Source organism: Macaca nemestrina, chromosome 9 (assembly GCF_043159975.1).
Source record: "Macaca nemestrina isolate mMacNem1 chromosome 9, mMacNem.hap1, whole genome shotgun sequence".
NCBI classification, from domain to species: domain Eukaryota; kingdom Metazoa; phylum Chordata; class Mammalia; order Primates; family Cercopithecidae; genus Macaca; species Macaca nemestrina.
The window spans coordinates 23,103,507-23,246,885 of NC_092133.1; the positions used below are offsets into that span (position 1 = coordinate 23,103,507).

The 143,379-nt window shown below is 47.4% G+C and overlaps 1 protein-coding gene, 2 long non-coding RNA genes and 1 pseudogene across 3 annotated transcripts; 3 read left to right on the forward strand and 1 right to left on the reverse strand.

Moving 5' to 3' along the window:
* Nucleotides 1-37,091: 37,091 nt before the first annotated feature.
* Nucleotides 37,092-50,812, reverse strand: LOC105466616 (dual specificity phosphatase 5). Its single transcript, XM_011715690.2, has 4 exons — nt 50,405-50,812; nt 45,681-45,829; nt 41,404-41,623; nt 37,092-38,562 (listed from the first exon to the last, which is right to left on the reverse strand). Exons 1-4 carry the CDS (start codon nt 50,781-50,783, stop codon nt 38,156-38,158), a joined length of 1,155 nt encoding a protein of 384 aa, XP_011713992.1. The 5' UTR covers nt 50,784-50,812; the 3' UTR covers nt 37,092-38,155.
* Nucleotides 50,813-50,871: 59 nt separating this feature from the next.
* LOC139356194 (uncharacterized) lies at nt 50,872-74,491 on the forward strand. The gene is made up of 3 exons (XR_011607648.1): nt 50,872-52,765; nt 62,305-62,395; nt 73,602-74,491. It is a non-coding gene; the product is annotated as an uncharacterized lncRNA (long non-coding RNA).
* A 2,044-nt stretch (nt 74,492-76,535) lies between these two features.
* LOC139355980 (large ribosomal subunit protein eL43-like) lies at nt 76,536-78,566 on the forward strand (annotated as a pseudogene).
* Nucleotides 78,567-103,537: 24,971 nt separating this feature from the next.
* LOC139356048 (uncharacterized) lies at nt 103,538-114,457 on the forward strand. Its single transcript, XR_011607422.1, has 3 exons — nt 103,538-104,132; nt 107,620-107,783; nt 114,361-114,457. It is a non-coding gene; the product is annotated as an uncharacterized lncRNA (long non-coding RNA).
* The last annotated feature ends 28,922 nt before the right edge of the window (nt 114,458-143,379 follow it).

A 143,379-nucleotide genomic window follows, 5' to 3' on the forward strand; every position in this document is an offset into this window, starting at 1 on the left:
ATAGCACCTCAGGGGGTGTTATGAGGATGAAATTACAAAATAAATGTGAAGTTCTTAGCACAGTGCTTGGCATGCAATAAGCACACACTTAATGTTGTTTTAAAAATAAAAAAAAAAAAAAGCTGAGCTGGACTCCATCTTTTCAAATGAGAGAACTAAGGCCCAGTAGCTTAATAATAGTGGAAAGTTGATGAATTGTGGAATTATACCTAGTTTTGTCTCTCCCAGTAGACTTTGGGAAACTCACTTAGTCTCTCTAAACCTCCGTTTTCTCATCTGTGAAATGGAACAACCAGGTTGTTCTGAGGACTAACCGAGTGATGTTAAGCACCTGGTACCAGAACCTGGCATATTGCATTGTCCAGTAAAATGTTCATTTTTTTTTTTGTTCCTCTCTGTGGTTGTCCAGAGTCAAACTTGGTTCTAACTTTAAAATTGCAGCCCTCAAGGAGTTTGTGCTCACCTTCACGATGCAAGCTTGGAAGTCAAGCAGATCTCAACTCAAATCCATTTCCTGACCTTGGGCACGTTACTCAGCTTTTTTCTTTCTGTGGCGGTTTACTAGTCTGTAAAATGAAGATCATAATAGTACCTCCTTCCCAGTGCTGGCATGAGGATTATGTTTTCTTTTGAAGTGTCCCATAAATGTTTATAATTATGTCCTGCAGTCATGGCCCTGATCAAGAGGCTCTCGAGTAGATAAGTAGTATGCTTATATTTTGGTTTATTTGTGTGCTAGGCTGTTATCAGAGCTGGGATTCACCGAGTTAGACAAGACTCCTGCTCTTGAGTTGCCCATAGTCTCGGAGAAAAGACTTAAGCAATGGCCTCATGACTGTGGTCAAGGGTTTTAAGGAGATGCTGGTTGGCCAGTGGTTAAAGAGTACAGATTCTGGAGCCAGACAGCTGAAGATTGACCTCAGTCCTGCCACTCTGTGATCTTGTGCAAGATGTATTTAACCTCTCTCTGCCTCCATAAAATAAGGATAGCAATAGCACTTGGTTCATAGGGCTATTATGGAAAGTTGAATGGTTTCATATCTGCAAAAGGCTTAGAACAGGGCCTGGCACATAGTAAGCACTCTATGCAGGCTCCTTCAATGAATAAAAGCTTACATGCAGGCCGGGCGCGGTGGCTCACGCCTGTAATCGCAGCACTTTGGGAGGCTGAGACTGGTGGATCATGAGGTCAGGAGATCGAGACCATCCTGGCTACTATGGTGAAACCCCATCTCTACTAAAAATACAAAAAAATTAGCCGGGCGTGGTGGCGGGCGCCTGTAGTCCCAGCTACTTGGGAGGCTGAGGCAGGAGAATGACGTGAACCCGGCAGGTGGAGCTTGCAGTGAATTGAGATCGCGCCACTGCACTCCAGCCTGGGCGACACAATGAGACTCCTTCTCAAAAAATAAATAAATTAAATAAAAACTTACATACAAATGACATTGGTAGCATTCAGAGGAGAGAGTATAGTTCTAGAGGAGGAAATAAAGAAACGCGTAAGAAATTGAGTACAGTTTTTATACCTCAGTCCCCCTGGATTTCACTCAAAATATTTCTACCAGCCAAACCTGGAAAGGATCGTGAAGAGTTTTTTTATCGGAGACTCATGGTTTGCAGATAAGGAAACTCAGGCCAGAGAAAGTGGCTTGCCCAGGTGAGGTGGGCAGAATAATAATCCCCCAACTGTCCACATCCTAATTCCTAGAACCTATGAATATGAAACCTTACATGACAAAACTGATTAAATTCAGGATTTTGAGATGGGGAGATTATCCTGGAACATCTGGAGTGGCCCAGTGTAATCACAAGGGTCCTGATAAGGGAAAGAAGAAGACAGGGGAGTTGGGAAAACAGAGGTGATGACAGAAGCAGAGGTTGAAGTGACACAGGCCAATGAGCCAAGGCACATGTGTGACCAACGCCTTTGCTTGTACCACATCTCCTTCCTCCAGGGGTGCCCTTCCTTTGATCTGAGTTCTCATTTCCTGCTATTTGTCCCAAGGACCAAATTTCCTACTTTCAGCTTTGATAAAATGCTGTCCTCCCCAGTCCACCTTTGCAAACAATGTTGGAGACCCTTACCCTCAGAAACGAAGTGTAAAGAGAAAATGAGTGATATCCGCTATCCGCAGAAACCACTCACCTTCAACAAGATTTGTGAATGTGGCTAATGACATTTGAGAAATGTAGCCAAAAGTAGATAAGCAGTAATCGAATTACTGACCACGGATCCTCCGTAACACGAGATTGGTGACTGGGCTGGGAAATTAGCAGGAGACCATTTTCTCCAGAGCTTATGTCTCCAGAATTAGACTGGGTAGAAGAGGCCTTGCGAGGCCCAGACACCAAATCTATGTATTTGTACAGAAATATCTCTAGAAGAGAAAGTGATTGCTAGGGTACTGGCTGCCGAATAGAAAACAAAAAACCCTGCAATCAAGGGTTTGATTGGCCTGCAATCAAGATAACAAACTGATGGCCGGGTTCAGTGGCTCCCACCTGTAATCCCTGCACTTTGGGAGGCCAAGGTGGGCTGATCACAAGGTCAGGAGTTCGAGACCAGCCTGACCAACATGGTGAAACCCTGTCTCTACTAAAAATACAAAAATCAGCCGGGTGTGGTGGTGGGCGCCTGTAATCCCAGTTAACTCTGGAGGCTGAGGCAGGAGAATCACTTGAACCTGGCAACTGGAGGTTGCAGTGAGCTGAGATCATGCCACTGTACTCCAGCCTGGGTGACAGAGGGAGACTCCGTCTCAAAAACAAATAATAAAAGTAAAAATAAAAATAACGAACTGGGTAGGTAGGAACAGAAAATGGCTGGAACTTTTGAAAGGCTGTTTGTCAATATGGACCAACGATTCTCCTTCAGGAAATTTATCACTGGGGAGTAGTGAAAGTTGCTCAGCTCAGGGCCAGGCACGGTAGGTAGCTCATGCCTGTAATCCCAGCACTTTGGGAGGCCAAGGTGGGTGGATCACCTGAGGTCAACAGTGCTGGCTAACATGGTAGAACTCTGTCTCTACTAAAAATACAAAAATTAGCTGGGTGTGATGGTGCTCGCCTGTAGTCCCAGCTACCTGGAGCCTGAGGCAGGAGAATCACTTGAACCCGGGACGCGGAGTTTGCAATGAGCCGAGATCATGCCATTGCACTCCAGCCCGGGCTTCAGAGCAAGACTCTGTCTAAAAAAAAGAAAAAAAAAAAAAAAAAGGAAAAGAAAGAAAGTTGCTCAGCTGCTAAGATGTTCATTTTTGCATTGTTTATAATGGAGACACTGCTCAACAATATGAGGTTGGTTAAATAAAAGATGACGACCAGGCTCAGTAGCTCATGCCTGTAATCCCAGCACTTCGGGAGGCCAAGGCAGGTGGATTCCCTTGAGCCCAGGAGTTCAAGACCAACCTGGGCAACATGGAGAGATCCTGCCTCTACAAAAAAAAAAAAAATTTAAAAATTAACTGAGTGTGATGACGCATGCCTATAGTCCCAGCTACCTGGGAGGCTGAGGTGGGAGCATCACCTGAGCCCTGGAGGTTGATCAACACCACACACAGTGAGGTGTGATCGTGCCACTGCCCTCCAGCCTGGGTGACAGAGTGAGACCCTGTCTGAAAAAATAAATAATAAGGCTGGGCATGGTGCCTCATGCCTGTAATCCCAGCACTTTGGGAGGGTGAGGAGGGCAGATTGCTTGAGGTCAGAAGTTCGAGAGCAGTCTGGCCAACTTGGTGAAACCCAGTCTCTACTAAAAATACAAAAGTTAGCCGGGTGTGGTGGCACATGCCTGTAATCCCCAGCTACTTGGGAGGCCGAGGCAGGAAAATCGCTTAAACTTGGGAGTCAGAGGCTGCAGTGAGCCAAGACCGCACCACTGCATTCCAGCCTGGGTGATGGAGTGAGACTCTGTCCAAAAAAAAAAAATATATATATATATATGATATGGCCATGTCACGTCTGACTTTTTCTTTTTAATCATGCGGTAGAGGATGTGAAGATATCAGATGATGTTAATATATGGTCATAAGTTAAAAGAGTCAGTTTTAAGACACCATGGGAGTAGGATCCTGTTTTTGTTTTTAAAAACAATAACACATAAAAAGGCCTGGAGGGACACATACGAAAATGCTACTAACAGTTATCTCTGGCTGATGGAATTGTGGGAGATTTGAGTTTTTTCCTTTTGGCTTATCAAACATTTTCCATATTCAGTAATTAACATGATGTATCACCTTGCAGTTGAAAATTATCTGTGAAAATAACTAAAAGGAAGTGCGCATTTGGTGATATCTAGTTTGTGCCTGGACTTTTCCATATGTTATCTCATTTACTCTTTAAAACAGCTGTGTGAGTTAGGTGTTATGGTGCCCATTTTATTTGTGGAGAAACTGACATAGACTTTTAGGTAACTTGCCCAAAGTCACATAGTAAGTGCTGGAGCCATGATTTCCAGCCAATTTCATCTGACCACCCGCTTTTTACTACACCACTTGCCTCCCTCTAAATAATTCCCAGGTCCCTTTGTAGTCTTTCAACATTCTGAGCAACCTTTTGCTTATGCAGTGGTCTCAACTTGCCTCATCCATCAGGAGAGAACAATAGTGCAGCAGCAGTAATCTTGTTGCTGCTGAACTCAAGGAATTGGCTTATAAACTAACACATCCATTTCCTGTTTCATTATTCCCACTCTTGTTGATTACTTAGAATAAATTGGTCTCTCAGGATCTGATTAGGGCTGCAGGAACTGGTGGATTAACATAGGGCCAGACCCGAGGCCATGCTGGTGGGCTCTGGCTAGCCTGGCTGGTTTCCTGCCCAGCCTCCTTCACTCTGGCTCCCATTGAAGGGAGTGGGTCATTTGAAATAAGCTCTGTCTTTGGTACATACCAGTAGCTGGATGATGCCCCAGCATGTGTTAACCCAGGGCATTGGGAGGAATGTTCAGTTTCCTGTATGTAGGGATGGAGTCTCTGTGCCACCCAGGCTGGTCTCAAACTCCTGCCTTGGCATCCCAAAGTGCTGGGGTTACAGGCATGAGGCACCTTGCCCAGCCTGGAAGAGCTGCTTTTAACTAAATAGTATTTGTCTGAAAGAAAGAGAGAGAGAGAGAGAGAGAGAGAGAGAGAGAGAGAGAGAGAGAGGAAGGAAAGAAGGAAAGGAAAGAAAAGAAAGAAAGAAAGAAAGAGAGAGAGAAAGAAAGAAAGAAAGAAAGAAAGAAAGAAAGAAAGAAAGAAAGAAAGAAAGAAAAGAAGGAAAAAAGGAGAAAGAAAGGAAAAGGAAAAGGAAAGGAAAGGAAAGGAAAGGAAAGGAAAAGAAAAGAAAAGAAAAGAAAAGAAAAGAAAAGAAAAGAAAAGAAAAGAGAAGAAAAGAAAAGAAGAAAACAATATAATCTTTTGCCAATAGCCTTTAGTCCCTTTTGTGGCTGTCAATTGTTGCACCCAAAATGACTCATTTCTCTGACTCCTCTCTTGGGGGATGGGGTTCTTGCCTGCCTTCATCACCAGCCTACTTTTAACTGATGAGTTATTGAGCTCTATACTGGAAAGTAAACATTTCAGTGTTATGAAAAGGGTTTGTAAACTGAAAGTCTATAAATCTGAGAAAAAGGTCAAGAGCCTCTTGTAAGAAGCATCACGCACTTGCAATATCCGGTACTCTGTTACACCACTTAAATCACCTACTGTGTTGCTGGAAGCACTTTGGGAACTTTTTAACCTCAGTGTTTTTATTTTAGTTTCTATAACTAACACATACACATGATAAAAATGGCATTAAGGGATGAATAGTGTCCCTCTCACCCAAGACCCTTGTCCTCTGGCCTCCCTCTCCAGAGGTGAACACATAACCAGTTTCCTGAGTATCCTTGTGCAAAGTCACTAGACACCTGGAAGGCATTTTATTTATTGTTTATAGAATATGCATTTATATACTGCCTTAAAGAAACACGCCATTTCATTCTTCCTGACCCTATTCATTCTATTCAACCAAGGGCCAGCACCAGGGATACAAGAACCAATAAGGCTGTCGTGCCTTTCAAGGAGCTCATAGCTGAGCACAGGGGAACACACATGTAAATAGGACTGAACACAGAGTGCCCTGATGGGTGGCTAAAATGCCCCTTGGTGCCCCCGAGTTGGTCCTGATCCAGTCATCCCTGGTGCTATCTTGTGACAGTGTGGCTGGTTTTCCAGATGTAGCTGCAGGGCTCCTGCAAGACCTCCAAGCCAGGGGTAAGCTTGCCTTCCTGGAGAAAAGGGTAACTCTTTTCCTCAAAGTCCCCAAAGGGACCCCAGAGGTCCATCCCACAGCCTGTGACCCCCAGCCTGGAGCAGGCCTTTGCAGTCCCTTCCAAAGTACTTGGAATGCCCACCCTAGCATCATCAGACCAGAAAAGACTTCATAGGGTAAGCCACTTTCTTTCCAGATTCTCACAGATCTTGTCCCCGTCATAGGGACTTCTGGCCTCTTTGGGAACACAACAGTGACTGGGCACTTCCTCCCAGGGAAGCCCTCTTAGTGGTCACACAACATAAATGGTTAGAAAGAGCTTCCCTATATTGGCCAACACATGTGGTCCAGTGACGTCTATCCACTGCAGGATTATCCAACAGGTAGACCACACGGGGCTATGGCACCAGCAAAGTGGAGGCAACAGAAAGTGAGAAAAAAAGACACTGATAAAATAGGGCTGAAGTGGTCATTATGGAAATAATCAGAACATTACTGAATTTCCTTATGCTTGTTTTTATTTATTTTTTCTTTTTTAAACTTTTTATTATGTACTAATATATGATATTTATGTGTAAATAGTTTTGGGACATGTGATAATTTCATACATTCATATAATTTATAAAGATCAAGTCAGTATACTTGGGATGTCCATCACCTTAAATGTTTAATCTTTTCCTTACGCTGGAAATGTTCAAATTATTCTCTTCTAGCTATTTTGAAATGTACAATAGGCCGGGCGCGGTGGCTCAAGCCTGTAATCCCAGCACTTTGGGAGGCCGAGACGGGCGGATCACGAGGTCGGGAGATCGAGACCATCCTGGCTAACATGGTGAAACCCCGTCTCTACTAAAAAATACAAAAAACTAGCCGGGTGAGGTGGCGGGCGCCTGTCGTCCTAGCTACTCGGGAGGCTGAGGCAGGAGAATGGCTTAAACCCGGGAGGCGGAGCTTGCAGTGAGCTGAGATCCGGCCACTGCACTCCAGCCTGGGCGGCAGAGCGAGACTCCGTCTCAAAAAAAAAAAAAAAAAAAAAAAAAAAAAAAAAGAAATATACAATAGATGATTATAAATTATAGTTGCCCTCCTTATGTATCAAACACTAGGTCTTATGTATTCTATCAAATGGTATGTTTGTACCCATTAAACAATTTATCTTCATCCCCAGTTCCCTTCGCCTTCCCAGCCTCTAGTAACCACCAATCTACTCTCTCTCTTTATGAGATCCACTTTTGTAGCTCCTACGTATGACTGAAATCATGCAGTATTTGTTTTTCTGTGCCTGGCTTATTTCACTTAACATAATGTCCTCCAGTTCCATCTATGTTGCTGCATATGACAGAATTTCATTCTTTTTATGGCTGAATAATATTCCATTGTGTGTATGTACCATATTTTCTTTATCCATTTATCTGTTGATGGGCACTTAGGTTGATGCCATATGTTGGCTACGGTGAATAGTGCTGCAGTAAACATGGGAGTGCAGACATCTCTTCCATATATTGACTTTCTTCCTTTTGGATGTACACCTAGCAGTGGAATTCCTGGATCATATGGTCATTCTATTTTTAGTTTTTTGAGGAACCTCAATACTATTTTCCATAGTAGCTGTTCTCATGTGCATTCCCACTAGCAGTGTATGAGAATTCTGCTTTCTTCACATCCTTGCCAGCATCTGTTATTGCTTTTTTTTTTTAAATAAATAAAAGTCATTTTAACTGGGGTGAGATGATATTTCATTGTTTTGATTTGCATTTCTCTCATGATTAATGATGTTGAGCACATACCTGTTGGCCATTTGTATGCCTTCTTTTGAGAGATGCCTATTAGCTATTTTGCCCATTTTTAAATGGGATTATTTGTTTTGTTCCTGTTGAGTCGTTTGAGCTTTTTATATGTCCTGTCAGGTGGCTAGTTGCAAGTATTTTCCCCCATTCTGTAGGTTGTCTCTTCATTTTGTTGATTATTTCCTTTACTGTACAAAAGCTTTTTAGCTTAATGTAATCCCATTTGTCCACTTTTGCTTTGGTTTCCTGTTGCTTTTGAGGTTACATGAAAAGATTACACAAAAGATCTTTGCCCAGACCAAAGTCTTGGAGCACTTCCCCAATGTTTTCTTCTAATAGTTTCATAGTTTCATGCCTTAGATGTAAGTATTTAATGCACTTTGATTTGATTTTTGTTTATGGTGAGAGATAGGGGTCTGGAATCATTTTTCTGCATACAGTTTTCCCAGCACCATTTATTAAAGGGATGATCCTTATTGTTTGCTCCTGGCACCTTTGTCGAAATGAGTTAGCTACAAATGTGTGGATTTATATCTGAGTTCTCTACTCTGTTCCAATGATCTATGTGTCTCTTTTTATGCCAGTACTATACTACGGCTTTATAGTAAATTTTGAAGTCAGGTAGTGTGATGCCTCCAGCTTTGTTTTTTTTGTTCAAAATTGCTTTGGCTATTTGGAGTCTTCTGGGTTTCATACGAATGTCAGATCTTTTTTCCATTTTCATAAGTAACATCATTGATATGTTGATAAGGACATACTTATTTTTAGAATTTAGATTGTTTTATTTTGTATTATCTATTGAGGGTTTGTGTGGGGCAAGAAATACTTGTAGCATAATCTTTAGAGGTTGAGTACTGCTAAAGATCTTAGTCCTGCCCCGATGGTCCTAGATTTTGCTCTGTGCATTTACCCAGAGGAAGTCTCCTCCTCTGGATGGCCCCCTAGTATCTGATGACTCCCTCGGCCCTCAGACTCAACATTAGCAATAGCTCTCAGCCTCCAGGAAGCCATTTCTGAGCAAATGAAAGAGAATTGGGGTTTCCCCCAAAGACATACAACCCCCTTGGCATTTCTTTCCACTTGGTGTCCTGACCCATGTGCTTGGAGACAACAACATCCAGTGAGTAGGTGCCTCTGAGGAGCCCACAGGATCAGTGACTACCTCCCTTACTTCATGGCTGAGGTTTGGACATCTGCCCGCCTGTCCGGTCAGCCTTACATCACCAGTCTAGAGGAATGGAGATCGTCCTTTTGCCTACTTGTGCAGCCCCGGGACAAACAGGGTGTCACACCAGCCTCCTGTTGCAAGGTAGTGAAATGGTGCAGAAGCTGAGAGTTGATGCCTTTAAGTCTAGTAGAATCAGGGTATAGGAAGGGGTGACTAAGCTTCCCTAGCAGTCCAGGAGTCACAAACTTTGTGGCATTTACTAAACAGGGCATGGCAGAGTGAGGGCTTTGGAGAACAGGGGACCCTGAATGGAACAGGAAGTGGTCACTGTGATTCAACCACAGAGCCTTTCCCTGAGTGTCATCCGTTAAGCGTGACACAGCCTTGGGGGAAAGTCACTGTGCTGAGGTGGGGGTGTGTGTGTGGGTGGGGGGACATTCAAGTTATGGGTTGGAGCTGCCACAGAACTGGGCAGTGAGATCAGGAAGAAGAGTAGCCTTCTGCAACACTGGTATCTCCAGGGAACCGGGGCCACCCCTAATCTCAGTCATGAAGAAAATGCTTCTCTGTAGAAACAAACACGCCCCAGGAGGCGGCATCTCTCTGTCTTCCTGCAGTCAGGAACCCTGCTTACTCGATCAACCATTTGGACAGGTTACCTTACTTCTCTGAGTCTCTGTTTTCTCAATACAGTGAGAATACTAGTGGAATCCATGAATGGGGTCATTGTGAAAATCAAGTGAGATGTTACAGGTACCTGGCTTATAAGAGAGACTCGTATAAAGTAAGTGGCAATAAACAATGACTGTCATTATTTTATTTATTTATTTATTTATTTATATTTTTTGAGACAGAGTTTCGCTCTTGTTGCCCAGGCTGGGGTGCAATGGCATGATCTCAGCTCACTGCAACCTCTGCCACCCAGGTTCAAGTGATTCTCCTGCCTCAGCCTGTGGAGTGAATGGGATTAAAGGCGCCCACCACCATGCCTGGCTAATTTTTTGTATTTTTAGTAAAGACAGGGTTTCACTGTGTTGGCCGGGCTAGTCACGAACTCCTGATCTCAGGTGATCCACCTGCCTCCCAAAGTGCTGGGATTACAGGCATGATCCACCGCACCCGGAAACTGTCATTATTTTATATTTATACTCAGAGACTCTCAGAGGTGGAAACCTTAGGCCTAAGTCGTCCATTTTAAAGAAAAGAGGCCAGACACGGTGGCTCATGCCTGTGATCCCAGCAATTTGGGAAGCAGAGGTGGGTGGATCACCTGAGGTCAGGAGTTCGAGACCAGTTGGCCAACATGGTGAAACCCTGTCTCCACTGAAAAGACAAAGATTAGCTGGGCATGGTGGCAGGCGCCTGTAATCTCAGCTACTCAGGAGGCTGAGGCAAGAGAATCGATTGAACCCAGGAGGTGGAGGTTGCAGTGAGCCAAGATCATGCCATTGCACTCCAGCCTGAGCAACAAGAGTGAAACTCCATCTCAAAAAAAAGAAAGAAAGGAAAGAAAAGAAATCTGAGGTGTCAAGAGGGGCATGATGTCCCCAAGGTCTCACATAGCTAATCAGAGGCACAGCCGTACCTAGAACCACGGTCTCCTGCTCAGCCCCTTTCTCTCTTTCTCTGCCCCTTCCGCTCCTGCTCCTTCTTCATCATCGACCTTCACTGGGTCCTTGTTATGTGCCAATCATTTTATGTCTGTGATATATCAGTTCATTCTCATACCAGGTAGGCAAAATTGCTCCATTTTCCAGATGCCATGCCATTCATAATGCTTCCATTCATCTTGTCATCAGTATCCTTTTAAAACTCTGTCCTCAACTCTTCCCCACCTCCGGGAAGGCCTCCTGGATTAAACCTCCCCCGAGGACTCTAATCTCTCCCAAACATCACACCCTCTCAGCTATCAGCCCACATCCTGATCTAGCAGATACTTCTACAAACATCAACAATCACCACAGACATATGGAGAAGGGAACAGTGTCCTTTAAACATGAGGAAGGGTCTTTCAAACCGTAACTCTTTTTAGAAAATTATAAAAAGTACTTTAATAATAAACAGAACATAATAACAGAAAGTTTTTTGAGTATTTATTTTCTGCCAGGCTCTCTTTTAAGTGATTTACATGGGATATCTTTAACCATGCATCTTATAATGTTCTCAGGAAGTCAAGAGAATTCCTTGGCAGCTTATGTCCTGCCAGGGGTTTCCCTGGCTTCCAGAAGTTCAACCAAGGAAGTAGCAGCTTGTGGTACCTTTTACCTTTAGGAAGGGTTCAATCACAGGTGAGACCTCCAGAGCACAAGGCTGGGGGCAAAGGACTACAGGTGGGCAAATGCCCCCAGTACATGGAGGGACCAATCAGCCAAACACATTCATGGTGGGTTTTTTTTTCTTTCCTATTACTATTATTTTTTTTAAGGTTCAATAGTCTTTTATAACTTGATTTCTCTTTCTTTCTCTCTCTCTTTTCTTTCCTTCCTTCCTTCCTCCTTTCTTTTTTCTTTCTTTCTTTCTTCCTTTTTTTTTTTTTTTTTTTGAGACGGAGTATCGCTCTGTCGCTCGGGCTGGAGTGCAGTGGCCGGATCTCAGCTCACTGCAAGCTCCGCCTCTCAGGTTCATGCCATTCTCCTGCCTCAGCCTCCCGAGTAGCTGGGACTATAGGCGCCGCCACCTCGCCCGGCTAGTTTTTTGTATTTTTTAGTAGAGATGGGGTTTCACCGTGTTAGCCAGGATGGTCTCGATCTCCTGACCTCGTGATCCGCCCATCTCGGCCTCCCAAAGTGCTGGGATTGCAGGCTTGAGCCACCGCGCCCGGCCTTTTTTTTTTTTTTTTTTTTTTGACAGAGTCTTGCTATGTCCCCCAGGCTGGAGTGCAGTGGCACGATCTCAGCTCACTAGAACCTCCACCTCCCGGGCTCAAGCGACTGTTGTGCCTCAGCTTCCAGAGTAGCTGGGACTACAGGAGCATGCCACCATGGCTGGCTAATTTTTGTATTTTTAGTAGAGACTGGATTTCACCATGCTGGCCAGGCTGGTCTTGAACTCCTGACTTCATGTGATCCACCTACCTCGGCCTCCCAAAGTGCTGGGATTACAGGCGTTGAGCCACCATGCTCAGCTTCTTTTATTACTTTCTATCATTGTGGTTTTAAATGTATTTCTGAGAAAGGACCTGCCCCTCCAGTTTGTGTTTGATTTCCCCAGTTTCAGTGTCAGCCAGAGTTAGGCATGTCTACGGTGTCAAGTCCAAAACTTTTATGGGACATTCTCGGCCTGGTGGTCTCTGCACCGTCCCCATGTCCTCCCCCTAATCTCTGAGACCTGGTCACTCACCACTTCCTTCCTTGGCTCCTGCCCCTGTTTTTCCTACACCAACGAGTTTTGCTGCAATGAGCCCACACAGCTGGGACTCTGCACATTTCCCTCCCTGCTTCAAAGGCTTCCCCTCAGCCCCTGCTCGCTGCCTGAGGATAATCACAGAGGATTATAAATACCCTCTTCGAGTCTGTCTCCCCAGAGTAAACTGTGGCTCCTCAAAACAGGGACTGAGATTTACTCTTAATAAAACTTTATTTACAAAAACAGGCTGCAACTTGCCTTGTGCATGCAGATGTTAAAGTAAAATTTAAAATTAAAAAAAAAAAAAAGCTAGGCTGCAGGCCTGTGGGATATCATTTCCTAATTTGATTTTTTAAAATATTGCATTACAATATTATGTTATTTTGGGCCAGGCGCAGTGGTTCACACCTGTAATCCCAGCACTTTGGGAGACTAAGGCGGGTGGATTGCTTGAGCTCAGGAGTTGGAAAACAGCCTGGGCAAGTTGGCAAAACTCCATCTCTACAGAAAATTAAAAAATTAGCTGGGCATGGTGGCATGTGCCTATAGTACCAGCTACCTGGGAGATAGAGGCGGGAGGATCACTTGAGCCCAGAAGGTCAGGGCTGCAACGAGTTGTGATTGCGACACTGCACTCCAGCCTGGGTGATAAAGTGAGACTATGTCTCAAAAATAAAGTAAAATAGGCCGGGCACGGTGGCTCGAGCCTGTAATCCCAGCACTTTGGGAGGCCGAGGCGGGTGGATCACGAGGTCAGGAGATCGAGACCATCCTGGCTAACACGGTGAAACCCCGTCTCTACTAAAAAAATACAAAAAACTAGCCAGGCGTGGTGGCGGGCGCCTGTAGTCCTAGCTACTCGGGAGGCTGAGGCAGGAGAATGGCGTGAACCCAGGAGGCAGAGCTTGCAGTGAGCTGAGATCGCACCACTGCACTCCAGCCTGGGCGACAGAGCAAGACTCTGTCTCAAAAAATAAATAAATAAATAAATAAATAAATAAATAAATAAAGTAAAATAAAGTATCACGTATTTTGAACACTGAGGTTTTTGGAACCCTCCCTCAAAGCAAGTGTGCCCTCTCCTCTCCCTACTGTTTTCATTCTTAGAGCCCAGCATTTGGAGGTATATCAGCTCAGTTCCTGTAGTTGGATAAATGAGTGGCTGACTGACTGACTGACTGACTGACTGAATGAATGAATGAATGAAGCGGAAAGGACACCAGATAGAATCGGGAGCTCTGAGGTCCAGGTTCTACCATAATTATGTGATCCAGTCATATCCCTTACCTGTTCCAGGCCTCAGTTTTTTCATGTGTAAAACGCACAGGCCTTATTAGATGACCTGGCAGGGTTCTCTCTGCAAATACTCAACAAACATTCATAGATAAAGTTATGGATCAAACATAGAAAGATGGACACGACTTCATTCCTTACCCTGGAGGTAGTCACAACTGAGTGGATGTAGTAAATCTCAGAGCCTTGCATTTTTACCCGTGTAAAACAGGGTGCTATTTGCTTAGGGCTGTTGTGAAGCTTATGAGAGACAGCAAGTGTTCTGCCTTGTATTAGTCCAAGTCTTCTCAAAACCTGAGCCAAAGGGTCAGGCATGGTGGCTCATGCCTGTTAATCCCAGCATTTTGGGAGGCTGAACTGGGAGGATTGCTTGAGGCCAGGAGTTCGAGACCAGCCTGGGTAACATAGTGAGACCCTGTCTCTACAAAATATTTTCTAAAAGAAAGAAAAAATAAGAACTTGAGCCAAGGACTTGTTTCATACTTTTAAAAAACTAGTTGACCAAAATACGAACACCACACCATTATGCTGGGCCGTGGGAAGCAGTTGAGTGCCATGATTCCAACAGTACATGGGCACTTACTGTGTGTCCTTAGGCAAGTTACTTAACCTCTCTGAGCCTTCATTTCCTGCTCTGCTGAATGGGAATGACAGGTAACAGTACCCCCAGCTTACAGCATTGTTTCAAAGGCCACTGGAGATTGCAGTGCAAGTGCCTTAAAAACAGAATACTGCCGTACTTGGGAGGCCATAGGAGGGCTCCTGGCACCTTGAGGTTTTATATGCTGTCTTCCCTTCTCTCCATCACACTTCGATCCTTGCCTGTGGAAGCTTAGGCAAGTTTTTACTTGGCATCAAAACCTTAAAGTAAAGGATGTGTGGAGGAATTTCCGGTGAGTCACAGGAGAACCTGGGGGTCAGATACAGGAGAACCTGTGGGTCAGAGAGTCTTTTGGAGTCATTGAAATCACACAATATTAGGGACAGTGCTTTCTAAAGCTGCAGCTCTTCTCTTTGCCTATTTCTTTCCTTCTTTTTCTTTTTTTTAAAATTGAGACAGGGTCTTGCTCTGTTGCCTGGGCTGGATTGTAGTAGTGCAATCATGGCTCACTGCAGCCTTGACCTCCCAAGGCTCAAGCAATCCTCCCAACCCAGCCGCTCCAGTAGCAGGGACTACAGGCTTGCACTGCTACATTTGGCTAATTTTTAAAGGTTTTTTTTTTTTTTTTTTTTTTTTTTTTTGGTAGAGACAGGGTCTCTCATATGTTGCTCAGGCTGGTCTCGAACTCCTGGGCTCAAGCAATCCTCCTGCCTCGACCTGCCAAAGTGCTGAGATTACAGGGATGAGCCATCTTGCCCAGCCTGGTTATTTCTTATGGAAACTTGGGGTAGAGCAATTCACTTCTCCTTGGGCCTCCATGAAAGGAAGCTCTGCACTGGCCCCTGCGTCTTTCCCGGCCTTGCACCTTTCAATTTCTAATGGTGCTTTGGAAGGGCCGGGAGTCATTTCCCTTTGTGCCCCTCAAATGTCCTTTCTGCCCCGGTCACTTCACTCCCGCATCCGTGGCCAGAGCAGAGCCAGGCCGCCCAGCCTGAGATCCTAGGCAGGTCCAGGGTGGATTCAGGACCACGTGCGTTGTCCCGGGCCAGGAGATCTGGGAGTAAGGGTGAGCGCCCCGCCCTCCTGGAGCATCCTCTGCATGCCCCGCCCCGCTCCTCCCTCGGAGCCCGCCCTGGCTGGGCCCGGGCGCCCATTGCACAATCGCTGCAGCGGAGAATGTGGTCGGGTCAGTTCCCACGGGGCTCCCTGCTCAGGGTGGGACCTCCTACTTGGTGGGGCGATCGGAATCACACTCGTCAAAATACTAATTATTGCATCCAAAGCCCCACCAGCGGCGGGTGCCCGGCCCTGCCCAGGAAGTCCAAATAATGAGCATCACTGGGATTTTAGTCACCTCGGTGGGGAGCCGGGTCACCTGATACCCCAGCCGCTGGGAGCCAGCATCAGGCGCGAGCCAATTCCTGGAACCCAGCCTGGGACCTGAAGAGGCAGGGAGGCTGGTGGGGGGTGGGGCGGGGCTGAGGGGTGGAAGTAAGGGAGAAGAAGAGACTATAGAACCGTCGAGGAAGAAAGAAAAAAGCTTACTATCTAGGCTCATGTATCCCTCTTTCTTTAATCCTGGAGGATGGACATGACTCTTCACTTTACAGAAGAGGTTGAGAAATGTAAGAAAATTGCCTCAAGTCCCAAGCTGGCAAGAGGCAGAGCTCCGGCACTTTCCACTACACTAATGGCAGGTAATTTCACAGGCAGGATAAACCACCCCAGCCTAATCAGTGGTTGAGCAAATTGGGAACGTGAGAAAGCTGTGGGCAGACGAGTGGTGTCAAGGCGACACGGGACTATGGGACTGTCACGTTCACAGCAGCAGTGAAAATGACCCCCTCAAAACACAATGAGGTGACAGGCATCCAGGTGGGCCATGCCCCACCCCCCACCTGCATCGGAATTGTGAGAATTTTAGGAAATGGCTTCCTAAGGGCCCTTCGGAACAAAGTGCTTAACTGATATCAATTATGCATTCATCAGTATTCAAAGAAGCATTCCAGAATCTGAAAAGGTTTCTGAAAAAAACGCTCATAATTTATAAATGCATATGAACCCCGCCCCCCAACACACTCCCCCTCCCCAAACAGTGGGAACAACACTATCCATTCCACAGAATATTTCGCAGCTGTTAAGAATAATTACAGGCTCACGCCTCTAATTCCAGCACTTTAGGAGGCCGAGGCAGGCGGATCTCTTGAGCTCAGGAGTTCAAGACCAGCCTGGCCAACATGATGAAACCCGGTCTCTACAAAAAAATTAGCCAGACGTGGTGGTGCGCGTCTGTAGTCCCAGCTACTTGAGAGGCTAAGGTGGGAGGATCGCTTGAGCCTGGGAGGCAGAGGTTGCAGTGAGTCAAGATTGCACCACTACACTCCAGCCTAGGTGACGGAGGGAAATTCCCCTTCTCCCCCCAGAAAGAAATTCATATACCACAAGGTAGGGTACACAACTGTACACGTACAGAATGATCCCAGCTGTTTGAAAGGAAAAAAGGAAGAAAGAATGAAACAACCAACACCAGTACATAGAAAACAGATTGGCAGGAAATACCAAAATGCTGCCAGTGGTTTTCTGTGGGTGTTAGGTGATTTCTTCTTTCAACTTTTCCGCATTTTTCAACTTTTCTATGTATGACATCTATTACTTTTACAGTGAAAACGATCTGGACTTTATCTGAAAAGAGAGAAAGTGAATAACACTAGTAATAACAATATTAATGGTAGTAGTAGTAAATTAACATTTACTGAGAATTTATGGGGTGTCTGACACCATGCTAAGCACTTAATTTGCTTTTTTAAAAAAAAAAACCTCGTAGGAATCCTGTGAAATGGGTATGATTATTGTCTGTGTTTTATAAAGGCTCTGAGAGGTTAGGCCATGTCATAGGCATTGAGTTTTTGGCTGTACAGGATCTAAAGCCCCTCATCCAAAGGGCAGAACTCCCCTTGGGCATTGACTTGGAGGGAGGAGCACCTGCCTCATACCACTGAAGTCCGAAGGCAAATCCTCCCCGTCCTGTTTCCTGGCAACGGGTATGAGTGCATGACCAAGGCTCAGTCCATGAGATGCACCTGCCTGAGGCCTGGCTCCTGGACTCCCTGTGTGCTGGGGAATTAGCACGCCATTTGCTGTGATATCTGGCTGCAGTGGCAGCAACGTCATGACTAGACTCTTCCAGCTCAAGTGATGGTTTTCTGCCTCCTGCTGCTCCAGGCCTGGAGAGCTGCTTAAGTTTCTACCGCTTTCTCAAGACTGTTCCCTCCTGAACCCCTGCCAATTATATTGCAGTGGATTCCCTTCTTCGTTTGAGACAGTCAGGGTCCATTTTCTGTGGCTTGTTACCCAGGGCCCTGACAGCTCTCAGTGACCTTCCAGCAGTACCAGAGCAAATGGCAGGAGCAGGACCCCAATCCCAATCTGTCCATCCAGAGCCCGAAGCATTGACCCAATCCTCCAGTGCTGCCCACTCTTCCCCAAAAGTATGATAAACATTTCCTGAACTTCTGGAAAACAAACCAGAAACAATGTTCTTGAAGATTTTCTCAGAAATTGGAGGCCTACTGCCCACCCTACTGTCGTGGGAGCCTGGAAAACCATCTCGTTAAAGGCAGGAAGCTGAGGCAAAACCTGGGTCAGGGAGGAACCAACCCAGGCTCCAGTGACTGGGGCCTAGACTGGATCTGGGGAGGAGAGGACGCAGAGGCGTTTCAGGCCTCCCTGGCACTTCCTGACTGGTGCCAGAGGAATGACTCAGTCAAGGGCCTCCTCCCCCAGGAAGCCTCTCTACCTTTGGAGTCTGGGAGTGGAAACCCTGGTTGGACCCCCTTGTACCTTGCATGTCCCTCTAGGTGGTGAGAGCTTGTTTTCATGTCCACCCCCATGTGACTGTGAACTTCTAGAGGATAAGGACTGCAGCTTTTTCACCCAAGTTCTCGATGCCAGGCATATAAATGTTATTAGAGTAAATGAGAGAAGGAATGCCTGAAGGGCTCTCCCCATCCCCGTGCCAAGCAGTGCACAACCATGAACCCTGGGACTTTTCCGAAGCATCCTGGCAAAATAGAACAGCCATGGGCTTTGGAGTTGATAAATCTTGCTTCAAACTCTGGCTCTCTTACATACAAGCAAATTCCTCCTTAACCTCTCTGAACTCAGCTTTCTCATCTGAAGAATGAGGACAGTGCCTAACTCTAAACCAAGCAATTGGGAAGATGTGAAAAGTGGTTGGCACACAGTAGGCCCTCAGTACAGGCCAGCCCCCTTCCTCCTCCTGACACTTCATCTTGATTCAATTCCTTCTTCCTCCTCCTCTCCTGAGTAAATGTCCAGCAAGAGGGAAAAGGTTAAATAAACTATGGCATATCAGTAAGATAAAACGTTATTTGGCCTATAAAAATAGTTTATCCAATAATTTTTAATGGCATAGAAAATGCTCATGTATTCATGTAAAGTGAAGAAAAGACCAAATTGTTCATACGGTATGACCTCAGCCATGTAAAATGAATAACATATGCATGCTTGAACATGTAATAGACAATCTCTGGAAGATACACAAGAAACTCTTAACAGTGGTTTCCCCCTGCATGGGATTAGAAAGTTGGAGGTGGACTTTGACTTTTCACTTTATAACCTTTTGTTCTATTTGAGCATATATATATATAATATATATATACGCATACATATATGTATGTATAATTGTGTTTTTGCTGTGAGTATATATTAATATTTAAATGAAACTCAAAGGACAGAAAAATAGAAAGGAAATATAACAAGACTTCAGCAGTGGTTATTTTGGGAGTAGTGGAATTATAGGATTATTCAAATGCTTGTTTGTATTTTTCTACATTTTCTAGGTTTTCTATGATGCATATATAGTTCTTCTATAATCAGAATTAAGGGCAAGAATTACTTCAAGTGATTCCCCGGGGGTGGGATTGGGGGAAGGAGCAGGTGACTGTATCTAAAGGGCGAAGGGAGCATGAGATGGAACCAGGCAGAGGCAGTTGTATTTTTGGAGCCATGTGGTTTCTCCTGAGTCAACTAACCTGTTGTTTGGTCTCAGCCTGCCAGTGGAGGCAGGAAATTCTCCCACTCTTGCCTGGTTCACTCTTAGTCACGCTCTGGGAGAGTAGGGTAGGGTGTAGGGGCAGGAGGCTAGTTGGGAGGAGTCTCCATCTGCCCCTGTAGCCTTCTGGACAGAGAGGTCCCAGGAAGGAGTCTTCAGCCCAGGAATCCTATCCACTTTGTACCATCACCTTGGGGCTGGCAGGGGCTGGGAGTAAGCAGGAAAGGTTGAGGGAAGAATACTGGGAAAATACCTGTTGGCCTTTGGCAGACACCACTGCATCCTCCTGTGGAAGCTGTTGTGAAAATTAATTACCATTTGTCCAGGGCTTTGAGATTCCCCAGATGAAAGACCCGGCAGAAGGAGAGTCATAATGAACATGTGTTTATGGTTCTGACTTTCATCCCAAATGCCCGTCATGACAATCACGTGTCCCTCACCTAACCTCCCACCACCTGAACATCCTGACCTCAAAGCATAGAAGTTGAACATCAGTATTGACTCAGTCCTGACAGAGAAGGGGGGAAGAGCAGGGGGCAGGTGATCTCCTATCATCCTGCATTTCAGATGGGTAAACAGGTGTTCCATCCCCCGAGAGCTTAAACGGAGGAAATCGTGACAGAGCCTAGGAAGCGGAGGAAGGAAGCCTTGGAGAGAAGGGTAATGGATTACTCTGGGCCAGTTCCTGATTGTGCCATCATCTTGGAGCCCAGGACTCTGTCTTTCTTTTGGATAGAGGGCTGGAAGGAATTCTAGGACTCCTGGGCTCAGGCCATTGCTCTGCTTACCAGTGCCAGGCGGGTTTATGCCTATATGCTCAAGGCAAATGGAATTCATACCAATTGTTGATTCCTCCAGCAAAATGAATCAATTCTTTGATAATTGCTTCAGAACACATTTTTGTAATTTTTTATGTTTCAAAAATTATTATTATTTATTTATTTTGAGAGTCTCGCTCTGTCACTCAGGCTGGAGTGCAGTGGCACGATCTCGGCTGACTGCAAGCTCTGCCTCCCGGGTTCATGCCATTCTCCTGCCTCAGCCTCCCGAGTAGCTGGGACTACAGGTGCCTGCCACTTCGCCCGGCAAATTTTTTTGTTTTTTTTTAGTAGAGACGGGGTTTCACCGTGTTAGTCAAAATGATCTCCATCTCCTGACCTCATGATCTGCCCGCCTCGGCCTCCCAAAGTGCTGGGATTACAGGCGTGAGCCACCGCGCCCAGCCTAAAAATTATTTTTTAACTAATGTAGATATGGGAGTCTCACTGTGTTGTTTAGGCTGGTCTCGAACTGCTGGCCTCAAGTGATCCTTGCCCCTCGGCCTCCCAAAGTGCTGGGATTGCAGACTTGAGCTTCCAAACACTTTTAACCACAGCTGAATTATGTCATCTGGCTCCTGAATTTGGATGGGAAGCTCTTTGGTCTTCTGGGTTCTTTCCATTTTGTCTCTCCTTCTTCATTTCATACAAGAAGATACTTATCTGTAAAGCCACTCAATGCAATTCTGGGCAAGTATATGGAGCAAATCCAATGAAGAGAAGATCCTGAAGGGGCCAGCCTGTCACTCGAGGAGACTGCATTCTTATTGGAGAGTTGGGCCCTTGCTTGTAAGATACTTACACAATCTAAGAGGGCGAGCAGGCAGAAAAAAGGCCTGGGTCCTAAGAAAAGCAGGACAGCTGTGGACTGGAGAGTTCAGGAGACTCTCCTCGGACCCAGGTAAGGAGACACAAAGGGATGTAGCCTAGGTGGAGACAGTGAGGATCCCATCACAGCCAGAATTGAAGGTTCACCTGGGGACAGGGGCAGGCAAGCAGACTGGGTAAGATTGTGAAGGTCCTTGAATGCCAAGTTAAATAACTGGGATTTTGTCCAGAGGGCAGTGAAAACCCATTGGAAGTTTCCCAGCCAGAGATTGATAGGATGTAGAGTTTGAGAGGAGGTTAAAATATCTCACCAGAAGGTAAATCTTAGCATCTCTGAGTCAACAGCTCTAACAGGAAATCATCATCTTCCTCCTCAGACCAGCCCCTGACTTCTATTTCAGCTAATGACACGTCAGCACCAATGTCGCCTCCCCCGGTGCTCTCTGACACACTATCCAATTTTATTTTTTTCATAGCACTTGTCACCTTCGGAATTGATTTTGTTTATGTACTTCTTGACTTCCTTTTTCTCTGTCATCTCATAGAATGTAAACACAACGGGGTAGGTGGGAGGTTGTTACCTGTTTTCCTCACTGTTACATCTCTAGCACCTCTGATAGTACCAGGCTGATGGCAGATGCTCAGTGTGTGCTTGTGGAATGAATGAATGATGGATTGAGAAATGGATTCAGGACACCACTTTTCTCAGTTACCTGGGCCCCAACCCCATGGTGATACTTGACTCATCCTTCTTCCTCCTCTGCAGAATCTAGTCATTTCTATGTCTATGGAGATTATCTCTGCATCCCTCCCTGCCCTCCCGCTTTGCGTGTCCAATTCTACTCTCTAAGCTCCTTGGGAACAGAGGTTCCTTACCGACATTTCCCCCATAGGGCTCAGCATAGGGCCTTGGCAATGACAGTTCTCACTGATCCAGCCTTTATAATTTTCCAAGAATTCTTCACATCATTTTTGCTCTACCTAGGGCAGATTCAGGACTTGAACCTCAGTCTTCAACTCTAAACAACTTACTGTTGTTATTCTCATTCCACTGTTGTCCTGATTTGTGCATAATTTATGATGAATGAATGAATGAATGAATAAATGCTGGGAGTACTCAAGAGAGATTGTAGAGGAAAAACTGAAAAAGGGAAGACCATGTTGACACAAAAGGACAGAAAAGAACAGGAAAACAAGTGAATGGAAGTGGGGGAAGAGGGGATAACTAAAAGCTGGGTCTGGAGAGGAAAACCCTGCAGGGATTAGATTGCTCTGTGCCCCACTGTCTTCTAATATAAGACAGAAAGACAGGTAGCCAACCCAGGAAAAGATTCCAGAGACAAAGTTAAAGGGGCAAGGAAGTTCTGGATCCAAAGGAGATATTATCTATCGTTTGTAAGTTTATTACTTATAAGCAATAAGCACTAAAAATATAAGCAGCCGGGCATGGTGGCTCACATCTGTAATCCCAGCACTTTGGGAGGCTGAGGCGGTAAGATCACAAGGTCAGGAGATCGAGACCATCCTGGCTAACAAGATGAAACCCCGTCTCTACTAAAAATACAGAGCGAGACACCGTCTCAAAAAAAAAAAAAAAAAAAAAAAAAAAAAGCAATTCCCCTGGGTAAAAATTATAAAGGACAAAAACAGCATAAAAAATAAAATTAAAATCACCAGTTATTGCACCATCCAGAAAATGTCATTCTAATATTTTGATGTGTATCCTTTCAGACTATGTAAGTAATCATGAATATAAAATAAGTACAGGCACTTATATTTTATATATTATAGTATATACATTACAATATACATATTATGTACATACTTGTGTATATATACTTGCGTGTGTGTATATATATAATATATATACACTAGCATACACACACAACTGTTGTTAATAAAATGAGATACATACAGTTTTGTAACCTGTTTTTTGTTCACTTAATAACATGTTATGAACACAAAGGAGTTTTTATAAGCCCAAAGGGCAGTTTGAAAAGACAACCTTTGGGATAAACAGGAAGCCAGAGAAGATATATGAACATAAAATGAGCAGCTAAGTGCTGTGGTTTTGATAAATACTATTAAAGTAAATAAATCTTAAATGCCCTGCCAGGTTAGGTAATGATTAGCTCCCTATCAGCAAGGCCACTGATTCATAGACTCATAGGATGTTGGTTCTTGAAGGTGCCTTTGAGGTTATCTAATTCAATCCCCTTACCTTCAGCATTGAGAAACTACACACCCAGAGACATTGAATAACATGCCTAAAGTGCTATGACAGGTAAACCACAGAGCTAGTATGACAGCCAAGTCCCCTGACTCCCAGTCCAGTGCTCTTGCCACCAAACCACGCCCATCAACAGTGTATGTGCACTTCAGCTACATGAACTGATGTGCAGAATGGAACAGGGAGCGATGTGGCCCTAGATCCAGTGGTTCTCTGGGTGTATAACACTGGCGAAGGGTTGTGTGTTAAGAGAGCAGCAAAGTGTCCCTGGGCAGACCGCTGACGAGACAGCAGAGTTCAGTAGTGAGGAGTGGTTGGCCCTGATGTCAGACCACTGAGGACCAAACCTTGGTTCTCTTATTGATCTTGCTGTACCTTTGGGCAATTTACATAAACTTTTTAGCCTCCATGTTCTTATCTGTAAAAAGGAGATAAGAGTGATATCGCCAGGCGTGGTGGCTCACACCTGTAATCCCAGCACTTGGGAAGGCCAAGGCGGGTGGATCACGCGGTCAGTAGTTCGAAATCAGCCTGGCCAAAATGGTGAAACTCCGTCTCTACTAAAAATACAAAAATTAGCTGGGCGTGGAGGCACACGCCTGTAGTCCCAGATACTCAGGAGGCTGAAGCAGGAGAATCGCTTGAACCTGGGAGGCGGAGGTTGCAGTGAGCCAAGATAGTGCCATTGCACTCCAGCCTGGGCAACAGGGCGAGACTCCGTCTAAAAAAAAAAAAAAGAGTGGTATCTACCTCCTCAGGTTGCAGTGAGAATTAAAAGAAAATGCACACAAAGGGCTTAGCAAGGTGCTTGGCATATAGAAAGGGCTCAATAAATGTGAGCCATCATGATTATTAATGCTCTGGTATAAAGGCCAATGTCCTTGTAAACTTTAAAAGGAGTTTAAGGTCATATGATAGCTGTCCTTGGCTGCAGACATCTATCGGGAAAGGAGACTCAGAAGGAAGCCCAACAAAGGGCAGTAACTAAGAGATATCATCATCATCCAAAGGAGGACATGTGGCCCAGGATGGAGCCGTAAGCAGCCAGAGACTCAAGGACTGTTCATTACTCTCACTGGAAGTCACCGCCAAGATGCCACAGTGAGGCCATCCCCATATTCCTTGGGCCAGCCACTTATTATGCAAATCAAGGGTGAAGAAACATTTTTCTTCATTTTCCAACCAATTTATTAATATAAGGGCTGGGCATGGTGGCTCATGCCTGTAAGCAGGCTGAGGCAGGAGGATTGCTTGAGCCCAGGAGTTCGAGATCAGCCTGGGTAATATAGTGAGACCTCATCACTACAAAATTTTGTAAAATTAGCCTGGCACTGTGATGTGTGCCTGTAATCCCAGGTACCTGGGATGCTAAGGTGGGAGGACGGCTTGAGCCCAGGAGGCAGAGGCTGCAATGAGCTGTGATCTCACCATTGCACTGTAGCCTGGGCAACACAGCAAGACTCTGTCTCATAAAATAAAATAATAAAATAAAATGAAAAAAAGAGTAGTAGGCCGGGCGCGGTGGCTCAAGCCTGTAATCCCAGCACTTTGGGAGGCCGAGACGGGCGGATCACGAGGTCAGGAGATCGAGACCATCCTGGCTAACACGGTGAAACCCCATCTCTACTAAAAATACAAAAAACTAGCCGGGCGAGGTGGCGGGCGCCTGTAGTCCCAGCTACTCGGGAGGCTGAGGCAGGAGAATGGCGTAAACCCGGGAGGCGGAGCTTGCAGTGAGCTGAGATCCGGCCACTGCACTCCAGCCTGGGCGACAGAGCAAGACTCCGTCTCAAAAAAAAAAAAAAAAAGAGTAGCAATATTAATATCAGGCAATATAGACAACAGAACAAGGAATATTATCAGGGACAAAGAGGAACATTTCAGGCCAGGCACAATGGCTCGCACTTGTAATCCCAGCACTTTGGGAGGCCGAAGCAGGGGATCACTTGAGCCTAGGAGTTCAAGACCAGCCCAGGCAACATAGTGAGATCCCATCTCAAAAAATGAAAAAAAAATGTTTTAAAAAATTGTTTTGGCCAGGCGCGGTGGCTCAAGCCTGTAATCCCAGCACTTTGGGAGGCCGAGGCGGGTGGATTACGAGGTCAGGAGATCGAGACTATCCTGGCTAACATGGTGAAACCCCGTCTCTACTAAAAATACAAAAAAAAAAAAAAAAACTAGCCGGGCGTGGTGGCGGGCGCCTGTAGTCTCAGCTACTTGGGAGGCTGAGGCGGGAGAATGGTGTGAACCCGGGAGGCGGAGCTTGCAGTGAGCCGAGATCACCCCACTGCACTCCAGCCTGGGAGACACAGCGAGACTCCGTCTCAAAAAAAAAAAAAAAAAAAAAAAATTGTTTTAAATAAGAGAAGGGTATTTCTTTTTTTTTTTTTTTTTTTTTTTTTTTTTTTTTTTTTTTTTTGAGACGGAGTCTCGCTGTGTCTCCCAGGCTGGAGTGCAGTGGGGTGATCTCGGCTCACTGCAAGCTCCGCCTCCCGGGTTCACACCATTCTCCCGCCTCAGCCTCCCAAGTAGCTGAGACTACAGGCGCCCGCCACCACGCCCGGCTAGTTTTTTTTTTTTTTTTTGTATTTTTAGTAGAGACGGGGTTTCACCATGTTAGCCAGGATAGTCTCGATCTCCTGACCTCGTAATCCACCCGCCTCGGCCTCCCAAAGTGCTGGGATTACAGGCTTGAGCCACCGCGCCCGGCCGAGAAGGGTATTTCATAATCATAAAGGGGTCAATTCATCAAGAGGACACACCAACCCTAAACATTGCTGCACCTAACAGAACTTCAGAATACATGAAACAAAAACTGATCTAATAACTGCAAGGAGAGATAGGCAACTCCCAATTTTGGTTGAAGATACTCCTTTCTTGGTAATCGATGGAAAAGTAGACAGAAAATCAGTAAGTATATAGAAGACTTGAACCACATCATCAATCAGCTTGGCCTCATTGACATTTCATAACGTTCTACCCTAAGCCAGCATATTACACATTTGTTTTCCATGGCACATGAAATACTCACCAAGACAGACTATGTTTTGAGCCATCAAATTAGTCTCAGTAAATTTGAAGCTACTGAAATCACACAAAGTACGTTCCCTAACCACCACAGAATTAAATTAGACATCAGCAACAGAATGATACCTGGAAAACCCTTCAATTTTTGCAATTAATCAGGTAGATCAAAAAGAGATTATAAGGGAAATTAGAACATATTTTGAACTGAATAAAAATAAAAATATACGTATCAAAATTTATGGAGGTTTAGAGGCAAAGTTTTACCTCTGAGTGCTTATATTATAAAAGAAGAAAGTAGGAAATCAGTGATGTTTCCACCTTAAGAAACTATTAAAAAGGAGAGCAAATTAAACACAAAATAAACAAGAAGAAGGAAAAAATAAAGAGTGAAAATTAGTAAAGTAGAAAATAGACAATACAGAAGAATCAATGAAACCAAATGCTAGTTAATTGGCAAATTTCTATCCAGACTTATCAGGAAAAAACAAAACAGAAAAGACAAGAATTACTATTATCAGGAATGAGAGAGAGAACATCAATACAGATCCTAAGACCTCACGAGGATAACAAGGAAATGTTAACAACTTTATGCTAAACAAATTCAGCAACTTCAATGAAATGAACAAATTATTTGAAAGACACAAATTGCCAAAGCTTACTTAAGGAGGGTGGGTGCGGTTGCTCATACCTGTAATCCCAGCACTTTGGGAGGCCAAGGCAAGTGGATCAGTTGAGGTCGGGAGCTGGAGATCAGCCTGGCCAACATGGTGAAACTCCATCTCTACTAAAAAAAAAAAAATACAAAAAATAGCCAGGTATCATGGTGCATGCCTGTAATCTCAACTACTCGGAAGTCTGAGGCAGGAGAATTGCTTGAACCCAAGAGGCAGAGGTTTCAGTGAGCTGAGATAGTGCCACTGCACTCCAACCTAGGTGACAGAGCAAGACTCCAACTCAAAAAGAAAGAAAGAAAAGAAAAAAGCTCACTCAAGGAAAAACTAAGTAACTGGAATAGCTCTCTATCTATCTACAAAAAATCAAATTTATAGCTAAAAAGCTGCACAAAAAGAAAAGCTCAGTCCCAAATGACTTCTTGGTAAGTTCCCAAATATTTAAGGAAGAAATACTACCAATTCTATATACACTCTCTTACAAAAACTTGCAAGAAGAGCTGGGTGCGGTGGCTCATGCCTGTAATCCCAGCACTTTGGCAGGCTGAGGCAGGTGGATCACCAGGTCATGAGATCGAGACCATCCTGGCTAACACAGTGAAACCCCCCCTCTACTAAAAATATAAAAAATTAGCCGGATGTGGTGGCGGGCGCCTGTAGTCCCAGCTACTCGGGAGGCTGAGGCAGGAGAATGGCCTGAACCCGGGAGGCGGAGCTTGCAGTGAGCCAAGACCGTGCCACTGCTCTCCAGCCTGGGCGACAGAGCGAGACTCTGTCTCAAAAACAAACAAAAACTTGGAAGAGGAAAGACCTCTCCCTAACAATTTCATGGGGGCAGCATTATCCTGATACCAAAACCAGACAAATACATCACAAAAAAAGAAAGGACCAAAGACAAATATTCCTCATAACCATGAGTACAAAAATCTTTAACAAAATATCAGCATATCAAACCCAGAAACATGTAAAAAACATAGGCTGGGCACGGCGGCTCATGCCTGTAACCCCAGCACTTCGGGAAGCCGAGGTGGGCGGATCACTTGATGCCTGGAGTTTGAGACCAGTCTGGCCAACATGGCGAAAACCCATCTCTACTAAAAATACAAAAAAATTAGCCAGGCCTGGTGGCGTGCGCCTGTAGACCCAGCTAGGGAGCCTGAGGCTGGAGAATCTCTTGAACGCGGGAGGTGGAGGCTACGGTGAGCCTTGATCTCACCACTGCACTCCAGCCTGCGTGACAGAGACCCTGTCTCAAAAAAAAAAAAAAAAAAAAGTCATGGTAAAGTGGGATTTATCCCAGAAATGCAGGGTTTGATCAACACTCAAAAATCAACTTATCTATGAAATTACATGTAAATGAATTAATCCATTTACAGTAGCATCCTAAAATATTTAAGAATAATTTGACAATGGAAGTGCAAGACTTGTACACTGAAAACTACAAAATATTGTTGAGAGAAACTAAAGAAGACTTGAATAAATGGAAAGACATCCACGTTCATAGTTTAGAAGACTTAATATTATTTACTTAATTTACTTTATACTGTAAAGGTAAAATTAGTAAATTTTTATTGTATGTAAATTATACCTTAAAAATTACAGGCATCATTATTTAATTCCCACATGATAGTACTATGAAGGAAAGGTATAGGTACCAGAAAGACACCTAATATGGAATCCTTAAATCCGAGAAGGCTGAGGAAAGGAATCAAGAGCAAGGGCAGGCCGGATGCGGTGGCTCATGCCTGTAATCCCAGCACTTTGGGAGCCTGAGCCGGGTAGATCACGAGGTCAGGAGTTCGAGACCACCTTGGCTAACACAGTGAAACCCTGTCTCTACTAAAAATACAAAAAATTAGCCAGGTGTGGTGGCGGGCACCTGTAGTCCCAGCTACTTGGGAGGCTGAGGCAGGAAAATGGCGTGAAGCTGGGAGGCAGAACTTGCAGTGAGCCGAGATCTCGCCACTGCACTCTAGCCTGGGCAACAGAGCGAGACTCTGTCTCAAAAAAAAGAAAAAAAAAAAAAGACTGAGGGCCAAAGGACAGCCGTAAATGAGCAGGGTGATGAGGGGAAGCGATGAGGCAGAGGGAGGGAGGTGTGCAAAGTCTCCGAGACTTGAATCCTTCCCACAATAGCCTTTCCCATAGAAATCCCACTTCTGCGTGTCCAATCCTCAGTGCTCAGTGTTAAATAGAGTCTTGCTCTGTTGCCTAGACTGGAGTGCAGTGGCGTGATCACAGCTAACTGCAGCCTTGATCTCCTGGACTCAAGCCATTCTCCCACCTTAGCCTCCCAAGTAGTTGAGACTACAGGGGTGTGCTACCATGCCTGACTAATTTTTTAAAATTCCTTGTAGAATTACAATTTAATTCTTTATAGAGATGAGGTTCACTATGTTGCCCAGGCTGGTCTCAAACTCCTGGTGTCAAGTAATCCCCCTGCCTCAGCCTCCCAAAGTGCTGAGATTACAGGGACGAGCCACCACACCTGGCCTAACAGATTTCATAACCACATTTCAGGGGTATAGACATGGAGACACATACTAAGAAGCTGTTAAATTTCCTTTTCTGGAACATAGCGTAGTCTAGAGCAGTGGTCTCCAACCTTTTTGGCACCAGGGACCAGTTTTGTGGAAGACAATTTTCCCACAGACAGGGTGGGGGGGCTAGTGAATGGTTTCAGCATGAAACTGTTCCACCTCAGATCATCAGGCATAAGATCTCATAAGGAGTACACAACCTAGATCCCTTGCATGCACAATTCACAACAGGGTTTGAACTCCTATGAGAATCTAATGCCGCCCCTGATCTGACAGGAGGCAGAGCTCAGACAATTCTCACTTGTCCACCGCTCACCTACTGCTGTGCGCCCCAGTTCCTAACAGGCCTCTGACTGGTACCCAGTCTGCAGCCCGGGGGTTGGGGAACCCTGGTCTAGGCGAAAGAGTACAGCCCTGGAAGTCCATTGCAAGTCGGGTAGCCTGGCTCTAAAATTCACAGACTGTAGCTGTGTAGCCTTGGGCAGGATAGGTCATCTCTCCATTTCCTCATCTGTAAAATAGGGCTAACAATAGCCATCTTGCAGGGTTCTTGCAGCTCTTAAATGAGGGACCGTATGCAAAGCACCCAGCACACACCTGGACCATAGTAAATGCTCAATATGTTCTCTCTCTCCCCTGCTTTTCTATAGAAAACAGGTCATTCTGGCCTAGTTTGGGGATGGTTCTTCTGAAGCAGGAGATAGAACTATGTGAACTTTTGAAATTACTTCCAGTCTGGCAACTCTAGGGCATTACAGGACCTGCTCCTGGCACCCCCTCCTCCTTCCACAACCTTCACACTTACACTCATGTACATACAGGTTGCCTTTGGGAGCAGCTTCCCTTTTGGGTCCCAGACAGTAGGGTTCCCTCGGGTCTGGCACCAGAAGCCATGCTTCCTGATTCTAAGTCCACTGTTCTTTCCTTGTGAGGATAAAGTTTCTCTTTTTCTTTTCTTTTCTTTTTTTTTTTTTTTTGAGATGGAGTTTTTGCTCTTGTTGCCCAGGTTGGAGTGCAATAGTGTGATCTCGGCTCACTGCAACCTCCACCTCCTGGGTTCAAGCGATTCTCCTGCCTCAGCCTCCCGAGTAGCTGGGAGTACAGGCATGTGCCACCACGCTTGGCTAATTTTGTATTTTTAGTAGAGACAGGGTTTCACCACGTTGGCCAGGCTGGTCTCGAACTCTGACCTTAGGTGATCCACCTGCCTTGGCCTCCCAGAGTGCTGGGATTACAGGCATGAGCCACCACGCCCGGCCGATAAAGTTTTTCATCTTTCTACCATGGTGACATACTTGAGGCTTCACCATCTGGGAGGTTAGTTCCTTTTAAGCAATACATTTTCCCCTCACTTCTGGAAGAAGCCCAGAATGAAAAATGCACAGATAATTCAAGGGCCTGCTTTAAGCCCCTGTTTGGTGGCTTCTTGGTTTTTATAAACTTCGTAAGTGAATGGGTGTGTATTAGGGATGGGTGATGGGGCAGTGGGAAGGAATCAGACCTACTAGTACAAATAAAACAGGGTTTAAATTTTAGTTACCATGGCCGGGCACGGTGGCTCACACCTGTAATCCCAGCACTTTGAGAGGCCAAGGCAGGCAGATCACTTGAGGTCAAGAGTTCGAGACCAGTCCAGCTAACATGGTGAAACCCTGTCTCTACTAAAAATACCAAAAAAAAAAAAAAAAAGGCTGGACGTGGTGATGCACGCCTGTAATCCCAGCTACTTGGGAGGCTGAGGCATGAGAACCACCTGAGCCTGAGAGGCAGAGGCTGCAGTGAGCCAAGATGGCGACACTGCACTCCAGCCTGGGTGACAGAGCAAGACTCCATCTCAAAAATAAATTTAAAAAAAAAGAAAAAAAGAAAAAAAATTTAGTTACCATAATTGATCACTTTGGGGCAAGCAGGGTAGGGTTGTTTTATTTATTTTGAGACAAGGCCTCACTCTATTGCCCAGGTTAGAGTGCAGTGGTGTGATCATGGTTCACTGCAGCCTCAACCTCCTGGGCTCAGGTGATCTGTAGGGTTGTTCTTTATGGCAGTTTTCTGGAGACTTCTTATGGAACGCTCAAGTCTCAGAATCTGAGCAAGGCAGGTCTCTGAACTTAGAGGAAACCAATTGATCTCAGGGTAGGCATCTGACCCAAGGGCAGCCCAGCCGTAGGCTGACCAGTGACCAATGAGGTGAAGGGGTAACATGGCCTCTGACCAATAAGGTAGCAGTAATTAGCTAAGGCTAGGAATCTGCTTCCTCCAGGATTGGGGAAGAACCAGCAAATAGGCCCAGGATAAAGGAACTCGCATTTGGAGGGTCATAGGGGCTCTGAGAGAAATGGAGAGAACAGCTTCTGCTTCTAATCAGCGTTTCATTCTGTTTGCCACTTTTTCACTCCTTCACTCAACCAGTAATCATTGAACACCTAGGATAAGTCAAACCCTGTGCTTGGTTACTCTTGAAACGCAATATAATCTCTGTTCTCCTGGTGCTTCTAGTCTGAAGGAGATGACATTAATAAAATAACCACAGAGAAATGAATAATTTTTAAACTTTGATTAAATATGAAGAAAAGATATAGACTATGAGAGAGCCAACAGGGACACCTGACCTCATCTGGGAGGGCTTCCCTGGGAAGATGAATTTTGAACTGAGAGGCAAAAAACCAGTATGAGTTAATCGGTTGGAGGGTGAATTTATAGGAGAAAGGTTCCAGTTAAAGGGACCAGCATGTGCAAAGTTCCTGAGGCGGGAGGGAGGTTGGCATGTTTAAGGGATTGTCAGAAAGTCAATGAGGCTGGAATGGAGTGTAACTGGGCATTCAGTGCTATTTGCATTTATCCACTAACCCTTTTCCTTAATGTAGACTGAGGAGACTTCCTTGCAAATGAAAGCCCAATGGACAGAAGTACCTATTATATACCCCAGGTGTTCAGAGGGGTACAAGATCAATGAAATAGCTTCATTCTAGCTCTACCATTTGCTAGCTGCATGACTTTGAGCAAGTTATTTAATATTTCTGAGGTTCAGTTTGTGCATCTGTAAAAATGAGACACAAAATCATTTATGGGTGGGCACAGTGGCTCATGCCTGTAATCCCAGCACTTTGGGAGGTTGAGGTGGGTGGATCACGAGGTCAGGAGTTCAAGACCAGCCTGGCCAACATAGTAAAACCTCGTCTCTACTAAAATTACAGAAATTAGCCAGGCATGGTGGTGGACGCCTATAATCTCAGCTACTCAGGAGGCCGAAGCAGATAATTGCTTGGACCCGAGAGGCAGAGGTTGCAGCGAGCTGAGATCGCACCACTGCACTTCAGCCTGTGTGACAGAGTGAGACGAAAAAAAAAATTATACAAGGCTGTGATGAGAATTAGACATGATGCCTGTGTGTCTAGGTTGGTTTGTGGCACACAGTAGGTGCTTTATAAACATTTCTGATGCTAACCAAATAGCCAGAAAAGGCTAGGGCTCAATAAGAGCTCATTTCTTTTTGAACTCTGAGGTGGGAGGTGGAGGTGGGGTGTTCATAAAAAAGTTAATGAACGGCCAGTCGGTAGTGGCTCACACCTGTAATCCCAGCACTTTGGGAGGCCAAGGCAGGTGTATTACCTGAGGTCCGGAGTTAAAAACCAGCCTGCTCAACATGGAGAAACCCTGTCTCTACTAAAAATACAAAAATTAACCAGGCGTGATGGCACAAGCCTGTAATCCCAGCTACTTGGGAGGCTGAAGCAGGAGAATTGCTTGAACCCAGGAGGCGGAGATTGCAGTGAGCCAAGATCGGGCCACTGCACTCTAGCCTGGGCGACAGGGCAAGACTGCCTCTCAAAATAAATAAAAATAAATAAATAAATAAATAAATAAATAAATAAATAAATAAAGTTAATGAAGAATGCAAGAGAGACTAATGGATGGGCTGAGTAGGGTGTGGATTGTTAGCACAGGTAACACAGCCATAACCACAGGCTGGCAAATCTGAGGAGCTTGGGTATGAGGTTGTGCTGAACCACTGATAGAAGATGAAGCTGGAGCCTAGAAGAGGGGAACTGGAGAAGGGCACTGTGTGGGGCTAAGGACATTGGTCCAACTAAGGAGTCTGGCTCCAGGCTGGGACAGGAAGCCAGTGAACAGTCATCAGTACACATGGAACCCATGAGGGTGGGGCCATATGGCTGTATGGCTGTTTTCCCCCGAATCCCAGGTTCTAGCAGGGGTTGATTGTCAAATGGATAGGTGATGGTTATCTAAGCATGGGAGTCCCCTCCATCCCATCCAGTGGTTAACGGTCAGGAGGGCCAGTGCTGGAGCTTTGAGCATCTGTCCATCAGTGCCAGCACTCCCCATAGAATTGTACTGGCAGCAGAATACAAGGCTGAAAGTAGATGGCAGTGCCAGTGATTCTGAGGCAAGGATCCAGGGCCCCAGCTATGAGGTTTGGGCTCTGGACAGAATCTATTTCAGAAATAATACAGAACTCGGCAGACTCACTGAAAAGGTAAAGGAACCCAGTCTTATGGATGAACCCTTCAAAGTGAGCTGGAGAATAGTAACACTGAGGATGCACAGGCTACTCTCTATATATTTACACCCTATTTCATTCCATAAACGCACTGGAGTCTATTTAAAGAGAGTGTAAAAGTTTTGCTGTTCTTTTTTAAGGATGATGAGGAAATGGAAGTAAAAGAAAAATAAAGATGGGAAATTTTAAAGGAAACGGTGGAATCAACACCCAAAATTCATGTTAAGTTCCTACAAAACTGCCAGAAGTGGGCTAAGAGTTTAGTTCTGAGCTGCCTGGTGGCCTTAGCAAGGAAGGGAAACAGGGGCAGTCATGACCTGTATGGTGTTCAGAAGAACTACCAGTAACTCAAAGAGATAGAGCTGTTCAGAGTATTGAAATCGGGGAGGCATTTTCCTGAGGGCCTCACACAGTGAAGATCCACAGTACACAGTGCTTCTGCCAGCACACTGGATCCTGAGTAGAGACTGCTCACACAACTCCTGCCCCATCGGGCCTAGCTCATAAGCTAGGGTGGATCTGAGGGGGTTTACCTACAGGTACAGCTGGGAAAGACAGAACTAACATCTTTCTTTTCCTGAACACATCTCTATGTGCGATGATGCTTGGAGACCGACAGAGGTGTTTCTCAAAACTTAGGGATGAAGGATCTATAACGCCATCAGCTTGAATTCCCCATCTGGCACTGGAAGCCAGTGTAGAGTTGGTCTTGGCAAGAATGGAGATGTAATTAATGAAGAGACTATTAAGTGGAGTGAGGGTTCTAGAGCCATCCCCAGCTGTGGGGCTTCACTTGGCTTACCCTCCAGTGACTCACCCGCTGATGAGCAATCCTCATATGCCTGATTTAGAGGACTTACTCACCCTTCAGAGAAATACTTTAATGCAATAAAGCAAATGTCAGCAAGTGGGCTGAGCTTAGCACATCACCCCAGCCTGCATCCAGCTTCCTACTCCCTGGCTCTCCCTACCCAAGGTTCCTTCAGCCACTCCACACCTGCACAGGCCCACACAATGGGCAGGTTTCAGGGACACACTCCAAGGCTGGTCAGAGGCTCAGAGATGGGACACCAAGAGGCATTAGGCACCAGCTAGAACCCTGGAGAAATCTAGTCCGTAGAGGTTGGAGATTAGCTCTAAAGCACTGGAGAGCTGGGCGCAGGGCAAGGGCTAGAACCCAGAACTTCTCCCTCTCTGGTCTAGTGCTCTTCACTGTGGAAGCCGTTGGTTACACAGATGAGGGGAGTGGGCTGAAAGAAATTCAGCATCCTGGCTGGGCACGGTGGCTCTCACCTGTAATCCCAGCACTTTGGGAGGCCGAGGCAGGCGGCCCACAACATCAGGATATCGAGACCATCCTGGTTAACATGGTGAAAACCCCTCTCTACTAAAAATACAAAAAAGAAAAAATTAGCTGGGGGTGGTGGCGGGCATCTGTAGTCCCAGCTACTAGGGAGGCTGAGGCAGGGGAATGGCGTGAACCCAGGAGGCGGAGCTTGCAGTGAGCCGAGATGGCGCCATTGCACTCCGGCCTGGGTGACAGAGTGAGACTCCATCTCAAAAAAAAAAAAAAAAAAATTCAGCATCCTAACCCTGGGTGACCTTCTCATCTGTGGACTTTCCAAGGAACCTCTGAATGGAGAGGTGGGGAAAGGAAAGGCAGGTGGAGACGTCACGCAAAGCCTTTGAGGTGAGGAATTTAGAGAGCTGGGCTGCCTGTGCTCCACCACCATCTTGCTATTTGTTGACACAGTGCATGTCGGGAGAACTAGACGCCCTTTGAACCCTCCAGCATTGAGAAGTATGGCTGGAATCCCCGTGTTTATCAGGTGACTGGGATGGCATAAACCCCAACCAGCTCCCTGTTCCCTCAGATTAGGAACAGGCCCCAGGAGTTAGGCTGGAGCCTAGGCAGAGCCAATCATGGGGAGAAGCTGACAACTGCCCCTTCCTTCCTCCACCTATGTAGAGGAAGTTACAAAGCAAGTCGATTAAACCTACTCATTGAGGGATTTACCTTGGAACTCCCGGGGAATTATCTAGAAGAATTAGTTGCAAGAGTGGAAAGAGGAGTCAGGTAGGCAGGCAGGGCAAATTTTCACCTCATTCACTTCTCCATCCCTTGGCCACTTACCCAGCCTTTTCTGAGTCTGCCACATGCCAAGCACTGGGGAGGCTGGCCACAAGCTTGGCACTCAGGCTTACTGGAATCAAGGGCCTTATGCTTTAAGGGACTCTTCGGATCATCTAACTCAGCTCACTCTTCACAGGTGAGAAATCTGAGGTTCAAGTAGAGCTTTTTGCCTAGTGTGATAGGAGTGAAGGACCCTCAGTGGGCAGATACTCTCACCACCTCCCTATGAGGCCTACACTAAGGAATTCTCTTGCAAGTTAACTTAGGGAAACCCCTCACTTGGAAAGCAACATTCTGTATCATCATACCTATAGTTGCACCTCCACCACCATCACCCTGTTGTTCATTTAGAAATAAATCCCAGTGAAGCAAGCTGGGTCCCCACCCAAGGGTATTTCTACCTTATCCCAATTCACCAAGAAGAAGTGCTTTTTTCCTTTTCCTATTTTTATTTTACACTATAAAAAACAACAACAACAACAACCAGTAACATACTGTTTTTCTTCACATTCACATGGGTCTTAGAAAATTATTGCCGGCCGGGCGCGGTGGCTCAAGCCTGTAATCCCAGCACTTTGGGAGGCCGAGACGGGCGGATCACGAGGTCAGGAGATCGAGACCATCCTGGCTGACACGGTGAAACCCCGTCTCTACTAAAAAATACAAAAAATTAGCCAGGCGAGGTGGCGGGCGCCTGTAGTCCCAGCTACTCGGGAGGCTGAGGCAGGAGAATGGCGTGAACCCGGGAGGCGGAGCTTGCAGTGAGCTGAGATCCGGTCACTGCACTCCAGCCTGGGCGACAGAGCCAGACTCTGTCTCAAAAAAAAAAAAAAAAAAAAAAAAAAAGAAAATTATTGCCTTTTCCCCTGGAGAAATAACCAACAGACAAAAAGAAAAAATAGTAGTACCACATTGCAAAATCTGCAAATCCCAGAAGTCCACAGCTTGAAGACAACTCCAGGGGCAGGGAGGAAAACAATTGTCACAAGAGACATAAGCACACAGAAGGACAGGAAGCTGAGGAAACCAGTTTTCAACACCACTGACCCAGGATACCCAGCAAGTACCCTTTTCCTCCTGGAATTTACTGCCACCACCTCGAAGGTATGACTTTTTTTGGTCTATGATCTGAAAAACTCTTTTCACAAATGAATAGTTGCTCTGAGAAGAGGTGGAATGAGACAAGTTCAAGTATGAATAAGAATCACGCCAAAGTCCAAGGTCAGTGAAGAACCCACGGCAAAAAAAAAAAAAAAAAAAAAAAAAAAATCCAGAAAAGCCAACATCTTGCTACTTCAACCAACTGCCTCACTGGACCCAAGAGGGTATCTACAAAACATTTCAGGGTTCAAATCAGGATGCTGATCATGTCCCTACAAACCCTGTGGGGCTAGGGGCTACTTTCCCAACTAGACGGTGATCAGCTTATGCCCTGAAGCAACAGAGACAGACACTGAAACTGCCAAAGTTCAAAAAATAAGGTGGAAATTGTGCTTCCTTCAAAATGAATTGGCTTTATAACTGCCTTTTCTCCTGGTCCAGCAACTTCTTTCTCCCACGTTGCTGCAGGTATTTATTGCCTTATGCTTGAAATGAAAAGGCGAACTTTGAGGTGCAAGGACTGGGCAGTCCCGAAAGGGCAGGGGTCTGGAAGTACAGTAGTCAGCACATGCTGTGCTCCCGTAATGGCTTGGCCTTCCTTCAGTCCCGAGAACCTACCCCGAGGTCCGTCTGAAGTTCATTTGCAAGCCTGGTGACCACTCACTATCTCACTGGAGCAGCATGACAGAGCGAGGTCTTCAGTATTGCACAGGTATGAAATGTCCATGAGTCTTAAAACCAAAAATCACAGTTGCTCTTGGGGCCGGGCCGATTCCTCTATCCCAGTTTTAGCAGGATGTGGCCGTTGCCACAGGGCTTCTGCTGAGCTCTGAGACTGTTGAGTGGGTAGGCACCGGTGCCAGCACCGAGGCAGGGAATGTGCAGTAGGCACCCTGCATGTCAGGGCTCAGTGTCTGCAAATGGCCTATCAGTGAAGAGCCTGCTGCCTCCCCTTGGCAGGAGGGAGGCTGGGGGTTGGGCGTGGAGGGCAGGATCTCAGATTCGTACTGCAGGAGCTGGCCCATGAAGCCAAAGTTGGGCGAGACCATACTCCTCCTCTGCTTGATGTAATCGAAGGCCTCCTTCAGGCGGAACTGCTTGGTCTTCATGAGGTAAGCCATGCAGATGGTGGGTGAACGGGAGATCCCAGCCTCACAGTGGACCAGGACCTTGCCTCCCTTTTCCCTGACACAGTCTGGAAGGAAGAAAAGATGGTGGGAGTCAGTTGGGATTAGAATCTAAGGGCAATGGCAAAACGTAAGAATCAAACACTGGAGTAACCTAGATATGAAACTGTTGTGCCTGCGTTAAGAGCCGTGGCCCTACACTACACTTCTGCCAGTCTTTAATCCCCACTGGTGAGGACAGAGCTTTTGGGATCCCAGCAAAGACTATCCCCAAGTAGGATCTTTATGTTCCTTACAGTGGCTTTACAGTTCCCCAGGATACTTGCAGATTCTGCCTCTGGAGGCGATGGCCCTGGAGAAGTCCCTTCCTGGGGATGCCATCTTAACCTAGGTTCCACTGATGGTTCCAAGAGGGCACTGGAACATCCTTGAAATGGTGCACATTTTTATTGGGCACGCACATTTTTCTAAGGAGAGCATCCCAGGCTCAAAGACTGACTTGGAGAAGCAACTCTTGCCTCTCCAGGTCTGATTCTAAGGGTAATAACCTAACCCCAATCCTGGTAGAGGTCTTCCGGCCTCTCCAGGCACCCTGTCCTGCTGTGCCAGGGCAGGATGCTTGGCTCAGCTCCCAGGGTTCTCACCACCAAACACACAATAAATAGCACATGGCCACTAATTATAGCCCTGGCTAAGTGACGCCTACTAGACGGAGGATATAAATGGCTTTCACAAATTCCATCTTGCTCAACAATGGGAGTTGCTGCTATAAAGCTACCACCATCAGTTAGCATTCTTTAGCTCAATATGACAAAAAGGGGAGGATGCCTCCCTTCCTGCTCTACCCCCCAGCCCCCGCCCCCAGAAAACCAGCTACAACTATTAAAAATGGGAAGGGATGAAAGGTTAAAGATACATACACATCAAATCCACAAAAAATACAGTCTTTCCAATTCCCTCTCTTGCTAGCGAGGAAACAATTACATCACAGGAAGTTAGATGTAGCTGGCACTACGCAGGCTACAGTAAGCAAACACATTTAAGATTCTGAAGGGCCAAAAGAAAAAAAAAGTCATTCCCCTTACCACCCTCCACTTCCCTGCCCCAAGGTCAAAGGATGCAAATCAATCTGCAAAATCTAAAAGGTAAAATTTCTGAGGCATCAGGGAGGAATCCTAGAGTTTTCCCATCTGAACAAAAACCCCACAGGATACCCCAAAGCAGTTCAATAGGGGTGTCCTCCAATTCAGTCTGACTCAAAACAAACAAAACAGTCTCTTCAAATTAGTTCAAAGGGGTCTGACCCCCAAGTCCCTGGAATTATAGGGTTGGACTCCTATTTCCCTTCACTCCTCTGTTGGCCTCCTTCGAAGTTTAGCTTTTAACTGGCCTAGTGCCACATCCAAGAATGCAAAGGGTCCAGAGTGCATTGCCTCTGGAGCCCGCTCGACACCTCGGGGCCTGCCTTCCACATGGCCCTCTTCCCTTGGAAGGGGTCAGTGTTTATTCAGCACATGGCTCACTGGGGAGGCCCAGTCTCTCCTTCCATTAGCAGGGCAATGGAAGGGCCAAAAGAAAAAGCATCCTGTGCTTTCGAAACGCTGTGGGTTTGTGGATTGTGTGTACACAGACACAATACACACACAGGATGGGGAAGGAAGGTTCTGAGAACTGGATGGGGGCGTGTTTCATGACCTCATGAAGTAGCTACCCAGGTAATTAAACAACAGGCTGAGAAGGGCAAGGCATTCCCAGGGACAGGGAGAACAAGTCAAGGGTTTCCCACCCTGAACGCATCATTTTGGCTGCCTTTCAGACTCCAAAGGAATGATCTTAGCCCGGAGGCTCAGGGGACAAGCAGGACAGGCTCGGCCTTTTGCCTCTGATGAGTTTCTCGTCAGGTTTCCTGGGGAGCAGAAATTGTGTGGTGAACAGAGAGCCACCATGTGGCTCAAGGGGGGCCTTTAATTGCTACCTGCGCTAAGTAATTATTGCTGTGCTAACACCTGCCTTTCCTCCTCCAACATCCCTTGGAACAAGATATAGAAAATTCATGCGTCAGTTTCAACAACTATGTATGTTAAAGAGGAAGATGGGCGCTGGAAAGCGGGGCATGACCACAAGGTTAGAGAGTGGTACTTGCAAATCTGAAACAGAAAAAAGTCAGGGCAGCCTCCTAGCAAGATGGATGGGGGAGAAGATGCCATATGGGAGAACAACCCACGCAACACAGAGCACCTGGAAACCCTAAGGCCATAGCCCTTTCCTGGCGGAAGGACCAGAGGCCAAGGCCTTGGTTTTTAGGTCTATGCAATGGAATAAATAACTGCCTAACAAGAATGCAGAAAGAAGGCAAAAGATGCCAACTTTTCTGTGCATACAGCACGGAGCTTGAGTCAAGTGCTATCTTTAATCCAAAATTAGCTGAAAATGCAAAACAAATTGCCCCAAGCCATTCGCCAAAAGTATGGAAAGCTGCTGGGGGCCCTTGGGGCTCAGTGCGTAAGTAGTGCTCTCTGAATCCTTCTGTTTGCTTTTAAAAATAAACCCAATCTACGTAGAAGCACAGTTAGGGAGGTTCTTTCCCCTGCTTTCCTTGTGTGGAGCATTACGCAGGGATGCGCTCAGCTTCTGCCCAGCTAGAAACAATAACAAAATCGGCAGTGAGTACTGCCATAAAATTATATTAATTCATTTATCTTGCAAATTAAAGCTCGTATTAATGGCAACTTAAATCCTCCCTTCCACCTTTTTGGTAGCTGCATCCCATGTTGGCTCCAACTCTTAGCAGTAGCATATACAAGACACTTTTCTTTCAGTGAAGGTAGCTTCCATCAGGGCATCAAAAGTCAAGAACACATGCCCCAAACGGGCTCCCAAAATAACTGAGGGGGAATGGCTAAACCTACCAATGAAGTCTATTGCTTCTTGAAAGTGGGAGCTAATGTCAGCCGTGTGGCTGTCTTCCACAGGGATCCATTTGTAGTGTAGGTGGGTTGTGCAGGCCTCGGAGGTCCGTCGGGAGACATTCAGCAGGGCTGTGATGTGCAGGTTGGCGAGGAACTCGCACTTGGATGCATGGTAGGCACTTCCAAGGTAGAGGAAGGGAAGGATTTCAACTGGGCCACCCTGGAAGCAGGGACAAAGGACAATCAGGAAATATTGGATTAGCTTGTTCATTTGAGAGAGGAAAAAACAACTCTGACCTATTTGCTGCTTAAGATGGGTGGTTCCCTTTCTGGTTTCCCAGTAGAGTTCAGAGCCAGGGCAGTTCAACTGAGCGTGGGTGGTATCTCCTGGCCAACTCTACCTTACATGGCTGCCTTGTGACTCAATGACAGCAAAATCCACACAGCAAAGAGTTCACATTTTTGCACACATCAAGGAGGTAGGATATGATGGCATTCTTCCTGTGCTGACAAGGATGAGAAGCCATGTGGTATCATGGGAAATATCTATGGGGCTGTGTTGAAGTTACAGCTGCCCTGAGAGTACCAGGGCAAGCCTCTTTGCCTTGGGACAGTCTCACTTTCTTTACAGCTAAAATGGACCAGGACTCAACATGGTGTGTGTCCTCCTTTACAGCCTTGGCATTTTATATAGCGTATTTTTTTTTTCCCCCTTTTTGGAAAGACGGAGTCTTGCTCTGTCACCCAGGCTAGAGTGCAGTGGCACAATCATAGCTCACTGTAATCTTGAATTCCTAGGCTCAAGAGATCCCACCGTCTCAGCCTCCCAAGTAGCTGGGCCTATAGGCATGCACCACCACGTATGGCTAATTTTATAATTTTTTTTTGTAGAGCTGAGTTCTTGCTATGTTGCCCAGAATGGTCTTAAACTCCTGGCCTCAAGCGATCTTCCTACCTCAGCCTCCCAAAATGCTGGGATTATAGGCATGAGCTACCAAGCCTAGCCTATATAGTGTATTTCATCAAACCTAAGACACTGTTGATCCTAAGATGCATCCAGGTTTTAGAGATGTTAAAATGCACCTCCACCCCCAACAAAAAAGTATGCTTTTTAGAAATGAAAATAACCACTACCTACTCAGAATCTTTAGATAAAAAATGCTGTCAGGCCACAAGCAGAGGGGCTTCCTCGCCTCTGACCTTCTTCACACGGAGGTTTGTTGGGGGTGCTGGTGAGACCTGCTTACAGAGCCATCCTTTTGGGAGGCTACCCACACCCCAGGTTTCTAGTCAAGGGGGAACCAGAGACCATCCACCTTGAGGCAAAACTAAAATGAACCACCGGTTAGACTCTGGCAGTCTCAGCATTTACAGGGCTCTAAAGGTTGCAGAAAAGTCAGTGATGATTAGAAAAATGGGAGCCCTTAGAGGCTGAGAGGGAAACACGGGGCTGGGTGACAGTGGCTATGTCTTTGGGAGCCTTTCCCATGCCAACCATCTGCTTCCTGTGTTTCCATTTCCTGTCCTGGAATAAGAGCGGAATGGAAACTCTCAGCCAGATCCATAACAGGGAAGGGTGCGTGGGACAGGGGCCAGCCACAGGCAATTCTCAATTTACCCCGCACCCGGCGTTAGCTTTTTGTTTCCTAAGAACTCAAGTGTTTAAGCAAAGGCCAGTTCAGTCACTTGGAAGAAAATTACAGAGGATTTTACATAAGGTAATAATAACAACTGGTATTTTTATCAGCATCTACTGTGGCTGGCTTCTGGGGGCTTAATCCTTTAGATGTGCCTACATCATACCAATTTCACAAAATCTGTGAGGTAGGTAACATTATTCCCATTTTATAGATGGGCAACTTGAGGCTCAGATGCATTTAATAACTTGTCCAAGTCAGAGCTAGTCAGTGATAGAGCTGGGCTGAAACCCAAAACTGATGGTGTAGCATGAGATGCAAGGCCTTGTCTGACTCCATTTCAATAGTGATCAATATGAGAAAGTATTTCAGGTAAAGACAGGAAGGAAAAAATTCCCTGCTTTCCTCTCTTCCTCTAGAGATAAAATGTCCATCTGCATCCCCTCTTCAAAACCTCTCCAAACTTCCATGCATACAGAGCAGCCTTCCTGGTGGCAAAGTGGTGCAACGGTTAAGAACCCGGGCTTGGGCGTCAGACAGCAGAGCTCTTGGGTTAAGTTCCAGAGCTCCATGCTTACTACCTGATGTGATCTTGGACAGCTTCTTTAACCTATGACCTTTGTCTCTAAACAGGGGATAATACCTATTCTCTCTGGATAATTGGTAAGGTGTAAATGGGATAATGAATGCATTAAAACCTGGCACGTTACATAGCTGCCACTGTCACTGGGATTGAAGAATGAACAGAACGTGGCTTCTCTCCACGGGGAAGACACAGGGTTTTAGGCAATCCAAGCAGGTCTAGTCCTGACCTGAGCTGGACCCACTCCCTGGGCACAGCATCCTCACCAGCTAGAAATCAGGAAAACAGCAGAGGTGGTACAAAGTTCTTGGGAAAGGAGTCAGAGTTCCAAGTCCAGATTCATGTGGCCACTGATGACTTACGGGTCCCCACCAATGGACACTAACAGGCTCGCCCTTTAAGGAGCAGGCTGGATGGTTGACTCAAGATCTCCTCCTCTCCTGAGTGCCTGGAAATTGCTGATACACCAGACCTGGAATCTATCCAATTTCTTTTGGAGCTTAGCCCAACACACCCCTGAAACTACATTTCTTTCCCTTTTTGAACTTCTGTTTAGACCAAGAGGGAAGAAGCCAAAGGCCTTCAGAAACCCCAAAAGTTAACATGACCTCGCCTGGCTGCTCTAAATGCAGAAGCGTTTCTAAGAAATAGCATTAGGGGGTTCCCCAGATGAATCTTGAAGACACATCAGGGCCTTCTCACCCCTCACTTGGCCAGAGATGTGCTATGCTTTCACAACATTCTGCCAATTCTTATTTCTCTTTCACTTTCTGAGAAATGGGGGGAAAACATAACCCGAACAAACAAACAAAAGTAGAAATCTAGCGAGGCCAGATGTCCACAGCTTGAATGCCATGGGTTCGTCATACACTGTAAGGGTGTTTAATAAAGGAAAACAAATCCTAACCCTGGCATCTGGACAAGCTAATAGGCTTCCTGACCAAGGAGCCCGTTCAAGAAAAGGTCGCCTGGCTTTGCTTCGAAGTTTATCCCCAGGGACAGGGTTTTGCTCATGGCAGGGAGCTGGCATTTTAGCATCTAGCAATCTTTCTTCTTATGATTTGGATATGTTCTTGGTTTACGTGAAAAGTTTGAAAGGTTACTCCCACCAGGTCAGGTGTCTAGATTAGAGGCCATGCGGAAAACAGAACAAGGTCCTGAAATAATCAGAACAGGGAGCTGAGAGAAAGGGGTTGTGAGCCTGATGCTGCCTTGAACCAGCTGCAGGACTGCAAAATCAAGAATCTCACTTGTCACAGAACACTTCTCTTCCCTTCCATAAAATGAGTAGGCAGGTTTTTACCTCTGGTTTCTGCCAGATTTGGATTCTCACCTGCTTTTTCATTTTCCTGGATGGTACTACGTAACCCCCTTCCACTTTAGTTTTCCCTTTAATGAGTTATCACAAAGCACTCATTTTTAGAAGAAACATAAAAACTCACTAGTTTACAGAAACATGAAGCCCTCTAGTATCTTTTGATTTCCTCTGGTTTCAGTATCTGTGGAACTGTAAGCATTAGAACCCCTTAGAGGAGCCTACTTAGCCACCCAAACAGGACTTCCTCTATAGAACCCCCACCAACACCAGTTTCAGTGAAACATACCAACAAGACACACCTTGACAGGTACCGGGATGCTTTGCAGAAACTGCAGAGCGTGGACAATTACAGAGAAAAGCAACACAGGAAGCCTGAAAGTCAACTCTGAAATGTCTTCAGGGAAACCTAGACCAGTATTTCAAAGCTTCTCTGAACCTCCGAAGCCAGATGACAATAATGTAGCTTTCACTTCCCCTTTTCCGCAGAAGCTGCCAAGCATCCTGTGGCTGGTTTGCTCTTGTCAGCTTGTTTGCTGGAAGGAGGCCCATTTACTCTTGGATGGAAACTCAAGCTGGCAAGCAACAGAGGCTCCCTAAAGCCAGGGGATTTTGCCAACACCCTGATCCACAAAAGAACCAACCATCGTTGCAGAGTGGGGAGAGAACAGTCAGGTGCTGAGGAAAGAAGGCAGACAGGAGCCCAGAATACCACTCAGGATACCTCTTCCCCATCATGTACCTGGTCATAAGCTGGCCTGTAGCTGACGTTTACCACTGGTTTTCCACACTGGCTGATGAGGGCTCTCTCATTCTCAATCTTCTCTTGTGAAATGGGTTTTACATCCACGCAACACTCGGGATATTCTGAGTAGAAGGTCTCATATCCCCCTACAAAAACAAACAAAAAGGTGAGACAGATGGTTAGCATCAATTTCTCACCCTGTCAGAAAATACCCATAGGTAATCAATACTCTGAGGGTTACACAGTTAAATAATAATAATAATAAGCCAATACAGATTGTGGTCATTAAAAATTGAGCAAAACCAGCAAACAGATTTAGAACAGAAAGGGACTCTACGCACACACAAACCTCTAAAAAGAACTCCTTCAGAGGCAATGATTAACTTTTTGTGTCTATCAGAAGCAGCTTAAACTGTGAAAGAAAGTATCTAGCATCTGGCAAATATTAACCAAACCCCTCCAGAAAACAAAGGCTATTTTCTCTCTTGTTTATCTAAAAGGAAGGCGTGATTATGCAAAATTTCATTAATTGGCGAGAAGATAGGCTCCTAAAGTGCCTTCTTCCCCAGCCCATCTACTCTAAGCAGGATTCTAGCTGGTACCTCCTCCATTCATAAGGAAATGGAGGCTGATATGAGGTTTCAACTCAGGGCAGTAAAATAGCCTGGCTTCTCACTCCCAAGGTGCTAAGAACACTGCTGACAATCCTTTCTAGGTCCAATTTGGAGTCATCAATCCAGTTAACTACCTTCTAAATCAACTGAAAGAATAAGGACTTCTGGATTTAATTCTCAGCCCTCCTGAGCAAAAACTGTCTCTGTCACCTTCGTGACCACCCTATCTTCTTATCCCCACTTTTCCTACTTCTCCTCTACTCCTCCTGCACGCCCCCCCCAACCAATCAATAAGTCAACTTATAGCATGTATGACTCTCAGAATCCTTAATATTACATTTACACCTCTCCAAATGGATTTAAGGTAAAAACGACCCTCTGAGGCCGGGCGCGGTGGCTCACGCCTGTAATCCCAGCACTTTGGGAGGCCGAGGTGGGCGGATCACGAGGTCAGGAGATCGAGACCATCCTGGCTAACACAGTGAAACCCCGTCTCTACTAAAAATACAAAAAAACTAGCCGGGCGTGGTGGCGGGCGCCTGTAGTCCCAGCTACTCAGGAGGCTGAGGCAGGAGAATGGCGTGAATCCGGGAGGCGGAGCTTGCAGTGAGCCGAGATCATGCCACTGCACTCCAGCCTGGGCAACAGAGAGAGACTCTGTCTCAAAAAAAAAAAAAAAAACCAAACAAAAACAAAACAAAACAAAAAAGCAAACGACCAAAAAAAACAAAAACAAAAACAAAAACAAAAAAAACAACCCTCTGAGCAAGTCACAGAAACCTGCAAATGTAAGTAAGCCTTCTTGGGCCCATCTGAGTGGGGAAGAACCCTCAGAATGCTGAGGGCTGCCAGGTGCAACAGGCCACCCTTGCTTGGGAAACTCCTTTGCTGGTAACCCAGAGAGCAACCTGAGGCATTTCCCAGGGCCTCCAGAAAGCCCACTTGTCTTTTTCTGGCCTAGAGAATTCACTTGGAGTCAGATCCATTAAACATGCATTCTGAGACCACAAATTTTCCAAAGAACCCCCTTTTTCTTTTGTGACTTTGGGTGTTGTGATGCTGGCTTTTTTAAAGCCCTGCAGTAGACAAATGGTTAATGGATTACAAGGCAGTCTCCAACTCCCTCCCAGAAGCTGCAGCCAATTCCTAGAATGAGTCATCCTGCCATTACTGCTTCCTCTCAGCTTGCTGGAACTGCCCCGCCCCCACTTAGTACACCCAGATCTCCTCTGTGGTCACCTCACTAGCAGCCCACTGCGCCTGCCCGTGAGCTCTTGGTCCTCCCCAATGACCATGCTCCCCACCATAACGGGAGGCCACTGCGGAGGTGCAAGGTGGTGCTATAGGCAGTTTAGCTTCCCATGCTCTGCCACAGCCCCTGGGCCCCTTACCTTCCAGCAGTCAAGAGAGAAAGACACAGGCTCACACTGACCCACAGCTTCCTTGGAAGAGGTATCCCTAGTCAGTAAACCACCTGATCACTTCCTGTGCCTAGACCTCAACATTATGGGTTCCAGGAGACAAACAAGGATTTGGATGGGAATTTGGAGTTAAGAATGACCTGGGCCCTCCCAAACTTCAGAATGAAGGTTGGGGAAGAGGAAATTTTCAGGCTACCCCATCTTCTGGCTTTAAATAGATTACTTCAGAGTTGGCTATCGGGAGGACAGATAGGAGGTTCGGGTATGGGTTGGATCCTGCCTGCTGTTGACAAAATTTAGTCCAGGGACAGATAAACAGGGCCCTGCCTCTTCAAGCTGGGATTCAGAGGAATCCTACAGATTAAATGGTCTCAGTCTTTCACCCACTCCCATCAGAGGTGTGGAGAGACAGAACATTCCTCTCTGGTGCCTCACTTAAGTTGCAAAAGCCATGGCAATTCTTAGAGCTACTTCAGCCTTCTTTTGGAATGAGTCTGCTTTCAATCACCACCACATTACCAGGGAACAGAGACAGCACAGATACTATATATAAATAAGCACTGACCACGCAATTCAGTCATCACCATTTCATTTTAGTGGTTGTTTGGGAGACAGGGGATTATGGAAAGTGTAAAAAGGCATTGACCCTGCCAAGATCTCAGATGCCACCAGATTAAAACCTGAACTCCTATCTGCACATGAGTTAAGAAATAAAAATTTTCTCTGGCAACAATTTAAAGTTTAGTAGTAGTGTTATAAGGGTAGGCATGAAGCAATTTCTACTGAAATTTAACATGCATATAATTCTTGACCTGGCAATTCTCATGATTCACTGAAAGGCACTGCACACACAAGAGCACATGGAGAAGGAGATCTACCCCACTGCTTGGAACAGTGAGGCCGGACGCAACCTAATGGCCATTACAGGAGACCGGTTCAATGTGAAACAGACATGTATGGTCAGATATGGACAAGTCTCCCTGATCTAGGATTACAAGAGGCAAGACAGGAACTATACAAAATCAATCTATTTCTAAGATTCTTATGAAAAATTATCTAAAGGTAAACAAGAAATAGTTGGCTGTCTCTGGGGAGTGGAACTGGGTTCTAAGATATGCAGAAGACCCGCTTCTCATCATATGGCCTTCATGCTGTTCAAATTTGTACCTGTGTATATGTTACCTTCTTTTAAAAAACATTTGAACAGTTTTCCTGAGATGTGAGTCTACAGAGTTGCCTACTTTGTGGCGGTAACTTCTAAACTGTCAGCAGGGCCCGCTTAGAGAAGCATGGGGAGCAGAGCGGGGACCAGGAAGGGTCTCCTGGAACCTCTTTCATGCTACTTAGGAGGCATAAACTTTTCCTAAGAACAGGAGACAAAAACCATATTGGGAAGAGAAAGAAATCAGGAGCCGCGCTGAAACCTCTGCAGAGCCAGAAGGCCATCCCTCTATCCCCTGGGGGCTAGGCTGCCAGAAGAAAGACGATTACCATCTACCTCTGTTATCTCTTCAACAGGAAATCAACAGGGGACCAGTCAGCAGGAGGTGCTAGCAGAGAGGGGAACTGTCTCCAGAATCTTCCAGGCCCGGAGTGTGTGAAACTCAAGTTGCATGGCTTTAAAACAGGCTCCTAACTCTCGGCGCCGGCTCCCTGCACCGAGCTCTGATCCCCATCACTGTTACATTCCAAGGTGCCTGCGCCAGGGCTGGCACGGCCTTGGGGCCCTGCTGGGGCTGAGCCCTCATCTCTTCATGTGGGTCAGGTCTCCCCGGGTGTCATTTGAGGTTACAAAGGACTCAAATACAAAGCAGGAGCAGTCATAGGAAGTGACCCAGAAAAAACCAGTGCTTTGGACTTTGAGAGTCAATCACCCACCCACCACTAGAAGCCAAAGTTATCTTCCCGGCAGGTGAAATGGGCAGGCCTGTGGTGGTAGCTCCGGGAGGTGTCAAATCAAAGGCCGCAGAATCTCCACACCACCCTGCCCCCGCGCACCTCTATTTCCTGGCTGGCCGGCTGTAGGCTCGGCTCAGGATGGGTCCCAAGGATAATCCTGGGGCGGAGGAGGGAGGAGGTGAAAAGGGTGGGAAGGATGTGAGCTCCAAACTGAGCTAGAGAAAGATCTAGGAGAGAAGAGGTCGGAGGGAAACAATAAAAAGCAATAAAATGAAATGGAAAGGGAAGGGACTCGCCAGGTCAAAAAGTCAAGAGGGGTCGGTGAAGACACAGGTGGCTAGGCGGGAGGAAGGGGGGCACCATGGCGCCACACCATGGGGGAAGGGGTCGCGACCTGCTGATCCCACCACAGCAGTCTATCAGGAAGGCCCCAAGCCCTGACCCCAGCGACAGCGGCGAAGCTCGGGTCTTGAAAGGGGGCTCGTGCCCAGCACGGGTCGACGGTCCCCAAACTGCTAAGCAGCAGCAACCCCGCAGCATAACCAACTCCACCCAGCCCGGCGGACAGACCGGCTGCCAGGCGCTTTCGAGGAACTCGGGTGGGGAAGAGGGGGAGCTCTGAGTGTTGACATTTGCAGTGCCCTCCCAAGCGCACAACAAGCCCCAGAGTGCAGACTCCGGCAGGTGGTGACTCTCCCGGTCCCAGGGTGTAGGATGGCGCCCCGGCACAGGGAAGGGACCCGGGGGCGCCGGAGGGGCGAGCGTGGCAGGGACCCCGCGCGCTCACCTTTGAGGAAGTAGACCCGCGGGCCGGCGGGCAGACAGGCGAGCAGCGAGGTGAGCACGACACGGGCGGCGCTCTCCTCCCGCAGCTTCTGCCAGTGGCGGCTGCCCTGGTCCAGCACCACCACGGCCGCCACGCCGCCGCCGCCCTCCTGCAGGAGCCGCGCGCGCGCCGCCTCGTCGGGCAGCACGTAGCGCGCCGATACCGCGCCGCCCCGGGCCCGCCGCAGCACCACCGAGTTGAGGTTGACGTTGAGCGAGCCGCGCACGTTCGAGGCGGCGAAAGCCAGGTAGGGCCGGCAGTCGAGCACGACGCAGCGCGCCGCCGCCTCCTTGCGGAGCATCTTGCGCAGCTGGCACCCGTCGAGCGACGTGACCTTCATGCCGCCGCCGCCGCCGGCCAGCGGCCCCGCGCCGCGCGCCCCGCGGGTGCCCACGGCCAGGATGCCCGCGGGCGAGGCACGGGAGGGCGACCCGCGGGGCTGCGGCCGCGACGGAGCCCGGCGCCCGAGCGGCGGCGCAACTCCGCGTTCTCGCCCCGCGCGCTCGACACCCACCCCGGCCGCTCGCCGCCACAGAAGCCGGGGATTCCGCCGGCCGCGCAGCGTTTTATGTGAATGAGTACTGTCCGTGACGCGGCTGCCCATATAAGGCCAAATATGGGTGTTTCACCGCCCCTCGGGCCGTGGCCACGCCCTACCGGGGGCGGGGCAGCGGGGGCGAGGGACTTGCGGGGCGGGTGCCGGCATTAGAGCAAGAGGAAGTGGAAGGCGCCTCCTCGTTTTCTCCTCCGCGCTGCGCTGAGGGACTCACTCGCGCATCACCCGCGGCTGCCGGCCGTGTGTCGAGGCGCTCCGGGCCACAGTGACCCCCGCGGTGCGGACCGAGGAGGAAGCGCCGTGGGAGGCGGGGCGGCGCCGCACGATCCGGCCTTCGGCTTCACGGACGTGGGCCGAGAACCCGCCCGTGCCGCGCTGAGCAGGGCCGAGGGAGCCGGCCAGGGCCGCAGAGGAGTCCGGAACGGATTCCTGTCGCTACTGAGGTCTGCGCGTGTAAGGGGAGGACGTGGGAGATTTGCCTCGAGGGGTGGGGTATGGATGACTGGAGGGGTCGGGCGCGGGTTGGTCATCGCTGAGGCTGGGTGATGGGTGGCCGAATTCATTATATTGTTTTCTCCACTTTTCTGTATGTTTGAAATTTTTCATAATAAAGATGCTAAAAGTAAAAACGGGGGTTGGGGGTCGGCGGTGAGAAAAGCCATTTAATCTCCCTAAATGGATTCTGCCCTCAAAGGATTGACGCTCTTTTCTCTGTCACTCTCCAATAATGATTAGAATAATAAGTTGTATTTTGAGGAGCTGTTTTCTGGTCCCGGGGAAATCCGTGGTGAACTCATCAGTAGCATCAGCGTGTATCCCACGGTGGAGCTCAGTTCAGCCAACTGTTGTCCAGGTGGCTTCTGGATTTGGGGGATTATCTGTGGATCAAGTTTAATCTCAGGCTGTCTGCCCCCACCGGTTCCCAGGGGCTTCAGGCCTTCCACCCCTATTCCTGGGGAAGCAGACACAACTCACCCATTCAGTAAGCATTTATTGAGGGTCAGCTGTGTGCCAGGGCTCCCCTAGCTGTGGGGACAAGTGGATGGAAACAGGTTTCTGCCCCCAAGCTCACTGCCAACCATTTTATTGTTAGACTGGCTGGGACTGCTTGATGGAAAACAGTCTGCCCGCACTAGACAAGGGCTTGTTGACAACTGACATAAGGGAAGGAGGTTTTCAGAAGGAAGCAGAGATCAAATTCTGAAATCAGATGCAATCAAATCAGACACCAGAACAGCCGGCATTGCCTCTGGGTCACGGCTGCATTCACCAAAAGGCGCTGTCCTCGCCTTGCCAGTGGGGTCTTGGTGAAGACGTGATGCGGGGGCCTTCTTTCTCTTTGTGGTTATCTGTGCCAGCCTTCCCTGCAACCTGCTCTTCCTCCAGCACGTTCTGTTTCTGTTACCGGCTCTTTCCACCCCCGATATCTCAGCCCAGAGCCACACACGTACGTGGAGCACCCACGTGGGCCAGGCTTTGTTTTGGGGCTGGCGGCACCAACGTGAGTAAGACTTGTACTCAGCTCCAGCTGCCCCCAGCCCAGAGGGGAGGGGAGGGCCTGTATTCCGTAGGGAACAGCGCCCAGCAGGGGTGTGGCAGGGTGGGGCGTGGGCTGGAGAAGGCCTCCCAGAGGAGATGAGGGCTGAGGCCAATTCCGAGGAATTGTAAGCCAGACTACGAAGCAGGAGGGGTGATTCCAGGCAGAGGAAACTGCTTGAGGTAAAGAAAACAAAAAAACACAAAACCCAGCATGGTGCGTACTGGAGGTACGTGGGAGACTAAGGCCCTTCTGGTATTTATTAGCAGATTAAGCAGGGTCAGGCAACAGAGGGCCTTGTGCTGTTTGACTCAATTGGGTCTTAGTCTTTGGCCCGGACAGTCCCCAATGAGGGATCTTACTCAGTGACCAGATCCGGATAGCATTTGGGAACATCGCTGAGGCGGCTGTGTGCGGGATGAGTGTTTTGAGAGTGGGGGAGGAGTCCGGAGTCTGGGGGATGGCTGGGAGGATTTCATGGGTAATCTAGAGCTGAGCTGATATGGGCCTGCCAGAAAAGCAGCTATGGGGAGGCCATAAGAATGGGAGCACATTGAGGAAGTAAGATGCTGGGAGGGGTGAGATGGGGAGAGAGAACTGGAGACTGACACCAAAGATTTTTTTTTTTTTTTTTTTTTTAAGATACGTTCTCACTATGTCGGCCAGTGTGGTCTCAAATTCCTGGCCTCAAGTAATCCTCCCACCTCAACCTCCTAAAGTGCTGGGATTATAGATATGAGCCACCACACCCAACACCCAGTTAGCATTTTTCTTTTCTTTTTTCTTTCTTTCTTTTTTTTTTGGGGGGGGGGGACAGAGTTTCCCTCTGTCGCCCAGGTGGGAGTGCAGTGGTGCGATCTCGGCTCCCAGATTCAAGCAATTCTTCTGCCTCAGCCTCCTGAGTAGCTGGGATTGCAGGTGCACACCACCACGCCAGGCTAATTTTTGTATTTTTAGTAGAGATGGGGTTTCACCATGTTGGTCAGGCTGGTCTCAAACTCCTGACCTTGTGATCCGCCCGCCCCCAACGTGCTGGGATTATAGGTGTGACCCGTGAGCCACCATGCCCAGCTGACACCATAGTTTTTAACCTTTAGATAGGAACTCTACAGGAGCAGGTCTGGGGTGAGGGTAGCAGGAAAAGTGGGTGAAGTTTATACATGTTAATAAGCTAGAGTTGGTCACACCAAGGAGGGTGCCCAGAAAGCAGAAGGGTGGCCTGGCACCCGGTGTAGGAGGGTTATCTGTCAGCTGGATTGCTTCCTCACGTCCCATGTCCAACAGATTACTAAATTCTGGGGCCCGGCTTCCCAGAGCTCTTGTCTGACTCATCCTGCCTAGTCCCACGGCCAAGGCCAGCTTTGCAGGTATGTGACCTGCGCAGCCAAACGGACCCATACTTAGAAGGGACCCCCACTTGTTTTAATGCTCTGTTGTTACTAAATTGTTAATTTTGTACAGGAGACCCTGCGTTTTCCTTTTGCACTGGGCCCCACGAACTCTGTAGCTGGTCCTGCCCATTGCTGTAGTGAAAGGGCCCCATTATCCGCCATCCCCACTGGACCCTACGTTAGCATCACATATCCCAGTCTCAAAGCCCCCTCCTTGCTCTCTCATCCTCTACAATGTGGTCTTAAGCTTACATCTAAGCACAGAGCCCACCTCCTCTGCTAAAAAAATTTCAATGCCACCTATGCACTGTCTTGATAAAATCCAAATTCCTTAGTGGAACACTAAGGTCCTTGGTCTGGCCAATTGGTCACAACCCACCTCTAACGTTTCTCACCTTCCTTCTCATCACCCCTCCCCCCACCACCCCCATCCTTTGTAAAGCAATCCTTCTCCACCTTCACACAGCTCTGCAGCACGTTCAGGACGCCACCCCTTAACCCCCAGCCTGTTAGCTGTCACCCTCTTAGGGGTTCTCACTTCCCTTCCCCCCTAGCCTGGCACGTGAGTGTTATCTGTCCTGCCATTAGCCTGCAGCCTCCCAGGCTAGACTTAGGGGCCTTATCCAACCATCTGTGTCTCCTTCACAACACCCTCACACGGTGAGGGCTGAATCAGTGTTGGTGGAATGGAATTCAGTGCTTGTTGAGACATGAGAGTGGCCAGCTTTTTAGGAGGCACCTGGGGAGAAAGTTGGTCACAGCACAAATCAGGGCTCTAGACACTGGGTAAAAGGCAAAATAGAAAACTGGGGGTGCACAGTCCATAGATGAAGGACCTGGAGTCCATCGGCCACAGGTCTAGGAGGAAGAGGAGAGTGTCTAAGAATGGAAGGGCTTAATGGAGCAACTAATCTCTTGCCTGTCTCCGAAATACTTTGGAATGGGGGTGAGAATGGGCTCAGGGAAAAAAGCAAGATCTAAATTAATATTGTGAGTCCATGAGGCAGGACCTTGTCCTATTCATTCATCTTGCCCCGCACCAGTTATTTTCAGAGGGGCAGTAAGTGTTTTAGGGTTCTTGGCCCTCATTTGACCAGTCATCCTAACCCTCATGTCTTGGGTCATCGTTATAATCCGGGGCTACCTTTTGGAAGGTCATGGGGTGCCCTTTTGCAAAAGTTATGGGCCCCCTCCTTGGAAACTGCACACACACCATACAGCTTACAATTCAGGGAGTTCACGGGTCTGCAGAATCCTGGAAACTCCCATGTCTGGTTCTACTCATTGTAACCTCAGTGGAACCTTCCAGCAGTCCTCTCCAGCTCCTCCCCAGCTCCTCAGCTCTGCTTCCCTCCACCCATCAAGCCCTCCCCAGCCCATAAGGTGGACCAGGTGGCCTGTGGGGATGAATCAGAGTGTCCACAAGTGCAGGGGCCCAAAGACATCCCAGAGCAAATCCAAGGATCCCTCTACAAGCCCCAGCCCACTCAGAAGGATGCATTTTGCCCCCTCTGTTTGTTTTTGATTATGAAAGTAGGGGCATGCTCATTGTTGAAAATGTGGGAAATGCAGAGAAGTTAAAATGATGCTTTTTGTTTAGGGTGCTGCTGCTGCTGGCTTAAGATCCTAAATTAAAGCAGCTGCCAGATCTGGACCTAAGACTTGCTTCCCACCACCTTACATAAAGGAAAGAGCACTGGACTAGGAATCAAAGATCTGGATTCCCATCAAATCTCTGCTATTACTAGCTTTTATCTCTGTTTGTTTGTTTATTTATTTGTTTATTTATCTATCTGTCTACCTAGTACCTTTTGTGAATATGAGTGTTTCTCACTGAGACCCTCCCATCTGTCTTGCCCCCGATCCTAGAATTTAACAAATACCTTCTTTACTGAAGGGTACAGATAGCACATGCCATGTGACTGTTGAGAATCACTCACCCTCTTAGAGGCATGGTTTCCTCTTCTATAAAATAAGGATGTTCGTCCCTATTTGCTAATGATGAGTGACAATGACATAAGGTACATAAAGCTGTATTGCATGATGCAAACATAGCATCATATTTGTAGGGTTGTTGCTAATAATACTATCCATCAGCAAAGCAGTCATTCATTTACTCAAATACTGATGCACTGGTACATTCAGTTTCCTCTTTTGTAAAATGGGGATAAAAATAGGACTTAGCTCATAGGGTACTTAAAATTCAGTGAGTTAATACATATAAAATACTTAGAGCAGTCCTTGGAACATATTAAGAACTCAGTACATATTAGCTAGTTGAGCAGGCTGTAGTATTTGTTCCAGCCAAGAAAAGACTGTTCTCTAACAGTACAGGAAATAAAGATGGGGTTAGGCACGACACGGCAGCAGGACTTACCTTCTGTCTAATTCAGCTGGCAGTCAGAGAAAGAATTATTAGAAGCCTATAAGCTTGTTCTCCCGAAGATCTACTGAGTACAGGGGGAATATTTAAAGAATAAAAATCCCTAGACCCACTTACAGTGCAGGAGAGACAAGAAGCTGTTCACACAATAATAAGTGCTAAATTCCTTTCTTCTTATACTGACAGCTGAAGTTTTAGAGAAGAGAAGGATCAATAAAGACTGGAATATTAGAGCAGACAGGCCTAAAAGAGGATTTTAGATTTGATAAAGAATCCCTCCAGTTCTCAGAGCAGGGACTTTGGAGGGTAACAACTTGGATTTCAGTCCTTTCCTGCCACTTACTGATTGTGTGACCTTGGAAAAGTTACTTCAGCTCTGTGAGCAATGATTCTCTCATCTGGAAAACAAAACAAAACAAAACGAAACAAATCAACGAGGATAATAATAATACCTACCTCATAGGGCTGATAAGAAGATCAGAAAGTACCTACATAAAGCCCTTCTTTGCGCTCCTGGAGCATGGCGAAGGCTCCATGTGAGCCACAATTTTTTTGTTTTTTGTTTGTTTGTTTGTTTGTTTTTTAATGAAAAGTCATGGGCAGCACCAAAGCTCAGAATTTTGGCAGTAAGGAATTATCATTCTACCTTGAAATTTGCCAGAAGGGGAACTGACCGCCTCATGAGACATTTTTGAACAAGGCCGAAAAAGGAAACAAGTGTATCCTGGCATTTTACGAGATGCTAGATATGTCCTTAGGACTTAATCCTCACGACTACCCTATGATGTAAGTACTATCTTTTGTCCCTATTTTACAGTTGGCCAAGGTCACATCGCTGAAATGGACTTCCGTGTGTCTTCTACCTTTTGCTTTCAGGTCTGGAAAAATGCAGTGTAAATCTAGACCCTCTTTGAAATATTGAAGATGGTGATCTTATCCCTTCCTCACTTTCTGGTTTCTAAAATAACAGTCCTTGTTCCTTACAATGTCTGTTTTCCAGATTCTTAGAAGACTTTTTGCTTATTTTCCATAACTCTTTACTTGTAATCCCTGAATGACACCAGGATATAGCAGAACATGTCCATTTACTTAAAGTTCAAAGGTCCTACAAAAAAGAGTTATTAGCCTGGCACGATGGTATGAGTCTGTAGTCCCAGCTACCTGGGAGGCTGAGCCAAGAGGATTGCTTGAGGTCAGGAGTTTGAGGCTGCAGCGAGCCATGATCACGCCACTGCTCTCCGGCCTGGATGACAAAGCAAGACCACATCTCAAAATAAAATAAATAAAATAAAATATAAAATAGTGGGGCTGCTAAGTGTCCTGGACAGCATTAGAGAAAGGAAGAGGTGGAAGAGTGCGAACACCTGAAAGGAAAGAGATGCGGGTGTTCCCTCTCCCTTGAGTAGCCACCGGCTATCCCTGGAGCATAGGAGTAGGATTTTATCCCCCAGCTTCAGCCTCCCCAGGCAGCACTTCCTTTCTGTGGTTTCACTCCAATTTGGATGGTGCTCAGGCAACCTTGAAAGCTTACAGGAAGTAGGCTGGGGTGGGAGGAGTTTAGGGGAATATTTGTCTTCTCTCCTGTTTTGCCCTAGAGATTCTGGCCAGAAAGACAAATGGCTGGTACAACTTTGCCTTTTTCTTTTCTTCTTTTGAGACGGGGTCTTGTTCTGTTGGCCAGGCTGGAGTGCAGTGGCATGATCGCGGCTCACTGCAGCCTCCCAGGCTCAAGCAGTCCTCTCACCTCAGCCTCCTGAGTAGCTGGGACCACAGCTTCACTAATTTTTAAGTTTTTTGTAGATATGAGGTCTCCCTATGTTGCCCAGGCTGGTCTCAAACTCCTGACCTCAAGCGGTCCTCCCGTCTTGGCCTCTGGAAATGCTGGAATTACAGGTGTGAGCCACTGTTGCGGCCTCTTTTTTCTTTTTCTTTTTTTCTTTTTTTTAAGGTCTTTATTTGTTAAATGGGAAGTCTGTGCCATCAAGTGAGCATTGTATTTACTCCATAGTAAGAACCTGGGTGGGCCACTGGGAGAAAACTATACATTAAATGTAAATAGCCTCTGGGTAGAGAGCCCCTGGCTGTTTCCTTTCATTTCTCTCCTTTTCTCTACTATGGTGTCTGGAGGCATTTCCTAGACTCCAGTTTCTCACCACCCTCACGGATTTTGCCATTGTATTATGGCCTCCTTTATCATTCCCTAAATCGACGTTATAGAGACTCATTAAAAGAAAAAAAAAAATCAGCCGCCAGGCACGGTGGTTCACACCTGTAATCCCAGCACTTTGGGAGACCGAGGCAGGCGAATCACCTGAGGTCAGGAGTTCTAGACCAGCCTGACCAACATGCAGGCAGAAACCCCATCTCTACTAAAAAATACAAAATTAGCTGGGCGTGTTGGCGCATGCCTGTAATCCCAGCTACTGGGGAGGCTGAGGCAGGAGAATCACTTGAACCCGGGAGGTGGAGGTTGTATTGAGCAGAGATCACGCCATTGCACTCCAGCCTGTGTAACAAGAACGAAACTCCATCTCAAAAAAAAAAAAGCCCCAAACCCCTTATTCTGTCTTAGGTACTAATACCTGTGGTTTGATAATCTAGTCCAGTTTTTTGTTTTTATTTGCTTTGTAGTGGAAATTAAAATATATGACAATTCAAATGGGGGACTTTTATCTATGCACCACCTGCAGTTGCCTCTCCTGCCTCCAAGGCTGCCTGGGAAAACAGTAAGTGGGTTCTGGAGTAAAGGAGAAGGCTCTAGAAATGAACAACAGTGCAGCCAGCCTTGGAGATATGGCTTAAATGCTTCCAAATTACAGTTTCTTCTTAAGTTAGGATAATTATTCAGTTGTAAAATAGAAACAAAATAATAGACGAGAAAATACCTTGTAAAATGCTCATAATAGTCTTTTCATCAGTAACTTCCTTGCTCCTGGGGGTCTGAAATCCTATCCTTCCTGGTCTAGGACTAGTGGGGAGAAATTTCCGAAATCTCAAGAGTTCAGAGCGAGGGCTTTGCCCAAGGTCCTACTGGAGTTTTACCACTTGATCTGTGGTGGGAGTTATTTCCCCTCTCTATGCATCAGTTTCCTGTCTTCTAAAGTGGGATTGTTATGGCAGTGCTTCTCAAACCTTATTGTGCATAAAATCTCAAGGAGCCTTTGCAATGCAGGTTCCTATTCTGGGACTGAGACTGTATTTCCAACTAGCTCCCTGGTCATGCCCATTCTACTGGTCCGTAGACCACACAGTGAGTAGCAGGGGGTTCTAGTGCTTAACTTCCTGGAGGTGTTGAAAGGCTTGAATTAGACAATACATCCTAAGCATTTAGCCTGGTGTTATGTCAGGTACTTATCATAGATAGTAGCTCATTGTCAATATTATAGTGAGTTATGGGTTTATAGGATGTGAGGTGGGTTGAGAGGTAACCCAACACGGAGCTAGCGATCGATGATACCTGTGGGATTTGGAAAGAGCAATGTGCTAGGAATCAGGAGACCAAGGTTCAAGTCCTAGCTTTATAATTTGTGCCATGAGCTGTGTAAGCTTGGGCAAGTCTCTCAACCTTTCTGAGCCTCAGTTTCCTCTCTACAAAAAGAGGGGAGAGGTTTGAATTAGATGGTGACTAAAGGTTCTCTCAGCTTTAAATTGCTGAAATTTGAGGGTTATAGTAACTGCTCCATCCCCACCACCAAAAGACACTTAGCAAGCCTGACCTTGGCCATAGCCTTGAACTTCATCTGTTGCAGGGATGGGGCTCTCTGAGCCTGCCTTGACCATGGGGAGGATGAATAACTGAACCGCCCAGCCTGGTGCCCTTGACATTCCTCGAACCTTGGGTGACATCACTCCCAGAAGCCTCTGTTCTCTGGGACTCGTGCAAAGCTCTCCTTGTTAAGGCAGAGTGATTTACAGCCTGAACAGGAGTAAGTTTGTGGCATGCCCAGAAAAATGATGTTAAAAGGAGGCATTGTGCACGTTCTATCCCACCACTTCAACACACAGAGGCAAGACGATTCATGAGTAAACTCACTTCCTTGTAAGCACATGTCACCTCCCCCTCACCCCCAATTCCATTCCTTTGGTGTGTCTCTCTGGACTCTAGGGACTTGAGACCCAAGCAACCAGACTCTGCAGGAAACCTGCCTCTTGGTGGAAGAAATGAGCATGCAGCAGCCTAGTGCCCAAACGGGAAGAACAGGCCCCTGAGATAAGTGAGCCCCTGGCCACAAGCACCCTCCCAGTCCAGCCCCAGCCTGTGTATTAACCTACAAGTCTATACTAAGTCCTCACCATGAACAAACATTTATTGAGCACCTGCTGCATACTTCTGGCTAAGCAAGTTCACCTGAATAACTTACTTAACCTCTGCTTCTCGGTGAAGAGATGAGTACAGATGGGGCAACCAGGTTCATAGTGGCTAAGTGACTTGCTCGGAGTCACACAGCACCAACAAGTATCACTCATGAGGTTGAGCTGACCCTCCCTTCTCTCTTCTCTGTTATGAACTTGTCAATGCCCCTTTCTTTCGTGTTTACATTTGATTATTTATGTTTCCCTCTCTCCCCCTGACCAAAGAGTCAGCTCCTAAAGCCCCCGCAGCCACATTCCCTCGCCTGTCCCTAGTAGGATGTTTTGCCCAATGAATACATGAAATTCCTGGGTGGAGTAGGGAAGGGAGAGAAGCCCAAGATTTCATTCCTGACCTCAGGAAGGGCTGGGGAAAGGTATGTAAGGGTTGAAAACCAGGGAGGATTTACTCAGGCAGAGGGAGAGGGAAAGGCTCTGTAGCTGAAGGAGACAGGGGAGGCGGAAGCACAGGAAGTGGGAGGTAGGAAGCAGCCAGGTGTCATTTCCAGGGAGGATGAGGGGGCAGGGAGGTTTGGGGAATGGTAAAAAGGTGGGGGCAGGGCGGAGGTAAGTATAGGAAGTAACACCTGCTTTGTGCAATCAGGCATTATGCATATGAAGTCTAAAAATGTTTATTACCCTTTGACCTAGTAATTCCACTTCTGGGAAATGATCTTAAGGAAAATCTCCAAAATGCGGGGGAGGTAAAGCTATATTCACAACAGTGTTCATCACAGAGCTATTTATAAGAAAGTAAAAATGGAAGCAGCCCAAACATTTCTCCTAAGAGAATGGCAAAGAAACTAGAATCTAGCCATTCAAAACTAGCCATTCGAGGTGAGTTTTTAAAGACTCCGAAGAACATTCAGAATCAATCATGTTAAAACGTTAAGGGAAATGGAACAATAACTGTCATATATTAATCTTATTTCCTAGGGAACGAGGTGGGTGTTTTCCACACTTGGTTTCATTTAATCCATACAATAACCCTGGAGCGTGGAATAACTTCCATGTAACAGATTTGGAGACTGAGGCTTGCCTAGGTAGGGGGTGAAAAAACTGCATGTGATTCAGCCCTGGTCACACTCCAGTGTGTTCTGACCACTTCCAATTTTTCTGTGTTTTTCAAATTTTTCCTTATGAAGTTGTGATACCCTTTCTGTATTCTTTCCTAATTTTTAGTTATTTATTGTGCTTATTCTGCAACTTGGTTTGATGCAGTTACTAGTAGGTCTTAGTGACTTTATTATCTTTGGATGCGTTTTATTCTTTTCTGGGGGTGGGGTGTGCTCAGACTACACCACAGTTCAGATTTGGCCCAATTTATTTACTTGGATCTCCCTTTGAAGGACATTTAGCAAATTTCTAACTTTTCACGAATACAACCAATCCTGCCAGGAGCATCCTTGATTACACCCCTTTGGGCAGAGGGTTTTGATGGTTTTTTTTTTTTTTTTTTTTTTTTTTTTTTTTTTTGAGACGGAGTTTCGCTCTTGTTGCCCAGGCTGGAGTGCAATGGCGCAGTCTCGGTTCACTGCAAACCCCACCTCCCGGGTTCAAGCAATTCTCCTGCCTCAGCTTCCCGAGTAGCTGGGATTACAGGTGCCCACGACCATGCCCAGCTAATTTTTGTATTTTTAGTAGAGACGGGGTTTCACCATGTTGCCCAGGCTGGTCTTGGACTCCTGACCTTGTGATCTGCCCGCCTCGGTCTCCCAAAGTGCTGGGATTACAGGCGTGAGCCACCACGCTCAGCCTTCATGTTTGTTTTTAACCGAAAAGACTGGACTAGGGAAAAAGTGTACTTATGGGTGACTATATTTTTGGCTTTGGGAGATTGCGAATGGAGGGATTTAATTAGAGGCTCTAGAATCAAAGATGTCCCTGTTGGTAAAAAACAGAGGGCTGGTGTGAGTGGGAGTATTTGAAGTCTCAGTTCTCTAACAGTATCCCTCATTCCTCCCACTTCCCACCAGGGCCAGCTCTATCAGCAGGCTAGGGCTTTTCTCTTTGGGGGAAGTTATAGATTATGGTTCCCGCCCTTGATTCATATCGACATTGACATACAGCTTAATTCGGTTGAGCTGTGGGCAAATCCTCTTCAGGAAGACAGTTATTCTAATGCCTGTGGTGCTTCAGAATGCAGAATCTACTCCATTCAATTCCACCCCTTTCCTGGAGGTCTTTTATAGCAAATATAGTTTGAAAAACTGGGGAACCTCAGCCAATTCCTCACACCTGCTGCGTGGCCTGCAGCCAACTTTGTGAGAGCCCTAGGCTGCTGTGCTTCATTTATATGGAATAAGGGGCTAGAGTTAGAAGACTTCAAACAGCTCCAACCTTCTGCTGTGATTCCATGAGATCTAAGTAAGAAGATACAGCTCTACGCCTTATGAACTGTGTGATTCCGGGTGAGTTATTAACATCTCTGAGCATCAGTTTCTCATCTGTAATACCAGGCAGTGAGACCTACCTGGTACGGTTGTATAGATTAAATGAACTGCTACAAGGAGTTTGGCACTTAAGACAGTGGCCATACCTGGAAAATGAGCGACGCATCCTGGATCCAATCCGTAAGGCACCTAAGGAGCCCCTGGACTCCTTCAGCCCCATCTCCAGGATTACCTGGGGCTGCCGGGAAAGCTTTTCTTTGAAGACCTCTGACTTATTAGAGAAATGAACCTATTCATTTCTCAGCCAGTGAGTTGGTACCTTGAAGCTACCTAAGCTAAAGCACAAAAACAATAAACAAACACCCCATCTGAATGTAGCTCCTGAACAAGTGAGAGTACTAACCCGTCCAGCCGCTGTTGTAGCCAGCACGTTATGCAAAATGGCAGTTCATCCCAAGGTTTACCTTCATCCTTAGCTCCAGCAGCCAGAACATCCACATAAGGCTTTTAACAAGGGAGGCAACGCCGGGTGCAGTGGCTCACACCTGTAATCCCAGCACTTTGGGAGGCCGAGGCGGGTGGATCACCTGAGGTCCGGAGTTCGAGATCAGCCTGGGCAAAATGGTGAAACCCAGACTCTACTAAAAATACAAAATTAGCCAGGCATTGTGGCACGTGCCTGTATTCCCAGCTACTTGGGAGACTTAGGCAGGAGAATCACTTGAACCTGGGAGGCGGAGGATGCGGTGAACTGAGATAGCACCATTGCACTCCAGCCTGGGCAACAAAAATAAATCTCCATCTCACAAAAAAAAAAAAAAAAAAAAAAAAAAAAAAGAAGAAGAAGAAGAAGGGAGGCAACAACTTAATGGAGTTTAAAGATCTGGTTCGGCCGGGCGCGGTGGCTCAAGCCTGTAATCCCAGCACTTTGGGAGGCCCAGACAGGCGGATCACGAGGTCAGGAGATCGAGACCATCCTGGCTAACACAGTGAAACCCCCCCTCTACTAAAAAATACAAAAAAAAAAAAAAAAAAAAACTAGCCGGGCGAGGTTGTGGGCGCCTGTAGTCCCAGCTACTCGGGAGGCTGAGGCAGGAGAATGGCGGGAACCTGGGAGGCGGAGCTTGCAGTGAGCTGAGATTCGGCCACTGCACTACAGCCTGGGCGACAGCGCGAGACTCCCTCTCAAAAAAAAAAAAAAAAAAGATCTGGTTCAAAATGTATTATTGGAGAGTGAAAAAACCAAGTGAGACAAAATATCTGACACTACTATTGTAGGAAAAAGAAAAAACTCACTTAAGTTGGGTGCTGTGGCTCACTCCTGTAATGCCAACACTTTGGGAGGCCGAGGTAAGAGGATTGCTTGAGGCCAGGATGTTGAGACCAACCTGGTCAACACAGTGAGACCCCATCTCAACAAAAATAAAAATAAAAACAATTAGCTAGGCATAGTCCTGGCTACTTGGGAGGCTGAGGTGGAAGGATTGCTTGAGCCTAGCAATTCAAGGCTGCAGTAAGCTGTGATTGCTCCACTGCACTCCAGCCTAAGCAACAGAACGAGAACTTGTCTCTAAAATAAATAAATAAATTTTAGAATTTAAAAAACCCACTTAACTACATGGGTATATATGTTCATATCTTTTTATATACTTGTATACATTTTACTGGTATACACATTCTGCTGGTATAATTGTTATCAGCTAACAGCTGTTCCTTTGGGGGAGTGTGGTGAGCTCTACCTGTTTACCTTCTTTAGCGTCTGACTTTCTGATATGAGCTTATCTTTCAAGAGAGGCGGTTATTGTAGTGGTTAAGAATGAGAGGAATTCCAGAGTCAAACCATCTTGTTCCGCTTCTTTTTCGTTGTTCGTTTGTTTGTTTCAGATAAGGTCTTGCTCTGTCGCCCAGGCTGGAGTGCAGTGGTGTGATCATAGCTCACATAGTCCCTATCTCTGAGGCTCGAGCCATCTTTCCACCTCACCCTCCAGAGCAGCTGGGACCACAGGCACATACCACCACAGCTGGCTAATTTTTTTTTTTTTTTTTTAAAGCAGAGATGAGATTTCACTGCATGGCCAGGCTGGTCTCAAACTCCTGAGCTCAAGCAATCCTCCTGCCTCAGCCTCCTAAAGTGGTGGGATTACAGGCATGAGTCACCATGCCCAGTCTTGTTTGGCTTCAAATTCAGATATGTGTCTATGTGTTTCTGCATCAGATACTGAAGCTGTGGCAGTTTATCTGTAGAAGCAGGTTGACAATAACAATAAAACTAGACTTATAGCGTTGTTTGGAGGGTTAAATGAAGGGGTCCCTATATTTACCACAATACTTGGCATTCAGGAAGTACTCAGAAAAGATAAACTATTATTATTACTTATATAAGTTATATGTGTGTGTATACACACACACACACACAAACACACACACACACATAGGTTTCTTACCAAAGGACAGTGGTAACATGAGGTTGCACATGCATGATACATACAGCTATAAAAAGAATGTGAGGGGAAAGAAACAAAGAAAAGAAGGAATGACTGCTTTTCATAGCCAGCTCTGAAAGCCCCTGTCCCACATAATTTTCCACTATTCTCTCAAGAAGGGCAATTAAATAAAACTCTTGCCAGATACAGTGGCTCTCACCTGTAATTCCAGCTACTTGAGAGGCTGAGGTGGGAGGACCACTTGAGGCCAGGAGTTCAAGACTGGCCTGGGCAATATAGGAGACCCTGTCTCTAAAAAGATGGAAAAAAAATTAGCTGAACGTGGTGGTGTACACCTGTAGTCCCAGCTACTTGGGAGGCTGAGGCTGGAGGATCATTTGAGCCCAGGAGTTTGAGGCTGCAGTAAGCCATGATTATGCCACTGTATTCCAGCTTGGGTGACAGAGCAAGACTATGTGAAGGAAAAGAAAAAAGAGGAGAGGAAAGAAGGAAAAGAAAGAGAAGAAAAAGAAAAGAAACAAAGACAGGAAAAAAGAAGAGAGAGAGAGAGAAAACTGGTGTGGGAGGAGGTAAAATGCTTAAAGGCCCAATAGAGAGTCCACCCTCACACGTGGCTTCAGCGAATCCATGACACCATGGATTCACTGGAGAAGTGACACAGGCTTATCTTCTCTCTTGACCCACCAGCTTCTGAGGTAGAAAGGAATTTGAGCTGTCCCAGCCATCCACTCATCCATTGAATATGTATTAGGTGCCTTTTGTGTACCAGTTATTGTTCTAAGTCCAGAGATACAGCAGTGGACAGAGAAGACCAAAACAAAACATCAAACAAACAAAATCTCATCCCCTCATGGAGCTACATCCTACTGGATGGAAGTAAATAGACACTAAAAATGAGTAAGACTGGTGGAATGCCTAACAGTGATAAATGCTACGGAGAAAAATTAAGGAGGGAAATGTTTTAGGGATGATTAGGATGGGTTGCAATTTTAAATAGGATGGTTGGGTAAGGTCTCACTGAGCAGGTGACATTTGAGTAAAGACCAGAAAGAAGTGCAGGAGAGACCCCTGTAGAAGGAAGAGCAAGTGCAAGGACCCGGAAGTAGTAGGGTGAACAGCACGGAGGGCAGCAGGGCTGGCGGGAGTGGTCTAGACCAGTGGTCCTCACAGGGCCATTTTGCTCCCCGCAGGGTACATCTGGCCATGTCTGGAAACATTTTGCGTTGTCACAGCTGGGATGGGAGTGTGCACTATGAGGGTCAGGGATGCTGTTCAACATCTGACAATGCACGGGACAGTCTCCACATTCTCCAAAGAATGATCCTTCCCAAAACGTCAAGAGTGCCAAGGTTGAGAAGCTCAAATCTAGACTTAGGAAGAGTTGTAGGAAATGATGTCAGAGAGATAACAAGAAGTGTGGGGGATGGAGGTGGGGGTATGGAGAGGGAGATCACCAAGAGACCTGTAGGCATCCTAAGGATTTTAGCTTTTTATTGTAGGCCTGATGGGAAGCCACTGGTTGTTGGCAGTGTTTAGCTGGTGGAAATTCCAAGTCATAGGGAGAGGAATACCAGGTGGTCCTTGATCTTGGTCCCAGGCGCTGACTCCTTCTGACTTCCTCTGGGAGGGGCCTCACTTCAGGAGCTGGAAAGTATAAGACAGGTGATTTTTAGTCATTAAGCAGGACTTCATCAGCAGGTAAAATCACAGCTTTGCTAGGAGATCGTTAATCTTGATTCTGTGAGAATATCCAACCCAGCCTCCCTTAATTACTAGGAACAATACATAGTCTGGACTTGATCACAACAGAGGAGTCGATGTTTCATTTCACCAATGTTTCCTTAAGGCTGGTTGAAGTGCAAGGTTAGTGTTTGGGATGTAAACTTTGCCTTCTAGGAATTTTTTTTTTTTTGGACGGAGTCTCACTGTGTCACCCAGGCTGGAGTACAATGGCACAATCTCGGCTCATTGTAACCTCTGCCTCCTGGGTTCAAGCAATTCTCCTGTCTCAGCCTCCCAGGTATATGCAACTACAGGCGGTCACCACCACGCCCGGCTAATTCTTATATTTTAAGTAGAGACAGGGTTTCATCATGTTAGCCAGGCTGATCTCAAACTCCTGACCTCAAGTCATCTACCTGCCTCAGCCTCCCAAAGTGCTGGGATTACAGATGAGAGTCGCCTTCTAAGAAGTTTTGATGTAATGAAGGACAGGAGAGGAGAGAAAGATTAACCCCCAGATTGATACCGCCAACATTCACGGAGCACCTGCTGAGATTAGAGGGGGAATGAATGTAAGCAGGTAAGGAAGAGAGGACGTGCTGGGAGGAGATGGCATATGCACACATCCCACCATTTGGTGACATAAGTGCAGTTACAGAGGGGGCCACTGGGCAAAAGGACTGGCTCAGCCATGGCAGCCAGTGGCACAGAAGAGGTGGCGTTTAGGCGTTGGAGGATAAAAGAGTGCAGGTGGTGAAATTATGAGGGAAAGGCATCCAAGCAAAGGGCAGACAGCCAGTGTTCTCAGGAGCTCACCTCTGCAGATTTCTGTACCACATCCTTCTAGATTCTTTTATATATATGTACACAACACACACACACAGACACACACACACACACACACACATTTATGTATGTATATGTTTTCTTTATGTATATGTACATACAATTTTTGTATATGTATATATATTCTTTATATACACTATGTGTGTGTGTGTGTGTGTGTGTATATATATATGTGTGTGGTCTGGCTCTGTTGCCTAGGCTGGAGTGTAATAGTACTAACTTGGCTCACTGCACCTCCTGGGCTCAAGTGATCCTCCCACCTCAGCCTCCCAGGTAGCTGGGACTACAGGCACGCACCACCATGCCTGGCTAATTTTTTTTTTTTTTTGAGACGGAGTTTCGCTCTTTTTTGCCCAGGCTGGAGTGCAGTGGCGCGATCTCAGCTCACCGCAACCTCCGCCTCCCGGGTTCAAGCGATTCTCGTGCCTCAGCCTCCCGAGTAGCTGGGATTACAGGCATGTGCCACCATGCCTGGCTAATTTTGTATTTTTAGTAGAGACGGGGTTTCTCCATGTTGGTCAGGCTGGTCTTGAACTGCCGACCTCAGGTGATCCACCCTTCTCGGCCTCCCAAAGTGCTGGGATTACAGGCGTGAGCCACCGCGCCCGGCCAACCTGGCTAATTTTTGTATTTTTTTGGTAGAGATGGGGTTTCACCATGTTGACCAGGCTGATCTCGAACTCCTGGGCTCAAGCAATCCCCTGGCCTCAGCCTCCCAAAGTGCTGGGATTACAGATATGATCCACTGCACCCAGCCTTACATTCTTGTAGATTATCATTCAGAAGACCTGGATCCCATCCAAGAATCTGCATATTACACAGCTCCTGGGACCTGCAAACCAGGTGTTTCTCTGCACCTTGCAAAGCCCTGCTCCAGGAAACGGAAGGCAGGCTTCAGGCGTCTATCTTGGTGTGGTGCTTCCAAGAGAAAGGTGTCCAAATGCTGCTGCTTTGAAAGGCAAAAACCAGGGGTGGCTGGCCTGCCGGGCATGGCCACATGAAGTCAGTGGTTCTCAGCCTTGAGTGGCCCTATCACTGGGGAAGCTTGTTAAACATATATCTGGGTCACACAATAGACTCTCTGCTCCCGGGGTGATCTGTTTGGGACCCCGCCAGGTGACTCACTGGCCCTGTGGCCTATCTATAACTGAGACACATTTTGACCACACTGAGCTCCCCTCCAGCCCCTAGAATCTTAAAAACACTAAGAGCCCCACGCAGTGTCCCATCTATTTATTTTAATCACAATAGCTGCTTTTTATTGAGCATTTACTGAGTCCTAAACTCTGTGCTGAACACTTTACATTTATAAGTCTCACAACAGGCTGGGTGTAGTAGCTCCTGCCTGTAATCCCAACACTTTGAGGCTGAAGCAGGAGGATCACTGGAAGCCAGGAGTTTGAGACCATCCTGGGCAGCAAAGCAAGACCCCCATCTCTACAAAAAAGAACAACAAAAACAAAAGAAAAAGTCTCACAACAACCTGGCAAAGGAGGAAGGTTTTTTGTTGTTGTTGTCGTTGTTGTTGTTGTTTTGAGATGGCGTCTCTCTCTGTTGCCAGGCTGGAGTGCTGTGGCATGATCTCGGCTCACTGCAACCTCTGACTCCCTGGTTCAAGCGATTCTCCTGCCTCAGCCTCCCAAGTTGCTGGGATTACAGGCACGCGCCACTATGCCCAGCTAATGTTTGTATTTTTAGTAGAGATGGGGTTTCACCATGTTGGCCAGGATGGTTTCGAACTCCTGACCTCGTGATCTGCCCCCCCTCAGCCTCCCAAAGTGTTGGGATTACGGGCATAAGCCACCACGCCCCATCAAGGAGGAAGAGTTTTATAGGGAAACTGAGACACAGCAGTCATTGGTAGAGCTGGGACACAGACCTAGGCTTGCCTGACCCCAAACTCAAGCTCTTCAGCAGTTTCCTGCACCACCTCCCTTCGGACGCCCTGCTGTGCTTTCTGCTGCTGGTCCCCACAGCTAGATTACAAACTACTTGGGGCAAAAGTTGGATCTTAGGCTGCTTGTGTTCCTCAGACAGAATTTTATTGAAATAAACTGGGGTTGCTTCTCAGTCACGAGAGCTCTTTCTGGACCCTTCTCCCTGGTCTGCAGATTCCCAACTCCCTTAAACAGTCTCTTTCTCTTCCAGAGGGGAGCTCAGTGAGCTCCCAGGGTTTTTTTGTTTTGTTTTGTTTTTGTTGTTGTTTGTTTGTTTGTTTGTTTGAGACAGAGTTTTTGTCTGTCGCCCAGGCTGGAGTGCAGTGGTGCGATCTTGGCTCATTGCAACCTCCGCCTCCCAGGTTCAAGCAATTCTCATGCCTTGGCCTCTCGAATAGCTGGGATTAGAGGTGCCTGCCACCATGCCCAGCTAATTTTCTTTTTTTTTTTTTCAGTAGAGATGGTGTTTCACCATGTTGCCCAGGCTGGTCTCAAAGTCCTGGGCTCAAGTAATCCACCCAAAGTGCTGGGGTTACAAGTGTGAGCCACTTTGCCTGGCATTCTTCTTTTATTTATTTATTTATTTATTTCCTAACCCACTAGGCAATCAAGGACTTTCTTTAAAGAGATGGGGTCTTGCATTCACCCGGGCTGAAGTGCAGTGGCATGATCATAGCTCACCACAGCCTCAAATTCCCAGACTTAGGCCATCTCCCCGAGTAACTGGGACCACAGGTGTGCACCACCATGCCCAGCTAAGTTATTTTTTTATTTTATTTTTAGAGACAAGGTCTCACTATGGACCAGACATTACCCAGTCTGGTCTTGAACTCCTGGCCTCAAGCAGTCCTCCCGTCTTAGCCTTGCAAAGTGCTGAGATTACAGGCATGAACCACTGCACCCTGCTAGCACCCAGGGTTCTAAGCCCCCTGCCCTGTGGAGCTTATTAGAAAGGCCTTATATTTGAGTTCTCAACTTTACCTTCTTTTTGACATGTTCTTTCTTCCCAGACTGTGAGGTCCTGGAAGTAGTAAGGCTGGCTTCTTACCATCTGTCTTCCCTAAAGTAGCACATAGTAGGCTCAATAAATTCAAGGAGGACTGATTTATATGCATTCAGATCTCAGACTTCTGTGAATATAAACCAAGGACCATAATTTTTTTCTCTAAATTACATTCATTGGTGTTTAATTTATTGAGCATCTACTGTGTGCCAGGCACTGGCTCAGGTATTAGGAATTCTGTGGTAAACAAGGTAAATGAGTTCCCTGCTCTCTAGGGCTTCCTTCTAGTGGGGAAGACATACAAACTCTTAGCAAAGCCAGCTTCTGTGGTGGCTGGGGAAGATGGAGAGCAATTAGAACTGGAGGCCAGAGGGGCCTCTCTGAGAAGGCGTCATCTGAACTGACAACAGATTGATCAAAATGAGCCAGCTGTGTCTGAATCAGGGAAAGGGCATTCCAATCCTGAGACCAGGACCACTGTGGCCTGTTTGAGGATTCACAGATGCTACTATGGCTGGAACTTAGCGGGCAAGAGAGAGAGGTCAGAGATGAGCTGGGAGATGTTGGCAGGGCCTTCCTCACAGACCATGGTGAAGAGATTAGAGTTGGTTCTAACCGAGATGGGAAATCAGTAGAGGGTTTTATGCAGGGTGATGATGAAAGATCCCCAGCTGCTTGGAGAATGGACTGTAGGGAGGACAGAGTGGAAGGAGAGACCAGTTAGGAAATTACTGCCATGGTCGTGGTGACAGGTGATAGGGTCTTGGACAAAGATCGTAGAAGAGGAAGCTGAGAGATGTAGACAGACAAGACTTTCAGATTTAGTGGATGTGGCAGGGGTGGGGCATGAGGGAAAGAGGAATCACGAAGGACACCCTGGTTTGGATTAGGTAAATGGGGGTGTCATTTTTTGAGATGGGGAAGATAGAGGAAGAACAGGTTTGGGTGGCAAAATCAAGCATTCTGGTGTACTCCTGGGTCAAATAATGTCCTCGAAAGATGGCACGTGTGAATATATGACCTCACATGGCAAATCTGATTCAGTCAAGAATTTTGAGATGGGAAATTGTCCTGGAGGGCTCAATGTAAACACAAGGGGCCTTATAAATGAAAAAGGGAGGCAGGAGAGTCAGTGAGCTTCCATGTGAGAAGGAATCAACCCACCGTCGCTTTGAACTGGCTTTGAAGGTGAAGGAAGGGAACCCCGAGGTGAGGAATTAAGACATCCTCTAGGAACTGGGAAAGGTAAGGAAATGGTTTCTCCCATCGAGATTCTGAAAGGGACACAATCTTGCTGATACCTTGCTTTTAGCCCAGATAAAACCCAATTAGGACTTCTTACCTCCAGAACTGTGAAATCATGCATTTGTGTGGTTTTAAGCCACTAAGTTTGTGGTCATTTGTTACGGAAGCAATAGGAAATGGACACATTGGCCTTAAGGACATCCAGGTGGAAAGACAGGTGGGCAGCAGGCAGGCTGTACTGGCCAGATCCCAGGGTAGAGGCTGGCACTGGAACCCTTGGAGCATTCAGCCTACAGTTGGAACTTAAATCTGAGAGGTTTCGAATCACCTCAGGACCCAGAGTGAGCTGCAGGGCCGGTGATTAATTTCTGTCCTCTCTGCCTGATACAGGCAAACTTTGGCAACCGGCCTTTCTCTCCTAAGTAGAGAATCTTTAGCTTGGCCCAAGGCACTTGGGTGGGGCCTAAGCTGGACCGGCCTGCTCCTGAGTGAAAGTCCAAAGACCCTGTCACCCTGAGGGACGCTCCCATCAGGCTATCTCAGATGCCTCCAGGCTAGGTGGGAAGGAAAATGGGAGAGAGACTGGAAATGTTTATTATGTTTATTTAGCTCCTACTAAGTCCCAAGCACCAAAAAGGAGACTTTTTATCTGTGGTTTTAAACCTTGCAATAACCCTGGCAGGGAGCTGTAAGCCCCATTTATGAATAGGTAAACTGAGGGTCAGAGCGATCCGATTACTTCTTTACGATAACACCAGCAGGATGGCTGGCACAGTGGCTCATGCCTGTAATCCCAGCACTTTGAGAGGTCAAGTCAGGCAGATTGCCTGAGCTCACGAGTTCAAGACCAGCCTGGGCAACATGGCAAAATCCCGTCTTTACAAAAAATACAAAAATTAGCTGGGCATGGTGGTGTGCGCTTGTAGTTCCAGCTACTCAAGAGGCTGAAGTGGGAGGATGGCTTGAGCCCAGGAGGTGGAGGTTGCAGTGAGCCGAGACTACACCACTGCACTAGAGCCTGGGCGATAGAGCCAGACCTTATCTCAAATAAAAAACAAAAAATAAAAAATAAAAATAATGAAATAACGCCTGCAGGGAACTGAAGATCCAGGAGTCCACCAAGTGTGAATGAGCTTTAGATGTCCCCAGCGTGCTGCTCTTTCTGCCATGTCCCCATCTTGGCTGAGGACTATTTGAGAATGTTTTTTGTTTGTTTGTTTGTTTTTTTAACCAAAATAGCAACAATGCCTTCCATTCATTGACCTGTCCCGCTTTGCCTGAGCTACACATTTAATCTTCACACCAACCTCATTGTTTGTTAGTTTTTTTTTTTTTTTTTTTCATTTTACAGATATAGATGCTGTGGCTCAAAGGATTAATTAATTTGCTTAAGATAATGCAACATGAGAAAAGCAGATCAGGACCGAATTCCAGAACAACGGTTTTGCTTGAAATAACACCACTACTAATAATTGTCTCTCAGCACCTCCTGACTTGTTTCTCTACTCCCACACCTTCCCTGCTGACCCTGGTCAAGGTGCTGTGAACATACAAATAGTGCCTGATACACTAGGGCCTCGGCATTGGCCATGGGAGTGAGAGGGAGAAAATAATTTAAGAGGCTTTGTAGTTGATTTCAACAAGATGAGGCAATGCTAATGAAGCGTCTTGCAGGAATCCCTCCCTGATTGCTTCGGTCCACAGCGCTCTTAGCTTTCTCTATACACTTACAATCTGTTTCACTTACTTCCTAGCAGACCTCGCAGAAACCATTATTTCATATGATATGTTTCCCCCATAGAATATAAGCTCCTTAAGGGAAGAGGTTTTTGTTTGGTTTTACAATGCTGAATTCCAAGTGCCTAGGAAGGACCTGGCAGGTCCTAAGCACAAGAAGTATTGGTTGGATGAATATATACTTCTTGCAACCCACAGGAACTGACGTTGGTCTGGGCCAGGCCTTGCCCTGGCTTCCAGCGATGCAGAAGTGAACCGAATAACTTCCTGCCCTCTGAGCTTATGGGGGAGACATACATACCTGCGTATTCACAACAGATTTCCTAACACATAACCAAAGTAAAAAGGTGGCCACCAGAAGGGGATTGGACCTGCTTGTTGGAAGGGTACAAATGGAAATTAGAGAGGTGATTGTTTCAGACATTCCCAGTGGGACAGGTAGCTGTGAGCCTGTGATGAACTGAGAGGCACCACTGAGTAAAAGTTAAGAGGACAGGCTCTGGAGCCCAACTGTCTGGGCTGAATCGTTCTCTACCAATTACTGGTTGTGTGATGTCGTACCGGTGATATACTGTTGAGATAAATGCATATTTCAAGACTCACTGCAGAGATTCCAAACCAGCAAGTCTGAGCTGGCTATGAATCTGCTTTGTTGTTTTACAAACATGTCATGGTTTATTGCAGAGGGTCTACAGACCATGCCTTGAAAAACCCTGGCCATCAGGGAGAAAGCGTCGTGCTAACCAGCAAACTGGAATGTCACACTGTGTGTCATTGACATTTTTCAGTGTGAAATCACAAACTGTCATTCAGGGTTAGACTTTATACTACCCAGTAAGTGTCATGGAGGAGGCTTCAGGACAGCTGGGGAATTCAACAGGCCTGATCTCTACCAGGTCCTCCCAGGACACTCACCAGCAGCAGATTTCAAGACATTCTGCCTTCACTTTAGGCCTGGGGTGAACCTGCAGGAGGCTCTCTGCAAATATTCATTGATCAACTGATAGCTTTTCTAGCCAAGCACCAGCTGCCTAGCCTCAGTCCCACGCAGAGGTTCCGGAAGGACTGCAGGAACCCCAGAGAGGGCTAGGGTACAATTAGGGCGCAAGAGGTGGTACCCAGCTCTGATGTCTTCATGTCTTGACTTGAGCTAGGACTTCACACCCAGGACCCCAGAGAAACTAGATGGAAATAAGGTCATGGGAGATGTGAGGGCTCAGAGCCTGCAATCTCTGGACAAACTCCATCTCTTTGAGCCTCAGATGAAATGCAAGGCCTGAGTGTTACAGATCGTTCTTCATTTGTTCATCCCATTAATATTTCAGCTTCTGTCATGTGCCAGGCTAGGCTAGGGAGACCATGGTGAGACAGGTCTCTGTACTCAGTGAGCTTATACTCCAGAAAGGGATCAGACAATAAGGTAATATACATTAATTAATATCAGAGAGTTATGAGAGGAAGACCATAGTCCAGGAGCAGCTATGGCGCATGGCTGTAATCCCAACACTTTGGAAGGCCAAAGCAGGTAGATCGCTGAGTCCAGGGGTTTGAGACCAGCCTGGGCAATATGATGAAACCCTATCTCTCTCTCTCTCTCTCACACACACACACACACACACACACACACACACACACACACACACAAATTAGCCAGGCATGGTGACGCACTCCTTTAGTCCCAGCTACTCAGGAGGCTGAGGTAGGAGGACTGATTGAGCCCAGGGGGTCAAGGCTACAGTGAGCCATGATCACATCCCTGCATTCCAGTTTGGATGACAGAGTGAGACTCTATCTCGAGGGAAAAAAAAAAAAAAAGAGAGAGAGAGAGAGGAAGAACATAAAAGGGTAATGGAGCTGGTCATGGTGGCTCATGCTTACAGTCCCAGCTACTTATCCAACCCGTGGCCCATGAGCTGCATGAAGCCCAGGACGGCTTTGAACATGGCCCAACACAAATTCATAAACTTTCTTAAAAGTTATGAGATTTTTGCCAGGCACAGTGGCTAACGCCTGTAATCCCAACACTTTGGAAGGCTGAGGCAGGCTGATCACCTGAGGTCAGGAGTTCAAGACCAGCCTGACCAGCATGGTGAAATCCCATCTCTACTAAAAATACAAAATTAGGTAGCATGGTAGTGCACGCCTGTAATCCCAGCTACTAGGGAAGCTGAGGCAGGAGAATCACTTGAACCTGGGAGGCGGAGGTTGCAGTGAGCCAAGATCATGCCATTGCACTCCAGCCTGGGCAACAAGAGCAAAACTCCATCTCAAAAAAAAAAAAAGTTTTTTGTGATTTTCTTTCTTTTTTTTTTTCTTTCTTTTTTTTTTTTTTAGTTCATCAGCTATCATTAGTGTTAATGTATTTTATGTGTGGCCCAAGGCAATTCTTCTTCCAGTGTGGTCCAGGGAAGCCAAAAGATTGGACACCCCTGCTCTACAGTGTTCTTAACAAGAGATCATCTAGCCTCTGGGTGGCCGTCTGCACTGTCTGAGGGCTCATGACTGTGACCTCAGAGACTCTTTAAATGATGAAATCATGGCCATAACTATGGCAAACCTCAATGGAGAATGTCATGCCAACCATAATCTTGTCTCACCTGAGCTGCACAATCACTTCTCAGGTAGGTACTCCTACTGTATTAGGGGCATTTTACTCATTGGGATGCTGAGACTTAGAGAGTTGAGACAAGTTGCTCAAGTCACTTATTTGTTAGGCGGCAGAACAGGTGATTCTAATCCAGGGCGAACTCTAGAGTGCTGGGCTCTTAAATGACACATGGCGTTGTTGATCTAATGGAGTTTGGTACCCCGTATCCCCCATCCTACTTTTCTCTAATGCAGGAACACTTGGATCTGGAGGTCACAGCCTCCCCTTAGACTGTAAAAGAGTGCCTGCTGGGCACTAGTCCCATGCTGAGGGCACCCCTCCAGCACATCCTCTGAGCATGGGATTGCTGAGAGCTACAGTCTGGGGGTGGTGAGCCAGATCAGCACAGATCACAGATGGAAACCATCCTTCTAGGTAACTCCTTCTAGAAGGAAGAGTTCCTGGTCCAGAACTGTGTTCTGTTCCCAACTTGCCTCCAGTCTGCCTGCTCCATGACCCCAGACGTCTGCTTGAGTCAGCCCTGGGCCTGTGTGGGGGCGGCCCCTGGGCTTCCGCAACATCCTGTGTTCTGCCTTCTGCATACCTATTTTCCATTTCCAGGGAATCCCTCCCATCAGGGTTGGTTTTTACACTCTGGACCAGCCCACAGAACAATTGCAATGGCTCCCTCAGAGGCTCCTGGAGTCATTCCTGCATTACACAATCTCCAGTCTCCAGGGTCTGGCAGGAGCTGCCTTTCTTTCTCTCTCCTGAAAGACTCCAAGTGCTGCTCCTCCTTCAGTTCACACTGGCAAGATCTTCTCTTCCAAAGAGCCTCACTGCTGTCCCCACTTCCCTGAGCTCCTGTTCCCTTGTGCTGACTGAGCCACTGGAGGGGACATCTGCCATGTTTGTTGTTTGTCTTCCAGCATCCCTTCCCCTCCTTCCTCTGTGAACCGCACTCCTTTTCCCTGGGAATAGCCCCTCCTCCACTTTCTGAGACTAGTTGGGGCTGCCACTCACACAGTACCTTTTCTCCTGGCCAGGGTGGTTGGTCCAGGGTTAGGCATGTGACCCAAAGCAGGCCAATCACAATCCTTCCCTGGGATTCTTTTTTATATGGAGCATATGGAGAAAAAAAGAAAAACTCTTTGGTTTGGGTTTGCTAAGCTGGCTTGATGGAAGCCAGGCTGGAGCTACCTGCATTCCTGCTTCTCTTCCCCTTTCTAGATAGAGGCTACCTATATGACGTGGGAGAAAGTGAAGCCAATACACAGAGAGAAGCAGAGAGAATAAGGAAGTGATCTGCTCATTATTTCAGTTTTTAGAGACCTTGACACCAGCCCCACCTAAACTAATCAGTCAGTTTATTTATTTACTTACTTATTATTTACTTACTGGCTACTTTTACTCAAACTAGTTTGAATTTGGTTTCGATCACTTGCAATTAAGAGTCCAAACATGTCTTCCTGGGCTTAGACCTAGTTCACAGGGCTAAACGCACCAAGAAAGTTGGAATCATCAGTAAATATGGGACCCGCTATGGGCCTCCCTCCAGAAAATGGTGAAGAAAATTGAAATCAGCCAGCACACCAAGTATACTTGCTCTTTCTCTGGCAAAAACAAGATGAAGAATTGAGTTGTGAAGATCTGGCACTGTGGTTCCTGCATGAAGACAGTACCTAGCAGTGCCTGGACCTACAATACCACTTCCAAAGCTAGGGTAAAGTCTGCCATCAGAAGACTGAAGGAATTGCAAGACCAGTAGAGGCTCCTCTACTCTTTGAGACATCACTGGCCTATAATAAATGGGTTAATTTATTGAACAAAATTGATTTGGCTTGTTACTTTATTAGACATTCTGATGTTTGCATTATGTCACTACTGATGTATTGGAGAAGCATGCTGAGATGGATTCTTGTAATTCAGTCCCTTTTTTAAGTAGTCAGATGATAAAATATGGCATAAGAATATAAGCCTTCCAAGTTAGGTATGTGTATTAGGTTTGTATAAGTCTGTTCCTGCCAGTTTGACTTTGAGGTACATTGGAGCAAACTGCAAACTTTAGTTTTGAAATTACAGTTAATATTTTTAAAAAAATCTTTCTAGTCTGGGCGCAGTGGCTCATGCCTGTAATCCCAGCATTTTGGGCAGCCGAGGCAGGTGGATTACTTGGAGCCAGGAGTTCAAGACCAGCCTGACCAACATAAAGAAACCCCATATCTACTAAAAATACAAAAATTAGGCGTGGTGGTGCACTGTAATCCCAGCTACTTGGGAGACACAGGCATGAGAATTGCTTGAACCTGGGAGGCAGAGGTTGCAGTGAGCTGAGATGGTGCCACTGCACTCCAGCCTGGGCGACAGAGTGAGACTCTGTCTCTAAAAAAAAAAGGGCTCCAAGATGGCCGAATAGGAACAGCTCCGGTCTGCAGCTCCCAGCAAGATCAACACAGAAGATGGGTGACTTCTGCATTTCCAACTGAGGTACCTGGTTCATCTCACTGGGACTGGTTGGACAGTGGGTGCAGCCCATAGAGGGTGAGCTGAAGCGGGGCGGGGCATCACCTCACCCAGGAAGCACAAGGAGTCGGGGATTTCCCTTTCCTAGCCAAAGGAAGCCATGACAGACTGTACCTGGAAAAATGGGGCACTCCTGCCCAAATACTGCACTTTTCCCAAGGTCTTAGCAGCCGGCAGACAAGGTGATTCTCTCCTGTGCCTGGCTCAGCAGGTCCCACGCCTGGGGAGCCTTGCTCACTGCTAGCACAGAAGTCTGAGATCGATGTGCGAGGGGGAAGCCTCACTGCAGGAGGGGTGACAGCCATTGCTGAGACTTGAGTAGGTAAACAAAGCAGCTGGGAAGCTCAAACTGGGCAGAGCCCATCACAGCTCAACAAGGCCTACTGCCTCTAGACTCCACCTCTGTGGGCAGAATATAGCCGAACAAAAGGCAGCAGACAACTTCTGCAGACTTAAATGTCCCTGTCTGACAGCTCTGAAGAGAGCAGTGGTTCTCCCAGCACGGCATTTGAGATCTGAGAATGGACAGACTGTCTCCACAAGTGGGTCTCTGACCCCCGTGTAGCCTAACTGGGAGACACTTCCCAGTAGGGGCTGACAGACACCTCATATATGTGGCTGCCCCTCTGGGACAAAGCTTCCAGAGGAAGGATCAGGCAGCAATATTTGCTGTTCTGCAATATTTGCTGTTCTGCAGCCTCTGCTGGTGATCCAGTGTCTGGAACGGACCTCCAGCAAACTGCAACAGACCTGCAGCTGAGGGACCTGACTGTTAGAAGGAAAACTAATAAACAGAAAGGAATAGCATCAACATCAACAAAAAGGTCATCTACACCAAAACCCCATCTGTAGGTCACTAATATCAAAGACCAGAGGTAGATAAAACCACAAAGATGGTGAGAAACTAGAGCAGAAAAGCTGAAAATTCTAAAAATCAGAGTATCTCTTCTCCTCCAAAGGATTGCAGCTCCTCGCCAGCAACAGAGCAAAGCTGGTTGGAGAATGACTTTGACAAGCTGACAGAAGTAGGCTTCAGAAGGTTGGTAATAACAAACTTCCCTGAACTAAAGGAGGATGTTCAAACCCATCACTAAAACCCTTGAAAAAAGATTAGACGAATGGCTAAGTAGAATAAACAGTATGCAGAAGACCTTAAATGACCTGATGGAGCTGAAAACCATGGCATGAGAACTTCGTGATGCATACAAAAGCTTCAATAGCTGATTCAATCAAGTGGAAGAAAGGGTATCAGTGATTGAAGATCAAATTAATGAAATAAAGTGAGAAGACAAGGTTAGAGAAAAAAGAATAAAAAGAAACAAACAAAGTCTCCAAGAAATATGGAACTATGTGAAAAGACCAAATCTACGTTTGATTGGTGTACTTGAAAGTGATGGGGAGACTGGAATCAAGTTGGAAAACACTTTTCAGGATATTATCCAGGAGAACTTCCCCAACCTAGCAAGGCAGGCCAACATTCAAATTCAGGAAATACAGAGAACACCACATGATACTCCTCGAGAAGAGCAACCCAAAGACACATAATTGTCAGATTCACCAAGGTTGAAATGAAGGAAAAAGTGTTAAGGGCAGCCAAAGAGAAAGGTCGAGTTACCCACAAAGGGAAACCCATCAGACTAACAGCAGATCTCTCGGCAGAAACTCTACAAGCCAGAAGAGAGTGGGGGCCAATAGTCAACATTCTTAAAAAAAATAATATTCAACCCAGAATTTCATAGCCAGCTAAACTAAGCTTCATAAGTGAAGGAGAAATGAAATCCTTTACAGACAAGCAAATGCTGAGAGATTTTGTCACCACCAGGCCTGCCTTACAAGAGCTCCTGAAGGAAACACTAAATATGGAAAGAAACAACCAGTACCAACCACTGCAAAAGCATGCCAAATGGTAAAGACAATTGATGCTGTGAAGAAACTGCATCAATTAATGGGCAAAATAACCAGCAAACATCATAATGACAGGATCAAATTCACACATAATATTAACCTTACATGTAGATGGGCTAAATGCCCCAATTAAAAGGCACAGACTGGCAAATTGGGTAGAGTCAAGACCCATCAGTGTGCTGTATTCAGGAGACCCATCTCACACACAAAGACGCACATAGGCTCAAAAATAAAGGGATGGAGGAAGATGTACCAAGCAAATGGAAAGCAAAAAAAAGCAGGGGTTGCAATCCTGGTTTCTGATAAAACAGACTTTAAACCAACAAAGATCGAAAGAGACAAAGAAGGCCATTACATAATGGTAAAGGGATCAATTCAACAAGAAGAGCGAACTATCCTAAATATATATGCACCAAATACAGGAGCACCCAGATTCATAAAGCAAGTCCTTAGAGACCTACAAAGAGACTTAGACTCCCACACATTAATAATGGGAGACTTTAACACCCCACTATCAATATTAGACAGATCAACGAGACAGAAGGTTGTAATTTTGTGTGTATGTGTGCTGAGAATTTTTCTGGAAAAAGAATGAGTAGAAAACAGAGAATTTTTTTCCAGGGAGGGTATATACCCAAAGGATTATAAATCATGCTACCATAAAGTCACATGCACACGTATGTTTATTGCGGCACTATTCACAATAGCAAAGACTTGGAACTAACTCAAATGTCCATCAATGATAGACTGGATTAAGAAAATGTGGCACATATACACCATGGAATACTATGCAGCCATAAAAAAGGATGAGTTCCTGTCCTTTGCAGGGACATGGATGAAGCTGGAAACCATCATTCTCAGCAAACTATCACAAGGACAGAAAACCAAACACTGCATGTTCTCACTCATAGGTGAGAATAGGACGATGAGATCACTTGGACACAGGGCAGGGAAGATCACACACCAGGGCCTGTCAGGGGGTGGGAGTCTGGGGGAGGAATAGCATTAGGAGAAATACCAAATGTAAATGACAAGTTAATGGGTGCAGCAAACCAACATGGCACATGTATACCTATGTATCAAAGCTGCACGCTGTGCACATGTACCCTAGAACTTAAAGTATATTAGAAAGAAAAAAGGAAGGAAGGAAGGAAGGAAGGAAGGAAGGAAGGAAGGAAGGAAGGAAGGAAGGAAGGAAGGAAGGAAGGAAGGAAAAGGCTGGGTGCGGTGGCTCATGCCTGTAATCCCAGCACTTTGGGAGGCCGAGGTGGGCGGATCATGAGGTCCGAAGATCGAGACCATCCTGGCTAACACGGTGAAACCCCGTCTCTACTAAAAATACAAAAAATTAGCTGGGCATGGTGGCGGGCACCTGTAGTCCCAGCTACTCGGGAGGCTGAGGCAGAATGGCGTGAACCCAGGGGGCAGAGCTTGCAGTGAGCTGAGATCATACCACCACACTCCAGCCTGGGTGACAGACTCCGTCTCAAAAAAAAATTTTTTTAAAGCTTCTAAAGGTATAGGCTATACTAAAGGATATACATATACTGCCTCTTCTATTCTACTTTTGGTGTTTCATTTGACCTACACTGTATCAATATCTTCAGGAAACAATATGAAACAATTATAATTTCACATTAAATGTTGCAAATGTCTAAAAAAACCAGAGTCCAAACATGTATCGACATTCATAGAGATCTTGTCTTGTATTTTGACATACAAAAATGCTTTTTGTTGGTTTGTGCATCTGGCTTCTCAAATAGATAGCATTCTCCTTCATAGCAGGAGTAATGCAGTATTTCTTTCTTTTAAAATGTTGTTTTTTGGTCAGGTGCAGTGGCTCACGCCTGTAATCCCAGCACTTTGGGAGGTCGAGGCAGGCGGATCACGAGGTCAGGAGATTAAGACCATCCTGGCTAACATGGTGAAACCCCGTCTCTACTAAAAATACAAAAAATTAGCCAGATGTGGTGGCGGGCGCCTGTAGCTCCAGCTACTAGGGAGACTGAGGCAAGAGAATGGCGTGAACCTGGGAGGCAGAGCTTGCGGTGAGCCGAGACCGTGCCACTATACTCCAGCCTGGGTGAAGGAGCAAGACTCCGTCTCAAAAAAAAAAAAAAGTTGTTTTTTTTTTTTTTTATAAAAGAATACTTGTAATTAATAAAACATAATGAAACAAAGACTTGTAACCTACTATGTGGCACAACAACTAGAATGTGACTGAAACCATTGACCTCCTCATGCCATATCTGTTTGCCCCTCTGAGGTAACAACTGTCCTAAATTTGATGCTCAAAATCTCTTGCTGTAAAAAAGTTTTAAGACGTTTATATGATTTATTTAGAAAAGGTTTATCTTTGCTTATTTTTAAGCTTTAGAAAAATAAAGTGCATTTTTATTTTATAGTGTATTGTAGTCTTCTGAAACTCATTTTTTTATGCATCATTTGTTTCAAGATTCATTCATCTTTAAAAAAATTTTTTTTAATTATAAAAAACCCAAGGATCCAGCACTTCTAAGTTTCTGGGGTTTTTTTGTTTTATTTGTTTGTTGTTGTTGTTGCTGCTGCTGTTGTTTGTTTGTTTACTTTTTTGAAACAGAGTCTTGCCCTGTCACCCAGGCTGGAGTGTAGTGGCGCGATCTCGGCTCACTGCAACCTCCACCTCCTGGATTCAAGCGATTCTCTTGCCTCAGCCTCCTGAGTAGCTAGGATTACAGGTGCCTGCCACCACGCCTGGCTAATTTTTGTATTTTTAGTAGAGACGAGGTTTCACCATGTTGGTCAGGCTGGTCTTGAATTCCTAACCTCAAGTGTTCTGCCCGCCTTGGCCTCCCAAAGTGCTGGATCACAGGCATGAGCCACCGCGCCTGGCCTAATTTTCATAGTTTTTGTAGAGACAGGGTTTCACCATGTTGGCCAGGCTGGTCTCAAATTCCTGGGCTCAAGTGATCCACCTGCCTCGGCCTCCCAAAGTGTTGGGATTACAGGCGCGAGCCACCACGCCCGGCCATCGTCCATCTGATTCATTGTAACTCTAGTGCATTCATTTCTCACTACTGCATAATATTACATTGTGGGAAGAGATCTCAATTCATTCCTTCTCCAGTCAGAGGACATCTGGAATTTTCATAATTTTACGATTATGAACAATGCTTCTTTGAAGATCCTTGTGAAGGCTTTTCATACATGTGCAAGAGTTTCCAAGGCATCATTTTAGGAGTGGAAGTAATTGCTGGGTCATTGGTGTGTGCAACTTCAGTGTTACAAGATAATGCCCAGTTGTTTTCCAAAGCCACTTATACTCCCCACCATCCCTGTAAAAGTCCCCATCACCAACCTCTCACCACCACTAGTGCCCCTGATTTGTAATGGGCTCAAAGATAATTTATTTATTGACTGCCTGAGACAGTGGAATGGATGGAGTGTGTAGGTGGCATGTAAGACAATCAGAAAGTTGGAGAGCACAGACACCATCTTCACTCAGAAAGATGAATGACTGAAACTCCAGCATCTCAGACCGGCGGTGATGGCCATAGGCTCTGGGCTTCTTTGATCCAATTATCTGGGACCCCTGGGGGCCTTCATGGCCGCTTGGTTGTGACCCACAGTGCTCAGCAAGCCCTGTCTGGACACAAGCTTCTAGTATGTGCCTGTTTTAGGGGCCTCATGCCTAGCTCTGCTGCAGCACTCTGTAGGAGACTTTCTTGATTGCCAAAAATCAGGAAATCAGGATTTTGAGACCATCCCGGGCAATATGGCGAAACCCCATCTCTACCAAAACCACAAAATAATAATAATAATAATAATAATAATAACAACCAGGCGTGGGGACTTGTGCCTGTAGTTCCAGCTACTCGGGAGGCTGAGGTAGGAGGATCACTTGAACCCAGGAGGGGCAGGTTGCATGAGCCTTGGAGGCCAGCCTTGAAAACCCACGGAAATCCTATCTATGAATAGTAAGTCCTACACCCATATGGGCCCTGATGTTGGTTTCAAACAGCCATGTTTCCCTGCCCTCTTTACACTAACATTTTTCTTTAAGGTTTTTTTTTTTTTTTTTTTTTTTCAAACAAGCAAGTCCTAGTAACATGATAGAAACTTTTTTTTTTACTGTTTTCATCCATACCTAAAATTTAGTCTACACACACACACATACACACACACACACACAAATGCACCCTCACAAAGAGCACATTCTTTACTTCTTTTCAAGTCCAGAGCCTGTAAGAAGAGTTTTCTGTCGAAGGTCAGCAGCTCTGATTGTATTGCTTTATTTAGAGCGTAGTTTTTGCTGAAACTCATTCCATTACCTTTGAGTTCACGGAAGTGGAGCCCATTAGAAGAATCGGCAGTCAAGAGGCTCTCATACAGGGTTAGAGAGTGATGCTAAACTTAGGTTCATTTGGCTACTGTGGTTTATTGACAGGGGCCTCTCTTTTTCTCTCTCTCCTTTTAATGGAGCCTGCATTTTCCTGTTTTGCAGCCGCCAACCTGTTCATGGTGGGAAGAAAGGAAACTTCTTATCTCTACTCCTAAACTCCCTACTCCTCCAGCAAGTGGCCTACTTCCCATTGCCCTAGTATGGCTAATCGACACCCACATCCAGGCCTCAGGCTGGCACAGGCAGGGGTACAGAATAGACAGTTCTGTGTCCCTGGTCCTGGTGGAGTGGGTTTACGGACCTGACCATTGCCCTGTCTCTTGGCTTCCGACCTGTGTACTGTGTCTTGACTGCCAGAGTCCTAGTATCTGTGGAGGCAGCCACTCCCCCACCTGGCCCCTGCTTTCCACCCCACTGGCTTTGTGCCCTGGGGTGGGTGTCATGTGCTTCCTGGTCTACAAAATGGGGGTGATAACACCCACAACACCTATACAGGTGTGCTTACCCTTAAAAAGTACAGTTACAGGCCAGGTGTAGTGGCTAATGCCTGCAATCCCTTGGGAGGCTAAGGTGGGAGGATTGCTTGAGCTCAGAAGTTTGAGACCAACCTGGGCAACATGGCAAAATCCCATCTCTACCAAAAATACAAAAAAAAAAAAAAATTAATAAGGCATGGGGACGTGTGCCTATAGTTCCAGCTACTTGGGAGGCTAAGGCAGGAGAATCACTTGAACCCAGGAGTGGGAGGTTGTAGTGAGCTAAGATCAAGCCACTGCACTTCAGCCTGGGTGACAGAACAAGACTCTGTCTCAAAAAAAAATTATATTGTAAGGTGTCATGAAACATTTGGACCATGCCTATGTTGACATTGTGAAGGGCATGCCCTCGGAGTCAGCTGGCAGTGGGGGTCAGGGTGAATTAATCCAACTGTTCCCAAGGGCAATTTGTCAGTATTTGTGAAAACAAAACCTATAATTTATCTTTTGAACCATGGTTCAAATGGAATTTGTGCAATGAAAATACCAAAGACTACATATGGGGAGTTTTTTTGTGACATTCCTTATAGTAGTTAAATCCCGAAACCATCTAAATGTCCACTTTCCTCTCTAACACAGCTATTCTATGGTATAGTATGTACCCACTAAAAAGACTGAGATTGTGGTCCGTGGACTGATAAGAAATGATCTTCAAGAAATATTTGTGTGTGTGTGAAAAAGGGTACAAAACAGTATGTATGCGATCTTTATGTTTAAAAATAGGATGTAATTTTGTGTGTGTGTGTGTGCGGAGAATTTTTCTGGAAAAAGAATGAGTAGAAAACAGAGAATTTTTTCCAGGGAGGGAGGACAGAGGTGGAGGGAGAATTATTTTTCACTGTGTGCTCTTGCACTTGAAATTTTTATGCGTTTGTATAATGTAAACACAATTTTGGAATATAAAAAATACGTAAGCTACTTCCATTCTAATTACTGGCAGGTTTTTATTTCTAGAATGCTTCTATGTCACAGAGAGTAGCTCTGAGAATGACCTTTGAAGAATGGGAAGATGACACAGGCTTCAGAGAACCAAAGTAGGATGTGGGCTCCAGAGTCGGTGACATTTGCTACCTCTGGAGGCTGCCTGTAGTCTTAAGCCCAGGAAAGGCAGTCTCCCCAGTCCCTGTCACTGCTACCTGTGGCCACATCTAGCCCCCAGCACCTCCTCCTCAGGCCCCCATCTCTGGAGGGGCCATCACTCATAATTCAGTGGCTGCCAGGCTCAGTGCTAACTAAGCACTTCAGGTGCGTTAGGATGAAGGTCTTTGCTTCTCACCTCCCTGCACCTCACAGCTGGCACCATGGTCCAGGCCACCACAGCTTCCTTGGAACTTCTTGCCCTTTTTGAGCCATTCACAGCCACCGGAGTGATCTTTCTAGGCCATAAGGCATAATGGTCATTGCCCTACTTAAAACCCTCCTAGCCTGTCACTGTTAGGATCCAATCCAAGCCCATTACAGTGGCTATGAGGCTGTCTTCCTTGCCTCTCCTACCTCTCCTCATGGGCTCTGCTCCAACTATACTGATTGTCCTGTTCCTGAAAGAGAACGAACACATTCCTGCACCAGGACCCTTGCATTCGCTGCTCCCCGAGTATGACGCCTGTTCCCCAAGACCTTCCTGAGCTGTGTCTCATCGTTCAGTTCTCGACTCAGTGTCACCTTTCAGAGAGGCCTCTCTGACTACTCTAGGTGAAGAGAAGTCTCCCTCCCCTGAATCCACCTATCCCTCCGTCCCACACCACCAGAATGCATTTTCTTCACGGCATTTGTTAGTCTTGGCAATTGCCTTGTTGATTTGTTTGGGCTCTGAGCCCTCTTCGTCGAATGTCAATGCACTGAGCACATGGGCGTTTTTGGTATTGATCACCGTAGAGCATGACGTCAGCACCACGGGTGTTTACGAAGTGAATGGATGCAGTACATGCATTGCAAGTGCCACATGTTGCTGGAGTCTTTGCTGCTTACTCTCTGTGTGGCCTCAGGAACATCACGTTTTCTGCACTGTGCAGTGGGGCAGGCTGGGAGTACCAGGGCAAAATAGAGAGCGGCTCCTGAATGGAGCTTTTTGTTTGTTCTAGAAGTCTATCATTCTGAAGAAGTTGTACGGAAACATGTACTCTGATTTTCCAGCTGGGTTGTTTTCTGCCCACCTTCCTGTTCTGGGAAGCAGGGCAAATTCCTGGGAGACTCTCCCTAGAGTGGGGGGCAGGGGGTGGCCTGGAAAATAGCCCAGGGCCTAGGGGGAAAGGGGGGGTGTAAATGCGGGAAAGGGGTGACTCTGGGAGAGTTGAACTGTCTCCTGAAAAAGAGTGTGGGAAGAAAGACTGGAACAAAGTACACAGATCTTAGGAAGGTTAGTGCAGCTGAAACCCCCCTCCACACAATGCTTGACGCTCATGTCAACACAGAACATGTAAAGGAACAGTCGCCGTGATGATTATTAATTATTGCTATTACTGAACTGTGTCCATTTCTACCAAGGAACCAGACTGTCTCAAATTGTGCCTTTTCACAATTCTTTGCCTCATTTCAGCATCATAACAGTCCTTTGGGGCAGGTGCCCTTGTTATCCTGTTCATAGAATTGAGGAAACCCAGCCACGGAGAGGGTGTCTGGCTCAGGTTCACACATAGCTGCAGAACTGGGATTCAAGTGTGGTTGGGCTCTTCCGGCTACAATTTTGAAGTTTCTTGAAATTTCCCAGGATTCTTTGTTTTTGTTAGGCAATGCCTGTTTCCTTGAGGTTCCCAGCAGTTAAAACAACCATTAGGAAATGAAGGGAGACTGCAGACTTGGTTAGGAGGGAACAGGGCTGGGAAGAAGTAGGGGCACCCTTGCCTGGCTCTCCAGGAGAATCTGACCCCACAGGGGGCTACCTGGGAAGGGACAGAACCAGGGCCAAATCCTGAGGACCTGTCTTCAGCTATGAGGCTAAGTGGCTACATCTCCCTTCTGGCCTGAAAGGCTATAGAGGGGCAGTGACCCTGTGGATGGGTCTCAGCAACAGCAGAGGAAACACAGCTCCCACTCGGGCCCTATCCTCACCCTCAGGGTTGGGGCTTGGCCTCAAATCCTGATCTTCCAGGGGCCAAGCCACCATGGGCGAAAGCAACAGGTATAAAGAATGCCTGACTCAGAACGGAACCTGGAACCACCTGCCCAAGATTCCTGGGGCGGGGACCTGTCTCTTGCCCTGCCACTGTGGGGATGACATCCTCCACCCTCACTCTCTCCCTTCCCCAGAATGGCACCTACGGTGTCACCATTACCCCAAGTGTTTTGGGGAGGGCACTTGGGGTCAAGCCCCTTGCTCAAAGGATGACATGAAGTCTCCAGTACATTTGTGGGCCTTTATCTACTCAGGGGTGTGTGGGGGTGAATTAGCTGTTCCAGGGATGTGTTCCAGGGGCTGCAAGGAGGTGGGGAAGGCACAACAAGAAGCAAGGATGGAACCGGAGAAAGGGTCCCAGCATGGCCTGGGATCAGGACCTCGAGAACGAGTGGGGAAGCCTGGAGGGAAAGCGGAACTGATCAGGTGCATGTCAATTAGGCCATGATATTTTAGGCAACACCTCTGCTGGAGAGGTGGTTGCCTGCAAAACCGGATGAAGGCAGTGCTGTCAGGGTTTGGCGCTCTGTGAACAGCCACCTGGGGTCTGCACGTGTATTCTGCCTCCACCCACCCCCGCTCAAACCCCCTTCCTAGCACCTCCCTCTCTGCAAGGTTCCGGAGTGGCCACCCACAGAGCAGCTCTGGGCTGGGTGCTGAGTCATGAGGCTGTGGTGCCTGCCAGGGGGCGAGGGTGGCAGATGGCTTTATGTGGGCGTGAGTGAGGAGGGGGGCAGATGGGAGAGGCAGTGACCTTGGGCCCAGCAGATATCCAGGGAAGTGGCCTGGGAGGTAGGTCTCCAACTCTTCCTTTCCCGTGTCTTCACTGCCGTTTTCCAGGGATGCCTGTTCCTGCTGGGGTAGCCAGCTGTGATCAGGTCAGGGTGGAAAGTGACCCCTGGGAGACCTGAGGCCTGAGGCCCTGGGCTTCCGCTTGACCTGGCTGGGTCGGCCGTGGGAGGCAGAGCCTGGCTCTGTTTATCCAGGCCGGACACTTCCGGAGCAGATGGGCGCCTGTCAGAGCCGCCAGCCAGGAACTGGGCTGACGTCCTCTCATTGCCAAGTGGCAGGTGACTCGAGGGCCTGGAGGGAACATGGGTTTGGTTTGCCTGTTTATTAGGGAACTCTCTCTCCGGGCTGGGAGCTGCCTGCACAACTGAGTGAGCACAGGGCAGACTCTTTGACCCGAAGGGGCCCTGCCCTTTCAGGCGCTGAATGCTGGGGACTCTGTGGGGGCTTCAGGGTCTCCCCAGAAGTCATGACTGAGCTCTGCTTTTTTTGCTCCCCCTACTTTGGTATATGCATTTCCTGGGGCTCCTGTGACAAAGTACTACTAACCACGTGAGTGGCTTAAAACAGAGATGTCTCTCTCACAATTCTGGGGCCAGCATTGAACTCAAGGTGTCAGCAGGGCTCCCGCCGGAGGTCCTGGTGGAGGGTCTGCTCCAGGCCACGCTCCTGGCTTCTAGTGGTTGCCGGCAGCCCTGTATGTTCTCTGCTTGTAGAGGTATCACTCCTGTGTCTGCCTCCATCTTCACATGGCGTTCTCCCCTCGGTGTCTTCTGCGTCCGTTCTCCTCTCCCTTTTTTTTTTTTTTTTTTTTTTTTTAGATGGAGTCTTGCTTCGTTGCCCAGGCTGGAGTGCAGTGGTGAAATCTCAGCTCACTGCAACCTCTGCCTCCCAGGTTCAAATGATTCTCCTGACTCGGCCTCCCAAGTAGTTGGGACTACAGGCGCCCGCCACCATGCCCAGCTAATTTTTTTTTTTTTTTTTGAGATGGAGTCTTGCTCTGTTGCCCAGGCTGGAGTGCAGTGGTGTGAACTCAGCTCACTGCAAGCTCCGCTTCCCAGGTTCACACCATTCTCCTGCCTCAGCCTCCCTAGTAGCTGGGACTACAGGCACCTACCACCATGCCTGGCTAATTTTGTGTGTGTGTATTTTTAGTAGAGATGGGATTTCACCATATTAGCCAGGATGGTCTCGATCTCCTGACCTCGTGATCTGCCTGCCTCGGCCTCCCAAAGTGCTGGGATTACAGGCATGAGCCTCCGCTCCCAGCCTCTACTCTCTCCTTATAAAGACTCCAGTCATACTGGATTAAAGGCCCACCCCACTCAGTATAACCTCAAATTAATCACATCTGCAATGCCCTATTTCCATATAAGGTCACATTCTGAGGTTTGGGGAAGGACATGAATGTTGGGGGGATACTGTTCCACCCAGGACACTTGGGTTGCCCATCTGCCTCACTCTTTCTCTCATCTTCAGCTTTTCCTCCCTCTTGCTCTGCCATTTAGAGAGAGGACGCCCTGAACCCAGGCCTGAGCTTTCAGGGAGGGGGAGGCCGCCATTTTCCCAAGAGCTGGCTGACTCCCAAGCATTCGACTGTAAATTAGAAAACCCAGTAAGAGGCAATCAACGTACAGCTTGGTTTTCATCCTGTATAGAGTACCAGAGGCCTATGGGAATCAAAAGGAAAGCTCTGAACTCCCGCCCAGGGTAAATGTACATGCAAACACGCACAACTCTCAGTGGTGACACAGCCCTTCCAACGCCCGTTTGTCCTGGGACTCCAGAGAGGGCCTTCTCCGGGCCAAGGAATTTCTGTCTGGAGCAAAAGGAGGCCCCAGTGCCTCAGCGCTGTGCTGCCTGTGAGGTCAGGGGTTGCCACGCTGGGTGAGGACTGGGAAGGGTTTCCTTAAACCAGACCAGCGTCAGTGTGTGTGTGCAGTCACAGGGTAGGCATGGACAGCAGATGGTGGAGGTATTCAGGAAAAGGGTGGGGTGCTCTGCTGTGGTGTTAAAATGGTTTTTTTTCTTGGCCCTGTAGCCACCGCCCTCCAGATATTGTTGAAAAGAGGCCCAGAGAGAGCCTGATGCTGGATTTCCAGGCATTTAAAGCAGAGGTTCTAAGACGTGTTGTTAAAGGGAGGGAGGAGGGAGTTGCCCAACATAACCTCTTCCCATTATCCTCTTTATGTAAAAGCACCCAGACTCTGTCCTTCTGTGTGTACAAATAAATGTCCCTAAAGGTCCTGAAGGGTAAACATCAGGTGTCAGTGGCTGCTTCTGGACAGGATTTAGCATTGAGGGCATCAAGGAAGGACTTTTCCTTGTTGCTATCTCTGTTTTGGTGTGGCTTGAATGTTTCCAATGAAAGTAGATTCAAGTGATAATTGTGTGTTAAATTAAAATCTTTTCAAAGAAAGGCTCTTGATGTTCTGGGAGTTTCAGATCCCTTTAAGAAGTTCCTGAAAACCACGGTCTATCTCTCCCCAGTGCACCTGCTCACCACAAGAATCCCCAGCCTGAGGGAGGGGCAGACCCCTGGCCCTGAAGCAGACCAGCTCCTTCTTCCGGAGAAACCCACCTGCTGCCACCAGCCAGGCTACTGGGATTCTCCTCTTCCCCTCTCCCCACTCCACATCCAGGCACGCAGAAAATTCTAGCTGAATTGTTCTCCCGACCAGTGGTTCCCAGACGGATGGCATCAGAATCATCTGGGGGCTGGTTGGAATGGCATGTTGGACCACCCCTTTACTTTTCTAAGATTTGCTTTTCTAATGAGGGTCCAGGTATCTGATATGATGGATCCTCCCACCTCACTTTGAGAACCACTGATCTAGGTAAAGGGCATTAACTGTGCCTTCCGAGGTTCACCTGGACTCTGGAGAGGGGTTCCAGCTGGGAACAAGGTTCATTCCTCTCCTGTGTGGAGGTGAGCAGAGGAGCATCCGTGGGAACCACCTGGGGATAGGGAAGAGGGAAAATCGTTCTCTTAGGAGTAAGGCTGATGAGATGCTTTGCACTGGAAGACTGCGATTGTCTCAATGAGAAGGTACCCGGGGGACCCCTCATCACCTCCCACTCCTCAGGGACTGGAGGGTTAAGAGGTATGAGCAGGTCCTTCCAAGTCCCTCCCACCAGTTGTTTCCTGGGACTCTGAGCTCTGATCTGCTGTGCCCCCTCAGCTTCTCCTCACCCCTTACCATTTTTTTTTTTTTCTTAGAGACAGGGTCTCACTCTGTTGCCCAAGCTGAAGTGCAGTGGTGTGATCACAGCTCACTGCAGCCTCAACCTCCTGGGCTCAGGTGATTCTCCCACCTCAGCCTCCTGCACAGCTGGAACTATAGGTGTGTGCAACCATGTCTGGCTAATTTTTTGTAATTTTGGTAGAGACAGAATTTCTTTTTTCTTTTTTAGAGATAGGGTTTTACCATGTTGCCCAGACTGGTCTTGAACTCCTGGACTCAAGAAATCTGCCTGCCTCAGCCTCCCAAAGTGCTGGGATTACAGGTGTGAGCCACCACACCCGCCCCTTCTCCTCACCATTGAGATGGAGGCTGGGCTGGCAAGGCTGGGGCTGGAGGTTAGGAAGGCCGGGGAAGGACCCTCCAGTCCCTCAGCTTCCCTGTGACTCCTTTTCAACCTCTGTAGTTCTCAGGCATGAATACACAGTCTTACATCACTCTCACCTCAAGGGACTGGATTGAACAGACTAGGTGCCCCTGGCACCTGGCTCAGCAACTGGTGTGGAATTGGCACCCAGTAAATGTTTACCAAAGAAAAGAAAGGTGGAACTCCAAAGTGTGAAGGAAGGAAGGGTTTCTGCAGTACTTTTCCACTCCCTTCCCTTTCTGCATCTCGCCCTCCAGCAAATCCCAGTCCTGTGGGTTCAAAGGGACTCAGCTCTTTTTTTTCCCTACAGTAACTGTGTTCCACCCTGGGGGAATTTTCATCTCAACTGAGGACTCCCAGTGCAGGTGACTTAAACCCCAAGGATGCAATGTCGGGCCTCAGGGCAAGTGAAGTTGTGCAAGGCCAGGATCCAGGAGAAGCAGAGTTCTAGTCCGGCCCTCCACCCCCAACTCATGTCAGATCCACCCTGCAGCATGTGCCTTAGGCCTGTGCAGGTGACATAAAGATGCAGGTCCCTGGGGGAGGGGGACTCACTTTGGAGGAGCCTTGTATGTGTGTGGTGCTTCTGTGAATGAGCTCAGCTGCTGTGTACACCATCTTTGTCTGCCAGACTGCCCTAGGAGTGATGAAAGAGGGTCAAAATGCCAAATTCTTCCAGCAGCTTCTGAGATAAGAGCCCCTACCAAATTCAGGGGGTGGCAGAGTTGGCGAGTCTGGGCCTGAGAGAGAGAAAGAGAGGGAGCCTGTCCATTAGAAAACTCATTGAGAAATCAGCCCGATCCTCCCTGTCCCCCAATTTTTTTTCACTTGCTGGGGGGCAGGTGGTGGTGGGGAGTGACTTGTGGAGGAGACAGGGACAGCCAGAGCAGCTCTGAATCCCTGTTAACCCCTCAATGCCCAACTGCCAACAGTCACCAGGGACTTCTGATGAACAAATCCAATAATCCTCTCTCAGGCCTCTCTTCCTCCACCGCTGCAGATGTCTGCACTGGGGGAGTCCTTGCCTTCCTCTAATGATCGACAAGCACTTATGCAGTGCATGCTCTGTGCCAGGCACTGTGCCAGGCTCCTGGATACAAAGGGAATGAGTCCCAGCTCCTATTCAAGGAGCTGCCAGGGTGTGGAGAGAGCAAGGTGGCAACCAGCAGTTTCAGCACAGCACACCGTGAGTGCAGTGGCTGGAGAATTTTAGGAAGGAAGCAACTCCAAGAACTCCTCTCTTCCACATCCACCCTGGGCATTCTCTCTCTCTTCTCCCGTTAGCTAATACCAGTTTATGTTTGTTGAGCTCTGGGAACTCAGATACGAGCTTGATATGTGTTCTCCATCTTCACCACAACACAGCACAGGTATTCACTGTGAACCCATTTCACAGGGAAGGAAACTGAGGGAGAGTGGCTCAGGAGCTTTCCCCAGGCCATACACATCTTCCGCCCCTTGAATGCCCTTCACTCCTAACTCTCTCATTGTGGCAAGATTCCTGCTCACCAAGGTTCTGACCTCCATTCTCTGTCCTCTTTCTGGTCACCCCTCCATGATATCATGTCCTCCCACACACTCAGCTGCCACCTCCTGTGTCTGGGTCAGAGGCTCCTGCAGCCTCCAGACTTGCACACACACTTCCTGCCAGCCTGCTGAGCAGCTCCACGTGGGCACCCTGCCAGCACCTCAGCCCTGCTGTGTCCAAGCCCACCATCTCTTCCATACTTCTCTGTGACTATGAATGGTGCCCCCTGCTCCTGGTTACCCAGGTGCCAAGCTGTCTCTCTTCTGCCTCCATCTGGAACACAGCAGACAGAAGGTATAGTGGGAGACCACTCTGAATTCTTTTGGTTGCAAGTGACAGAAAAGTCCTATTCAGACTGCCTTGATCAATAACAGATTTTTTTGAGTAGAGCTAGGTTCAGACACAGCTAAATCCAGTGGTTCAAATGGTTCTATCTATTCTTGGTCTTTTAGCTCACCTTATATTGGTTTCATGTTTAGTTCCCACGGGGTGGCAGAATGGCCATCAGTTCATACCCTCTTAAGGATAAGCAGAACAGACCGCCCTTCTTTTCCTGGTAAATCCTACACAAGTCCCGGGATTTGCCCTGTCTGCACCAACTAGAGTCTTGGGACCGGTTGCTGAGGTTAGAAGGATTCAGTTCTCTGTTTGGCCAGGCTGGGTCATGGGCTTCACCAGAACCAAATGGACAGAGAGTAGAAATGCTAATAAAGGCTTAAAGATACCCAAGGCCTCCATGAGATATATCCCTTCCGTGCTTGAGGGTGCTGGGGAAGGAGAGAAGAGGCCCGATTTGTCCTGATGATATTTGTCCTGACCATTACTAGGTGAGATACATATCCAGAAGCTCTAAAGGTTGAACCTTAGAATCTACAGTTAAGACAGAGTGGGGTTTGAGCCTCAATTCCACTAATGTGTTAGTCAGGATAAGCTAGTAGACTGTGGTGATAGACAACCCTAAAAATTGTGATTAACACAGTAACCATTTATTTCTCCCCCATGCCACATGCCCCATGCAGGACAGTGGGGGCTCTGCTCCACACGGTCACTTAGGGATCTAGGTGGTTGGAGGCACCATTATCTTGCAACTGCACTGCCTGCACATCTCCACAGGTTCCATGCCAGGGGAAAGAAAAGACTGGAGAATTGTGCCTGGAGACTTTTCACTGCCTCAATTTGGAAGTGACAGACATTACTTCTGTTCATATTTCATTGGCTAGAACTAGTCATAGCCCAGCCTCCCAGGAAGAGGGTAGGTATGAAGGAAAGCATATGGAATAGTCAAAGAAAATTACCACTGCTGCCACACTCATTCACTAGCTGTGTGTCTGTGGCAAGATACTTAACCTCTCTGTGTCTTCATTTCCCCGTCTGTTTTGTTTGTTTTTATGGACGGAGTCATGCTCTGTCATCCAGGCTGGAGTGCACTGGCATGATCGTAGCTTACTGCAGCCTCAACCTCCTGGGCTCAAGTGATCCTCCTACCCTAGCCTTCTGAGTAGCTAGGGCTACTAGCCTTGTTAAATTTTTTTGTTTTTTGAGGGGCTGTCTCACTATGTTGCCCAGGGTGGCCTCAAATTCCTGGCTTCAAGTGATCCTCCTGCCTAGGCTTCCCAAAGTGCTGGGATTACAGGCATGAACTACTTTGCCTGGACTCAGTTTCCCCTTTTTTGTTTGTTTGATTTTGTTTTGAGATGAAGTTTTGCTTTTGTTTCTCAAGCTAGAGTGCAGTGGTGCAATCTCGGCTCACTGTAACCTCCACCTCCTGGGTTCAAGCAATTCTCCTGCCTCAGCCTCCCGAGTAGCCAGGATTACAGGCATCTGCCACCATGCCTGGCTAATTTTATATATTTTTGGTAGAGATGGGGTTTGACCATGTTGGCCAGGCTGGTCTCGAACTTTTGACTTCAGGTGATCCACCCGCCTTGGCCTCCCAAAGTGCTGGGATTACAGGACTGAGCCACCGCGTTCGACCCCCATCTGTTAACGGAGGATTACAATAGTTCTTTTAAAAATGTTTTCTTTTTTAAAAAATGTAAATCTTTTTTGTGGGTACATAATAGCTGTATACATTTATGGGGTACATGAGATCTTTTGATATAGGCATGTAATGTGAAATAAGCACACCATGGGGCATGGGGGTGTCTATCCCCTCAAGCATTTACCCTTTGAGTTACAAACAATCCAGCTACATTCTTTAAGTTATTTTAAAATGTACAATTAAGTTATTATTGACTATAGTCACCCTCTTGTGCTATCAAGTTGTATCAAGTGCTATCAAGTGCTATCAAGGTCTTATTCACTTTTTTTGTAGCATTAACCATCTCCAACTTCCCTCAGTCTCCCACTATCCTTCCCAACCTCCAGTAACCACCTTTCTACTCTCTGGGTCCATGAGTTCAATCATTTTGATTTAAATGTAAATTTTTTTTTCTTGCCCCATCTAATGCCATCACGGTTTGATTTTTAGATCCCACAAGTAACTGAGAACGTGATGTTTGTCTTCTGTGCCTAGCTTATTTCACTTAACATAACGATCTCCAGTTCCATTCATGTTGTTGCAAATGACTGGATCTTATTCTTATTTAATAGCTGAATAGTACTCCATCATGTATATGTACCACATTTTCTTTATCCATGTTCCAGATCTTAGAGGAAAGACTTTCAGTTTTTCCCCATTCAGTATGAGACTAGCTGTGGGTCTGTCATATACGGCTGTTATTATGTTGAGGTATGTTCCTTGTATCCCCAGTTTTCTGAGGGCTTTTATCCTGAAGAGATGTTGAATTTTGTCAAATGCTTTTTCAGCATCAATTGAGATGATCATAGGGTTTTGTTTGTTTTTTGTTGTTGTTGTTGTTGTTTTTGAGACAGAGTCTTGCTCTGTTGCCCAGGCTGGAGTGCAGTGGTGCAATCTCAGCTCACTGCAACCTCCACCTCTCGGGTTCATGCCATTCTCCTGCCTCAGCCTCTGGAGTAGCTGGGACTACAGGTGCCCACCACCATGCCCAGCTAATTTTTTTGTATTTTTAGTAGAGACGGGGTTTCACCATGTTAGCTAGAATGGTCTCAATCTCCTGACCTCGTGATCTGCCTGCCTCAGCCTCCCAAAGTGCAGGGATTACAGGCATGAGCCACCACACCAGGCTGATCATATGGTTTTTATCCTTTATTTTGTTGATATGATGTATCACATTGATTGATCTGCATATGTTGAACCATCCTTGCATCCCAGAGATAATCTCACTTGGTCATGAGGAATGACTTTTTTCTAATGTATTGTTGAATTAGGTTTACTAGTATTTTACTGAGGGTTTTGCATCAATGTTCATCAGAGATATTGGCCTGTACTTTTCTTTTTTTGATGTGTCTGTGTCTGGTTTTAGTATCAGGGTAACATGGCCTTGTAGAATGAGTTTGGAAGTATTCCCTCCTCCTCTATTTTTATGAATACTTTGAGTAGGATTAGTATTAGTTCTTTAAGTGTTTGGTAGAATTGAGTAGTGAAACCATCAAGTCCCAGGCTTTTCTTCAACAACCAATTTATGCCTAGTGTTCCATTATTGGAACACTATGTTTGTGGCAGTTATTTATATCCTACTGCTCAAGGTCATCGTCAAGGTCTGATTTTTCACACACACAAAATTTGCAACCTCCGGCATAAATGGGTTAATGGGAGACTTTTTATTATGGCTTTGATCTCGTTACTTGTTATTGGTCTGTTCAGGTTTTGAATTTCTTCCCAATGTAATCTTGGTAGATTGTGTGTATCTAGGAGTTTGTCCATTTATTCTAGATTTTCCCATTTATTGGCATATACTTGCTCATTGTAGCCACTAATGATCCTTTGAATTTCTGAAGTATCAGTTGTAATGTCTCCTTTTTCATTTCTGATTTTATTTATTTGTATCTTCTCTCTTTTTTTCTTAGTCTGGTTAAAGATTTGTCAGTTTTGTTTAACTTTTCTCTCTTTCTTTTTTTAAATGTAACACTGTTTATTTAACTTCAAAAACATTTTAGCATTCTAAACATACAAAAAATGTTTCAAATCGTGTTTAAGTACAGAAAGCTCTTGAACTTTCACTGATGCAGTGGCTCTTCACTTTGCTGACAATGAAGAGTTCTACAGTTTATTTAAAAAGTAGTCCCAGCTACTCCGGAAGCTGAGGCAGGAGAATCACTTGAACCTGGGAGGCGGAGGTTGCAGTGAGCCGAGAGATCGCGCCACTGTATTCCAGGCTGGGTGACAGAGCGAGACTCCATCTCGGGAAAAACAAACAAACAAACAGCTTCTTATGCCAGCTGAACCCCACTTTGTCCACAGCTAAGATGGCAGCAAAATGCTATGTCACAATATATAGAAACCATACAACCTGAAACTAAATGGATGCCCACTGCAGAGTCAATAGGTCCAGCCTCAGTGACGCCCTGAGCTATGGCCCCTCCAAAAGGCATCTTCCCCACAGCCTCAACGCCAAGCAAAGAGCATCAAGAGTTTGTCCTGGTTGTTTTGTTCTTTTTACCAACTATAGATATATACAGTTGATAACTTAGGTTTTCCAGCCAATTACCATATAGTTAAGACCACCTTACAAATTAAAAAAAAAATGCCAGAAACATCTTTAAATGCCTTGTCACACCAACTGCAAAGCACACAGAGTGAGAACACAAGAGTGCCTTTTCATTTTAAAAATGTTTGGAAATATGTACAACTTTGATACAGTTTCAGGGTGATCTGGACACCCATGGCCACTTCATGTAAACCACTGACAATTTCTAGAGCACTTTGAGAGACTACAATATGATCGTGATCAAATTTTGTAATTAAACCTAATGAGGGCAACAGACACTTCTCAAATAAGAAATGTGTCAATCACGGCCCTCCCCTACTCTAAGGTATTCACAAGGAGACAGATAAACAGGTATTTTTTGTTTGTTTGTTTGTTTGTTTGTTTTTAATTCATCCTCCTCCTTCTCTTCCTCTTCTCCCTCCTTGTCTTCTTAACCTTCCTCTTCCACATTTTTCCGGGCAACTTTAGCAGGACCCTTTGTGCCATCAAACTTTCCTTTCGACTTAGAGTCAGCAACATCCTTCTCATACTTCTCCTTCAGCTTTGCCTCCTGAGTGATGTAAGGCTGCTTTTCACTGTCATTTAAGCTACTCTACATCTCACTCAGCCTTTTTTTTGCCACGTCTCCAATAGAGATGCCAGGGTTTGTGGATATGATCGTGGAGCGGAATTCTGAACAGAACAGGAAGAATCCAGACTGGCATTTTGGGGACATTAGGATCCTTTTTCTTCTTGCCTCCCTTAGCTGGTCCATAATACTTCTTTCCCTGATCATAGTGTACTTTATCCACCTTTGCCATTTCATCAAATTTAGACTTCTCCTTCCCATACATTGTCTTCCACCCTTCAGAGTACTTCTTGGAAAATTCTGCAAAATTGACAGGGACCTCTGGGTTTTTCTTTTTATGTTCTTCTCTGCACGTCTACACAAAAAGGCATAAGCAGACATCTGCTCCTTGGTTTCTTGGGGTCACCTTTATCCATCTTGACTGTGTTGTTCACTAGTCTCAATTTTGTTTAACTTTTTGAAAAACCAACTTTTTGTTTCATTGATCTTTTGTATCTTTTTAATTTCAATTTTATTCATTTGCGTTCTGATCTTTGTTATTTCTTTTCTTCTACTAATTTTGGGTTTGGTTTGCTCTTGCTTTTCTAGTTTTTTAAGCTGCATTGTTAGATTGTTCATTTGAAGTTTTTTCTCTTTTTTGATGTAGGCACTTTTAGTTATAAAATTCCTTCTTGGTACTGCTTTTGCTGTATCCCAGAGGTTTTGGCATGTTGTATTTCCCTTATCATTAGCTTCAAGAAGTTTTTTTCATTTCCTTCTTCCTTTCTTCCTTTCTTCCTTTCTTCCTTTCTTCCTTTCTTCCTTTCTTCCTTTCTTCCTTTCTTCCTTTCTTTCTTTCTTTCTTTCTTTCTTTCTTTCTTTCTTTCTTTCTTTCTTTCTTTCTTTCTTTCTTTCTTTCTTTCTTTCTTTCTTTCTTTCTTTCTTTCTTTTCTTTCTTTCGAGATAGGGTCTGGCTCTACCACCCAGGCTGGAGTGTGGTGGTGTGATCTCAACTCGCTGCAACCTTGACATCCCACCTCAGCCTCCTGGGAATACAGGAGGAAATACAGGCACATGCCATCACACCCAGCTAAGTTTTGTATTTTTTGTAGTGACAGGGTTTTGTCATGTTGCCCAGGCTGGTCTTGAACTCCCGAGCTCAAGGGCTTGGCCCACGTAGGCCTCCCAGAGTGCTAGAATTACAGGTGTGAGCCACTATACCCGGCCCAATTTCCTTCTTAATTTCTTCATTGACCCTCTGGTCATTCAGCAGCAGATGGTTTAATTTCCATGTATTTGTATAGTTTCCAAAGTTCCTTTTGTTATTAATTTCTAGTTTTATTCCACTGTGGTCAGAGTAGATGCTTGATATTATTTTAACTTTTTTGAATGTTTTAAGACTTATTTTGTGACCTAACATATGGTCTATCCTTGAGAATGATCCATGTGCTGAGGAAAAGAATGTATATTCTGCAGCTCTTGGATAAAATGTTCTGTAAATATCTCTTAGATTCATTTGGTCTATCGTGCAGTTTAAGTCTGATTTTTCTTTGTTGATTTTCTGTCTGGAAGATCTGTTCAATGCTGAAAGTGGTGTTGAGGTCTCCAGCTCTTATTGTATTGGGGTCCGTCTCTGTTTTTAGCTCTAATAATATTTCCTTTATATGTTTAGGTGCTCCAGTGTTGGGTGCATATATATTTTAAATTGTTGTATCCTCTTGCTGAATTGACCCCTGTATCATTATGTAGTGGTCTTCTTTGTCTTTTATAGTTTTTGTCTGATATAAGTATAGTGACTCCTGCTCTTTTTGGTTTCCATTGGCATGGAATATCTTTTTCCATCCCTTTATTTTCAGTCTATGTGTGTCTTTATAGGTGAAGTGTGTTTCTTGCAGGCACTAGATCAATGGGTCTTGTTTTCTCATCCATTCCGGCAGTCTATGTCTTTTGATTGGAGAGTTTAGTCCATTTACATTCAATGTTATTATCGAAAGTAGGGACTTACTCCTGCCATTTTGTTATTTACTTTCTGGTTGTTTTCTGGTTTTCTCTTCTTTCTTTCCTTCCTGTCTTCTTCTAGTGAAGGTGATTTTCTCTGGCAATATGATTTAGTTTCTTACTTTTTATTTTTTGTGTATCCATTGTATGTTTCTTGGTTTGAGGTCACCATGAGGTTGCAAATACTTTCTTGCATTATTTTTAACTTTGTTTCATCAGTTATATTTACATCTGTGAGAGCTACCACAAACTGAAGGTACTTTTTCATCAGAGTGGTTTGGTCAACCACCATGGCTCCTTGTGTTGCAACAAATGCCATTTTTCTTTTGAGCTGGTTTGTTTCTCGAGAAAAGTATCAGGTCCATGAGTTCAGTCAGCCCCGACCTCAATGGCCCAGCTCCCACAGCCCTAGCTTGTGACCCCCAGATGAGCCCTCACCTCTGTTGCTGCTCCACCGTGCACAGTCCCACCCCATACAAGAGTTCATTTCTTATAGGGACACTGCCAGGATTAAATTAGTTTCTACATTTAAGTGTCTCAGAAAAGTGCCTGACACATAGAAATAAGTCAATAAGTGTTAGATATTAACAATATTCTGCCACCCCTACTTAGGGTCTCTTCTGTACAAAGGATGTCATTGCAATATGAGTGAGGAGGTCAAACATCATTCAGTAATGTTCTGGTCTAGGACAAAATTTAGAACTGAGTAATTTTTGGCAAGTAGTTTGATATCTTTGAACCTCAACTATGTCTTCCATTAAAAACAGATTTCTGGTTACCTTTTAGGGTTCATGTGAGAGCTCAGTAAGAAAATGGTTGTTTAAGGCAATTATGCCTGCATTAAGCTATTTTGCCTACCACAATGGTAAAAATGATGTACACATTTTAAAGATTTGCATCAAGATTAAAATCAAAAAGGGGTTTCTGCAGCTCATCTCCACTTAAGCGGGAATTTCTGGGGACCAAGACCACTCTTATCCATAGTCCCTATTTCCTGACCTCTCCAGATCTGCCCACAGGGCCTCTTTGGCATCTTGACAAAAGCACTCATTTGGATGCGGTTCTTTGTTGCAGTTGTCTGTGGGCACAGATGGTCTTTTCCAGCCAAAGGAGGACAGGAGAAGCGCAGGCCCATGTGTGACTGCATTGGTCTGCAACAAACAAGAGTCATTCATTTGGTCCTTTATGCATTCTTTTTTTTTTTTTTTAAATAAGATAGGGATCTCACTATGTTGCCCAGGCTGGTCTCCAACTCCTGGCTCAAGTAATCCTCCTGCCTCAGTCTTTCAAAGTGCTGGGATTACAGGTGTGAGCTACTACCCCTGGCCATACATTCTTTCATTCAATAAATATTTTTCAGTGGCTTACTCTGTGTCAGGCCTGTGTGAGGACCTGGGGTTCAGAGGTGAACAAGGGAGATGTGTCTAGTGAAACTTATGTTTTAATTGGGGTGGTGAGTGACAACGGTTGAGGAATCAAGTCATATCTTTGGAAACTGGTAAGTATTAAGAAGAAAAATAAGACAAGGCAATGCTGAGAAAGAGACTCTAGAGAGAGGGGAAGAGAAATGGCAACAAATTGGACAGAGTGGTCAGGGAAGGCCTCAAAGAGGAAGTGACTCAGGCAGCGCCTGCTGTGAGACAGGAATCTGGCCCTGCAGCAACATGGGAACACACCATTCTTGGCACAGATGCCCTGGGATTGGAACGAGGAGACCAGGGTGCCAGGAGCTTTGTGGAAGGGGCAGGCAGAGGCTGAATCTTGGGACCATCCTTTCTTACCTTGCAGGGCCCAACACGTCCGTGTAGGGCCTTTTCCAGCAAGGCAGAGCCTACCCCCAGCTGACTCTGTGTCCCTTCCTGTGGTTGCCTCGCTGGTCCGATCTCACTAGTCCCTCTGGCTCCCTCTGGCTACTTCCGGCTTCCTCTGGCAACAGGCTACTGGGGGAGATAAGTGAGAATTGCAACATGCCCTCTCCTTACCCTCAAGGAACTGGGAAGATAGAATCTCTATGGACCACACAAGATGACTGATACTACAGACTGGACAAGAGCGCCAGGTGAGGGCTGAGGGACAGGCAGTAAATATTTAATGAGGCTGAGTTCACATATCCTCTGCATACTGTATTAAAAGGGCAATCAGGAAAAGAAGGCCCTGCTTGTGTCCACCACTCCCAGACACTCGGTAGTAACAGTGGTCAGTGCTCTCCTTACCCTCACCCCGTTGCAGGGGAAAGGATCTCACAACCTAGCCGAAGGCTGACCACACTCCTCCGACTCCTACCTGGATGAGGGTCCCAGCTGGGGTCCAGGGACAGTGGTTGGGATCAATAGCATTTGACTACTGGTTTCTGTTAACAAGTGTTGACTGGCTACCTGCTTTGGGATCCAGTGAGCACAAAATGTCCACTAACCAATGGATTTTTTGAGCATCTCCTCTGTTCAAGCTCTGTATAAGGCACAGGGCTCAAAGTAAAATTAAATGCTTGGTTCCAGAAACCACATTAGCCTAGGTTTTTGTTTTCCATTTTTAATTATTAATGACAGTAGCTTCCATATAGATATCAGAGAACTGTATCCTTCTAGTCATGAAAATCTTATTTTAGCCTGGTTTTTAAATATTATTGTTCCCTCCCATCTTTCCTATAAAGGGTCGTTAATTATATGAATTAATATATTTGTAAAATTTTATTGGGATTAGGTCCATAGCTTTCATTAGCTTCGTAAATTTTTTTTTAAATCATATTTTTCTTTTTTAGTTCAGAAAAAAGTCAAGAAGAAAATTAAAATGACCCGTAATCCTACTGCCCAGATAACCCCTTGTTTTCACTTTTTAAATGCATATGGAAAACAATTCATGTTCTAGAAAGATACAAAATGAGAATCAAAATTCTCTCACTGCTCCCTCCCCACTTCCGTTTCTCTTCCATAAAGGTTTCTTATATATCCCTCTAGAAAATGCTTAGTGCATTTATCAGCATTACAAATGCATTATGTACATCCTATTCTTAAAAGCTTCTCCCGGAGGTTAAGAACTATTGCTCTCTCTATGGTTGATTGTCTGTTTTTATGCTTTTTGCCCTGCTGATCTGCATTTTAAAAAATGACAGTAGGAGGAAACTGCTTTCTCTTTCTTTCTTTTTTTTCTTTCCTTCCTTCCTTCTTTCTTTATTTTCCTGTTTTTTGTTTTTTTAGAGATGAGGTCTCACTCTGTCGCCCAGGCATGCTGGAGTGAAGCGGTGCAATCATAGCTCACTGCAGCCTCAACCTCCTAGGCACAAGCAATCCTCCCATCTCAGCCTCCAGAGTAGCTTGGGACCACAGGCATGCACCACCATGCCTGGTTAATTTAAAAAAAACTTTCGTAGAGACAGGGTCTCACTGTGTTGCCCAGGCTGATCTCAAACTCCTGTACTCAAGTGATCCACCCACCTTGGCCTCCTAAAGTGCTAGGAATACAGGTATGAACCACTGTGCCTGGTCAAGGAACTCATTTTCTAATGCTCCTCTGCCTTGGACTAGTGGAGAGATGTCAGGAAGTTACTTTACCTTGCTGAGCCTCAGTTTCCTCATTCTTGTGGGGACTCAATGGCAATGTCAATGCAGAAAGGCCTGGGCACACGATAGGCCTTCCATAAATGGTCAGTGCATTCCCTTAGGCCCTTTTCGAAGGAGGAGGGGCTGCCGGTTCTAAATAAATGTTACAGAAGGACCTGTCATCAGTTGCCCCTCAGAGTGACCTGTCACTTTGTTCCCAGCTACAGGAAGAAGAGTGTGGGAGTCCCCTGACTGGAGGTGACAGAGTCATACAAATTCCTCACCCTTGGTGTTGGCGCCCACCCCAGGTGCTCAGGCAATCCAGACCCTGGGAGACTGAGGCCATCTGTCCCTGGCTGGGAAGGAATCTCTGCCAACAGCTAAGACAGGCCCCTGATATACAGCCCCTGTCACCTCCCCTTCTTCTTTCTGGGAGTTGAGGCTTTAAGACCTCTGTGACCCCAGCGTCAGAGGGCAAATGGCTTACAGGAAAGGTCTCCAGTATCATCTGGGACCAGAGGCGGCTTGGCTATTGTCAAGCTGTGACCAGCCCCAGGAAGCCAGAAAGAAGGGCAGGACTCCAGTCCGAGGAGGTGGGGGCCGTGGTGATGGCAGATGATGGCAGAGGGTGGACGAAGTCCATTTGTTGTGTGCCGGGAAGCGCTGGCCACATTGCTCGGTCCTTGGCAGGCGTTACTTGCTGGGGCCTCCCGGCTGCACCCCCGCTTTGTAGATGAGGACTCTGAGACTCTGAGAGGCAAGCCACCTTGCCCTTCGGGGAGGCAACGGCAGAGTCAGGACTGGCATCACCTGTGTAGTCCAGCGCTTATATTTTACTACGTTGGGCACAGGTAGACGTGAGGGAGGACACCAGACAGGACACCTAGAGCCTGGGCCACCAAGTGGCTGCCCACTCACAGGCACAGACACCCTTCTCCCAGGGTCCGCTTCTGCCAGTCCTGCTCTCTCTGTGTTCTCAGAGACTAGGTCAGCGCCTGGCGCATAGTAGGTGCTCAGGAAGTCTTTGTGGAACGAAGAAGGGAATGGACAACAAAAATGCCTTCTGGCCTAACTAGACTGGCCCACCCTAACTCTCAGGTGGACCCTCCCTAACTTGACGTGTTCTCAGGGCTCTGTGACAAGAGGTGCAAGCTTGGTACCAAGCTCCTAGGCAGACTTTGGAAAGAATCACTGACCCAACTCTATTTGGTAGCCTCTTGCCAGGCCTCCTAGGAGGGATGGAAGCGCAGTGCCCAGCTAGGAGCGGGGCGCCAGACCCAGGCTGGTCTCTTCTTGCCAGCTGACCTTAGGGACTGACTTTGTCCCCACAGCTGCTGCGCTTTCTTCCCCGTAGCACACAGTGGGCGCTGGGAAGGCACTAAAGCCTGAAGGCTGTTGGAGGACCGCCCAGGGCTCTGGGCTGAGAGAGGAAGGGAGGAGTGGGCCAAAGGTCACAGCAGGTCTGCCTTTGTTCCCCAGTGTGGAGGTAGAGTCCCAGCTTCTGGAGGGAGTCACATGTCCATAAGGAAGGTTGGCCTGGCTGGGCACAGTGGCTCATGCTTGTAATCCCAGCACTTTGGGAGGCCGAGGCGGGTGGATCATCTGAGGTCAGGAGGTTGAGACCAGCCTGGCCAACATGGTGAAACCCCGTCTCTACTAAAAATACAAAAATTAGCTGGTCGTGGTGGCAAGTGCCTGTAGTCCCAGCTACGTGGGAGGCTGAGGCAGGAAAATCTCTTGAACCCAGGAGGTGGAGGTCGCAGCGAGCTGAGATGGTGCCACTGCACTCCAGCCTGGGTGACAAAGCGAGACTCCATCTCAAAAAAAAAAAAAAAAAAGAAGAAGAAGCCTGGCCCAGGAGGAGCACATATTTGATAACAGTTAAGAGCAGTAATTAGGGAGCATTCGCCATGCATCAGACACAGGTGCTTTCCGTGTAATAGTCTCATTTAACTCTCACAACACACTTAGGAGATAAGTACTATAATTAGCATCTTTCTCATTTTACAGATGAGAAAATGGAGGTACCAAAAAGTGGGCTCTGAACCGTGAAGCCTGGCTCCAGAGCCCTTGTGTTTGACTACTGGGATCCACCTTCATTCTCACAGCCGCGTTTCCCACAGGGCTGCTTTGTAAGGCCTCTTAGAAAAGTCCTCCCTGCCTCCACCATCCAGGTGGGCCAAGGTCATCTGTGAACAGCTCAAGGACAAAGCTGAGAAAGCCAGCTCTGGGGGAGGGTCAGGAGGGCTGGGGGAGGAGGAGCCCCGGTGAAGATGTTGGCCTGATGGACACTGGGGGACAAGAGCAGAGTGTATGAAGGCACAGTGGCGTGGTGTGTTTTGTGGCACTCCCTTCGCTTAGGTTAGAGAGTGTTGTGTAAAGGGGAGGAGCTTTGAAAGATAAAACCGGAAGTATCATGCATAGAGAATTAGGGTTTTATCACTTGTCTGAGTGGCAGAGGCTGAGACTAGTGTTTTAGATGCAGTGATGTGACAGCTAGCTGAGAGTCACAGTGGTGGCCAGGCCCTGGGAGAAGTGCTGCACCTCCATTCTGTTGCTGCACCCTCTGAATGTCCTGTGAGACGAAGAATGGTATTCTTTCTTTCTTGTTTTCTTGAGACGGAGTCTTGCACTGTCGCCCAGGCTGGAGTGCAGTGGTGCTATCTCAGCTCACTGCAAGCTCTGCCTCCTGGGTTCACGCCATTCTCCTGCCTCAGCTTCCTGAGTAGCTGGGACTACAGGTGGCTGCCACCACACCTGGCTAATTTTTTGTATTTTTAGTAGAGACAGGGTTTCACCATTTTAGCCAGGCTGGTCTTGATCTCCTGACCTCGTGACCCGTCCGCCTTGGCCTCCCAAACTGCTGGAATTACAAGTGTGAGCCACCGTGCCTGGCCAAGGACTGGTTTTATTTCTTTCGGGAGCTCCTTAAGGCCTTGGAGCATCTTAGGAGCCCTGAACTTCCAGGTAAAAAGTCTAGTTCCTTTGCTGGAGAGGCCACGTGGAGACAGGGTGGCCCTGAAGGCTAGGAAGAGAAGCCCAGCCATCCCTGTCTTCCAGCTGAGCCCAGGCCTCTGCCAGCCACTAGCCAGCTGAGTGCAGTCATACGAGTGACCCCCAGCAAGACAAGCACAAAAACTGCCACATAAGCAGAGAAGAGCTGACCCCTGCAAGCTGAGTCCACGCTGCAGAGTCATGAACAAATAATTGTTTTAAACCACTAAGTTTTGGGGTTTTGTTTTAACTCAGCAATAGATTTATTTTTATTTTCATATTTTTAGAGATAAGGTCTCCCTCTGTTGCCTAGGCTGGAGTGTAACGCATAATCATAGCTCACTGCAGCCTTGAACTCCTAGGCTCAAGCAATCCTCCCACCCCAGCCTCCTAAGTACAGGCACGTGCTGCCACACCCAGCTACTGTTTTTACTTGTATTTTTTTACTTTTAATAGAGATGGTGTTTTCACTGTGTTGCCCAGGCTGGACTCAAACTCCTGGCCTCAAGTGATCCTCCTGCCTCGGCCTCCCAAAGTGTTGGGATTACAGGTATGAGCTGCCACGCTTGGCCAGCAATAGATATTTGAGACAGAAATTGGGAAGGAAATTGACCTTGGAGATCCTGGATGAATGAAAACATGAAACCCTGGTGAGCCACTGACTGAGATGCTTTTTTTCCTTCTCAGGGAAGCTTTTCTAGGTGGATCAGGCCCAGCCTGGCTCACCCAGGTCACTTTGGTCACTTTTCTTTCTTCGGCCACCATTAATTACTCACATGTGTCTGTTCCCCAGGCCCTGGCAGCAGGTTCACCAGGAGAAGGGGCCTAGAGAGCTGTATTCTTTTGCCTTTGCAGAGCTTCAGCGAGAGTTCTGCAGGTAGCGGAGGCCCAGTGCTGTCTGATGCACACAAGTCAGCTTCCAGTTCAGGCCTTCATCCCAAGTGAGGTGGTAGTGGAGGCAAACCCTTTGGAGCCAAAGTGCCTGGTCCAAAGCCCAGCTCTGCCACTTGTTTGCTGTATGACCTCGGACAAGTCAGGTCACCTCTCTGAGCCTCTATCTCCTTATCCGTAAAGTGGGGAGAACAATGCCCGACCTTGTGAAGGTAAATGAACTCCCATCTGTAAAGAGCCTAACACAGTTCCTGGCATAAGTGTCCCCATACATAGCCACATTCACCCCTCTTATCTACAAATCGGGTAAGCAACTTTAGGTTCCAACGTCCCCCTCCATAGGCCACCTCAAAAACCTTTTCTCCACGGGTCCAGCCTGAGCCTGAAATTCTGGCATCAATCATTGTTCTCGGTTATGCTTCTGCTCACCTGCAGGTCTGCTGGAGCGAGGCTGATGTTGGAGTGAGCTGCACTTCTCTTTTTATTTTTTTGGAGACAGGATCTCTCTCTGTCTCCCAGGCTGGAGTACCGTGGCATGATCAGGGATCACTGCAGCCTTGACTTCCTCAGTTCAAGCAATCCTCCCACCTCAACCTCCAGAGTAACTGGGACTACAGACATGTACCACTACAGCTGGCTAAATTTTTTGCTTTACTCTTTTTGTAGAGATGGGGGTCTCACCATGTTGCCCAGGCTTGTCTTGAATTCCTCGGATCAAGGGATCCTCCCGTCCCAGCCTCCCAAAGTGCTGGGATTACAGGCATGAGCCACCATGCTCAGCTCGTCTCACTTCTAGAATCAGAAGATCTGGGCTCTAGTCTCAGCCCTTGTGCCTGCTGACTGGAAGACCTTGGGCAAGTAGCTCGTCCTGTGTGCGGTGGTTCCTGCCTTGGCCTAGAGAATTGCTGGGAGGCTCCAGTGAGTACCCACAAACATGAAGGAACTTTGCCACTGGTATAGGATCAAGTGTGATCATCTCAATGATCACACTGTTTTTGGTCCTCTCAGTAGGAATTGGTTCACTAGAGCTATGCTGTCTAAAATAAAATAAAAATGAAAACACAAGTCTAGGCTGGGTGTGGTGGCTTATGCCTATAATCTCAGAACTTTGAGAGGCCAAGGATCACCTGAGTTCAGGAGTTCAGGACCAGCCTGGCCAACTTGGTGAAACCCTGTCTCCACTAAAAATACAAAAATTAGCCGGGCATGATGGTATATGCCTGTAGTTCCAGGTACATGCCTGTATTTGGGAAGCTGAGACAGGAGAATCAGTTGAACCTGGGAGTCAGATGTTGCAGTGAGGCGAGATCACATCACTGCACTCCAGCATAGGTGACAGAGCAAGACTCCATCTCAAAAACAACAACAACAACAAACAAAACAAAACAAAAAACAAAAACCAACCAAACAAAAACCAACAAACACAAGTCTTCATTCTCATGAGCCACATTTCAAGTACTCAATAGCCACATGTGGCTGGTGTCCACCATATTGGACAGCACAAATAGAGAACATTTCCATCATTACAGAAAGTTCCATTGGTCAACACTGCCCTAGTGTTTTTCCAATAGGACAGCTGGTGACAGAAATGAGAGGGCGAGATGGGGGCAGAGGAAGCCTGAGCCCAGAAGGGTGGGCAGCATGGACATTTTGTTTGTTTTTGTAGACCCTGTTGGGCTGACTGGATTCAGGGATGGCCACTGCCCTCAACCTCCTCCCTGTTAACAGTCATCCTGGGCAGGTTCACTGGAAGCAGCATTTTCTCACTTTGAGGTCAGGGAGCCTAGGGCCACCTCCAACATGAAGTGGCCACAGTAGCCTGGGGCCAGGCTGGGCACTACATGCTGATTTATCGCCAGTCCTAGTTGTGCAGGGGTGGGCCCAAGGCTTGATGGGGCTCCTCCTGTCCCCAGTGCAGCCCGGTTGGACGGGCGTAGCAGGGAGCAGGCGCAGCAGCGCCAGGGCGATGGTACCTGAGCTCGGTGCTAAGGGACCAATTAGCCAGTCATGGGGTGCATCCCAGGACCCTGCTGCCAACCCTCGGAGGCTCCCTGAGTCCCAGATCCTCTCCCCATGCCAGGCCGAGGCACCGAAAACCCAGCCTGTTCATGGGCACTAGCATCAGCCAGTGTAGCTTGGCCAACAGGCTCTGTGGCAGGGGAGGCCTGGAGAGCAGAAGGGACACGTCAAAGGGCCCACTGCATGAGAGGCCCAGCTGGGAGCAGACCCCAGGGAATTCACTTTCCTGACTCATTTGATTAAGCTCTTTCCTGCCCAAACAGACACGCAAATCGTATTCACATCTGTACACAAACAGACTCACATACAGGAGGCGCCCAGATATGCACCCATAGATCTGCCCAGAGATGGAGAGCAGACACACAGGCACCCAGACACACACAGCAGACGTGCCCTCATGGGTGCAGGCTCATGGCTGTACTTACACATGTGCAAGTGGGCCCAGAATTCATCCCTGTTCCCCTAAACCAAAAACGCCTTCCGTTAGCTGAAAGTGTAAACTGTGCGTCTTGCTGAACAAAATCAATCCCCAGGACCCCGTCTCCCTTGTGGACTACAAACTGAACCCCCTGCAGTACCGTGAGCCCCCACACCTTGCATGGAGGCTGGGGGAGGGGGCACCCAGCTGGATGCGTCACCTTCCTCTGCATTCAGCCAGAGGCTTGGTCTCTCTCAGGACAATGAGAACGTGAGAACACAACACCTGTTCTGGGGCTCTCCCAGGCATTCCTGGGAGGGCACCTTCTTCTCCCCCTCAGGCCCCCTCTCTAATCTTCACAAGAGCTTCAGTTTTCCCATGGGCCCCCCGTCCCTCCTGCCCTCTGAAGCAGTCAGGCAGCATGACAGGTGACAAATGAAAAGTCACTTTCTCGGCCGGGCATGGTGGCTCACACCTGTCATCCTAGCACTTTGAGAGGCCGAGGTGGGAGGATCGCTTGAACCCAGGAGTTCAAAAGTAGCCTGGGCCACATATCAAGATGCCATCTCTTATAAAGAAAATAAAAAGTCATTTTCTCAGCTGGGCACAGTGACTCGTAACTGTAATCCCAGCACTTTGGGAGGCTGGGGTGGGAGGGTCACTTGAGCCCAGGAGTTTCTGACCAGCCTGGACAATATAATGAGACCCCATCTCTATAAAGTAAATAAGTAACTTTTTAAAAAGTCATTTTCTAATGAACAGGTGTGGACCAGGGCTGGGGCAAGCTGGGAGTGGGGCAGGTAAAGTTCCTAGAAGTCTTTGGGACTCTAGGGTGTCATGGGTTCACAGCTGAAACCCCGTTTTTGGCAGTTAGGGCTGCCAGAAGCCACGGCTGACCTCCTCCCTCCCTGCCCCAGTGCCAGGTTCACTGTCCACGTTAGCCTTTGTGAACTTTAGCCACCTGCCCAGGGCCAGGCTTTCTCTTAGAATCAGATTTTCATAAAGGATTCTCAGAAAAAGACAGGCACCATCCTCTCAGCCCCAGTCTGGCAGACCCCCTACACTCCTTCCTGTAGTTCCTCGGTCCACTCCCAATTTTTTTTTGTTGGGGGACGGAGTCTCACTCTGTTGCCCAAGCTGGAATGCCGTGGCACGATCTCACCTCACTGCAACCTCCACCTCCCAGGTTCAAGCAATTCTCCTGCTTCATCCTCCCTCCCGAGTAGCTGGGCCTACAGGTGCATGCCATCACACCCGGCTAATTTTTGTGTTTTTAGTAGAGACAGGGTTTCACCATGTTGGCCAGGCTTGTCTCAAACTCCCGACCTCAGGTAATCCACCCACCTTGGCCTCCCAAAGTACTGGGATTATAGGTGTGAGCCACTGTGCCCGGCCCACTCCCAAATTTTTAACCCATTCTGCCTCAAAGCTGGTCAGCTATCAGTAGTATCAACTCCCATCCCCAAACCCAGGGGGAATTTAAAACCATAGGAAATATTCTTGTTGCCAACCCAGAGGGTTAAATATCTTCCTGCTTTGTGCCCTCTTAAGGCCAAGAGCAAATCTATTAAATAACAAATCACTTAAAAATAATAATTTTACCAGCCTGGGCAAGATGGCAAGATCCCATCTCTACAAAAATAAAATAAAAATAAACTAGCCGGGCACGGTGTCACATGCCTATAGTTCCAGCTACTTGGGAGGTTGAGGCAGGAGGATCACGTGAGCCCAGAAGTTCAAGGTTGCAGTGAGCTATGACTGTGCACTGCACTACAGCCTAAGTAACAGAGTGAGACCCTGTTTCTAAAAAAAAATTAATTAATTAATAAAATAATAATTTTAAAATATGAACTAACATTACTTACATAATAATAATTCATTTTAAAATAATGGCTTGGTTACTCTGGGCTCACTGCTTATAGGGTAGCCCTGCTCTGCAAGGAGCAGTAAAAATATATAATAATAATAATAACAATAATGGCTATCACTGAAATGTAAGCAACAATATAAACTCTGCAAGGGTAGGTATTTTTCCATTTTGTTCACCAGTGGATCCCAATAACCTAGAGCAGTGCTTGGCATATTGCAGGTACTCAGTAAGTATTTGTTGACTGAAGTAGTTACTATTAGACACTATCTAAGTGCCTTTCAAGGATCAGTTTAATTAATTTTTACAACATTGTGAAGTGAGTATTATTGCACCCATTTTGCAGACTGAGGCAGAGATAAACTAAGAAATCCACCCAAAGTCACATACCTAGTAAAGGAAGACTTTGTGTCCAAGCAGCCTGCCCTAGGGCCCAGGCTTTTGATCACCAAGTCTATTGCCTTCCTTAACAGCAGTACCCTTAATAGCAATTATATTTCATTGAACTGTTTTTGTTTCGTTTCTCAGACAATAATTTATTGATGTCTGTGTCTCCTACCAGACTATGATGTCCGTGAGGTCAGAGGAAAGGGAGGATGTCTCACATACAGAAAAGGCTTGATCAAAATTGATGGAATGATAAATGATATTTCCTTCTATCTCTCCATGTACTGTATATGTTATTCACCAAATGTCTTGAAAATGATTTGGGGTTGGAGGAAGGGACCAAGGGGTCAGTGGCTAGAAGCACAGAGTCCAGAGTCTGAAGTACTGTGTTTTAATTCCTGTCTCTATCCCTTTCTAGCTATGTGACCTTGGGCAAGTTACTCAGCCTCTTGGCCTCAGTTTGATCATCTATTAAATGGGGATAATAACAGCTTCTGCCTGCTAGAATTGTTGTAAGGATTAAATGAGATAATGCTTGATCCATGCTTGGCATAGTAAGGGCTCTGTAAATGGCAGCTGTTGTCACTGGTAGTATGATGTTGGTGTAACTTCTGCTTGCCCTGTGTCTCATGTGAAACCAAAGCCTCCCATTAGCCCTTCCGCAGGCCACAGCCAGCAGCTTGTGGGCAGGTGCCCGCAGCAGGAGTGACCCACTCCTCCTCATCTGTCAGGGTGAATCCTCCACCACTTCCGGTCAGAGCTTACAACCTACTTATTAGGTTAATTAGATGCAGCACCTTTCCAAAGATGCCTTGGCTCCAGAGCCAGCCCTAACATCTGGTGAGCAGCTTGACAAGGATTTGGGAAATGACATGTTGTCATCAGCCTCTGGCTGAAGCAAGTGGGTTGAGTTGGGGGGCAGAGGAACCATCCCATTCCTCTTTAGGGATCACTGGATGGCTCCTGGGGTCTTCTCTAGGTAGGAATGCCAGATAAAATATAGGACACCCTGTTAAATTTGAATTTCAGATAAACACCAAATACTATGTTAGAATAAGTATGTCCCAAATATTACATGGAAAATACTTCCATTAAAAACTATTCGGTGTTTATCTGAAATTCAAATTGAACTGGGCATCCTGTTCGTTTGGTTTTTTTTTCCCCCTGAATCTATCAGTCCTATCTCTCAGGCATGTTGGAGTGTGAGACGAGGAGGGAAAGCCCAAGTGTTTGAAGGAGCAGGCACAGGCCTTGGTAGGGCCAGCTCTCTCTGAGCCCTGGCACCGGGAGCTCCTCTCCGGGCCTCTTGGGTCTGAGGTGAGGGTGCCTGGGGACCTATTGGAGCCAACTTCCTGCAGGGAGGCTCTGCAGGAGGAACAGGGCACTGCTGCCAACTCAGATTTGTTTGCACTTCATGGCCTCCTGGGGCACTGGCCCCCTTCCTGGTTAACATCCTGGATGGGAGAACCAAGAACAACAGCACTTTCCCTGGAGAGGTGCTGAAGTTGTTCCAGGAGCACCTTGCTGGGAATAGGCCTCGGAGGCCCAGCCTGTTGGGCCCCGGAAGACCAATCCCTCCTGCTACAGGAGGGCCCCCGAGCAGGTGCAGGGCTTGTCAGTTGTCACACAGCGTGCAGGTAAACCTAGAGTGTGGTCTGCAGACCTCCTGTTCCCATCCCCTACCTACATAGCTGCCTTTCTGTGCCATCAGGAGAGGAGCAGCTGTGGCCAGTGCAACTGGTGACTGAGCCCCTCTAACACAACAGGTTTCAAACTCAACCTCTCATCTGCCCTGTATTAGGCCATTCTCGCATTGCTATAAAGAAATACCTGAGACTGGATAATTTACAAAGAAAAGAGGTTTAATTGGCTTATGGTTCTGTAGGCTGTACAGGAAACATAGCACTGGCATCTGCTGCTGGGGAGGCCTCAGGAAGCTTCCAATCATGGTGGAAGGCAAAGCAGGAGCTTGTACATCATGTGGCACAAGTAGGAGTGGGGAGGGGGGGAGGTGCTACACAATTTTAAAGGACCAGATCTCCTGAGAACATACTCACTCACTACCATGAGGCCAGTACCAGGGGAAGGTGCTAAACCATTCATGAGAAATTCATACCCATGATCCCATCACTCCCACCAGGCTCCATTTCCAATACTGGGTATTACAATTCAATATGAGATCTGGGCAGGGGCACAGATCCAAACTATATCACTCCCCCTTCAATACATGGTACCCACCCACCTGGCTGTGCAAACTAGAAACCTCAGCTTAATCCTGGGTGTATCAGTCAGCTAGGGCTGCTGTAACAAACACCACAGACTGGGCGGTCTGAACAACAGAAATGTATTTTCTCACTGTTCTGGAAGCTGGATGTCTAAGATCAATGTGTTGATAGGGTTGCTTTCTCCCAAGGCCTCTCTTCTTGGCTTGCAAATGTCCTCACATCCTCACATGGCCTTTCCTCTGTGCATGTGCACCCCTGATGTCTCCCTGTGTGTCCAAATTTCCTTTTCAGCTGGGCACGATGGCACACGCCTGTAATCCCAGCACTTTGGGAGGCCGAGGCAGGTGGATCACCTGAGGTCAGGAGGTTGAGACCAGCCTGGCTGAGATGGTGAAACCCCGTCTCTACTAAAACTACAAAAATTAGCTGGGCATGGTGGCAGGCGGCTGTAATCCTAACTGAGGCAGGAAACTCGCTTGAACTGGAGGCAGAGGTTGCAGTGAGCTGAGATTGTGCCACTGCCCTCCAGGCTGGGCAACAAGATGGAAACTACATCTCAAAAAAAAAAAAAAAATCCTCTTCTTATAAAGACACTAGTCAGGTTGGATTAAGGTCCACTCTAGCAGCCTCATTTTAATTTAATCACTTCTTCAAAGGTTTTATTATGGTGCAAAGTAATTGAAAGTAATGGCAAGAAACACAATTACTTTTGCACCAAACTAATATATCCAAATACAGTCACATTTGGGGTACTGGGGGTTAGGGTTTCAAGAAGTGAATTCTGGGGGTATGCAGTTCAGCCCATAATACTTGGCACTTCTGCCTGTCCCTTCTCCTGTGAGTCATTAAGCCCTGTTAAAGCCATTTCCTCTGTTGCTCCTCGATTTGTCCACACCCTTTCATTGCCACCTGAGCCAGGTGGCCCTCATCTTCCAGGCCAGACGGCTCTCCTCCTGGCTGGTATCTTGCCTCCACTTTCCCTTCTCCAATCCATTGTGCACCTAGCCGCAGAAGATACACAGCTCCACTCATGTCAATCTCTACCCTCCCATCTTTTAAATCCATCACTGGCTTCTTATTTTTAGGATCAAAATTGCCTTACTGGCTTACAAACCTCTGTGCGATCTAGCCCTGTCCCCTTTCCCAGCTCTAGTCCCTCCCGTGGGAATCCCTCCATCCACGCTACAGCTGATCTGAGATCTGAATGTGAATCCAGCTCCTTCTTGCTTGGGGCTCTTCTTGCTAGCACAGGCTGTTCCGTCTGCCTGCCTCACTCCTCCCACCCCACCTTCCCCAGGCTTACCTCTACCTGTTCTACCTGTCCTCAGACCTCCACATAGGCTCCACTTCCTCCAGAAAGCCTCCCCTCATTCCTACCAACCCTCAGGCTGGGAGGTGGGGGCTCCTCTTGGACACCCCCAGAACACTCTGTTCTAATGCTTTGTTTGCTAGCCTGCCTTCTCTGCTAGTCTTCTCTGCTAGTGGCTTCTGTGAAGGCAGGGGCACATTGACTGCTCTATCTGCAGTAACCGGTGTGGCCCTGGCACACAGAAGAGCTCACCAGTTATGAGTTGTGATTTTTTACTGTTAAATTTCTAAGCAACGTCAGGCTACAAAGCACTGGGGGGCAAAAGGAGTAAAAGGCCAGCCGGCCGGGCAGTTTTTCCGTTCTAGCTGGGCAACAGAATCACCTGTGTTGCTTTCCAGACATATCGATGCTCAGGCGTCATCCCAGAGATTCTGATTCCATTGGCTGGAGGTGGGCCCAAGAGTGGTACTTTTTGAATATTTTCCAATAGTGTACGTGCAGCCGGGATTGAGAGGCCCTGAGTGAGTCCTAAGACTCAGTTCACCGGGTCTCAGCTCAGTAGATCCTTGCTGATGGAGGTCCTCCTCTACTGCTGGTGGGAGGACGGGGTCTCCAGATGTTTACTCCTGCCCCAGCTCTCCTTCCTCAGGGTGTGGCTCCCTGGGCTGAGCCCCAGTGATTTCCTCCCCATGGAACCAGTCAAACCTCTCCCTACTGGCTCCTTGGGGAGGCAGCCAGGTCCAGAAGGAGGAGCAGGGGCTGGGGTCTAGCCAGCAGGCTGGGCCACAGGTCTTCTGCCAGAGCCAGCCCCAGGGGAGTTCAGTTGGTTCCACAAATATTTGCCGAGCACCCAGACTGGGTCAGGTGCTTTGCCAGTGGCGAATCTGGTAACCAGGTCTGGCTACTGACCAGCCCTGTACCCAGCCTTGGACTAGGGCTCAAAGAGGAGCTAGGTGAAGAGTACTGGTGGCTGGCTGTGAGCACTGTTATTCCCCAAAGTCACTTCCATGATCACCTAAGCAAAGGGGAAGGTGTGATCATCATGTCCCACCCCAGCTACCCTCTGTCTTTCCTATGGCCCAGTGTGGCCAGAACTGTTGCAGCAGAATCCCCTAGGAAGCTTGTTAAAAATACAGGTTCCTGGGCCCCACCCTGGAAATCTGATTCAGAAGGTCTAGGGTAGGGCCCAGTAGTCTAAGTTTTCAGCCAGTTCCTCAAGGGATTCTGATGCAACAGGTCACCAATGATTCTAGTGTATAGCTGCCTTTAAGAATCACAGCAGTCTCGGCTGGGCACAGTGGTTCACACCTGTAATCCTAGTACTTTGGGAGGCTGAAGTGGGTGGATCACTTCAAGTCAGGAGTTCAAAACCAGCCTGGGCACCATGGTAAAACCCCATCTCTACTGAAAAAACAAAAATTAGCTGATTGTAGTGATAGACACCTGTAATCCCAGCTGCTCAGGAGGCTGAGGAAGGAGAACAGCTTCAACCCACAAGGCAGAGGTTGCAGTGAGCCGAGATCACGCAACTGCACTCCAGCCTGGGTGACAAAGCAAGACTCTGTCTCAAAAACAAACAAACAAAAAAACAATCACAGCAGTCTAATTTCCTCAGGTGGGTTTAATGCCTTTTTGGGGAAGGAAATAAGTGAACAGAAAGAAGTTTCTAGGCTCAGGAGACTCAGCCACAGCTGACTCTGACTGGCTTCACAATCATTGTCCCCCATTATTCACCAAGCACCGACCTGGGTGATTTGCTCAGTCCTCATCCTACCCTGGTAAAGCTGGTGTCATCCCCATTTTATAGCCCAGAAAAGGTCAAGTTACTTGCCAAGGTCATAGAACACAATGACTAAGTCGGGGTTCTGAGTCTGAAGTTGCTTACAGACCCCGGGGGAGGCAAATGGTGCAAAACACCGCTAGCTCCAGGTGGAATGAAATCGATGCACCAGGGCAGGTAAAAGCCAAGTGCTCAGCAAGTGCAGAAAAAAAAGAGATTCAGGCTTACTGGGGACTGGTGGGGGAGGCTCCAAAGGAGGTGGTAACATTTGAGCTGGACGCTGGTAGAGCAATTCAACTTTGACATTCAGAAAAGGTAGGGAGAGAATAGCAGGCAGAGAGTGCAGCGTGAGGGGAGATGGGGAGAACATATAGTAGGAACAGCGGGTGGGCTGATGTGGTCGCAGCATGGGGTGTAGAAAGGGACACGGGAGTGATGACGCAGGAGAGGGCAGCTGGGGACTCTTTACTGGGTGGTCATTGGAAAATAGCCAGAAGTCTGAATGGGGCAAGACAAGGCCAATCTGGCTTTAAGAAGGTAACCCTGGTGACAGGTGACAGAGGGCTGGGTGGATCAGAGAGATGGTAGCTGGGTTAGGAGATGACTAGACCCAGCCAGGCAAGAACAGTGAGTCACTCTACTTCTCTGGATCAGTTTGTTCCTCTCTAAAATGTAGATAATTGTCCCTCCCTGACATCTGTCCCAGGCTGTGGTGAAGATGAAAGAACAAGGGAGATGGGAAACAGTGTTGGGGAGCCCCAGGGGACAGAGGGAGGGCTTTGTAGGTAAGGGTCAGAACTGGGAAGCTGGAGGCTGTGTGACAATGATGTGCCCTGCCTGGTGACCCCAGTGGCATGGCTACAAGACAAAGCACTATCCAAACAAGATCCAGGCCAAGCATAGGAGGGGTTTCAGTTCCCAGGAGGCATCTGCATCTGAACTCAAATTGAGAGAGAAAGAGAAACCCCTCCAAACCTACCTGAAGCGGGACCACAAACTTAGCTGCTTCCCCATTTGAAGGGGTTCTAATGGGTGGAATTCTGTTTCCTAAAGGGCCTCAGTGACACTTGTCCTGAGTCAGCATCTCACAGAGGTTTCGCCAGCGCCAGCCACATCTCCAGCATGAAGGTGACTGTATGAGTGTGCCCAGTCCAATTCCTGCCTTAATAAGAATCACTTCTGTAAGAGAGAGGGCTGCTAAGGCCCTGCCTCCCTCCAACTCCATCCTAGCCTGAGTCTTAACCATTCTTCCAATCCAGTTCCACTTTGGGCCAGTGCTTAACGCAGGGTAGCACTTTTGAGCCTCGCAACTCTTGGGAGTGAGTTTTCATCCTAACGTTCTCAGATGAGGAAATTTGGCCTCAAAGAGTCCACACAGGCGAGGCACAGTGGCTCATGCCTGTAATCCTAACACTTTGGGAGGCTGAGGCAGGAGGATTGCTTGAGCCCAGGAGTTCAAGATCAGCCTGGGCAACATGGTGACACCCTGTGTCTACAAAAAAAATACAATTAGGCAAATGTGGTGGCATGCACCTGTCATCCCAGCTACCTGGGAGGCTGAGGTGGGAGGATTACTTGAGCCCAGGAGGCTGAGGCTGCAGTGAGCCATGATCCTGCCAGTATACTCCAGCCTGGGGACAGAACAAGACCCTGTCTCAAAAACAAAACAAAACAAAGCAAAAACAAAAACAAAGACTCCACACAACTAGCAGGTGAAAAACTGTTCAAACTCAGGCCTATAACACTAAGGGCTGGGCCTGTCCCCACCAAATCAGTCATTCCTCAGACAGGCTGAGGTGTCCTCTATAGACGAAATATCTGGAGCTCAGAACACTGAGACACTAGTTACATAAAGGCAGGGTGTGAGTTGGTGAGCTCATAGAGAAAATGCTTCCTGGGCTGGGCGTGGTGGCTCACACCTGTAATCCCAGCACTTTGGGAGGCTGCGGTGGACAGATCACCTCAAGTCAGGAGTTCAAGACCAGCCTGGCCAACGTGCTGAGAAGCCCCATCTCTACTAAAAAATACAAAAATTTTCACGCCTGTAATCCCAGCACTTTGGGAGGCCGAGGCGGGTGGATCACGAGGTCAGGAGATCAAGACCATCCTGGCTAACACGGTGAAACCCCATCTCTACTAAAAATACAAAAAACTAGCCGGACATGGTGGTGGGTGCCTGTAGTCCCAGCTACTCAGGAGGCTGAGGCAGGAGAATGGCATGAACCCGGGAGGCGGAGCTTGCATTGAGCCGAGATCGCACCACTGCACTCCAGCCTGGGTGACAGAGCGAGACTCCGTCTCAAAAAAAAAAAAAAAAAAAAAAAAAAATTGCCGAGTGCGGCGGCACATGCCTGTAATCCTAGCTCCTCGGGAGGCTGAGGCAGGAGAATCGCTTGAACCCAGGAGGCAGAGGTTGCGGTGAGCCAAGATTGCACCACGGAACTCCAGCCTGGGTGACAGAGTGAAACTTCTGGAAAAGAAAAGAGAAGAGAAGAGAAGAGAAGAGAAGAGAAGAGAAGAGAAGAGAAGAGAAGAGAAGAGAAGAGAAGGAAAAGAAGAAAGAGAGAAAGAGAGAAGAAAGAAAAGAAAAGAAAAAAGAAAATGCTTCCTGGAGGAGGCAGGAGGAGGGAACAGGGAGGCCAGTCGAGGCCTGGGCTGCTCTGGGCCCAAGCTCTGGGCTTTCTCAGTTCCCAAAGGAGTGGCTTTTCCAGAGAGACACAGTCTTGACCCAGGCCTGGCCAGTTCCCTCCTCCTACTCAGATTCTCCCAGGGTCTCTGGATTCCTTTCAATAGGACCCCCATGGAGAGGGGACAAGGCCTGAGTATTGAGGATCTGGGGAGGGGTTGAGACCCTGGAATCCTCCTCCACGTGTGGGTGTTTGGGCCTCACAGATCTGGAAGAATATACCCTATCCTGAGACCTTTGATGTCTACATAAGCCACTTGTTCTCACAATAGACAAATGCTACCTTCCTGCCTCTGCCGCTGAGGCCCCTGGGTCCTGGTGTGGAATGTGTGGGCCTGACCAGCCAGGGATGGGTTCCACTATTCACATTACTCAGAGACACAGTGGCCTCCTGGTGGAAACTTCCCCATTTGGTGGAGAGACCACACCTTTGTTTTACATTTGTGTAACCCTGACAAAAGGCTGTAGGTCTCCTGGGAGTATGACCTTGTCTGTGGAATGACCAGGCTTCCTTTTTTTCTCCTTTGGTTCTTCTTCTTTTTTAACCCTCCTACCTTCTCCTGCCCCCACCAGTTCCGAGTGAGGTCACCATTCCAATGACCTCTCTCCACCAAAGCCTTGCCAAGACCCCACCAGCTTCCTGCTGCATGCCTCACAGAGGAATCCCCACCCCTGGGCCCTCATTCTCGTAATCACAGCCCACTCCCTCCCCAAATGGGGCCAGAATTGCTCTGTTTGTTTTTGCTTTGGATTTTCTTAAATTTTTTGCTTTATGCGAAGTTACACATAAGCATAGATTTCTCAGAAATGTCTACAAAGTTAGTCATGAACAACTGCAGCCCTGACCCATCTCCAGGGTGGCCACTTTCAACTCTTGAAATGGATTCTTTGGAATGTTCACTTTCATGTCTCTAAATAACATCTCACATGGTTTCTTCTTGATCTGTGTAGTTTTAGGAGTTTTTTCTTGATTTCCTGCCCTGGGAGACGAGGAGTTCTTTTAGCTCCTGTTGCCTCACACCCACCCCCGCCTCTCTCTTCCCAATACAGCCACACCATAGAGGGTAATTTTGATTATATCGCTATTCTGTGTTGACCTTTTCTGACTATGTAAACACTATGGCCAGCTGAGCCATACGGTAGACTAGGATTATTTTTTCCACCTTTCTTTTAAATCTGGGTAATAACCAGCTCATGGGCAGCCTCAGACATCACAGCCTAGCAATGGTTTGGCTCATCTGACCCCAGCCACTGACATCACCAAACCAAACCCTTCACTGCTTCTTGAGAAACATCTGTGGTCAGGCTAATGGTAACTTTACCGAGAAGACATGGTCCAAAAACTCACTGGTATCGTCTTGTTTTATGTGTCACAAGAGGCCACCGAATGGCTGCTCTGAGGTGGATGCTGAGTCAGAGTGAGTGGTTTGAATTCAGCCTCTGCCCTCTGTGGCTGTGTGACCTTCAGCAAGTTACATATCCCCTGTGAGCTTTGGTTTCTTTATTTGTAAAATGAAATTAAAGGATGGAACTGCCTACTGATTGGGATAAACTGAGATGCACTAGTAATGTACAGAGCACATGGAAAGAATGACAAATGGTGGGCATTATTATTACGTTGGGTTAATTATTAGTAGGGGCTCTTTTAGTGACTATTTCAGAATGAAGAAACAACATGCTTCAAAAACATTCAGGGTCGGGCGTGGTGGCTCACGCCTGTAATCCCAACACTTTGGGAGGCCAAGGAGGGTGGATCACCTGAGGTCAGGAGTTTGAGGCCAGCCTGACCAACATGGTGAAACCCTGTCTCTACTAAAAACATAAAAAATTAGCTGGGCATGGTGGCAGGCACCTGTAATCCCAGCTACTTGGGAGGCTGAGGCAGGAGAATCCCTTGAACCTGGGAGGCGGATGTTGCAGGGAGTTGAGGTCACGCCATTGCACTCCAGCCTGGGCAACAAGAGTAAAACTCTATCTCAACAACAACAAACCCATTCAGGACTTTTAAAGTAGTTAATGGTCATGTGCCCCATCTCCCTAGGGACACAGTCCACTTGAGCCATCTCTGAAGAGCACAGTCTGTGCCCAGGCACTAAGCAGGGTCTTAGCCAGGCACTGGACAATGGAGGTGTAGATGGGTGCGATCCCTGGACACGAGGAAAGGGACTGGTCTTCCCCACTCCTCCTTATTCTGTTTTTTCGTAGTGTCACTCAACTAATTTGGGTTGTACTGGGGGCACCGTTCTCCAATAGGAACCTATGTCACGTTAGTCTCAGCTACTTCTGGTCTCACCTTGGAGAGGGTTGACCACCTGACCCCTTCCAGCCCCTTTCATGTTTATTTGGCAGGGGATGTTCATCATATATAGTATATGCTAATTTTAAGAGATTCAAACAGTGCAGAAGTATAAAAGAAAAAATTTAAAATCGTTTTTCTACCTTAGAGGTAAATACTGTTAACAGTTTGCCATGTGCCCTTCCAGGATTTTATTTTCTATGCTTTAAATGTGTGTGGGGGACCGTGCACAGCGGCTCACACCTGTCATCACAGCACTTTGCGAGGCCGAGGCAGGCAGATCACTTGAGCCCAAGAGTTCTAGACCAGCTTGGGAAACATGGCAAAACCTTGTCTCTACTAAACATATAAAAATCAACTGGGCATGGTGGCACACACCTGCAGTCCCAGCTTCTCAGAAGATTGAGGTGGGAGGATGGCTTGAGCCTGGGAGGCGCAGGTTGCAGTGAGCCGAGATCGTGCCACTGCACTCCAGTCTGGGAGACGGAGTGAGACCCTGTCTCAAAAAAATAAAAATGAAATAAATGTGTGTGTGTGTGTGTGTGTGTGTGTGTGTGTAGAATTAGTTCAAGTATTATATTCAGTTACAGTATATGGATATAAGGTATATATAGTAATAAAATAAGATCACACTGTACTTTCAATTCTGTGACTTGCTTTTTCGTACAATAGCGTCTCATGGACCACATTCCAGTTTGCTCTAGATATTTCTGGTAATGTACTGTGCATGTTTTTGTGGGTTGCCTTCCATTTTTACCAAGACAAGCAATCCTGTGCTAGTCTTGCTCTTACATATATCCTTTTGCATTTGTGCTAATATTCTGTTGAAAGTAGGTTTCTACAGAGTGAAGATGAGGAAAACAGCTCAGGGCTTACTCCTCAGCCATCATTCCGGGGCCTAGCCCTCTCCTCCCAGATGACACTCTCCAGCTTCCGTAACTACCCCCACCTCCCTCCACTAACCCACCACTCCTCCCAGGAAATGTCTTTTTTTTTTTTTTTTTTTTTTTTTTTTGAGACGGAGTCTGGCTCTGTCGCCCAGGCTGGTGTGCGGTGGCCGGATCTCAGTTCACTGCAAGCTCCGCCTCCCGGGTTTACGCCATTCTCCTGCCTCAGCCTCCCGAGTAGCTGGGACTACAGGCGCCCGCCACCTCGCCCGGCTAGTTTTTTTGTATTTTTTAGTAGAGACGGGGTTTCACCGTGTTAGCCAGGATGGCCTCGATCTCCTGACCTCGTGATCCGCCCGCCTCGGCCTCCCAAAGTGCTGGGATTACAGGCTTGAGCCACCGCGCCCGGCCCTCCTCCCAGGAAATGTCTAATCTCGGCTAGGCCAAGGCAACCAGGACGTTTCGTGTGGGGCTGAAATCATGAAACCTTACTTTGCTACTGGTTCTCATGGAAGATGAAACTAATTCAGCCACTGGGATTTTATGGTGCACATCCTCGTTTCAGCCCATGACCGAGCCTTTGCTGTGCCTTTACCGTGTATGAGGGTAAACCTGCTTGCGGATGAGAAATGATTACGATTCTTGCCTTTGACCTTTTCACAGAGCTCCTAGTTTCATAAAATGAGGAAACTGAAACCCAGAGAGGGAAGTGGCCCACGCAGGGTCTGCCCCTAGCCGCTGGGTCAGAATCTGGGTTTCTGGACACGGGCAGTGGGGATGGGAGTGGGGAGGTGGGAATAGGTCACAGAGGTCGGGGAGCAGAGCTATGCAACTGGCTCTCCGCCAGGATTTCCCATTCAATCCCAATATCCATGCTAGGAGATGGAGGCGGCATCATGTCCATTTTCCAGAAGAGGAAACTGAGGCAGATCTGGGTTTGAAACTAGAACTGTCAGACTTCTAAAACTCCCCATCCATCTTCCTCTGATTTCCAAACTATGACATCTGGGGTGCAGCTCCCAGGTTTGGGGGTCTGAGGTAACCAACAGCCCTTCCAGGTGTCCCTGCCCACCTCCCTCCCTAGGAGCACCATTCCCGTGAGGACGCCGGCTCCTCTTCCCGGAGGGCCCAAACTGGAAGAACCCCAGCCAGGCTGCTGGAGGCTTTGTCTCCCCTCCACCCACAGACTTGCAGAAAGCCTGACAGACTCCCACTTCCAACAGAGTTGGAGCACGTGGGTCTCTGGCCTCCGCATCCATGGGTAGGCAACCCTGGTGACTTCTCAAAGATCACATAGCAGAATAGGATCCAAGTGGCAGGAAGAACCTCCATGTTCTCCTTTCCACTCCTTGGCTGGCAGATCAGCCTGTGCTCTGGGGAAAGGGACAAAGGCTCCTCTGGAGCAGCCTAAAGGGCTGGGGCTAAGAGAAGGCCCACGTGGGCTCCCCCATTCACTCACCCTCTGCACCATCTTGGGCAGGACCTTCTTCCTGAAGACTCCAGCCTCCTTCCCAAACCCAGCCTGGTTGCTGGGCACAGGCACTGTCAACAAAGCACTCCCCATGGGGCCAGTTCTTGCCAGGGACTGAGAACAATGATCCCCTGAGAGAAGCCTGTTACTCAAGGCTAGATTTCGGGGAGAAGCAGGGCTCGCTGGGAGCAGCTCCTGCTGGCTTTGTGTTTGAAACAGTTGTCAAGAAATGCCAACTGCTCCTTGGACCTATGGCCTCCTTCCTTCCTTCACACCTTTTGAAAAGGTGAGCTCCTGGAAGACAGAGCCCCTCAGACAAACCCAGCTCAGCCTCAGCTCCAACGCCCAGCTCCACCCATTCTGCCTGTTTTGGTGTTTCACACCACCCTGGGCTGGCCAGAGCTCTCCAGTCTTCTCTCCTGCCCTTCCCCAAGCCGTTCTGTCATTTTCGAATTCTTAGTATTGTTTTTCCCTAATAAAAGCAACACAGGTTTACTGTTAAAAAAATATTACAAGCTGGGCTCAGTGGTTCACTACTATAGTCCCAGCTACTTCGGAGACTGAGGTGGTAAGCCCAGGAGTTCGAGCCCAGCCTTAGCAACATAGTGAGAGACCCTTTTTTTTTTTTTTTTTTTGAGACAAGGTGTTACTCTGTCACCCAGGCTGGAGTGCAGTGAGGCAATCTTGGCTCACTGCAACCTCTGCCTTCCAGCTCAAGTGATCCTCCCACCTCAGTCTCCCAAATACCTGGGACTATAGGTAGGCGCCACCACACCAAGCTAATTTTTTAAAATTTTATTAGAGATGGGGTTTTGCTCTGTTACCTGGACTGGTCAGAACCCCTAGGATCAAGGGATCCACCTGCCTCAGCCTCCCAAAGTGTTGGGATTATAGGCATGAGCCACCGCACCTGGCACCCATTTCTTAAAAGAAAAGACAAGACTGCAGAAATGTCTAAATCTAAAGTAGAGGAAGAAAACCAGCCCCCATCCCAGTCCCAGGCATACCGTATTATAGGATAAGCTCAAACTACACAGGCTCACCTGCACCTCATTTCTTCAAGGAGATTTCTTTGAAACAATAACTGATGGTGTCCCTTCCCTGTTTAAATTACTTCCGCAGCTTCCTACCATTCTCAGATAAAGTACACTCCTGATCTTGGCTATCAGGCCCTGCCGGCCTCTGCTTCAGTCTAGAGCCTCCCGCTCCCAGCCACACTGCCTGCTTTCAGGCTCCTGTCCTCCCTCTTTCTCCACCTCTTCTCTCCCGTCCTCTCTTTTCCCTTTTGCTCTTGCACAGGTGGAGCCCCAGTCCCCACCTAGAGTGCTGTTCACCTTCTGCTCCCTTTTTGGATCCCAAATGACTTCCTCTGAGAGGCCTTCTCAGATCCCCCTGCTGGTGGAAAGGCCTGCTCCCGCTTGTCACAGCTGCAATTTTAAATTCACATCTGACTGTTTGGCGGTCTTGCTTTCCAAAACCATCCAGTTCAAGATGAAACAATTTAAGGAGGCAGAGCTCTGTTTTGCTCAGTATTCTCTCCCAGTGCCCGGTACATTGTGGATGCTCAATAAATACTTGGATGTATGGACATAGTAAGTACTAATTATCTGATTGCTTACATGGGCCAGCACAATGCTGGGCATGGGGGAACTCAGGGGATTAATACAACAAGGGTAGGTTCTCAAAGGCTGGAGGTTAGCAAGCTAGGGATAAGGCAGGCAGGGGTTTGGGTAAGTGCTAGAATGTGATGTCAGACGGTTACAAGGGCATGGCTTTCGAGGTCCTTTTGTGATGTTGTTAAGTCATTGCCTGATTATCTTCTCTACTGTTTCTGTTAAACACAGGCCCCTGGAGAAGGGAGTCTTTGCTTCTACTTTTCTTCCCTACTTCCCTGCAGCCCATGACCTCCCTTTTAGCACTTAGCCCAGGCCAGAGGTCTACAGAATGTGTGTATTAAAAGACTGGATGGATGGATGGGTGGGTGGGTGGATGGATGGATGGATGGATGGATGGGTGGGTGGATGGATGGATGGATGGATGGATGGATGGATGGATGGATGGATGGGTGGGTGGATGGATGGGTGGGTGGATGGATGGATGGATGGATGGATGGATGGATGGATGGACGGACGGACGGATGGACAGATGGATGGATGGGTGAAAGAACTAAAAAAGTCAGCAGGGCCTCACAGATCCTTTATTCTTACTCTGAGTTTTCAAATGAGAAACTGAAGTGTAAGAGAGGTGGAGTACATCCTTAGTCACTTCCTCTCTTTGAGAACTTACATGATTTTTTCTTTTCAGTCTATAAACATGTCGAAATATCCTTCACTCTAAACAAAACAAAACACCTCTTTCTTCCCTACAACCTTTCCCTTGAGCTAAGACTTCCCCCTTTCCTTTCACTGCCAAACTTCTTGAAGATCTTATAAAATTCACCCACTGGACTTCCTCATCTCCCATCACCCCTTGACCTCTAGCTTTTGGCTTCCATCCACATCACCATGGCAACAGCTCTGAAGTTGCCACTCACCAGAGACCTTCTAGGCCTGGAGCCCTTCCTTGGCCCAGGTAGTGTTTGGCACTGTCACCAAATCTTCTCTGAACCCCAGAGGCACTGCTCTGCACAGGGGACACTCTTCCTGTCCAGGAGGCTGCTTTCTTCTGGGACCTTTAATGGCACCTCTCCCTTCTAGCACCTTCCACCACAGCTCTGGCCTCAGCCCCTTCTTTGCTTTCATTCTGTATTCTCTCAACATTAATGAGTGCCTCTGGGTGCCTGGCACCATGATAGGCTCTTGGCTGCATCACCTTGTGTAATCCTCATGCTGACCCTCTGACACAGGTGTATTAGTGTCATCCATGCTTTACAAGTAGAGAAACTGAGAAGCAGTGAAGATAAGTCAATTGCTCAGTCCTACACAGTTGGTAAGTGGCATCTTTGGGACTCGAATAAAATCTTGCTGTTTTCAAGCCTGCACTCTTGGCTGTGAAGCCACAACTTTTTCTTAGCAGTCTCAGCCACACTCAGGCACCACATCTCTTTTTACAACTCTCAAATAACTGTTTTCAGAGGGGACCTCCCTTTGGAATGCCAGGTTTGCTCTTCCAAGTCCTGATGAAATTTGTTGTTAGATATCCTTTTAAAATCTCCAAGCCAGACTCCTCAGGTCTTTTGCTCTCTTAATCGAGGGGCAAATCCTTCCCTGCCACCCTCAGGCTCACCTGCAATGTCAGCCCCCACCCCTGCCCCTTGCCCAGTCTGCCATGATCTCTTCCTGTCTCCTCTTGCGTCTGACCCCCTCTCTGTGTGTTCTGAAACAGTCTGGTGCTCCCTGCAGTTCCATCTCTGCTGAGAGAGGACCCTCCCTGAATTCTTTTCCTTCATGTCCCTTTGACCAGTAGAAATCGTTTGTATCTAGAAAATAGGCAGACAGGAAACATTCTAAACATCAATAGTGGTTACTTCCAGATGAGGGGGATCCAGGTGACTTACTTTCACATCTGTTCAGTATTTTCCAAATTTCCTATAATGAGGATGTTTTACTTTATAATCAGAAAAGAACTTGTTAATTTCAGAAATTAATCTTATTCATCTGCCCTGCCCACTTCCTCTTTGAACCCCGTCTGTAGCCTATTCACGTGAGGCCTCCTTCAGGTCCCACTGGGGCTGCCTTGGCTACTTGAAAACCAGGCATTTGTTCACACATAATGATCCACTTGGTCCCTGCAGCCTCCTCCCCAGTGCTCTGGGTGTACCGGGGCACCCCACAAATGCAGGAGTAGCAGTTAAAATAGACATATTCAAAAGAATATTCATCAAAGAAGTAAGAGACTAGAGACCCTTTAAATGTCTATCCAGAGAGGCCTGGTTAAATAGCACATGGGAGGTCTAAGGGCTTGCCAATACTCCTTAGAAAGAAAGACATAGTGTGCAGTAAACCACCATGGCACACATTTACCTATGTAATAAACCTGCACAGCCGGGCACAGTGGCTCATGCCTGTAATCCCAGCACTGTAGGAGGCCAAGGTGGATGGATAACAAGGTCAGGAGTTCGAGACCAGCCTGGCCAATATGGTGAAACCCCATCTCTACTAAAAATACAAAAATTAGCCAGATGTGGTGGCAGGTGCCTGTACTCCCAGCTACTCAGGAAGCTGAGGCAGGAGAATCGCTTGAACCCGGGAGGCAGAGGTTGCAGTGAGCCAAGATCATGCCACTGCACTCCAGCCTGGGCAAAAGAGCGAAACTCCATCTCTAAAAAAAAAAAAAAAAAAGGAAAGGAAAAGAAAAGAAAACGTACACATCCTGCACATGTACCCCTGAACTTAAAATAAAAGTGAAAAAAAAAGAAAGTCATAGATCCCAGCTGCCAATATGAACCAATTTCCAAAAGATGGTATTAAATTTAAAAAAATTCCAGTAAAATGTACATAGAATGTTCCTATTTATTTAAAAAATAAAAGGATAACCACACACACACACATATATGTACATATAGATACCTAGAAGATCTTTTTGGAAGGATATCCTCAACCTGGTAAGAGCAATTGCTTTGGAACAGGGATGGGGGACAGGGCAACTGGATAAAAAACCTCAGAGGAGGTATGAGCATTGTTTCTGTTTACTTTTAAAAACTGTTTGCATTTACCTTTAAACAAAAATACAACCAAAGGGGTTGGGCGTGGTGACTCATGCTTGTATTCCAGCACTTTAGGAGGCCAAGGCAGGAGGATGGCTTGAGCCCAGGAGTTCAAGACCATCCTGGGCAACAAGCTGAGACCCTTATCTCTACAAAATAAATATTTAAATATTAACTGGGTGTACTGCTCGGGAAGTCGAGGCAGGAGAATCGCTTGAACCTGGGAGGCAGAGGTTGCAGTGAGCCGAGATCACGCCATTGCACTCCAGCCTGGACGACGAGGGAAATGCCATCTCAAAAAAAAGTTAGCCGGGTATGGTGGCGGGTGTCTGAAGACTCAGCTACTCAGGGGGCTGAGGTGAAAGGATCGCTTGAGCCTGGGAGGTCAAGACTGCAGTGAGCGGCCGGGCACGGTGGCTCAAGCCTGTAATCCCAGCACTTTGGGAGGCCGAGACGGGCGGATCACGAGGTCAGGAGATCGAGACCATCCTGGCTAACACGGAGAAACCCCGTCTCTACTAAAAAATACAAAAAACTAGCCGGGCGAGGTGGCCGGCGCCTGTAGTCCCAGCTACTCGGGAGGCTGAGGCAGGAGAATGGCGTAAACCCGGGAGGCGGAGCTTGCAGTGAGCCGAGATCGCACCACTGCACTCCAGCCTGGGTGACAGAGCCAGACTCCGTCTCCAAAAAAAAAAAAAAAAAAAAAAAAAAAAAAGACTGCAGTGAGCTGTGATCGTGCCATTGCACTCCAGCCTGAGCAACAGAGCAAGATCCTGTCTCCAAAAAACAAACAAACAAAAACATACAAAAAAAGAACAACAAAAAGCAACTTACAATTGGTAGGTTCGTAACCTACCCAGGAGCCCACAGCCATGAAGTGGGAAGACCCCCAGTCACTTTGTACCACTTCTGAGGCCTCCTCTCTACCCCTTTCCTTCTAATGCTTCCTTCCTGGGACACGGGGGTACCAAACAAAATCCTCCCAGTCCATCCCTGCAGCTGGAGTCTGGGCCCTATTCCAACAAGGATCCTTGTGCACTGAGGCCCCATGAGGTGGTCCCCAGCAGGAACCGCAGGCTGAGCGTTAGGGACAGATTCCCCCAGCTCACCATGTGCCCCCTCCTAGGGGAAATAACTCCTCCCCGAAGCAGGCTGGTCACCACAGGTTTGTTGGCACAGGGTGATTCGCTGCACCCTCGCTGGGCACTCTTCTCAGGGTGGAGAGCGCCAGCTGACATCAAGGTGGTGACTCAGCACCTTAGCAGCTGCTCCTCCAGAGGAAAAATCCTTGCTGGCATGTGCCGGGCACAGTGGGTGGGATGTGGTGGGAAGACAGCCTGGCCTGGCCTGGCTTCTCCAACAGTGAGGATACTGTGGGCTTGGCCTTGGCCAGAGGGCTCTGGGCATCATTTCTCTCCCCCTGCATTCAGGTCCTCCCTTAGGGGGCAGAGATTGGACTGGGCACAGCCTTGCAGGCTGCCAGCCAGGGAGGAAATTGTCTTCAGCATAATAATAATTTACACTTCTTTATAGCCTCTTATCTGCAAATCTCAAAGCACGGAAAAACTCAGATGTTGTTTGCAGAGTGAGAATTTGCCTGGACCAAGAGCTCTGCAGCCAAAGTCAAGACCAGCCGAAGCCCTCTTGCTCACAAATGGGGCTCACACACTCTATACCTTACTCACCCAAGCCTGGGGGTGTGGCTTTGTCCCAGGCAACCCCCTGCTCAACCACAGACACTGAGAGCCATAGTCTTTGTCACTCAAGACCAATTCAGCCAATGGCCAGAGCCACCTAAGAGGACTCCCCACCCGTTAGTGTCCCACTTGGTGGGCCAGGCTGGGAATGTGGGCAGGTGGGAGGAACCCTGGCTTGAGACCCAGTAGGCCTTGGTTCTCAAAGCTGTGGCCACTTACTGGATTGACGTAGCCCTTCTCCCACCTGGGCCTCTGTTTCCTTACCCAATAAAATGTGTTTGGAACCCTCCAGGGGTTGCAAACCATGCTGAACAAAATCTTGGCCTTTTCCAAGGGAGCTTCGTGGCTTTTGTCAATACTCAATTCAAATATAATTCCCAAAATGTATTTTATTTATTTTTACTTATTTATTTTAAGACAGGGTCTCACTCTGTTGCCCAGGCTAGAGTGCAGTGGCATGGATCATGGCTCACTACAGCCTCAAACTCCTAGGCTCAAGTGATCCTCCCACCTCAGCCTTCTGAGTAGGTGGGACAATAGGTGCATGCCACCACATCCAGCTAATTTTTAATTTTTTTGTAGAGATGGGGTCTCCCTATGTTGCCCAGGCTGGTCCTGGGCTCAAGCCATCCTCCCTCCTTGGCCTCCCAAAGTGCTAAGATTACAGGTGTGAGCCACCGTGCCTGGCCCAAAATGTATTTTAAACTACTTGAATATATGTAATAAGCAGCACCATGCACATTTAGAAGTGATACGTGATTTTCACACACTGGAGCTCACCTCAGTTGTGTTCACACTGATTTCATAAGTAGCACAGTGACATGTTGGAAACTTGAACTTCTTAGAAAATACATTTAAATTAGTGGAGTGCAGCTTTTATTGTTCGCCTACACTGGGGTCCTGCGCCAGGTCAAATCTTATTTGGAAAAAGCGTTCTGTTTAAAAAGATCTCGCAGGCATTGGGCTCCCTCACCAGGAGGAGAGATAAGGAGAAGTGACTTCTGTGTCACGCAACTGTGTTGGAAGATTTTCTCAGCAGACTGCAGAACTTCTTACCTGAGCTCTGCTCTGAGCAGTGCAGACATTTGCAGGCAAACATTTGCAGGTTGGTTCTGGAAGCCACTGGTAGCTGACAGCTCCAGGCTGATCTGAAAGAGGTAGGGCCCGCTTCTGCACCAGGGCAGAAGAGTGAAGCCTTTCAGGAGCTGCTTGGGGATAAGAAACAAACATGAAGAACTCAAATCACGAGTTGCCCAGCTCCGAAGTGCCAGGCGACGAGCTGCACGTCTCACCCATGCAAATACATTTGTCCCTCACATGTACACAAGGAGGTTTAGCCTCATTTTATAGGTGAGGAAAGTGGTACACAAATAGTTTGACACTGACCAAGTTCTCTAGCTAGTGAGTGACAGTTCTGGGAGCAAACCCCCAAGTCTGGGATGGGGATCAGAAACTCACCCTTTTAATGAGCACCCCAGGGGATTCAGGTAGTTCTGATTCAGGTGGTCTACACACCCTTCTCTGAGAAATACTTTATTACATTATACTGGGTGCAGGGGCTGGATACAGACTGAAGTAGAAATAGTTCTGACCAACAGTGGCCTTGTCATCAGTGCCTTGTCATCAGCACCTGCTTTTTACCGACCTTTTACCTAACAGGTGGCTCTGCCTGAACAAGGTCTTAGAGGGGTCTCTGGACATCGGATACAGGCAAGCGTCTGCCCCTTTCTTTGCTTCTATTTTCACCTCAATAGAGCAAGGGATGACATCTCAGTGCCCTTCCTGCTCTCACTCCTGCGAATCCATCACCAGCCTTTGTGACCTGAGTACCAGCCCAGGAGCTCCAAGGTCGCGTCTCAGAGTGGTAAAGGGTCTTGCTTGAGTCAAACAGTTAGTAAGTAGTGAAGCTTCCTTCAATCAGGCTGCTGGGCACCAGATCTCCACCATCTTAACTCCCAAGCAGTGGTGTCCCCAAGGACGGGGCCACATGGGTACAATAAGAGGTCATATCATCCACAGAAAAATTGCAAACAATAATAAACTGACTAACAGTGATGCACCAGCAATTCTAATCAATGTCAGTGGTAAACAACTTCTGTCCCCGCCACACCCCCCACCGGCTTGGTACACCACCCACTGCCACCCTCTGCCGCATTCTCTCCTGGGGTTATGTGAGTCACTGCCCTGCAGTGAAGCTTCTCAGAGGAAGGAGAGGAAGGGACCTTGTTAGGGGTGGGGTGGGGTCTCTTCAATGTGGTCCCCATCCGGCCACACCAGCTGTGACAAAGACACACAAGAGAATGTGGTCTGGGTGACTACAGGGCTCATTTACCTCAGGCTAAAAATAAGTGCATTCCCCGCAGCAGGTGGGTGACTCAGCAGGCCTGAGGAAAGCTTCTAGATGGAGGAAGCGCAGTCCTGCTAGCTCTGGTTTCCCCCAGGTACCAGAACAACAGGAAGGGGCTGATGATGGAATTGTAGCATACATTTCACAACCCCTGCTGCGCCTCCCAACTTTCCCCTGCTCCCGTTCCCCAAACTCACTGTTCAAAAATTGCTGTTCAAAACTCCTGAAATTGCTGGTCCAGTTGAGAGCCCAAATGAGAGCCATGTGGCCAACTGCTCAAACTTACGGTAGCTTTCTTCCAGACCTTAAAGAGAGAGGCGAGAGAAGGTGTGTGCATGTATGTGTGTGTGCACACATGTGTGAGAGCATGTACATGAGAAGCAGGCCACAGAGCATCTATACTGGAGTCTGCCTTTGTCTCTGACCTCCCACCCTGGCCACTGGCCACGTACAGTAGAACCCAAGGAGGACTGCTGATGCTCTCTGATCATTTTCTACAATGCGTTATGCCCTGGAAAATGAAAAGTGCTCCCTTCTCTCCATCCCCAGACTATTCAGGAAGCAAGCACAGTCCTGACCTTCTAGATATATCTCCAGCAACTCAACAGAAGCTGAGGAGTGAGGCAATTATTTGGGGAATTCAGCCCCACCTCAGGCAGCTGTCTGAGCAGAGTGATTTAATGGGAAGAGGCAAGACTGAGCACCTGGACCTAGTTTCTGGTCCTGGTGCTGCCACTCAGACGCTTTGTGACCTTGAGCAAATCAGTTTTCCTCTCGAGTCTCTAGTTTCTTTCTCCTCTGCACATCCATTTGTTATTTCTTCAACACATATCTATTAAATGCATACTGGGCCATGCACCTGAGTATACCATGCTAGATTCAGGAACAAGCAACTGTGGAGGATTGAAAATGTCCAGGAAGTCTTTGCACCTCCTCCTAACAAAAACTAGCACGACTTCTCCATCCTTTGACTCTGGGATGACCTCGTAACTTGCTTTGACTAATGCTGCAAAAGTGACCCTTGACTTTTGCTCTCGCCCTCTTGGAACCCAGCTACCACATAAGGAAGCCCCAGCCAGCCTGCTGGAGAGGCCACATGGAGGAGAACTGAACCTCTCTCACTGACGGCCTCTACCAGCAGCCCATCAAGTTAGACTATGCAGTCCCAGCCAACAAGCCACTTGACCCAAAATGTAAGAGTGAACCCAGCCAAAACCATCTGGAGCAGAGACAAGCCACCCTGCTGAGCCTTGACCGAACTGTCAACCCACAGAATTGTGAGCAATTACATGGTTGCAGTTTTCAGCTATTCAGTTGTGATGGTGGCTTGTTATCAATATAATTAATGTTTATTGACAATTTCCAATGTGCCATTGACAATGCTAAGTGTTTTACATATATAATCTCGTTTATTCCTCCCATCAACCATGTGAGGCAGGTACTACTATCTAAATATCCATTTTACACATGAGAACACTGAGGCACAGGAAGGAGAAGCAACTTGCTGAAGATCAAAAGCTGGGTAGGAGAGCTGCGATATGAGGCCAGGCAGTCCAAGTCTCAGAGCCTACACTGGTAATTCACCACTACCTTACATGGAACCAAACAGACCTGGTTCTTGTCCTCACAGAGTTTATTGTCTAGGTGGGAGACTGGCATTAAAGAAACACAGAAATAAATATACAACCACAAATATTGATAAGTGCTAGGAAGAAGACAGATGCTATGGTGTGTTCACAGAGAAGGCCTCTAGGGAGGCCCGAGGGTGAAAGGGGCAACCAGCTGAGCGAGTTGGGGCAAAGACCAGAGGATTAGAATGTGATTTTGCAATTTCAGTCAGCATAGATGTCCCCTGGGAAGCCTGGTAGAAATGCAAAAAAGACCTGGGCCTCATTCCCCAGAGGTTCTGATTTTTTACCAGTCACCTCCAGATATTCTGATTTGCTGGCTTTGCTTGTTTGGGAGCCTGATAATTCTTTTTGTTTTTGTTTTTCTTTCTTTCTTGCTTGCTTGCTTGCTTGCTTGCTTTCTTTCTTTCTTTCTTTCTTTCTTTCTTTCTTTCTTTCTTTCTTTCTTTCTTTCTTTTTAATTTTTTTTGAGATAGAGTCTTGCTCAGTCGCCTAGGCTGGAGTGTAGTTGTACAATCTCGGATCACTGCAACTTCTGCCTCCTGGGTTCAAGCAATTCTCCTGCCTCAGCCTCCCCAGTAGCTAGGATTACAGGCATGTGCCACCACACCAGCTAATTTTTGTTTTTTTAGTAGAGACAGGGTTTCACCATGTTGGCCAAGCTGGCTGGTCTTAAACTCCTGACCTTGTGATCCGCCTGCCTCGGCCTCCTAAACTGCTGGGATTAGAGGCGTGAGCCACTGTGCCCGGCCTTATTTTCCTTTTTTAAACGTGCCCCCCAGCTGATTTTTCTCACAAGGGAACTTTGAGAAGCATGGCTCAGTAGTATCGTGTGAACAGATTAAACAATACAGCTGCCCAGCCCCCATTCTGAGAGAGATTATGATCCATTTGGTCTGGGTTTTTTTGTTTTGTTTTGTCTTGTTTTGTTTTGTTTTGTTTTTTCGAGACAGAGTCTCACTCTGTCACCCAGGCTGAAGTGCAGTGGTGCGATCTCGGCTCAGTAGAAACAGGGTTTCGCCATGTTGGCCAGGCTGGTCTCGAACCCCTGACCTCAGGTGATCCTCCCGCCTCGGCCTCTGAAAGTGCTGGGATTACAGGCGTGAGCCACCACATCCGGCCTTGGGGTGAATATTTTTAAAAGCTCCTTGGGTAATTCTAATGTGCGGCCAGGGCTGGGAAGTGATGCTGGAAGATTCTCCAAGGTCCAAGGCTGCTGCTTTTCTCTAGTTCCTTGTAGACACCAGGGCTATCTGGGGCTTCTGAAGCTCTCCCTTTGGTGATTTAATACTATGGAGACCCAGAACAGAGCCTGAGGTCAACCTTTGCTCCAGACGGGGCTCTGACTCAACAGGCCCAGTAGACCCCCTCCTCACAGACTACCCTCCCCCCATAACATTCCCAGGGGCTCCCTCTGACTCCCACATTCCCTTTAATTTTCGTTTGTTTTAAGGTAGGGAATTCCTTTAATTGCAGGGAGAAAATGACTACCACTTGCAAATATTTGCCCTCCTCTAGGGCCCTATAAGGCAGCTTCTTCATTTTATTCTCTTCCTTTGACAGGTTGCTCGGGGCCTCTAGGAGCAGTTTCCCCACTCTGTGGAGAATGATGCCTGTGGGGTGACCCGTAAGAAGGGCCCGTAGTGCCTGGATGGTTTCTTATCTGGCTTCCTCCTCTTCTTGCAAACAAGGCAAGAGGCTTTGCTGGCGACTGAGCAAGACTCCATCTCAAAAAAAGAAAAAAGAGAGAGAGAGAGAGAGAGAGAGAGAGGGAGGGAGGGAGGGAGGGAGAGAGGAAGGAATGAAGGAAGGAAAAGAAAGAGAGAAGGGAGGGAGGGAGGAAGGAAGGAAGGACGGGAGGAAGGAAGGAAGGACGGAAGGAAAGAAGGAAGGAAGGAAGGAAGGGAGGGAGGGAGGAAGGAAGGGAGGAAGAAAGAAAGGAAAGAAAGAAGAAAGAAAAAGAAAGAGGAAAGAAGGAAAGAAAGAAAGAAAGAGAAAGAAAGAAAGAAAGGAAAGAAAGAAAAGAAAGAAAGAAAGAAAGAAAGAAAGAAAGAAAGAAAGAAAGAAAGAAAGAAAGAAAGAAAGAAAGAAAGAAAGAAAGAAAGAAAGAAAGAAAGAAAGAGAGAAATTATCAGGCTCCCAATCAAGCAAAGCCAGCAAATCACCAGGAATGCCACCTGAGGCAGCTTGATTTAGACCAGAGAGTAGGAAAGAATCCACTCTTGGCTTGGGGCCTGCCAGCCGTGGGCCTGAAGAAAGCTTGCTTGAGGCAAGGAGGCAGAGAGAGAAGGGTGCTGGCCCAGAACGCTACAGCCCCTTGACGAGTGGCGCAGCACGGGCTTGAGCGTGCGGAGGTAGCGTGTTCACGGCACAGGTGTGAGAAATGCCTCCTCCCGACAGCCTTGTCCCTCCACTCTAGAGTGGCTGATGGTCACCACATGGAGGATTGCCGTGAGAACTCAGAGTTCGTGATGGGGTCTGGGGCGTGGCAGGCACTCCCTAAAGGAGTTTTCATTCCTCTTCTTTGGGACAGACACAGAAATGAACTTGATGCCCGAGGAGGAAGACAGCCCCAGGAAATAGCCTTCTTTAGGGACTGGGACAGACCCCACTAGCTGCGGCCCATCCCTGGAGGCCCCAGCTCTCTCTCAAGTCCCCAGGAGCTGGAAGGTCAGCCCTGACCACTCCTCTCTGACACAGAGGACCCTCCAAACTGGCCGTGTGGGAACAGCCTTGCCCACACATGATCCAGATGGTTGTCCAGAGGAGGGGATGGCCAAGGGAAGGGTGAGGCCTGACCAGTGAGGGAAGAATGAAGAGAATGAGGCACTGACTCATTCTCAGCCTCCTGCTCTAAGAAGGAAAAGGACTTATTTGCAGGTGGGGGTGTGGTTGGAGCCAGGCCAGAGGGTGCAGTGAGAAATGAGGTGCCTCTAGCTCATGGATAAATCCTCCTGGGAAGGGGGGCCAGTTTACGAAACCCAGCAACTTGATTGACAGTCTCTTCTTTCTTCTAACACATCCTTCTAACTGGGAGCGGTAGGAGGAATTCCAAAGACCAAGGCAGGCAGCGTTTCTTGGGTTCTACTGCACATCCAGCCCTGGGCCAAGTCTGGGGTGGACGCCATCCCTTCAGAGCGACAGGATGAACTTGGGGTTCAGCATCTGCTTAGGCAGAGCCAGTGTTGGCCACTGTGTCTTATTCTCTCTCCCCACCTTTCTTTCCTCCCACCCACCCCTACCTCACCAAGCCAAGTATGGACTGTATCTGGGACAACTTTTTCTGTGTAGATCAAATAGTTCCAAATAGCACAAAGGCAAAGGCACCTACAGGTTAGTAGTGGGCGTCCTGGGTATCTGTTTGTATGAGTTAATTTGCATGAGGGTAGATAGGCCTCTAAGGAGGAAGTTTGGTGAGAGGTTAAGGGTGGGGTACAGAGGAGCAAGGGGCCTGAGTCTCATTCTCTGTATTGCTGGAATAGTGGATGTGACTGGAAAAAAATTTTTTTTTTTCTTACTGCAAAAACGGAATTTATTGACTTCAGAATGGAAGTCCAAGGGGTGTGGCTGGTTTCAGACAAGACTTAATCAGGGCCTCCAAATGTCACCAAACTTCATGTTCTCTGTTATCTTTTGGCTCAGCTCTTCTCTCTTCTCCAGGTAACAGCTCTATCACTGGCTGGTTCCACCCCATGGGGGCAAGATGACTGCAGAAGCTCCAGGCCTCACATCATCTCACCAGGGCGAAGGACTAGTTCAAAAGTTCTGGAACTGAGTTTCATTGGCTCTGATTTGCCTGCCTTTGGTCAGGTACCCATCCCTTAACCAATAACTGTGGCAGGGGGGTAGAGGGTACTGACTGCAGGATCATAATCTCCCCTCCCAGATCTGGTGTCTGGGAAGGGGATGTGTATGGGGAGCCTGGTCATGGTGGGATGGGGGCAGTTTCACTGGAATCATATAAACTGGGCTGAGGCTTTTATTGCAAGTGAGTAAATGGGGACAGGCTAGCAGGAAACACTGGCCCCTTACTCGCTTTAGAGAGGGGGCTGCAGGGAAAAGCTGAAAAGGCTTCTTTGGAGCCCAGGTTACAAACTGGGACACACAATAGGGACAGGAGCTTTCTGCCTCTTTCAGTTCAGAGCACAAAACCGTTTTGCCCTGGTGGGGACTGAGGACTGCCATACTGGCCAGCACCAGGGGTCACACCCTTAAGTGTGACTTAAGTAGAGAAACGGGGGCCTCATGGAGCACCCCAGGCATGGAGACAGGCAAGGCCCTGCCTCAGTTGCCCAGTGCACAGTGGACAGCAACAAAGAGGTCAAGCGGAAGACACATTAGCAGGCTGGCCGCGGGCACTTACAAGACACCCGAGGGACTTCCGGAGATGACTTGGGCGGACTTTGGGGAGCGAGTCCAGTGAGGTTCCGTACCAGAGAGGAACGCAGCATCCCTGTGCCCTGTGTGGGAACATTAGCAGGCTGTGATGGAAAGAGCTTCAGAATGGAGACCAAAAAGGCAGATTCCAGGTGCCAGGCCACTTGTTAGCTATATGACTTGGGGCAAGTCATTCTCCCTTTTCTGGCCTCGCTTTCTTCCTCTGTGAAATGGGGGTGATGCACCCACCTCTGGTTGATGGGGGAATCTGGTGAGCTGGGTAGATGAAAGCAGTGGGGAAAAGCTAATGCGCCGCCCTCGGGGCAGGGCCTGCAACGCTTCCCATCCTGGTCACTGGTGGCCCTAAGGCCTAGACCCAGAGGCCATATATTTGTGCCCCAGAGGCATTCGCAGCAAAAGGAAAAGCATCCAGAGGAACGAGCCCCACAGGCGCCCTGTGGAAGCTGCTCCTCGTGGAGGCCCTGGAGGCGAGGCACTCAGGCACTCAGGCACTCAGGCACTCAGCCAGGGATGTGGGCAGCTCCCTGGGACACTCCCCTGCCCTTCCACTGAGTCAGAGGAAGGGACCCAGGCTGGGCACGAGCCTTGCAGGTTCTACTAGTTACTGAGGAGGGGAAGGGGCAGGGCTAAAGGCAGAAGGAAAAACACACAAACAACAGACACACCCACCCTCTCCACAAACAACCCCCTCCTAGAGGCCCAGGGCACAGATGCAAATCAAGGCCTGGGAAAGTGGAGTCACCTCCTCCGCACTAGGGAAGAGCTCCCCAGGCCTCGTCCACACTTCCTCCCCTAGCCTCTCCCTACCGCCCACATAGCAGGTCCCTTGGGCAGGGATTGCGTGTTTTCCAGAATGGTCTTGGTTGCAGGGACCCAGGCCTCCTCCAGCCCTTCTGGGTAGGTTAGACCCTCTACTCCCAAAATTTGGGTTTCCTCTGCTTCCTTCCCAGGGAGGTGTCTGTACTCACACCCCTGCTACCAGAATCAGTGTCCTAGAGAGCTGGCTGGGGGAAATGTCTTCTCTCTACCATGCTTGGCCTTTCAGGTCCACCTATTCATCAGCTGGTAGCGACTAGAAACATTCCTTTCCATATTTGCCCCAGGCCAGGCAGCTTGCCTGGACTTACAGGAGAGGGGCCGGTCTGCTCAGCCTGCACTGGAGGTCAGCAGAGGTCTCAGCTCCAGCCCACAGGGAATAGTCATTATGGTGGAGAAAATATGGGTTTGAATCGTCAGTTTCTGTGCTTCTTAGCTGTGTGACTTTAGATAAGTTCCTTCACTTCTCTGAGCCTCAATGCTCTTATCTGGATATTTTTTCCCTTTTCTGAATTCCTGCATCACTGCTCTCCTGGCAGGCATCTCTGCTAGGCAGTAATGACAATACCCACAGCTTGCTGTGAGGGCAGGGATGAGAGGGACAAAGCCCATGGCAGGGCTCGGTAGATGAACCTCCCCAGCTTTCCACACCTTACCACATGTTACTTTCCTATTCCATTCTCTTCTCCTATGAAATGACTGGCTTGTTTGCTCAGCAGTCCTGTGTTGAGAGTCAGGCACCATCACACACTGGCGTGCGTTATCTTCATCCCACAGCCCTGTGAGGCTTAAAGCATAAAGCCCATTTCAAGGGTATCCTGTGGCTCAGAGGCAGGGTAAGAGTTAGGAGGCTACCAGGGCATAGAGTCAGCATTTGATGCCCGGGCTTCAAGTTCCAGCAGGAGCCCAGCTCCACAGGTTTCCATGGACTGTTTCTCTGCCTGGAATGTCCTCCCATCTCTCTCTCTAGATATTGTCAGTCATTCAGAGTCTCATTCCTTCCATCTCC

Coding starts and splice junctions, on each gene's coding strand:
- LOC105466616 (XM_011715690.2), bottom strand. CDS start 50,783: ATGAAGGTCACGTCGCTCGACGGGTGCCAGCTGCGCAAGATGCTCCGC. Junction 45,830..50,404: donor GCGGGTCTACTTCCTCAAAG/GTGAGCGCGCGG, acceptor TTGTTTTTGTAG/GGGGATATGAGACCTTCTAC. Junction 41,624..45,680: donor ACAGGCCAGCTTATGACCAG/GTACATGATGGG, acceptor CCCTGCTTCCAG/GGTGGCCCAGTTGAAATCCT.